This window comes from Diadema setosum, chromosome 14 (assembly GCF_964275005.1).
Source record: "Diadema setosum chromosome 14, eeDiaSeto1, whole genome shotgun sequence".
Lineage (NCBI taxonomy): Eukaryota > Metazoa > Echinodermata > Echinoidea > Diadematoida > Diadematidae > Diadema > Diadema setosum.
Window position 1 is genome coordinate 38,943,289 of NC_092698.1, and position 128,324 is coordinate 39,071,612.

General features: G+C 37.8%; 1 protein-coding gene across 6 annotated transcripts; it reads right to left on the minus strand.

Annotated features, from left to right (window-relative positions):
- Positions 1–5,885: 5,885 nt before the first annotated feature.
- Positions 5,886–99,114, minus strand: LOC140237502 (uncharacterized). Of its 6 annotated transcripts, XM_072317434.1 has the most exons (59): positions 98,930–99,114; positions 50,699–50,709; positions 49,721–49,774; positions 48,673–48,720; positions 48,314–48,367; positions 47,862–47,939; positions 47,247–47,324; positions 46,580–46,624; positions 45,982–46,035; positions 44,809–44,916; positions 44,286–44,339; positions 43,155–43,253; positions 42,604–42,657; positions 42,138–42,182; positions 41,682–41,735; positions 41,090–41,188; positions 40,294–40,338; positions 39,616–39,669; positions 39,189–39,233; positions 38,788–38,841; positions 37,300–37,353; positions 36,215–36,268; positions 35,837–35,890; positions 35,324–35,377; positions 34,968–35,012; positions 34,491–34,544; positions 34,113–34,157; positions 33,420–33,473; positions 31,753–31,806; positions 30,709–30,816; positions 30,347–30,445; positions 29,136–29,234; positions 28,155–28,208; positions 27,547–27,654; positions 26,712–26,765; positions 25,962–26,015; positions 23,222–23,275; positions 22,679–22,786; positions 22,209–22,262; positions 21,308–21,361; positions 20,906–20,959; positions 19,858–19,965; positions 19,654–19,707; positions 17,052–17,105; positions 16,063–16,170; positions 15,462–15,569; positions 14,804–14,911; positions 14,308–14,361; positions 14,002–14,055; positions 13,475–13,528; positions 12,926–12,997; positions 12,530–12,601; positions 11,861–11,878; positions 11,361–11,420; positions 10,556–10,727; positions 8,784–8,899; positions 8,234–8,305; positions 7,576–7,797; positions 5,886–7,029 (listed from the first exon to the last, which is right to left on the minus strand). In XM_072317434.1, the coding sequence occupies exons 1-59, from the start codon at positions 99,024–99,026 to the stop codon at positions 6,883–6,885; spliced, it is 4,251 nt and encodes a 1,416-aa protein (XP_072173535.1). In that variant the 5' UTR covers positions 99,027–99,114; the 3' UTR covers positions 5,886–6,882. The 6 variants fall into 6 exon arrangements, with proteins under 6 accessions (XP_072173535.1, XP_072173534.1, XP_072173532.1 ...); XM_072317430.1 differs by lacking the exons at positions 5,886–7,029; positions 7,576–7,797; positions 8,234–8,305; ... (53 more) ...; positions 49,721–49,774; positions 50,699–50,709 and adding exons at positions 51,366–52,000; positions 52,872–53,300; positions 54,129–54,557; ... (14 more) ...; positions 92,891–93,080; positions 93,701–93,919; XM_072317433.1 differs by lacking the exons at positions 5,886–7,029; positions 7,576–7,797; positions 8,234–8,305; ... (53 more) ...; positions 49,721–49,774; positions 50,699–50,709 and adding exons at positions 51,365–52,000; positions 52,872–53,300; positions 54,129–54,557; ... (11 more) ...; positions 92,891–93,080; positions 93,701–93,919.
- Positions 99,115–128,324: the final 29,210 nt, after the last annotated feature.

Below are 128,324 nucleotides of genomic sequence, written 5' to 3' on the forward strand. Positions count from 1 at the left end.
TTTTAATGAAATTTATGCACCCTTCTGTTTCTTTGAATTTACTTTATAGTATATATCAAACCAACTCGAACACCGGGCGTTTTTTTTTTTTGTTTTTTTTTGTTTTTTTTTTTTTGTTTTTTTTTTTTTACTTTTAACAGCTCACGGAAATGGAAAGAAAGTACGGGTGGTTACACGTTTCTTGTTGGCATTTAACAAATCATGTTTGGTCAATTCACATGGCGTCATTACAGGAGTACCATGAGAGGAAGGGAAGATTACTCTTCAACAGCATAGTATTAACATATGAAGATTCATCAGGCAGTCGGTATCCATACATTATTTTCAGCTGTTTGAAAACAGGTGGCAATGGTTGTCTATGGCGGCAACATTTGTTTGTTTGTTTGTTTGTTGTTGTTGTTGTTGTTGTTGTTGTTGTTTTGTCTTTTTCGGTAGTCAGACGTCAACAATAGCTCCCGAGGTTCTAGTGTGTCTCAAACCAAAGACCTCACCCCTCCTCCAAACTAAAGGAGTAGGAGCGAGCCCTACCTAGCGATAAACTGAGTAGAAATGGGAAAGGAGCTGCCAGGTCACATCGATATGCAGACAGCAAATCTCAGTTAGTGGTAGCAGGAGGTTAAAATGATTTTATTGGTTTTTGGCTTCTTTTCCTTCTGCTTACATTTGATACATGTGTTAAATACATTTCCTTACCACCAGAATGGGTTAAGCCAATCATTTGCTAGCAAGTTCAATGTTGAGAAGGGAGCGGGCTGAATCTAATTAGATTACAGGAACTAAAGTATGAAGTACATAATAAACCGTCTTGAAATCACGTTGGCGAGGTTATGAGACGTAGGTGAAGCCATGACCCACGTGATATCTTATTAAAATAAAGTAGCGGCTGTTTTAGATCTCCCTGTGCCTTCTTCGGTTCTTCGATCTGGTCACCCAATGTGTGTCAGTCTAACTCTTAATGTCTGTATATCAGTCTGTCTTGTCTGTTTCTCCATGTCCTCTCTTCCATAGGTAGCCTATTTTTTTTTCTTTCTTTCTCTTGTCTGCGCCTGTCTGTATTTCTTTATGGTGCTAATTTCATATGTACTGAGTATGTATACATGTGTGTTAGTGTGGGGGTGGGAGGGAGGGGGAGGATACTGTTTTTGGCAAGGTCAAAAGCCCCATTAATGCAAACGCATCCTATCAAAATGTCCCATGGTGACTGCCTAACACAACTTAGTATGCCTGTAATATTTGCGATCATACCACTTTTCAATCATGGTCATCATCAAAGATCGGCTAACTGATCTTCTTCGGATGAGTCTTTCTCCCTAGCTCCTTGTAGAGTGACGCCCTCATCGTCAGCATGGCAGCGTCCTGTGACCTATCGCTTTTCACATGTACTAGTAGTTTATCCATTTAGGGTTACATGTAGGCCCTAATACCTGTGTCGAGGGTATCTAAACCATCACTGCTACCTTTATTTCACATCACCACTCTGCTCCAGCAGTCATAACGGTTTCACCTTAATATTCGCCCTCTGTTTTCCCATTTAGTCCTTTCTTCACTTTCTTTTCATAAAGTCTGCACTTTCTTTTTATAACTATCTGATAGAGGCCTGTATCCTCTCATGAATGTATGTGTAAAGGGTTTGTTAAGACAGAGAGATTAAATGATTCAAACGTCAAACCTGTAGAGTCAATCTCTTCTACACCATGCGATGCCTGTCTACGCATGAGTTGCATCATCAGTTTTGGGGTTTTGCCCTCTGCTCTTCATTGTGTCTGTGTCAGCTTTACAAATAGGCGAAAGACTTGATTCTGGTCACCTATGGCAAACTTCAAACCCTTCCCTTCTTAATTCACTAGACAGTAAACTGGTCCCCACTGTAGCAAGATTATCGTTGAGAGAAGTACAGTGTGTGACTGAGTATGAAAGGAATCAACCCTAACAGGGCGGGGGGGGGGGCAGAATCCGCCCCCTCGACGTTTCGCGCTATAATTCTGTAACGCGAGAAGGCCTCGTCGCGATGTTTCTTGACTTTCTTCGTTCAAGTCTCGCGTAACTTTTGGGACCAAATTTGCAACGTCCGCGCATACTTTTCGAAGCCACGCCCATTTTTGTAACGGCATGTCGCCCCAAAACGGGCACAATTTTGTGATTTTGTGTACATTTCCTATGGAAAACAGTGCTCTGTCATGAAAGTCATAAAAACCTGATTATTTTTACAATTAATCACTTTCATTGATTAATATTATGCTAATTATGGTAGAAAAGTGGTCAGTGACAATTTCCAATACAAAAGCAAGAAAAAACAAAAGTTGAAAAACAAAGATATACATAAGAAATCCTGAAAACAATAAAATACATAAGAATTGAAAAGCGTTTTGGAAGTTTTTGTGAAGTACAATATTGTTGAATAATTTATGCTTAAGCAGATTTACAGACCCAAAAGTAGACTCTCAGTGCTTTTAATTAGGCTAAAATACGATCTTGAGCTTTATTTGCATAATTAATTAATTGACATGGGTGCCACGCATGCCAAATTTCGTCGCGATCGCACCACCGATGGCCGAGATCTCGGGGGGGGGGGGGGCAGAATCCGCCCCCCTCCGGTTTTAGCATAGCCAAAAAAAGCCCGGCGTGATTAGGGTTAAGGAAAGACAAGAAAAAACAAAAACTGAAAGAGTGAAATACAAAGGACGAAAATTAAAATCTCGTTAAAAAAAAAAATAACGTTGAGCACAGTAGACCTGACTCTCACCTTTGTCACAGCCTCTTATGTAGATTTTGAAACACGCAAAATAGCTGTCATCATGTACCCCCAACATTGCATGATAGATTATGGTACAAATAACAGCTTCTTTCTGACAATAATATTAGGAATGCAATTAATAGTATATCAGAACTAAATCATTACTTATGTTTTAATTCTTTGTACAAGTATCAGTATAATGTGATTAGTAGCTCCAGTCGGTTACTGTTCATTATTCCGAAAGTTCGATCATCCGAAAATGAAAAAAAAAAAAAAAAATGAATTTCTAAGGTCTGTTGGATCGAAAATTAAAATAAGCTTCGTTATGCTAAAGGCTCGTTACGCTAAAGATTCGTAGATCCGAGCAGTATTATAATTATGTCGTAGGGCAGAAACTAAACATTGTTCGACATTTGGCCAACAGAGATTTTCACATCACTTGGGTTTATTAGTCCGTGCAAGATCTCAGAATAGCACTAATCACTTCAAAGTCAGGGGAAATAAAGTGTGATGTAAATGAGAAAAAAAATTAGGGAATAACAATACCAGATGAGGAGCTGCAGTGTTTATGCAGATGTACAATGTACCTCCTTATAATTTTGTCACATTTCGCAGACAGAAGAGGCAAGGAGCCAGGAAGGAAGTTACCAGTTGGGTGGGAGAGAAAAGTGTACTCGTATACGGCTGTATGTCTGTACGTTTTGCTAGATGGCGCTCTTCACGATAGAGTGGTGGTTTATCTGGATAAAATTTTACGTAGTGAAGCCCCAGCGTTTAATAGCCTGAACTTGCAGTATGCAAGTGGCAAACATAGGACATAATTTTTCAGTAACAACATAACCAGGGCTGGGGGAAATAAGCCAGTTTGTAGATCTATTTAGCGCTTGAGTAGACATGAGTCATTTTTGTATAGCAGACATAGATTTATAAATTCACCAAGATAAGCATCTGTGATGCAATGATTATTCATACGTCATCCTGATAACCGAAGGTTGCAAGCATATGCACCTAACAACAAGAAAGTGTTCATTAAGCCTAGTGTACATGTATTAGGCATTAATATAGGACTTCCTGGTCAGTTTAAAACTTTTCCCAATCTTTTCCCATCTTGAACACTAGGAAGCTTTTCCATAATTATAATTGATATTCAACGATCTGGTGCACACGTTTGGAGAAATTTGGAAAATGTTCAATCAAAAATAAGGAAAAAGACAGTCAGGGTAAATGTGAATGACTAAATCATGGTGCCTGTCCAAATTCTGTGAAGGTGGGGAAGGGGGGGGGGGGGGGAGCAAGTGGAGGAGGGTCTCGGAGGGGGTACTATAGTAACCCACATGAGAGAGCTTTGCATTTTGGTGCACTCTTGTGGTGAAATATACATGCGCTTAGAAAATTTCGGAGCATTTGAATTTAGTTTGGTAGCTAAATACGACGTTAACTTACAATTTGCCATTTATGTTTTGGCAGTCTACACGTGTGCTTGCAGCCTGTATATATGTATTGTATGTATAAATGGACACACACACACACACACACACAAACGATATATATATATATATATATATATATATATATATATATATATATATATACATGTATATATATATTATGCGAGATATGAGAAAGGAAGAAGAAAACGGTGCGTAGCTTTGACATCATTTTTCCTCTTACTGTTACTCCTTTTCAGAAAATACACGTCCATACTGTATACATGTATGTACATGTATATACAATACTGTATATACATACACTGTATACATGTATATATATACAGTATGTTTGGTTGTTTTTTTTTCGAGCTACTGCATTCCCTTTTCATCTACATTTTCACCTTTGTAAGTGAACCAGTATTGTATAGGTTTTCTCACCTGTTTTCATCATCTGTACAATAACTTTCATTAATTTCCGATTCACTTTCATCCAGAAAAGAATCCTCTTGTGAATTTAGCTTCCTTAAATTGTCATCATATTATTTTTGTCAGTCAAGTTGAAAAATTAAGCAATCAAATTCAATTGTCTCTGAAATTCATCTCTACCGCTTATAGAGTTGTGAATGCCCCCGGATCAAATGCATCATTTTTGTCAAATTCATTACGTGTACATGTATTATTTGTCATTCACGTACATTGTTGTACAGTTGTACTTAACCATTAGCCTTAGTGTAAAGAGTAAACCAGTTCTTCACCATCTCTTACATCATGAATTGCCTGTGTGGTCATACATGTATGTTTACGGAGACTTTCTTTTCAACCAAGAATGTTGCAAAGCCACTTGCAATGCAATTTGTTCTTCTTCAATCTTCATAGGGCTATGCAGCCTATCACGAAAATGAAAGTGACTTGTGTGTTAGTTTTGAGTTAGAACGTCAAAAATAATGTCTTTTCACTTTGTTGTATATGTATCTTTCATGTGTTATTTTTTTCTTTTCCTTCTTCCATTGTATTTTGTTTGAAATACAATGCATACCACTGCATGGGTCATGGTACATGTTTATATGAAGACATAGTTCTGTGTGGAGGTCGAGTAGCCCAACAATGAAAATTTGATCAAAATCGGATGAAAAATAAGGAAGTTGTTTATTTTGAAGTTGTGCTAATTTTTCACCAAAAAAAAAAAAGAAAAAAAAAACGGTTCTTGAAGAGTCAATACACACTGTAGTGGAGTGCTGATGTCATCCCCTCTCAACTTGGCATAGAGTTTGTACATACAATGTTGAAATTTCCAGGTTTTCATTGAAACCCAGTTTATGCCCGGGTCTAAAATCATAATACAGACTGTATATCAGAATAATCATCATTTTGAAGTTATTCAACCAGGAATTACACTATGTTTTAAAGTTTCATTGAAGAAAAATTAAACTTTTGTCATTTCTTTTTTATATATGATCAATGGAAAATTTTGAGGGGATGACATCATCAGTTCACTCATTTGAATATTCATATAAATTGTGCAAGAACTGTTCTGCATAAATTAGTGAAACTTCACAATTTCATAACTTCCATAATATCATTCGAATTTGATCAAATTTTCACTGTACTCATAAGATTTTACTCTTTCTTATCAGACTGGCCTGGAATTTCCATTGTCAAAAAAACAAAAAAACATGCAAGTTCTACACTCTGAACGCCATAGGAATTGCATAGGTAACGAGTTGTTTTCATAGAGAAGCATCTTTAAAATTTCTTTTTATTATAATATGGAAAACAATCTACTTAACATTGTACACAAATTCTCTTTGCAAGACATATTTCAGGTGAACATCTCTTCTTTTAGGATATCACGTGCATAGTTCAAAATTTATTTTGAATAGACGGTAAGTTTTAAGAATACTTCAAATGGTTTGGGTTTGTATTTCAGATTGTACTGTAGATACAATCCAGTCTACATTTACATATAATGGTCAGCACATTGGAATATTCCTATTCTTATCGCAGATTGAAAGATACACTTCCGGCATCTAAAAGCTCTAGGAACTGAAAAACTCTGGGTTCTACATGTATAAGAAAGACAAATATAAACAGTTTCCATGAACACAAATAATCACACAAAGAAAAAAAGGCACAGACACTAATTCTACAAAGAAGGCCTCTAGAGTCAGCGCTAAGAACTTACTTAATCTGACAAACCAGAAAGCTAGCACCATTTCAAAGCATTCAATGAAAGTAAAGGGTTTACACCTAGAATTACACATAAACATCACAAAAGTTTTATAGCTCTTTGTTTTCCCTTGAGAATCACAGCTTGACATCACATATCAAATGCCTTTTAAATAAATTTTGACACCAATACAAAAATATTCTGTTTGACAAACAAACTGTATACACAGCAAAAAAAGAATAAGTGTACATTGTTAAGTAGATTGGATCAATAGTTTCTCAAAATTTAGACTATTTCCCCCTAACCAACCATGAAAGATCTATTGCAAGTTGTTACTTTGTGACAGTCTGCTTCACTATGAAAAAAAGAAGATAATATTGCTCTCCAAAGTTATCAGAAGGAGTCTGAACAACAACCGGTACACAGCAGTTGAATCCTGTTGGAATGGTGGCAAGGGGGAGTGAAACATGGATGTTCAATTATTGATGATTGTTTGCAGTTCAAAACTTCCTGGGTCAAAGTTCATTCATGAGGGAAGAATGGGAGTAGTCTTATGAGAAGCAGACAGGTCCAAGGACGACTCCAAATTGTTGATCTTCTCCGCCAATATCTGATGGAGCCACATCAATAATTGGAAGGCGAGTGTTTCTCTTGGTTGAATAGCTTATCACTGTTTGGCTCCATTCTCCTGTATGATACTGGAAGTAAAAAAGAAAAAAAAAACACAAAGTGAAGTATTTGTTGCTAGGGGCAGAGTCTATCTGCAGCGCTAAATCCACATCTTCGGACACCGCTGAAAGTCGGAAAATCATGGCCTAGAAAACGCTAATTTCTTGTCTTTCCTTTGATAATTTAGCTTTGAATTTTCGGCAGATGATAGACGAAACATTAGACTACAACATTCCGACTAAAACAGAAATTGGATGGTTTTGACCAATTTTGATGACTTCAAACTCGATTTTCTCGGCTCAGCCGTCAGTAACTTTTGGATCCTTCTGTTGTGGTGGGTCACATATCCTTTTCATGCAGAAAAACAAATTAAAACCAACCTATTCACATCTACTATGACCTACATAATAAAGATGTTGGAAATTGCAATTCGTATCATCATTTTTTCTATTGATTCATCATTGCTTACACTGAAATGTTGAATTGAAGTCAAAGGAGGCTATACAAAGTGAAAAGGGCCTTAAAAATGTAAACATCATCAACTTCATTAAACAGGTAATAAAAAAGAGACTTACTTGACATCCGTCTACATCGACATTGTATTGCTCTAGGCTTGGCCCATCACGTGAAAGTTCCACATCTGATGTTGTCATAAGTCTAAGAGCCTGCTCTGTTGATCCACTCTCACCATTCGTCACGGCTACAGAGTTCTTACAGTGGTATGTGACATTCTGGTGTGCCTTGTTGGACAGCAGACGTAGGAATGTCAGCTGAACTTCACTGGCGTCATAAGAAAACTGGGGGGGGGGGGACAGACACAGACAGTTCGATTGTTAAATATAAGAACTGAAATAGTGGATATCAATTCTCTTTCTCAAGAAAAAAAAAAAACAGTCTTTCAAGGAAATTGCTGTCATATGATTCATACAAAGCTCAAGTTGCACAAGAGTAAATGTTAAGAATACATGCATTCAAACATGCATAGACATGTATGGTGCAGCAAGTGACCATTCCTAAGAGTTAATGAGAATGATTTGGACAAACAAACAATGTTTCAACTATCTTTTTTTTTTATTTCAAATTCAAATTAAATTTTATTACAAATATATCAAATTGCTTGTTCCTCCTTGTTTCCATGGACAGAATTTACTGCTAAGACTCTAGTTTGTCAGGCAGTGTCAGGTATTTATAGTATAATGGATGTGTGAGACATGGGGGCGCTCTTCATGTTACCTTTTCAATGCCATTGATACTGCTGATGTATCTATGTCCAGACTCGCCAACGTACCATGGACCAGGAGTGATCTACATTGTGAAGAAGGAGAGAAATATTCCGATTAGTGAATGCCATCAACACCATAGACTTCTGCATGCAATAAGAAGGACTAGAAATCATCAGAAAATCTCAGTGACAGATTATATCAACCCAGTGCCATCATACAAATGCATCATAAATCTTAATACTTATATACATAATCTCTAAATCTTTATTGCTGCAGCGTGACCTAACAAAATGATAAGAGCAATGTGAATTGAAATTCAATGAAAAAGAATGCATTCCGACATTGATATCTTATAATTTTTATCAACATTTGTTTCCTGAATTCTTTTTTTTTCTTCAATCATAAATCATTTCCTTATTGTAAATTGGACGTGAATTCATTGATAACTTGAATAAAAGGTTCAACAGTGAACCTAATAAGACAAACAAATATCTGAAAACCTGACATGACAATGTTTTGAAATGAGCTCAAGGGTAAAATTTGCCAGGTTTGGCTCTCACCGTATCAATTCTTGGGGTGATGCAGGTCTCTGGTGTGCCCTCCTCTCCTCTCTTCACACAGTGGGCTAAGAAGGCATCCTTGACTGAACCCTCGTTGGAATCGATCCAGTAATTACCTACATGCAATCAATTGAAACCACTTCATGTTAACTACACATACCTTTTTACTGCTTTACATACCTCATTACTGCTTTGATATACAAAACTGCTAATGTATAGGACAATCATCCTAGATTTCACATGTTAGTTTGTTGACAGTTGGTTTTCTATATAATAAATATGTATATGTAGATCATAATATATATATATATACAGTTCAGCCAGCGATCAAATTCCCCCTAGATCGCGATCATGGGCGATCAGTGATCGCATACGCGATCATTGATTGTATGCAATTCGGCATACAATCAATTGATTGCGACATATCGCGTATGCGATCACTGATCGCTTATGATCGCGATCTAGGGGGAACTTGATCGCTGGCTGAACTGTATATATATATATATATATATATATATATATATATATATATATATATATATATATATATATATACATATACATATAATATATACACATTGTATATATATATATATACATATATATATATATATATATATATATATATATATATATATATATATATATCTATATATATATATATATATATATACATATATATTTATTTATATATTTTGTTTTCTTTATTTTATTTATTTTTTTTAAATATCAAAATTCAAAAAAAACCTGTAGTGATACCCAATTACAATGACAATAAAGCTAAAGATGTGGTTCTTGATTGTCAAAAGAGGAACTATGGTGACCCAAGTAATTTTAGGACCAAGTCATAAAACATTATTTACCTCTAAAATTAATAACAAAAAAAAAAATGCGCAAAAAAACTCAAATCAAAGATGACATCTTGATTTTAGAGCTCTAGTTATTCTTCCTCAGTCTCAAGTTTAACCCTAACTAGGCCGGGCTATTTAGGAAGATCATAGAGCCGTAGACCCCTCCAGATCTTGGCCGTCGACCGCGACGAAAATTGGCACACACATTGCCTATGATGTAATCTAAAGTACCATGAAGTTAAATTTAGAAAAAAATTATCATTTCTGCTAAATTATGCTTATTTATGCGTGATGATGCATGAAATCAGACAATTTGGTATAAATCACTAAATAAAGCTCAAAATGGGCACATTTTTAGTGTAAATATTCTTTTTAGTGTCCTCAGCAAATATAAGAGAAAAAAATTGTGCCATCAGAAAAAATTTCTGAAGTATTTTATTGTTTTTTGAATTTCTTATGTATTTCTTTGTTCTTCGACTTTATGTTTTTCATTGTTTTTTCGATGAAACTTGTTTGCGACATTGTTCCGAACAAGAAAATATATTAATAATTGATTTTAATCCATAAAACCCCCAAATAATCATGCTTTTGTGAAATTTGCCTGTAAGCACAGTTTGCATTGAAATTGTACACAAATTCACGTTTTTGAGCAATTTTTGGTCTGACATGCACATACATATTTATGCCCAACATTGAAACCGCGCGCCCGGGCATCGCAAATTTGGTGTCAAAAGATGCGGGTGACTTGAAAGAAAAAAGTCATGAAACGTCGCGGCGATAGCTTTTCGCGTTAGCGATACATCGCGCGGAACGTCGAGGGGGGGCCCCCCCCCCAGCCTAGTTAGGGTTAAGGTGCGGAGAGAAGCTAACCCAGAAGCTGTTAGGAAGACATAAAGAGCAAGGAAAGAAATACAAGCTTACCATCAGGGGCATCAGGGAAACATTTGAAGAGGTCCTTGCAGCTACGTACTGGTTGGTCTTTGCTACCAATGGGTGCTGCCAGGGACTGGATCTCACTAGCAAATTTGTTCAGGTATGATTCAAATTTGGTCCTGTCCAGCTCATCAGTGGTGGTTGGCAGTTCATCCCGATACTGTGAAAAAAAAAGAAAGAAATATATATGCCAGAGTGCAGAATTCCTGCCAAATGCACAATTTTGCAAGTTGCATGTTTTCTAGCTTTCACTTGCACAACCACTCTACTTCTAATATGCAACAAACTGACAGCTTGTAAAAGGAATAAGACTTCTTTTAATATAGCATATTCGTACCAAACAGTGGCTCATTTGTTGTTGTTGTTTATTTTTTAAGGTTGGCTTACTTCTACTGAACAGAAGCAGAACTATTTTTCTTGTAATTGATCTGAAGAATATTCCACATCTGGACAGGTACTTCAGAACTAACCTACTTCTTTCTTTCAAGAATTGTGACATGCACTTCTTAATCCTTTAGACAACCACAGTCTTCAAAAATGACTTGGTAATATCAAAAAATGGCTAGCAGTTTTTTCTCTTGTTTTGTTTTGTTGTTTTTTTTGGGTTTTTTTAAGAGAAAATCCTGTGCAGATACCAAATGGACCATCTATCAAAAGGAAATTGCTACTCCTGTTGTGTAGTGACCCCCCCAAAAAAAAATAAAAAATAAAAAAAATAAATAAATAAATAAATAAAAAATAAAAATAAAAGGAGAGCTTCTATGATCAAACAGAGCAAGAATAGACAGCTTACGTAATGAGAGTACTGGTCTGGTCCCTTGGACTGCTGTGCTGGAGGTTGGTAGGCATAACCCTGTCAGCCAGAGATGGAAGATAAACATGAATCATATATCCACTGACATTCTCCTGCACACATTATCTCATAGCATTAAGATATCTTTATATCTTCATACACTCAGTTTATCTCATTCATGAATTTCATAATCCATAACTACAGCTGATAAATCATTTGTTCACATGTTCAGTACAAACAAAGCTAATTGCTGAATCATACTGCCAGACGTGCAGCAATTTGTTATAGATTAGTATGCTTTTTGAATTGTATTGGGCAACCCACAAGGGTGGTCGAGAATTTATATGAAACAATGGCTGTGAAATCAAGAGCGAAAGATACCACCACTAACAGTTGTTGCATGTACATTGTAGGTTGATATGCTTTGATCTGATGCACACATGACTTGCATTTACATTGAAACTTCCATTACAATGGGGCACACAAGGAAGTGTACTTACCATTGTTGCTGCAGCACCCTGTGGAGAGCAAAGTCAGGAAAAAAGGAAAATAGTAAACAGAAAAAAACAACTTATAATCCATTTCCAAATAAACAGCACATTTACGGGATGGTTTAGTTTAGTTTTTAGATTGTTTTACCCTTCATGACAGATTACATGTACCATGTGCAAATATCTTCACAATTTACACGTGTTCAATAAACATGCAGTCTCCATGCCGACTGATATTGTCACTTATATCATACACATGACAGATTCCTTCATAAGACCATACCCTCACTATTTCACCTGCTGGGACTGTTTGGAAATCCTCTGCAGGAGGGTTTAAATATCAAAAATTTACTTTCTTACATAACATTTCATCCACATCTTAATAAGTAATTATTAAATCAAACTCTACTCTTGAAGTGTTCATAATAGTGTTTGTTTTTTTTTCCACATCACTGATACTGATCATCTCTAACACTGTGATGTCATGAGCACTCTTCCTAGTGGGTTCAAACCTGGAGGACCTCTTCACTATGTAGCTCTAACTTCTTTCAACTATTAGTTGCCTTTTGCCCCTCTCTACAAGGAGTTTCATGTAAAATAACATACTAGCTACAATATATATATACATTTTTTTTTCTTTTTCTTCTTCTTTTTAAAGTTCTTATAAACTGAACTCACAGGGGGTCCGGGGGGTCCAGGTGGGCCAGGGGGTCCTTGAGCTCCTAGTGTTCCACGCTCTCCACGATCTCCCTATAAAGAGACATAAGATCAGTTGTCAAAGAGTACAAGACCAAGGTAATTGCTATGATGTATACTACATAGGCTGGTTGCTACACAGGTTCTTACAGTATAATCACATTCTCATTGAAATGTACATAATGAACATGCTTTACAGGCTACATCTGAAGATATTTGTCTAGGAGCTGAAATCAATAGAACCCCTTATTTATAGCATTCTTAGGTTAATCTGTTTGTTGTGCTAATTTCAGTTCATCAGTCTGCATGACTAAAAGAATGCACACACAGGTAGAACAGTGCAAGGATAGGGTAATACAAGAATGGTTGATTACTTACAGATCCTCCCCTGAGACCCGGTGGTCCACGTGGTCCTTCCTTGCCACTCTTACCAGCCTCTCCTGATACACCCTGTGGGAAAACAACCAATAAAATTACATCAACTTTCCATCATCAACTATTTCCAAAAGAGATGGCTTCCACTGTTTTCTCTCTCAAATCTTCCCTTGATAATATCTTTATTCTGTCAAAGCAATGGTAATAAACAAACATCAGAACTCAGGAATGCAAACACTTTTAGCAAAATATACTTCATTTCAATACTTCATGCATAACTTCAAATGAATGTTTCATCCTCTATTTTTCCTCTTCATTTTATCTAGTAATACCGAATTATCAGCAGACGTGGCAACATTTGCACATCAAAATCAGAGAAATTCCAAAAGTTACCAGGAAGATATTTGTTTTACATGCATCCCAATGGCCACAAATAACTGCTGAATAGGAAGATTTTTGTATTTTCTTACTTTGATACCAGGATATAGTCAAGTTTCAGGAAGCTTAGTACAAATTCAGAAAGATCTGTGTCAGTTATCTTTAGTTACTTACAGGCATTCCTCGCACACCAGCAGAACCAAGAGATCCCTGTGGTCCCATCTCACCCTGTACAGTTGGTAGACAAAGAAATAGGTTAGTAGGTCACCTGCCAGTCATGTTACTGCAATACATTCAAAGCAACAGGAGTGTTTTGCCTTTAATTCTCTGATAGTTGTCAATATCCACAGATATCATGGCATACCTTCAAAATCTTTAAGTCACATGGGTCCTTTTCTTGACCAGTGACTTTGCCTTTACTCATCACATCATACACTGTATCACAACATTATTGAAAAGGTGCTACATAAATATTGGTTATCATTTTCATTTTTATGTCATATACATGTACCATACCACATCATATCACATTCAAACCATTCTTTAGTGGCATATATTTATGCCAAAAAATCACATCAGAAATTGCATTGTAAAAACAAAAACGTATAAAAATCACAAATGCAACCAATCCTGTGATATCAATTCTCATTGCATGTAGCTATCCTCAGAAACATCAGATCTAGGAAGGTTAGGTTTCTTACCATAGATCCTTGAAGTCCAGGCATACCAGCTCGACCAGGTAATCCTTTGTGTCCCTGCAGGAATATGAAACAATATCATAAGTCAGCACCTTTCTACGAAACATCTTCAGGTATTATCTAGGGTTTTGCTTTAAAATGGGGGCAAACAATTTTAATGGGTCTTGTAGCAAGTAATAATGGCATGGAAAACTTAGAGAACGCATCTTACTATCTTAGCCCTGACCTATCCCTCAAGTTTCTGCTTATAGAAGAACTCATCAAAGTAGATATGGCTTTCCCTGGATGAAAATACTTGAAATGACTCACCGTAGGTCCAGCAGGTCCTACTTCACCACGAGGTCCAGCGGGTCCAGCAGGTCCCTATGTATAGAAAAGAACAGAAGTTTGACGTAGGATGGGACGATTCACACAAATTGTCCAAGATAAATACTTCATTCAAACACATGAGCCTCTTGTATAATTAAATTTTGCACAAAACAATTACAAATTACTGAAGACCAACTTTCATGTAAGTGCCCAGACACCAAGGACACAGAACAACAATTATTGAGTATGTACGCCCATGATTTTTTATCATGGCTACTACTAAAACACTGATCAATTCAGTCCTTATTTACATTGATGTAGGGAAATTTGCCAATCAGTTACAACAATTACCTTACACAGGCAGTCTTAGACATACCATTTTCATTCTTATGTAATACTAGTATAACTTTTTTCAGGTCATATTTGTTGTTTTTTTTTTTGTTTTTTTTTTTGTTTTTTTGTTTTTTGTTTTTGGGGGGGGTTCTTTGGTACATACCATGGGTCCTGATGGTCCACTCTCTCCAACATTGCCAACAGCTCCTTGAGCTCCAACCTTTCCACGCAGACCGCGCTCTCCTTGTGGTCCAGTCACTCCAACTGGTCCCTATACAGTTAATATAGTTGAGCAGTTCAGAAACATTCACAACCATTGCACAATCACACGTAACACATACATACCAAGAACTTAAAAAAAAAAAAAAGAAGGAAGCTTTGCTTCCAAAGATCAAACGACATGGAAATATTTTGCCATGAGAAGGCTGACTAGATTTGGAAATAATTATGAATAGTGTAGAGAACCACTGATCTATATGCAAGTACACACATAGCTGAAGACTCACATACTACCAATGAGCATACGCTTCAATGTACTTATTCATTGACAGACAATTCTCTTCGGGCAAACTCGCACCCACAGTGTTTTTTTACTGCAACCCGGTGGGTAGAGAATGAAGTGAGGATGCTCGAGTTCGCTCATTCTCAAGGTATTCTTCTACTTTGATGATAGGAGCTGGTACATGTTCATGTATAGCTGTCTCCGTACTCTTAATTATGGCAATATATCTATGACTATGAAATCAAAAAGATTTTATCCATGCTTGCACCAATGGGGTGCTTAAAATATTGATTAAAACATGAATGAAAACCAGACTTACACGGATGCCCATGAGTCCATTCAGCCCATTAGCACCCTTAGCTCCAGTATTTCCACGAGGTCCAGGGAGACCAGGGGGTCCAACCTTGCCATCATTTCCATCACGTCCCTGATTAGACAATGTAAGTCACATCGAAATTACTCAACTTCTACTTCTTTCAATAAATTTACAACCATGACCTTTAAACAAATTACAATGTAAGTCTCTGAAACAGGAAGTTGCTTTAATGCTTTGCCAGTCTAAGCGCTAAAAGACAATGGTGATCTATCGCATCTCTTATGATATATGACATAAGAGCAGAAAACAGGATTGAAGTTGCTTCAATACTTTGCAAGTCGAACTGCTAAAATACAATGTCTATCACATCTATTACAAGAGCAGAATCATAGACAAAGCTGTTGTAAATACGAGCAGAATCATAGAGACAGAGCTATTGTAAATAAGACCAGAATCATAGAGACAGAGCTATTGTAAATAAGACCAGAATCATAGAGACAGAGCTATTGTAAATAAGACCAGAATCATAGAGACAGAGCTATTGTAAATAAGAGCAGAATTAGAGAGACAAAGCTGTTATGAAGACTTTGGCTTTCCTACTTACATCACTGCCTGGGATTCCTGAAGCTCCTTGAGGTCCTGGTGGTCCCCGTGGGCCAACAGATCCACGTTCACCGACACTGCCATCAGGTCCTGCATTACCATCACTTCCCTGTATTCAACAAGTAAACACTATTCACTGCCTTATCATACTCAATTACCACATGCCCATATCATATATAGAATCCTCTTTTTTTCTTTTTTAAACATTGACTCTGGAGTATGGAAGCCTTCAAAGATTTCATCTGGAGCATGAAGTTAGAATTTAAACTTTCCATCTATAAAGGGAAGTCTCAAGATATACAAGATAATGTCTATGACATCAAACTGTCAATAAATATCAATAATCAAACTGCAGAAAAGTGCATACATATCTTATGTTAAGCCTGTACAACAGTATCATTGAAACTGCTATGATTCAAGAGCTATTGGAATGGTTAGATAAGCGTGGACATGCCTTCACTGATGAATTCTAGTGATATAATGGAAGCACACACAAACACTACATAGCCTCAGTTGGATACTACCTCTCAATCTACAGTCTAGGCACAATCAACTCATCTCACAAAGTCTGAATCACTTTTTAAGGCCTCATATATGATCAGCGCACAAAATACAGTGCACTCCAGTTATAACGAACAATGTTATAACAAAATTTCTGTTTCAACGAAGTAAAAATTCAAGCAGCAACAGTATCTGTCCTATGTATTTCTATTATGTGCATTTCCATAGCGAAGTGTACTTTTTGCATGTGCATTTTTGGCAAGATGGAGACTCTTTCACATCTGAACATTTCACATAGAGTACATAATAAATTGATAAGGCGGAAAAAAAAATGACTGTACACCAAATCATCCTTCAGAGGTTCAAAAAAAAAAAAATGCCTTATGTACTTACACGTCTACCAGGGGCTTAGAAATGTTACCCAGTGCTCCTTTTATACAACATAGGAGTGTAGGAAAGCAGATCTCTCAGGCTGCCTTATGTACTTACACGTCTACCAGGGCTTCCAGCAGCACCAGGAGCTCCAGTCAGACCTCCACCCCCCTAAAGTAATATCAAATTACAGATGAACATTATTACCAGTTTGTAGCATGCAGCTATGGTATTACAGAGAAAATTTGCATGACAGCCAGGCAGTCACAGAACACAAAAATTGAATCAATATATCAGAACTGATTCCCTCATTGTGGTTTACAATCTTTCATTAAAATCAAAATCCATGTTTAAATTGGTCTTCATGAAGACAATCAATATTCACACAAATAGAATGACACATGATCATCAAAATTGGACACAAAAGAGAAAGGTTTAGGATTTTTGTTTTTGTTTCAATAGTTCTTTCTCTCAAAGAAATGTTAGTGTTTCACATGATTTTTTTTTTCTTTTTAACCCTAAAAAGACTGGGCTATTTTGGTAGCTCGAAAGACTGGGGGGGGGCCTAAAGGGCCCCCCCCTTAAGATCTCGGCCGTGGATCGCGCGATCGCCGCGAAAATTTGCACAATGGTAGTGTGCGATGTAATCTACAAGATCGTATATTCAAATTTTACAAAATAGTCTTCTTTTATTTTATTTTGATTAATTATGCTAATTTATGCGAGAAATCAGACTCTTTGATCTAAATCAGTAAATAGAGCTCCAAAAGTGCTCATTTTTGGTCTAAATATTCTTAGTGGCATTCTTAGCAAATGTACTTGAAAAAAAATTCGGTATCAAAATTAAATTCTTATCTATTTTATTGTTTTATGAATTTCTTATGTATTTCTTTGTTTTTTCGACCTTTTGTTTTTGTTGTTTTTTTTGACAAAATTTGTGGCAGACACTTTTTGAAGCATAATACTGCTAAAACAAATTAATTTTAGCCATTGAGAGTAAAAATAAGCATATTTGTATGAGCCAAGTGAAAAAACTCAATTTGCATTGACTTTATACACAAAATCACATTTTTGAGCCATTTTCGGCCTCACGTGCACGTACAAAAAGTTATGTAACTTCAGAACCGTACCCCCGGGCATCACAAATTTGGTGTCAAAATGTGCGGGAAACTCAAAAGAAAAAAGTCATAGAGCATCGCGGCGAGTGCATTGCGCGTTGCAGAGTAATCGCGCGAAATGTCGAGGGGGGGGCCTTTTAGGCCCCCCCCCAGTCTTTTTAGGGTTAAAATGACAGGAGTTGCAATAGCAGAAGCAATTGTTTAATTTTTTTAAAGTTTTAAAACTGTAAAACCAGAAATGTTTGGGTGCACTTAATTTCATGAGAACCAAGGTTTACAAAATTAAAGTGCACATACAAGTTCTTGTCTACACTATATGCACTGAATGCAAGTGGAATTTTCAAAAATTTCATGCTGTGAAAAAGACCACTAGCTCCAAGTCAAGAAAACTTCATATCGCAAAAATACCTTGGTTTACAGTATAAGGTAAGATAGATAAGGTTTTCATTAAGTTTTATGTTGGTGTAGTATAGCAGGATATGGTTGCAAGCCAAAATCACTGTTTGATTTCAAAAACATGTTAATCCTTGTATTTCCAAAACTTTCTAATCTTGTGAAATATTTGCCATTATTCTGCTCTCACAGTAAAAGTAAAAGTAAAGATGGAGTAATACTGCATTATTAGAGGAAAGTGGATCAAAACTTTGAACTCTCACAGAGACTACATACTTTAACCCTAAAAGGGCTGGGGGGGGAGGGGGGGGGGGGCGGAATCCGCCCCCCCCCCTCTCGACGTTTCGCGCTATAATTCTGTAACGTGAGAAGGCCTCGTCGCAAGGCTTCTTGACTTTCTTCGTTCAAGTCTCGCGCAACTTTTGAGACCAAATTTGCAACGTCTGCGCATACTTTTGCGAAGCCACGCCCATTTTTGTAACGGAATGTCGCCCCAAAACGGGCAAAATTTTGTGATTTTGTGTACATTTCCTATGGAAAACAGTGCTCTGTCATGAAAGTCATAAAAACCTGATTATTTTTACAATTAATCACTTTCATTGATTAATTTTGTGCTAATTATGGTAGGAAAGTGGTCAGTGACAATTTCAAATGAAAAAACAAAGAAAAAACAAAAGTTGAAAAACAAAGAAATACATAAGAAATTATGAAAAGAATTGAAATGAGTTTTGGAAATTTTTGTGATGTACAATTGTTGAATATGCTAAAACAGATTTACAGATCAAAAATTAGACTCTCAATGCTTTTAATTAGGGTAAAATATCACCTTGGAGCTTAATTTGCATAATTAATTAATCAAAATTAGAAATTGATTGTTTCAAAAAATCTTATCACACAATCTTGTAGATTATGACGCGGGTCTCACGCATGCAAAATTTCATCGCGATCGCACCTCCGATGGCCGAGATCTCGGGGTGGGGGGGAGGGCGGAATCCATCCCCCCCCCCCCCCCCCCCCCCCGGTCTGAGCATAGCCAAAAAAGCCCGGCCCCTTTAGGGTTAAAATATGAACATTTGTTAACAGGTTTGATAACTTTCTCTGATATTGTATGTGACTAGACATCTATGCCATAACTGCAGTCTTAGCTTTAGTCCATGCACACAATGAAGAAATCATGTGAATGACTTTAAGTAGCAATGAATACTCACAGCAGCACCCAGAACACCAGGACTTCCCATTGGCCCAGAAGGTCCACGAGGTCCCTAATAGTGAGAACGAGAGGAAAAGAAAGAAGTGGAGGTAAACTGTGTTTCATATTACTAATGGACACACTTTGTTGAGGTATAGCACATCAAAAATTGGGAAGAATGATGTTCTTGCATTCTCAGTAAATAAGAAGAGGTGGTACAAACCATGTTGCCTTGACGACCATCATCACCAGTAGAGCCAGTCGGTCCTTGGAGACCAACGGGTCCTGGGGGTCCACGCAGTCCAGGGGCACCGGTAGGTCCTCGAAGTCCCTGTCAATATCAGCAGAAAGTACAACCCATTACTGAAACTACTGGTACACCCCCATTTACATTTGAAGATATAAAAACATTATACGCTAAGTTGCTGTTGTTGTTTTCTTCTTTTATTATTTTTTTGGGGGGATGGGGGTGGTAAGCATTACATGAAGCCTATGATGGACCCTAAATGTAAAATCTTACCCTTTGGATGGTGTCATTTAGCACATCTCAACATAGGCAAACGCTCTTCATATATACACACACAATCAGTATGTGACTCGAAAGTAAAATAATTAAAACTATGTTACATGTCACAAAAGTAGTTTAACTTGCACTGTTGGAAGAGGATGAAGGTACTTTTATGTGTTGGTTTTTTTCGTTTTGTTTTGTTTTGTTTTGGGGGTTTTTTGGGTTTTTTTTTAAAGTGTTGAAATGCACTGGTTAGATACAATTGTGTAGTTGTGGAGTTGACAAATGGTGTTTCATGGCTATGAAGGAATAATCTACTCTAATTTCACCTCCAATATTTCTTCTTCTCAAGTTCAGCAGAAAATACAATACAATACAGGTACTTATATAGTACTCTTACAATGAGTGAACACGTATCTTAGCACTTCACAGAAATATAATATCCTTCTAACGCTTTGTAGGAGGTATGAGAGAGAGGGAAAAAAAAAGAGTTAAATATGACAGGACTGATTCTGACAAGTAAAATGTTGCTGGAAGAGATCTCAAGATATAATAGGGAATGATTTTGGAGCTATATCATGCAATAAATCTACCAACTATCCAGTATTGAATAATCACAGCTGACATACTTGTAATAAGTTTGGCAATCTATTGACCTTTTAGAGTCCTGCTCAGTAAAAAAGGTTTTGTATATTGGTTCTACAGGGTGGATTGCAAATATCCAAAGGGACCATTGAACAATTTATATACATAGGATACTTACAGGGCGACCATCTTCACCAGTATTGCCAGTAGGTCCAGCATTTCCTCCTGGGCCCTGAGGTGCCAAACCAACGAGAAAATAACTTTTCATTATGACATTTTTCATTATGGAGGAAATGATGATCTCAACAGTTACCAACTATCTGAAATATCTCTGAATAGTTCTTCACCACAAATTATTGTTAAAACAATACATTTCGATAAATACGACAAGAACAAAAGTATCTTTGAGGAGGTATGTAATAGTACTTGCTCACACACACATACAAACAAAAATTTTCATATGCTGTTTGAGTAAAATCTTCATTCCATCCTATCGGTCGTTTAAATTCATTAAGGCACACATGCGAAAACTCTTACACACTCTTACCTATGATTATCGTAAAGAAAAAAACACACTTACAGGTTCTCCAACAGGTCCTGGGGGTCCATTCATACCAGGGGCTCCCATTGGTCCCTGATTAAGAGATCAGCAAATCAGCAGTAAGTTTGCAAGTCTTGCATGAATTACATCAGTTTGGACTATACAAAATGGTTCCTAACTAAAATAAAAATCTTCAAATTTTGATGTCCGGGATATCTACTAATCAATATGTCTGAATGGTTTGATCTCTCTAACTATGAGGCTCTGTTGCAAAGCTTTGTCATGAGAAGTTTGCAGCGTGCCTTAATAATCCTTCCTGGAATGAGTGTAGTCCTGATATACATTGTGTGGACCACTATTCATTAAAAAAAGAAATAATGATAAAATAAAAATAAACAGATAATTCATTACAAATCAAGGGAGTGTCATTTGAAATGTTAACACAATTTTCTATAGAAAAACTAGCAGGCCAACATGAGTTTCAAGCACAGTGCTGATAAAATCTCTTACTTACACCTTTCACTTGGCTCCTTTATGTAAATTAAAATCACAGCGGCGTAGGGATGTATTTTGTATTTTTCAATTGTTATATTCATGACAGCGATTTGGTGTTTCCGCAAACCATCAAGTATTCACAAATGCGATCACAGATCTCAGACAACAAATTGATTATTTCATATTTGAGGATAACATTACTTAATTCTTAACTACACATAAATTACCGATAAGTTGTCACTAAAAACAGTCAACACTGAACAAGGAAATTTGATTGAGGTGCTGTTTGTCAAATCAACAAATGGTATTAGTATAACATTCACTGAATGTGTTATATTTCTGCTGAGGAAAATTTCTATGGCCATTATAGTATGACAGCAATACTACATATATGGACACCAGACCTGACAAGATTTTGAAAAACTGATTAAAGATATCAACTCACCAAAGATCCTTGGTTACCAGCATCTCCACGTGGTCCACGAGGCCCAGGTAGGCCCTGTTATAATGAGAGAAATATAGAGAAGACGATGATATGATCAGGTGGACTCTTAATCCCAACCTCAGCCCTAACCATGTCATTTACCACATTGCTAGTCCTTGTCCAGATATACTTTCACTTGTAAGAAAATGCATAAATGAAGATCTAATTAGCTTTCCACAAATGCAAAGTGAAGGCATATCACACCATTGCAGGTATAAAGACATCTCTCTCTAAAAGGTAAAGAGAGCTACTATTATACTAACATCAGAATGCAATTCATTACACCAGAACACAGTTTGTTACCAACTATGCATAAGCACTCATTTCGCATTGCTGAAGAGTTTTAGTTTCAAGATTATCATCAATATCAGTGCATCACTCTCATGTGTAACTGCTGGTAGAAAACACCAAGACAAAGTCTAATGGCCCACCTGAATTCCTGTCCTTCCACGACCACCCTGACCTCCAGGGGCACCTACTTCTCCCTTGGGTCCCGCTAGTCCAGATGGTCCACGTTCACCAGGAGCTCCACCAGGGCCCTGTGGGGGAAGAAGGGTTATAAGGAAATAGATCAGACAAATAATTATCACATTTATTGGTGCTGCAATCAATGGAAAAACAGTTAGAGGAAAGCAAGCTGTGGCATAGGGTTTCTACTGAATACTTCTTGTGGGCTGTTATTCTGTTCAGTGTAAGAGGTCTGAACACACAGCAGGTCTATAATTACACCAACAGACTGAGAGAACAGGTATGATTCTCACATCATGAGAAGAAAGTCTTTTTAAAAAAAAAATGTGTTAACATTCATTAAACTATTACATTTAAATTTCTTATAATACATCAATATCAAATGCCACTTTTGCTCATCTTTCACTGCTTTTTCTAATATCTGTCTGTAAAGACTTTGCATCAAATAAAATCTCAGTGCTATTATCTTCCATTTACTAAGAGAGGAAAACAGAAGACTAGCTTACGGGGTTGCCAGGGATACCACGTGCGCCCATAGCTCCTTTCTCTCCTGGGGCTCCCTACAGGGTAAGGAGAAATGATAAAGAGCAGTGAGACACAAGCCAGCATCAATTGTGAACTGGAATATCTAGACACTACACTTGACAAAATGAAGCAATGAAAATAATATATATATATATATATATATATATATATATATATATATATATATATATATATATATATATATATATATATATATATATATATATATATATATATATATATATATATATAAATATATATATAATATATATATATATATATATATATATATATATATATATATATATATATATATATATATATATATATATATATATATATATATATATATATATATATATATATATACACATATATTCATATATATAGTGCGAGCAATAATTCCCTTCCCAAACGGTATATGTTATTGCATTATATTATGACACATCAGATTACTTAGATAATAACTATTTTTGGTAGATCCTGATGAAGGCCTGATGACAGGCCAAAAGCTCGACTGATTAAAAGGGAGACTTAACCCTAAAAAGACTGTGTGGGGGGGGGGGGGGCTAAAAGCCCCCCCCCCCCTCGACATTTCGCGCGATAACTCTGCAACACGCAATGCTCTCGCCGCGATGCTCAAAGATTTTTTTCTTTCGAGTTTCCCGCACATTTTGACGTCAAATTTGTGACGCTCGGGGGTACGGTTCTGAAGTTACATAACTTTTGTACATGCACGTGAGACCGAAAATGATTTTTTGTACAAAGTCAATGCAAATTGAGTTTTTTCACATGGTTCATATAAATATACTCATTTTACTCTCAATGGCTAAAATTAATTTGTTTTAGTAGTATTACGCTTCAAAAAAGTGTCTGCCACAAATTTTGTTTAAAAAAACAGCAAAAACAAAAGGTCGAAAAAACAAAGAAATACATAAGAAATTCATAAAACAATAAAATAAATAAGAAATTAATTTTGATATCGAATTTTTTTTTCAAGTACATATGCGAAGAATGCCACAAAGAATAATTAGACCAAAAATGAGCACTTTTGGAGCTTTATTTACTGATTTAGATCAAAGAGTCTGATTTCTCACATAAATTAGCATAATTAATCAAAATAAAATACAGTATTCATCGCATAATCAGGACAGGTTGGGAGTAGCAAACACGGCCCCTTTAAGCGGGGTGCCTGATTTCGCGACGAGCACTCACCATACACTAACGGCATATGACATGTACATGTAGTGCACACACACACACACACGCATACTGACGTACTGTACATGTACATGAATACACAACCACGCTACCCCTCGGCGCGACCCTCTAGCTCTCCCTGCATTCTCACAATGATGTAGAGTAATTCTTCTTCTGTCACCTCTCTCCGAACACAAAATATGTGGATTAAAAGCTAGCACTTTCTTAAACATTCGTAGAATTCTTGAACACGTAGGGCGTTCCGTATAAATACATATCCACAACCATGGGAAATGATTATCCAGAACTGATGTGGGAACGTCAATGAAAAGTCCTTCAATCATTCAATCATCACGGCTTGATTGTTTACTTGCCGCGATCACTGCACTGTACATGTGTTGTCAATATGTAATAGCGATCTAGCTCACCATACACATGTACAGAAAAGCGAAGGCGAGCAGCGAGCTGAAATGTACGTGTACTGGATGGACGGAGGTCAAAACACACAAGTCCGAAGCTTGCTTTGTAAGTTCAATGTAAACGACAACTGATGGGGAATCTCTGAAATATTGTTGTGGTATTTTGGTAGATTTTTTGTGTAAAATATCAACAAAATCAAAGATCGCTTGAAGAAAAATTGTCCCGTTTATCAGAGGTCCCCACCCGATTATCCAGTGAAAATAACATGCATTGGAAAGGTTTCTGGGAAGCGTATGTCATTTAAGTGAGGTTCCCGATTATCAGACGCCCGATTATGCGATGAATACTGTAAAAGAGGACTATTTTGGAAAATTTAAATATACGATCTTGTAGATTACATCGCACACTACCATCGTGCAAATTTCCGCGGCGATCGCGCAATCCACAACGGAGATCAACGGAGGTCTTTCGAGCTACCAAAATAGCCCAGTCTTTTTAGGGTTAAGATCGAGAGCAACGTCCGCCTCAGTCAAATTTCTTTCAGTATATGTATGTATGTATATATATATATATATATATATATATATATATATATATATATCAAGAGTAAAAACAGTCGTATAAACACCACAGGAGCGAAAAAACGTCAGAAACGTCAGTCCAATTTTTTGGCTCCTGCGGTGTTTATACGACTGTTTTGACTCTTGATATCTATTTACTACACACCGACACAGAACTTTCATATTTTGATTATATATATATATATGTATGAATGTATATGTGTGTATATATATATATATATATATATATATATATATATATATATGTATGTATGTATATGTGTATATATATATATATATATATATATATATATATATATATATATATATATATATATATATATATATATATATATATAATATATATATATATATATATATATATACATACATACATATCATGTCAGGTACATTACAATAGAAATATGAATGATGAAAATTTCCGTTTTAAAACCAGAACCACAATACTCCATTGTTATCCAAAAGCACTTTATGAGATGGAGGATAAAACCAAAGATATTGTAAATGTGGCATATCTTACACGAGATCCCTTTGGTCCATCAGGTCCATTTGGTCCTGGGTCTCCTGGTTGTCCCTGTTGTGTAAACACACAAAGAGAGAGAGAGAGAGAGAGGAGGGTCAGCAAACAAATACAAACACTTAATGCTATTGAAAGACTGATTTGCTATAAAAATGATAATTTACCCTCTCTCTCAACCAATTATGATCAATTTTGCTATAAACATGCACAGACACCTGCCCACGTATACTCAGAACTAGTCTTTAACGGGTCAACCTGAACAAGATAAGCCTTTGTCAAGATCCTCTCAATAAATATTGCATGCAAAGAGAAGCTCCCAGTAAGAAATGAGGCCAAGGGAGGGAGCTCACACTGATGCGCTCTGTGTTTGCTCACTTCACTTACAATCAGGCACACCAAAGTGAGAAAAAAAATATTTCAAGGGGCTAGTGGATGTTACGCATTGTCCTATATATAATGCACATGTTCACCTGTGTTGTTATGGTGTGATGCACATGCAGGCAAATCAGACTTTGTTCCCATCCTAAGTTGTTGTTTTTCCTCATCTCAGGGACAAAAGCTTTATAGTGGGAAGGCACAGTGTTGCATTATCAATAGGTATAGTATTCACAACAGACACAATACTCTATCTACTTTCTCTTTGCAAGTAATGTATGACACCTGTTTAAGAAAAAGTGTGCGATCTCATCTCAAAATTTTACAAGCAGCATGATACAATGACTATGTGTGATGAGAAATGGTGTGACTTACACTGTCTCCTTGTACACCAGTTATACCAGGTGGTCCCATTGGTCCTCCTCCTCCCTGTAGCATACAAGAGTAAGATGTAAACAATCATTTATTACTCCATTCACCAAACAGAAGGCAACTGCACTACGATTTTAGTTGTTCCTTTATCAATTTTAAATTAAGAAATTTTCTACCTCTTGCTGAAACTGGAAATCATCTTCTGTAAACTCTTTCCAATTCATCATTTCCATCTTGAAATTCACAGAGAAAATTATAAGTCAGAAATTAAAAGCAATTTGGAGTCATTGTCCCTTTCTTCTGCACAAAGTTTGGCAATTTTTTTGTATTTTTTTTTTTTGGTCAGGCATTTATTATTTCACATTTCTTTTTCTTTTTTTTTAGCAAACATCTATAGTTCTGCTCCTTGCAGAAACATAGAAAACAGCAACATATAAAAGCAGATTGTATGAATATATTCTTCATGTCTCAGATTGACGATTTGCAGCATTCATCTGAGAAACACAGACAGAATACTACCTACAGTGTAGTTCCTTTGAAGTCAAAAATGTCTTTATCATCCTGATGCTCTCCTGAAAAAATATGTTTGCTACTGAATACCAGAAATCAGAATTTTATATTGTTTGCTAATTCATATGAAGAACATGGAAATAACTTCAGCATTCATGTGTGAAAAAAGGGGGTTTTAAACAATTTAAAAGTGAGCTTGGCATACTGACTATGAAATGACTGATTATGTTCTGCTGACAAGAGCTACTGCTTTGATATAATGGAACTCTTATGAAGAGATTTATATTACATAATGTAATGAAGGTATGAGAGGTTTAGAGGAACGTACACGTTCACCAGTCCTGCCAGGTCCGCCAGAAGGTCCAGCTGCTCCACGCTCTCCTTGCTCTCCCATCTCACCATTAGGTCCAACTCCACCACGTAGACCAGGAGGGCCCTGGGTGGCAATTAGGAGAGTGTCTTCAGATTACACACAACATCATCATACATTTTTATTCAGCATATACCCTATGACACTTAAGTCAGAGAAAATATCAACACTTGTTAACATCAGTGGATTTGAGTAATTTCATGACTGTATTGTCTCTCTAAGTTATCGCTTTTATTTTCTCTTCTTTTTTTCTTTTCTTGTTTTTTTGCAAACAACTAAATCAGCTCAATTCTTTCAAATCTGAAGGTGATACAGATAGCAAAAACATTGACAGAAAAAGAGTAATGGAAATATAAAGCATGAACTACTTCTGTATGGAGGGGCTGCCAACATTCACATATCACGGTTGTTGAATGCATCTCAAGAGGGGAAAATAATTTCCAAACTATGAATTCCTTTGTATTCTCTCCAAGGACAAGAAATATCACACATTTCCTGGAATTGGGTATACTTGACAGCTCTGTTAGGCATGAGGAATATAAGTTTCCTTATCAAGAGTGACTTACGGGGAGTCCGCGAGGACCTAGAGTTCCCATGTTACCACTAGCACCAGTTGGTCCCTGCAAGGAAACAATCATACAAACTTCCAAGTTTTGTTGTGTTGCAACTGTCTTACTTTCGTCAACATGTAGGATGTGATCAGCAATAATAGATTTACCTCAAATTGAAACATGTCGATGACACAAACACACCTCATCAAGAATGGCGTTTTAATAGTGTAATGACTAACTCTCATTTCCACATCATAATATGCTGCACAGACTAAAAGTGAATTGTTGCAGCAAGACAAATATGAGAATTGGTTTATTTTCCAAATGCCATTCTTAGCATCACTAGCTCGGCAACACAATGACATCATAATTGTCAACCATGGGGGGATTTGTTTTGATTAGTGACCATCTGACTGTAGTATGATTGGTATGTGCTTTCTGTCTCAGAAACCAGTTGCTCAGAAATGTGATAAGGTGTCTTATGCAAGTATACATTATGACTTACATGTTCTGTCTTTAAAATCATATATGCAACCATTCCATACGTTGCATCATGACAAGTTCCTTTTTTCATGTTCCATTCAGTGATTACAATAGAACTCTTGAATCTAACAATGGCTAGACAAACCTGATGGGCAATAATGCTTCAGTTCCACATGAATATCTTACTATAACAAAAGGAATTACAGTGAAATACATCCTCCTCTTTATCAGACAGTGTGTTTCAAGTATCTCAAATTCTCACACAGCACAAAAGCAGGTATGCCAATTTAAGCACAATTAGGTCAAGAATTAATATTCTTTGGAAAAGACAAGTGAGAGGGATGGAATTGCAGTTTCATATGTTCAAGAAATATCCTTATTTCAGGAATATAGTTTTAAAATTTCCCTTATCTATACAGTGCAATGTCATTTCTTGACAGATCAATTTACCAAGTGATATCCAGTGTACATATCACATTACCATTGAGAAAAGCCTTGACTAAAGGTGCTTACCACTTCTCCATTGCGGCCAGAGCGTCCATCAAGACCACGCTCACCAGCAAGACCAGCAGGTCCCTGGATACCAGCAGCTCCACGCATACCTTGTTCTCCCTAGCAACAGGAAGATGGGGTATCCAGAATTGAACTTAACATTGAGTCAGGAAAAGACACACTAAGCAAGCCAGTCATTCAAAATGGAGTGTGGGTGCCTTCTGTAAGTTAGATCTATCATATGTGAATGTTCTTAAAACTGGACTGGAATTAATCTTTTCAAACCTCAAATTCCCACCACTCCTCCCTACCCACTGGGAATCATTCTGCCAAGTGTTTTCCATTTACCTTTTTTTTTTTAATTAGGAGATTTAGTCTTTAAAAAATATATATATATATATTTATTTCTTGGTTGTTAAGAAAAGTTATCAATGTCATCCAACATGTATTGACACTGTCATGGTTTTGATCTAATCTCAATGTAACTGTTGTGCTTGTAAAATTTTTTCTTTCTCTTCAGATTATGTTTAATCTAGTCTTGAATTCTGCTTTATGGCATGCATAATATCATCTGAAAGTTTGGGTTGCCAGGCTACACAGTTAGATCTTTCTCATGACTATTTCGCAGTCTCTTCATGTACACTGCAGATTCTACAGTCTTGACAAACAAAAAGTTTTTTCCTTCATTTTGTTTCAATGCAACAAGAGTTTGTGTAAGCCCTACTATTATCCTTTTCTTCTCTTTTGGCAAATGCAATAGAGCAGTAGATCACTTGCTACAGTTAGACAATGAGAAATAGCCCAACTAAGATGATACATGTAACGTCAAATATGGACACTTTGGTTAAAGGAAGAGCTTCTGGCTAAAAGGCAACTAAAAATAAACAAATGAATATGATATCAGCAAAGACACATTTTGAGATACATGTACCAATAGGAGGAATGCATGCTGAAGAGGAACAAATCATGCTGAACTACGAGTATGACAGAGCTACAGAAAGAAGTCCAGACTGGTTACAAAGTGAAAAAGGAAATACTACGAGTATGACAGAGCTACAGAAAGAAGTCCAGACTGGTTACAAAGTGAAAAAGAAAATACTATGAGTATGACAGAGCTACAGAAAGAAGTCCAGACTGGTTCAAAGTGAAAAAGAAAATACTACGAGTATGACAGAGCTACAGAAAGAAGTCCAGACTGGTTCAAAGTGAAAAAGGAAATTCTGCCAACTCACAACTTCTCCCATATTTCCAGCGACTCCTACAGGTCCAGTGCTTCCACGCTCACCACGGTTTCCACGGAGACCAGCCACACCCTGCATGCCACCAGGTCCCTATGACACAAACATTGGAGAAGCTTTGTCACACACTGTATACTGACATGGATGTTCCATGAGGTGATGACAGGGTATTGTCTCATATCACTTTTCATTTTCAATAGAAAAATATATACATGTACAAGAAATTACAACATCCTTATCACAGATTATGTCTATTTAGTATTGTGATTATTAGAGACCATACATGTACATAGAAAAATGAACTGAATGGATCAAAACAAACCATCTTTTCAGCGAAAGAAGGGCAAAGTTCTCACCTGACCACCTGGCACACCAACAACTCCCTGACTACCAGCTTCTCCACGCACTCCTTGGCGACCAGCCACTCCTTGGGGACCAGCAGGTCCAGGCTCACCATTAGTACCCTGGTAAGACAAAGGTTAAATCACTGCAATCATTCTAGTCTAATTGGACTCACAATGTCAAACACAAACTTGTGCTTCATTAATATCTCAAAGTATCTAAATTACAAGGGGATCACAAATGGTAATTTGATTTCTTTGAGCAGTTGACTAGAACGTTTCTGCTCCATACACTACCACTACATCTAAAATAAGACAACATGATTGGGAACAACATTCACATTTCGATGAATATCACTGATCTTAACCTCTGACAATGGCCAGAACTTGATTCTTCACCTGTACCCCCCCCCCAAAAAAAAAAAAAAAAAAAAAAAAAAAATGTGAAGAATATGATAATGGTAAATATGAAGGTGACTCTTTCACCTTGACCTTCTAAAGACATTTCATCTCTGTCATTTCAGGAAATTGATTGTATTAATTCCCATAATTCCACACATCTATGGACCTTTGATGTTGATTTTTTTTTCTTTATCTAATCAAAACATCTACACCACATACAAACATATATTATTAAGTCAGGTGCAACAAAATTATTCAAAAAAATATATTCATTTTAACTTGCAAGAAGAACAAGGTGAGAGAGATGGAAGGACAGACAAATGGATGGCTGTAACATACCACCTTTTGCACCTTTCAGGGCACAGGCATAAAATATATAATGCCTGTTTGCATAATTAATCTGATCTATTATACAGTCATACTTTGGTTATAACACATATTCATCTTGAATGAACATTCTGAATGCAGGTATGTGTATACCATGAGAGCCTTCTAAATAGTAAATTCTTTTCAAATGCTCATTGACAATTCAAATATCAGATCATCTCTACCTAATTATTAAGAATCAAATCCTATGCTATTCATTCATATTTCCATCTCCATAAACCATAGACTTGACTAATAATAAGACTTTGAGTAAGGACTGGTCTAACTCACAGCATCTCCTTGTACACCAGGTGCTCCAGTCTCTCCACGGTTACCATTGAGACCCTATGAGAAACATCAAGAAAAAGATGAGGAACCACTCTCTGCACGTACACAAAAATAGTCTTTTATTGACTTGCAAAGAAAATCAGGTCGTCAGAAAGATGGAGTTAAGAGTTTTCTGCGATCAATCATTTTTAGACATCTTTTTTCTAATGACCGATTGTACTTAAGAAATGATGATAATAATAATAAGAAGAAGAAGCAGAAGAAGAATTACAATTACTATTAATTATTATTACCATTATCATTATTATCATTATTATTATTACAATTATTATTATTATTATTATTATTATTATTATTATTATTATTATTATTATTATTATTATTATTATTATCATTATCATTATCATTATCATTATCATTATTATTATTATTATTATTATTATTATTGTTATTATTGTTATTATTATTAGTAGTAGTATTATTATTATTACTACTACTACTACTACTACTACTACTGCTATTACTATTAGTACTCGATTTGCAAAGGGCAGAAACTATGTACGTATATACTATACTGCAAGAGCTCCCGATGAGCTTCACAATATTTTTAACAATTTTGAATAAAGAGATGTGTTATTAGTCTTAACCCTATTCCCAGCAGGGGGCATTTTGCCCCCCCCCCCCCCTCGACGTTTCACGTGATTATTCCGGTACGCGTGATCCTCTCGCTGCGACATTTTATGACTTTTTTCTTTCAAGTATCGCGCAACTTTTAAGACCAAATTTGTTGCTCCCGGGCATACCATTTTGAAGCCATACCCCTTTGCAAAAAATTTGTCGACCCCAAAATTGCTCAAAAACATGATTTTGTGTACAAATCCAATGTAAATTGTGTTTTTGCAATTAATTCATATAAATATAAATATTTTTACTTTCAATGGCTGATAATGATTTATTTCAGCCTGATTATGCTTTAAAGAGTTTCTACAACAAATTTTGATGAAAAAAACAACAAAAACAAAAAGTAAAAAACAAAGAAATACATTAAAATTCAGTAAACAATAAAATACATAAGAAATAATTAGGAAGCCAAATTTTTGCTTCAATATTATTGTTAAGGATATTGAAAAGAATATGTTCACCGTTAATCAGAAGTCTTGGAGCTTTATTTTTTGATTTATAGGCAAAAAGACATTTTTGCATAAATTAGCATAAATTAATATAAAATACATAAATTAAAATTAGAAAAATCTAACTATACAGTCTTGTAGATTACATTGGCCTCTACCTTAGGGCAAATTTTCGCGAGGATCCTGCGATCCACGACCGAGATCTAAAGAGGGGGCGAAAAAGGCCCCGCCGGTGGTTTCAAGTCCCTCAAAAAACCCAGTGGGATTAGGGTTAACTTGAATAATGCTTCAATTGGGGATTTCCTGATTTCCAATGGTAGGTTGTTCAAAAGTCTGGGGGCTGCACAAGCAAATGCTCAATGTCTTAATTCAATGTTTGTTAAACATTTTGAGACTTGCTGAGCAAAACATATCTGTACAACTATGCAGATTATGAGTGTGTTTGTGATATTCCAGGTAATAGTTCTGTAATATAAACAAGGGCTTGACCATTAAGTTAACCATTAATTAGTTTAACTTATATTTGGGTTTGGTGCTTACAGCTTCTCCTACTGGACCGGGTGGTCCAGCGTTTCCTGGTGGTCCACTTGCTCCCTGTAAGTGAAGTGAGATGCTTAGAGTTAAGACTGTGACTCACTGGAAGACTGCTTTCTATCTGTCTCTCTGTCAAGCAGCACAATACAAATGAGCTGCAACCTTTTCATACAGCCACGGGCAGATCCTGCTGGGTCTAGACACTTCACGATACATATACCATGTATGTATCACAACTGAAGTTTGATGAAGTTTAACATGCAAGAGAATATTTAACTGAAATTTAACTGTTTGGAATTTGATTTTATGTCATCAGTAAGTAACGAAGACTGAAGATTTGCACTGTAGACATGCCATTACAGTGAACAACCTCTGTTATTCCACTCAAGGTGGATAGAACAGTCATCTAGAAACAGCCAATAGCTAGGACCATAAGTGGAAATGATGCAGAATGAATTGGCATGGCTGCAGAGCAGGGGCTTTTCGTAGTCTTTGGAAGAGACTCCATAGCAGTCTGTAGCAGAGACTTTGATTATGAAAATAGATGTACTTTAAAGAGCATCACAATAAAAATCTCCTCTAAGGGCGAGAAAACCAAGTTTGCAACAAGCACATAAGAGTACAATTGGTGTGACTTACAACTCTCCAAAATATCAAAATGACTACGTTCACCTCTCCATTTCTTTAGGGACCACTTACCATCTCCCCTGGGGGGCCTGGGGGTCCATCATTGCCAGGGCTGCCCTATTGAGAAGAAGAAAACCACACAGATCACTTCAGCTTCTAATCTCTGCAATCTCTTCAGTTACCAGACATTCAACAAATTTTTCCATTTTTTTTTAATGGTGTAATAATTAATCTTCCATTTAGACTTCGAAAATGAATCTGTTTGCTCTTTCGAAATGACTTCTTTATACACACTTGGACAATTAACCTCAACAAGAGCCATGACATGCAAGTGAAATCAATCAAATTACATTCAAAATAAAATTCCAGGGATTCATGAGCACAGATTTCTTGGGAAGCTAAAAAACAAGGTATCTCAACTTTGCAAAACAGTCAAAATGAGTAACTTACAGTTGGTCCTGTCTTGCCATCATTTCCTGCTAGTCCATCTTCACCTGCAGCTCCCTAGTTCAACAAAGAGAAAGAAATGACAAAGTTTAACATCATGCATTTTCTTTTGGTGCATGAGAGAATGAAAGGTAGGATATATATTTTCTTCGACTTATGGACAACAAAAGGAATGAATAGTTACTATTCTTTACCCGTTCCATACTGAATTCTGAAATGCCCAAAGACTGAACACACAGGCCATCAGGTTCCATACGGAACCAGTTAAGCTCTATCCACTTTTGCCACGGACAAGATCTGACCAAGAACAGTATGCAAGGATAAGAAATTTTATGTTCAAAAAAGAGATTTGAGTTCATTGTGTGGATATAATTATTCTGAAGGGCTTTCTAGTTTGCACTTCTGCCTTTTGTCTTTAATTTTTATGCATCTCTCCTGAACAAAGAATAAACAAAGAGAGACATTCAAACATTTACTTACATTTGGTCCAGTGCGGCCTGGGGAACCTGGCTCTCCATTTACGCCCTGTGCAAAGAGATGATTAGACACAAGTGGTTTCATCATTGCTTTCAGACAAGAACCAATGTGCTATCTTGTGTAATTATCACTCCGTACAATAAGGCATGTGAACATTCAAATCAATTACTTTAAGTAAGGTGCAAGTTTCCACTAAACACACCTGTAGTCTCCATTTTATGAACAGACTACATATTTTCATCTCACATACCATTTCATCTCAAAAATTTTTATTCAGTATATTTATTCACTAAAAAAGAAGGTGGCATACAAATAAACTGTACAATGATATAACAAAGACAAGGAGTTTCATAACTTACCCTAGATCCTGTCTCACCAGCAGGGCCCTGAGGTCCAGCTTCTCCGGGTTCACCCTGTTTTAAATAATAAAAGTGAATACTTTATCAATCAAATATAACTGGCTTAAATTTGCATTCATGTGTTCATGATGCAAGGTCAACTCCACTCAAACTTAGAATACAAATAAAATGTGTGCACCTGTTGGAGGAGGGTACTGGGTATGTGTTCTGGTACTAGGTATGCAGAACACATTTGCCTTCTTTGCTTTTAATTTGGCCTAATTCATATGCACGAATATGTACCAAGTAAGAAACTATAATCATTTATGTTATTGAGGCTCAATGTAATATGAACACAGGATTTCCAAATTGCACAGTAGACTTTCAAGAAATGAATACAGGCAGAGTGGTTGTGACTTAAATATCTGAGGTACACTTTGTAAATCATTTCTGTGTTCTTGTGGCCACTCACTTTGTGATGAGACTAAACAGGTTTGGGTGATAAAAGAAAAAAAAAAAAAGCTGTTAACTTACCATGAATCCTTGGAGTCCTGGAGCGCCAAGAAGACCTGGAACTCCTTGGGTTCCCTAGAAATTAACATCAAGATATATCCATTATTAACATTACTGCTCAGCATACTCAAGATGAATAGAGTTTCCTTCTCTTGCAGAGTGAAGGAGTCACCTTAGCTGGGTACCTTAAAGGGACTGTACAGTACTGGTTGAGGTGGGGATTCATGTTTTTCGGCTCTATGATCTACAATGTACCTATATAGCCCGGCCTAGTTAGGGTTAAAAGAGTAATACCCTGGTTTTGAGCTTGTGCAGAATCAGTTATTGTAAAGATTATACATTCTTTAATCTACTATTAAAGACAAAGACAAAGATATATGAAAGGCTATGTAAACTTACTGTTTCTCCGAGTGGTCCACGGGGTCCAGCAGGTCCCATGGATCCAGTTTCTCCCTGTAAACATTAAAAAAAAAAAAAAAAAACAGGATCATGGCCTCGAGACATCTTAGTTTTGTCTATGATATGAAATGACAATTCTTTCCCAATGAAGAAAAAAAAAGAGAGTTCATGAAAACTTTGAAGTTGTAAAAGAAACAGACATGCTAATATACAACCCTAATTGTGATTCACAATGAGTCAAAAGGCTCTATCAAGTGACCCTTCACAGCTGAGGGACATCTTTACTATGACACACCAATGGGCCTAGCAACATCTTCACCTTGAAAATTGTAGGAACTAGGAGACAACATCATCTTGATACACCTGAAGGCAAGGCACATTCACCTTGACTTCAAAGAGGGCCAGAAGAATTAACCTAGATACATCAGAGGATTTACAGAAAGGCCAGATTGGATTCTAAAATATCATTTTTTATGACTACTACAGTCATTCAGCTGCATTGCTACTAACTGAAGCAGCCCGAGCTCAGTCAGACTAGCACTTTGCCAGAAGTTGGTATTATTTTCAAAGGGTCAAATGAAAGACTAGCTCGGGGAGTCACTAGAGAGCAATTGATGTGGCAAATTTATCCTTACAATATGTCATTTTAGGTGTCGACAGAAACATATTATATTTCCTTCTGAAGCCTCAAAAGAGACAAGTGTATATCTCAATGTGATTTCTTGCAGAAACTCATGAAATAAATTGCAACAATTGATTACAGTGTTTTTTTTTTCCCAAGACTTCTTAAATAAGAAATAATAAGAAATAATAATAAATTAACAGGAAGACAGAAGAAGAGACTACACGACCTCTTCTCCCTCTATTTCAAATAAAAATTTATTATGGTTCTCATGCTGGGTCTTTACAATTGTAGGTACTTTCATACATCAAGCTCTCTTCCTTCACCTTCTTCACAAATTTTATTTTCAAACAGGGAAGTTCTCATTTCATTTTCTATTCACTGATCTTATTTGAAAACAGTAAGTTTTCAGATGATCTTCAATTTACACCGAATGAATAATGAACCAAAGAGCTGAACCTACCTGCTCTCCTCCATTTCCTGCAGGTCCTTGCTCCCCACCAGGTCCACGAAGACCCTGAGAAAGGATGAAATCACATCATATCAATGTTAGGTTCACACTAGACCTTAAGCGATAGGTTTTACAACCTCCTATCAGAATATATTTTAATATACAATATACTGCGTGTCACAACAAATACAAAAAATTACAGCGACTCTGGCAAGTTCTAATGAATGAAGAACTCTTCCGCTACTTCCATGAAGTTTACAGACTAAAAAGGTTTTTCTCAACCAACAGCCAAAAAGAATGTTAAAAGAAGCATCCATAAGAATGTTCCATGCAGTAGAGTCAAAAGGATAACTGCACACACAATGATGAACTTTAGAAAATTGATCTGTTATCTGTCATGTTCTACCAGTAGAGGTCATTACATTTACAGGAACATGTGTTTAAATTCTGATATGAAGTGAATCTATAATTTTGCACTTTTCTTGTATACAATAGTAAAATTATGAAGTAATGTATATGCTATAATATTTTGCAAATGTTATTATAGAAAGACCAAGTGTTAGTGTGGAGCTGTTATAGACTCCATGATGGAGCAGCAGGTTGCCTTAAAAAGTCTTCTTCTCCTCATGTCATCAAGAGAAGAAAAACAATCTCCCTGATTCACAGATCATTTTGCTCAAAGAGTAAGGAGCATGTTTACAGGCCTATGAGTGGTTGGAAACCAAAGTGACAAAATGAGAAATAAGTTTACTCTTCTCAGTAGACGGGGTAGTGCTTTATAACTCTTCATGAGATGAACAGGCTATTTGCATGACAGAATTCAATATTTTTGTAAGTTGTCAATTTCTTAAAGGGGATGGCTAGTAACTGATCAGTGGGAATCAGTGGGATTGCTGGGTGATGATTGTTCAAATCCTTGTGGGATTCATTTAAGAATACATTATAATATAATGTATTCTTTATATCTGTATCTCATATTCAGAGACCATTCAGAGACCATTCACAACAATAGATATATTATATCTATTGTTGTGAATGGTCTCTGAATGGTCTCTGAATATGAGACCATTCTGAAGCAAATAATTTTCACACAAAAATAGATATATAATGTACTCTTAAATGAATCCCACAAGGATTTGAACAATCATCACCCAGCAATCCCACTGATCAGTTACTAGCCATCCCCTTTAAAAATCAATTTACTGACTGAAATTGAAAAAATAAGAACACTGTAAAACTGACTACATGTACAGTAAAGAGATATATCACATGACACAAACAGCTCCCTCCCATATATGATCTCAAACATGTGCCAACTCACAGTACACTAGCAGTTGCACAACTAACTGGCAAAACCAAACAAATAAACAATAACATCAATAACAATGTTTGAAAAGGAGATGAAGTAACATGTCTAGTTACTGATATTACTAGTTTGGGAGATAGCAGCATGTCTTTCTCTGACAGCATAAGATAAATGTTTAGTGCTTAGAATCCTACCCTAGCTCCTTGAGGGCCACGGCTTCCTGTCATTCCTTGGTAACCAGCGATACCCTGTGAATGAAAATAATCAAGGTTAGGATCAATGGATCATTTAACAGGATAAAGATAATTATACAGATGTATATGTGTTTTTTTCTCCATGTTCCTTCACATCTTTGCATTTATTCCTCATTAGATTATTCATCTGGCATAATCACAAGTAGCAAGATATTGAGAAAAATGTTATGAACTATTAATAATGGGTTAATTCATTTTGATTTAAAATATGTCCAACAGAATATAGAAATAAAAGTACAGAGATATTGAGAAAAATGCTCCAAACTCTTCTTGGGTTAATTCATTCTGATTTAAAATATGTCAAACAGAATATAGAAATAAAAAAAAGAACTTGTACTTACAATATCTCCTCGATCTCCTGAAATACCTGGAGGACCAGTCACACCCTATAAGAATTTTAAAAAAATAACAAGAAGGGAAAGAGCTCAGTCATAGACAACAGATTAGATGGGATGATACACATCAACTACAGTGAATAGTATGTTACAGTGATTACAGATAAAACAGGCAAAAATTTAATCCTTCAAACATATAGCCCTCACATTGAATAAATGGTAAGCCTTTGGCACCATATTGTTATCCTTAACCTGTTGAGGACGGACTGACTTTGCTACCACACGCATTTCCCATAGACACCTGCCTGAGTATACTCGGGACTCATTCTCATCGGGTTAAGGGGTACTTTAAGTTACTTCATACTGAATGTCTGCATATCAAATTGAATGTAATTATACGAGTTTCATCCCAAAATGAATAAACACTCCTTACCTGAGATCCTGGTGCTCCAAGCCGTCCTGGGGCTCCAACTTCTCCTGCTGGTCCCTGCAAGCATTCAAATGAGAGGACACTTTTGTTTCCTCAATTCTTTTGCTTTCTGAGTCATGTTTTTTCCTCCTCATTTGAGTATGTTGCAAATATACAGAAGTACATTGTATCAACCTCAGAAGCATGTATGAAACAAAGCCTCCAGCATCCCTGGGGCAGAAGGCATTACAAATTCACAAATAATAATAATGTATAAAACAGCAATGCAATGTTTTCTCTTCCTACATAGACTTCTTGCAACAAATTGGAATACTCTTTCAATAAGAGTGGAAAGGAATATGCAAAAAATTGGAGAAAAACAATCAATGATCTCCATGAATACAAACTGTTAGTGGTCTTCAGCTGAATTCTAAATTTACTAATTCAATCGATGTGCTTCAGACATAGTTGATTCTAACTCACTACAAATACTCAATGCTTAATGCAACAGGTATATTTTTCAGTGAGTTGGGTGCAGAGTCTTGGAAACTATTGTAGTAACAGAAAAGTGATAATTGTGCATCATTTGATATGATAAACTCTCTGCATACCACATTAATTTCCTTTCTGTAGGTTTGTGTGTGAAACTGGTGCACACTTGACTCACTGGCATAGACAGGTTTCAAAGGTGTGGTGTCTTACCATCTCTCCTGCAATGCCACTGTCACCACTGTTTCCTGAAACACCCTACAAGATGATTCAGAAATGCGAAATCACAAAAATTAAACATCACAGGATAAGTGGACAAGAGGAATTCCATAAAAATGATCTCATACATCTAAAGCCACATTCTACAGTATGCCATCTTATTGTTTCTTGATAAGGTCATACTCTTTGGGGACACTGGGCTAGAGAAGGACACAAAACAAGGTCCTGCTTCATTCCTTGGATTTCCCATCAAGGGAGTGCTAGGTAATACATTATCCTCACATGTGTCAAGTAAAAGAAAATACGGGTTTGATTATTGTATTCTTTCTACTGTGGCACAAAAAAATATGATGTAAGGGAAAATGAGGAGTCACAATAAATTCTGTTACTCCAGTCAACAACATTGCTGTGGACACCACAGCTGACGTGATTAAGCTTTGAGAGATTTAGGTATCACCTCTAAATCTTTTTTCCAGTGAATTATAACAGACTCTCACATTTGTCATCAGATAAATATGAATGGGACTACTCCTTCATTAGGAAAGTTGTTGGGTTGTGGTTGTTCCCCCCCCCCCCCCCCCCCCCCGATGCAATTACATCTTAAAAGGGATGTAGTTTCGGGTTACCTGGTATTTTACTAAAACAAACCATCCTTGCATGATCAATAACTATTGATAATAACAGAATGGAACAACAGCCAGTTTGAGTCAGTCAGTGGTATAACTTTCAACTGTCACATGTACGCTTTAGTGTCATTACACACACAGTAGAGTGAACAAGATATACTCACAGCCACACCAGCGGCACCAGGAGATCCCCGAGGACCAGTCTCACCCAGAAGACCCACAGCTCCAGTTGATCCACGTTCCCCAGAGATACCAGTCTCTCCCTATCATACAGTGAATTCAGGAAAATCTTCATTACTACATGTTGTTAGCAGAGTACATTGTCTGAGAAAATTTTCTAAATATTTAATGGTAGGCTCATTTTCCAGAATGGTTACTTTCATATCTGCTATTATGATAGAACAATATTTATAAACATGATATAAAGTAGATTCTAACAATCTTCTTCATAATCTCAGAACAACATTTACAGGTCATTAAATGTTTTAGACATCAATTCTCAGTTCATGTCACCTATATCCACAATGCAGTTTGCATACAGTGCACTATCACAATGCATGAATTAAACATCCCTTCATCTGAGGAGCATGAACTATTTGAGCCTTTAAAGAAATGGGAGTAATCCAATATTCCTTTGCACTACATGTACTTAACAAATCTCATCTCATGGACTGTCAATCTGGAAGCATTTAGTCATTATACAGCTAGGTATCACCAGCAAGGGATAGTTGATATCTTGAATCCAAAAATACATACCTTGGCACCAGCCAGTCCGGGGGCTCCTGGGGCTCCTTGGGGTCCAGAATTGCCCTAAATATAAAGAGAATAAATCCATTCAAAACTTGTATTTTCTTCTTGCAAGTGTAGGCACAAACATATTTCAGAAGGCTTGTTCAGCCACATTCTATTCATATTGAAGGAAAAAAGTACAGCATCATTACAGTTGTTAGATAAATAACCAAATAATGTGACCCAAGTTTTCTTTTTTTTTTCTTCTTTTTTTAAAATAAATAATCTGAATAATTGGGTTTTTTTCTGAAGGAATTTGAGACCACAAAGGATTGCACAGGCACATATACATGCGGTCTATGCTTGAGTAACTCACTGAATATCACAACCATTTAAATTGTTTTTCTTTCCACTCTTTCTTTCCATCTTTCTCGCTCCGCCATCTATTGCAAAAAGAAGAAATTAGAATGAATCAATACTTACCCCAGGTCCCTGTTCACCAGTGGCTCCTGCAGATCCACGTTCACCCTACACCAAAGAGAAATAGTACATAGAGAAGGCTTAATGGAGACTATCACTGAAACCCTTCAACATCATCTCTCTTAAAAGTGAGAGAAAAGTTTGATGCAATTTAGCACATAAGAACAGGTGATTGATACTGTGGAAAGCATTATTATTGCAAATAAAAAGTGTTCAAAAAGCACTGGATGAAAGAACTATCTCTATCAATGAAAGAAAGTAAAAACAGATCTGGCACTACCACCACACATAATTGCAAAAAAGACAAAGTTAATGGTGCTGATACAGGTGTACTACAAAAAGGTGAAAAGTTACCTACACTGATGTAGTAAGAAATAAGGATGATTGACCTTAAGATAGGAGGAACAGTCAATCCGTTATGTTTATACATCTGTAAAATAGTTACTAACTATAAAAGTAACAAACTTACAGCTGGACCTTTAGCTCCAGTCGCTCCACTGGCTCCAGTAAGACCACGTGCACCCTGTAGAGAAGAGTAAAAGAAATATCAGAGGCATTCTATACTTTTCTGCGATACAAGACTAGTAGAACAAAACTCCAATCTCACAGTCAATATATGAGGTATACAGCTACAGACAAAATGAATGATTTCTCTCTAACACTCATTCACAGGTCATCCTTAAGCAACACAATACCTGCAAATACTCCATGAATTCATCTCTATTAAGAGACTAATATGCAAAAATAGCAATATATAAATCAGAAGAGTCATGTCTTTTTTTAAAATAAATTTTTCCCCTCCCTAGACAGGTATTCAGGTCTCTATCAGGGACAAAAGTTTGTACTAAACAATTCATCAATGCTATGAAAGTACAACAGAATTCAATAACTGTTCAAGTGGCATAAGATGTGATGTTTGAAACTTTTCCTAAAATTATTCCATGAAGTTAATATCCTCTTTACATTGCAGTGGAACCAATAGACAGTGATTTCACATTCATCCAACCAGTGTTCACTCACAGGGTTTCCTGGTGCGCCCATCATGCCCACAGCTCCAGTATTTCCACTCTCTCCCTGTAAGCCCTTGTCTCCTTGAGCGCCATTCCTTCCGCGTCGGCCCTAGAGTGAAAGAATTTTTTTTTTTTAAATCCCCCATGTACAACATCATAACTTTGCAGTGCCCTTCACTCTCCTGAAGAGACAGAGAGTACTTTTTACTTTACCAGACCTTGTTTGCAAAAGCACTGTATATCTTTGTTTGGGATAAACTTTTATTATGATGATGGTTCCTATTAATGGACTGTGCAAGCATTAGAATATAGCCAACAGAAATATAACAAACCATTCAGAGTTCCAGTGATTAGAGTTCTGAGACTTGGTTAGCCTTTTGTCAAGGCCCTCTCGCTGTATGGTGAAGACAGCCCAGCTGAGTGGGGTAGCGCGAGGGCCTTTTGAGATCTGCTTCGCATCCTTTCGTTAGCCATTTGAATTACCAACTTTTGCTCCCCGATTTTGGGAGCAAAAGTAAGTCTGGCTGCCCGAGCCCAAGCCTGATTTGCATATGCTTGCCACAGACCTCCATGGGTGGTCAGTGATGCATGCGAACAGGCATGACAACACAGAGATGGACGATGTAGGGAGCACACCATCCAATTGGTCGACCAGAACCCATTAATATGAATATTCAGTAAGGTCCATGTGTCATAAATAATAGTGTGTGAAGCAGATCTCACAAGGACCTCTTGCAGTCGAGCTCGACTGGGCTCGCTTCACTCGCCCATTATACAAGAGGGTCTTGACAAAAGGCTGAAACTTGGTTAACTTCCAAGTGTGTCTGTGCAGACATCTTTTACCAGAACTCAAAATAATTTCAGTTAAATGTGTAACAACATACCAGGATTAAATTGAAACTCAGCAGCCAAAATCAATCTCATCTCATTGGTACTGTAGATTACATGAAGAAATTGTAAAATCCTTGACTTAAATAATTTCTATAATTTCTCGAAATAAAATTGTCTTTCTTCTCATAAACATGATATGACCTAACATCTTTTATGAAATAGCAGGGTGAGTCTTATCAATAACACTGCATCTCATAACATCAAAATATGATGCATTCAAGCTACATGTATCAGGATAACTGTCACTTACAGTCCATCCTTTGTGTCCAACATTACCAGGCCTTCCAGGCATACCAGACAGACCCTTGGGGAGAAGAAGAAAAAAAAAAGTAAAGAAAAGTAATGTTGGGAAATATTTCAATGTGTTTTTTAAAAATATCACAGAAAAGGTGTATAAATAACTACTGCACTTTTCAAATGATAAGTAATCCCCCAGTTTTCTTTCATGAAACTGTACAGCAATTACACGATATCTATTGTACTACCCAAGGCAAGATAAAAACAAAAACAAAACAAACAAACAAACAAACAAACAAATCTACTTTATACAATGACACTAGTTCCTTCTAAAATACCTCAATAGAAATATTGACCATGTTATTACTGCAGGTGCAACTCTCATAGAAGATTGGAGAGCTATATCAAACTATCGAGTATAAAGGCTCAGTATTACAAGTACCTTAGATTTCAGTGACAATTCAATAGTTATCAAAATGCATGAATGTATGAATTGAGGACTCAATAAAAGAGTAGCATGAAACTGAGTAACTCACAGGTCTTCCAGCTTCTCCAGCCATGCCCATTTCTCCTGGACTTCCATTCCTACCATCATTTCCATCTTCACCATCTTCTCCTCTTGGTCCTCTCATGCCAGCAGAGCCCTTTATATGAACATAGAAAATAACTTCAAGGAACACTCCTCACTTAACAGACATGACACAAGGCAAATTTTGCATTCAGAGCATGCCACTACCATCACAGTGATGATTTTAACAGAAAAACAAAACGAACAAAACAAATATGTGCAATCTATTGGAAATAACACAGAAAATTGAATACAGTTTTTCTCACTGTTACTCACTGTTCAGAATGGTTGCTGGTTTTTTTTTTTTTTTTTTTCAAAAAGAACTGGGCACTCTGACATATCTGATATGTATCTTAAATGTCTTTGAAAGAAAAAGGGCATAAAGGGGGATAAAGGGGCAAAATCAAATCAAGTCACTCAAAAGTTAATGAGTAAAAAGCACAATGAAACAGGCCACGGAATGTTTACTCGGCACCAGGGAAAAATGGAATACTTTTCATTCTGAAATAATGAACAATCAAGAATTTTTTGTTTTGTTTGTTTGTTTCTTGCTTCTTCTTTTTTTCGCAATGAATTAAAGGGACTCTACAGTACTGGTTGAGGTGGGGATTTATGTTTTGAACATTCCTAGGTCAGATAATGAAAAGCCTCTTATGAAATACGAAAGAGCATGTAATTAAAAGAAGGATTCAATGCTTATTTGATGAAAATTGGTTTTCAAATGGCCGAGATATCCCAAAAAGTGCTAAGAAGAAGGCGACATGCCACAACTTTATTAGGATCTCTTTGTTTCACCTTGTTTTTGGATATCTCAGCCATTTCAAAACCGATTTTCATCGAATAAACTTTTGATACCCCTTAGAACTGCATGCTCTTTGACATCTCATAGAGTGATTTCTGAATATCTCGCAAAAGGCTAAAAGCTAAATCCTCGCCTTAACCAGAACTATACACACCCCTTTAATATCCTGTGCTATGGTTCACTCTTCAGTAATTCAAGATATATGGCCACAACCCAAGATCTAGCTGTGGGATTTCAGATATTGCCAATCATTTTTCTAAACCTGAGAGCTGGTGAAGACACGCATGACGTTCAAATATCACAAGGCCAAAATGTGGTGTGTTTTTTTCACACACTTACCATAGGTCCTGTGGATCCTGGAACTCCTGGGGGTCCTCTCAATCCCATTGGTCCCTGTACAATAAAGCCATTCAAGAAACCATCAATACAGTGAAAACAATAAAAACTACTTAAGTATTAAAAAAAAAATGCCTCCGGCACCCTTCGGGCGGAGGCATAAAAATAACATAACATGATCAAGATGAATAGAAGCTCGCACTAGTGTTATACAGAATAGAACACTTCACTGGTTAAAATCTATAACAGAAATAGAAATTATGCCATGAAACTTGGAAGAGAAGCAATTTTTGTATCATCACCTTTAAAATTTTCTTCAGATACTTAAGGCCATGAACTTGTCAGATCCAAGAAAAAATGTTGAAGAACATTTCATGAAACACAATAATCTGAATGGTTTTAATTCTCTTACTGCAACTGACTAGCAGAGTACTCAAAACCAGATTTATAATCTAGTATAGACTTTTCCACAATGCAATTTTGAAGTAGGTATACTTATTATCAGGACGCTCCATTCAACACACTCCCAATTACACGATCAAGACATTTGAGTACACTTAGATGCTCCCTTTGAACTACCTCAAGAAATAAGTAAACTCACCCTAGATCCACGATTACCAGAGTAACCAGGTGATCCAGGTCGTCCCTGGGAAAGTTTGATAGCAAACAAAGAATTCTGGTTGAGAACATACCAAATATACATGAATATCAAAGAGACAGAATGACATCACAAAGCAAAACTTGTCAGCATATCACACTTCAATAGACAAAATTTTCTGCATTGAAGTTTTGCATGGCCAGAATCCATATTGAGCTAACCCTCTCAATGGTAAAAACTGATTTACTTGAGGCATAAGTTTAGTCACTGTACACACAACTACAGTTATATCTTTTTTGTGTGTGTGTTTTTCTTGCTACAATAATGCAATGAGAATTGACAACCAGTATTTTTTTCCCCCGAATAACATAAGATCGAAGAGAATGCTTAGCAATGGCAGAGTCTGGCATTAGAATTTCATCTCCCCAGAATGGCTGCCATTACTACCTAGACAAACCTAACCACATCTAAGACGTAATGAAAAAAAAAAAAGCACAGTGATCACATCTAAGACATAATGAAAAAAAAAAAGCACAGTGATAACCTTCGTATTTCAGAGCACAGTCTTTCCCGATTTTGCAGTATTCTTTTTTAAAGGCACATAAAAAAAAACATGATTGTTTCTATTATTGTAACAGACTGGAAGCAGTACATATAGACTGGTACTCACTGGCAACATGTTCTGCATGTATGGGTAGGAGAGAGCACCATAGTTTGGTCCTTTGGAAACAGTAGCAGCAGCAATGACCTGACAAGAGAAGAGAAAATTGGTAAGAAGAGATGGTTTCAGGGAGGCAGAAAGTCCCATTTCTCCAGCACAACTTCAAAACTAACATCACAAACAAGGAATTCCCAAGCTGATTTTTAACATTTTTTTTTTTAATTCAACTTCAGTCTTTTACCAGAATTCCAGTGATTCCAGTAAAAGTCTAATGCTTGTAACCTCTTGAAAGCTATTCTATTTGTTTATTGATATAGGTGTACTAATACTTACTCCTAACAAAGCTTCATCTGGTTTATGTAACAGATCACAAACCTCATTCAGCATTTAAGCATTACATTATACTTCATATTTCAAATATTCTGCCTTTCTTTCATTATAGAAGTCTAAATCATAATAAGAATCATAATAAGAACCTCACAGTGGCAATGACTATCACAAAACTGCTACTATGAATACACATCAAAGTCTCAGCTTTACTTAACAAGAAGCAGAAGACAACACTGTAGAGGGTTCACTACTCATGCAGCCCTCATGAGGGAATTCTGGTCTGGAGACACCTACCTCACCAGGGGGTCCAGGAGGTCCAGGGGGTCCCATGGCACCAGATGGACCAGGACGACCAGCATAACCATCTTCTCCCTGTAAAATGACAAACAGAATTCATTCTCCCCATTTTGGAGATATATTTGCAGGTGTTATGAAACATTGCTCTAACTTTTACCAGACAGAAATTCTTACCGGTGCACTTGCCAGAGGCAAGATCAGATTGATTTACAGCTGTAGTATTAGCTAGGAACAGCCATTGTTCAATACAGGTTATATTAAACATTCAATACTTCACTGGCCTGTAACGATCAGGTAAAGTCACTATTGTTACTGGCTAATGTGTAGTATATAAGTGTATTCTTTAATTCATTGTTTTCACATAACATCAATAAAAATACAATGTAGTGTCTACTCGCTCACACAAACTGCACAAAGCAAGGCACGAAGTTCAAAGAAAAAAAACTTACACGGTCTCCAGGAGGTCCAATTAGTCCGTCAGGTCCACGTCGTCCACGGTAACCCTATGAGAAAAGTCAATAAGATACAGTTTGGAAAGAGAAATATGCAAGGGTGGCACTTACAGTGTATCATCATATATCAACTTAAGAAGAAATGCATACAGACACACATACATTTTGACTTCTCATTCAAACTGAAGGTATATGACTGTTCTATAGCAGGCAGCACATTACTCTCCATGGCTGCATGAGGCTTTTGCCACAGCAGTAAATCAATCACCTAGGCTGCATACATTCAACAAATCAATTTGGCAAATAAATGGCAAGTTTCCACAACAGAAATGAAGTTGTAGATGACAGGAACTTACAGCAGGTCCAGGTAATCCAGGTCTTCCAGGTGGTCCAACCATGCCAGGCTGCAGGGAGAAAGCAAAAAAAAAAAATCACTTGTCAGCATAATGGGGCACTTAATGGGAACATATCCTTGGTCCAATGTAGAGAAGCATCAGAAAGGAAAAAATCATTAATGACAAATTCATAGACCTTGAATACATAAAAAAGAGGACATTCAAATAGCATCAATATAAAGTATTCAAGTAGAAGATTATCATAAACTACTGCTTTTCCCATTACCTTGGAATAATTGAAGGAATCAATCCTAGATACAGCAGTGCTTTACAATGTGTTGAAATTGCCTTAGTTCAAACAATTACCTCAATGGTTAGCCGGGAACAGATATATAAATATACAATATTTATACTGTTCCTTCTGCCAGAACCTTGCCGTCTCAATGGACCTAAAATACATAACAGAATTCCTCCTGAAATTCGAAGCAGCACATCATTACGATTATTACAAAGGAGATGTAAGTTATAACTTTTTAATCAATTGATACAATGAAGTTTCTGATTGTTAGGCTGTTTGTGTGTAGGTCTGCATGTGTGTGTATCTGATAGGTGTGTATAATCATGTTTTAATTTGCTGTAATTGAGATGTTTTTTATATTTATCAAAGATATTTTCCATGACATGATTCATTATAATATATATGTATTTTTGGAGACAGGCTCAAATATAAGGTTGTGCCTTCCTGCTTGTCTCCTAACACTATCCAATCATTTTGTTTTGTTGTATTTCTCATGAATGTTGTTGTTGTACAAGTAACAATGCTTTTATGTAGTCTTATTGATTGTAATGCTGTTTGTTTCTGTTATATGTTGATTTTCATGGAAGTGTTAAATAAACCCGAAACCTGAACACTTCTACCTTTATCAATCCACAACTGAAGCTTTCATATCTTCATTGGAAAATTCATGAAGTTGTCTCTAGAGTCTAATATTACGGCAATAATAACAACTAGAGCTAGAAATCAAGTCCTGACCTCCTGGAGCAGGAAGAAAAACTATGTGATACTTACTGGAATATTGAATGGTTCTCCCTTAGCACCCTTAGGTCCAGGTCGGCCTGGTCCCTAGTGCACAAAAAGTTAAGACTTCTACATAAGCAATGTCTACACATTAACTCTTCAATTTTGCAAACATACTGTATAAGCTGTTATTTTTGCGAGGGTTTAATTTTCACGAATTTCACGAATCACAGTTGGACACAAATTTAAAACAGGCGAAATTGTCTCCATGCCCTTTGTTAATAAAGCATTAACGTAAACGTCGGCGTCGATTCACGAAAACAACATCTCGTAAAAATACCTGTACACAAAAATAACAGCGTATGCAGTAGAACCATTTATGAAACACTTTGCACAATTTGCAGAGCACTTTGTGATTGAAGGGTTCTAACAAAAGACAAAGCTAAAGAATAATAAAAATATTCCTCCTATTCTTATTTTCCACCTGCACTGAGAATTACTTCATTTTACTTAAGTGCAATTTTGTGACTAGTTTGATATCAATAATGAAATTCTGTTAGAGTGAATGTTAGTTAGAAATGATTAGACAAGAGGACTGTGGAGCCATATGGGAATAAAACACAATGAAATCTGTCTTGACTGTCGTAGTATTTGACATCATCCAAAGTGACAACATGGCAGCCTGTTAATCATTTGGATCCCCTACCAAGTAGTGCAAAAATCATGGTACATTTAACAATCATGTGGAAAAGACATCAGCAGCAAAGGCGAGACAGATTTATTTTCAAAATTTCTTGCCATAATTCTTCACCTCATTGTCTGACATGGTTACTGCTTACAAAAACAACACTGATAATTTTCCCCTCCACCAATGCCTACTTTTATAGCTTTTAGATGAACGTTTAGGAATGTGCATTATGCACATCTTTTTCAATTTAGTGACACTAAAGAGCATCAGTTTTGCTGGTTCCCCCTATGGTCCTGAGAATTGCACAACTTATCTTTATTTGATGAATTCTTATTACTCACCAGAGGAGGAGCTGTTGATACATTGGAAGGCCAGAGCAGAGAATCATGGAAAGAAAGTGACATTCAAAGTATATCGGGTTATTTAAATTGGATATGAAAAACACATTTCCCTTTCACCAACATGCATGCATGAATACCACTGTTCGTGCATATGATCAGACAATTAAAAAATGTGGTTAAGAAGGGCATGCCAAAAAGAGAAAAAGTCTGGGCATCCTTTGGTACAATGTAGATGCCATCAGCATGCAAAAAATGCAATCACTAACAATAAAACCACAACTATACTTACTCATGTTCATATACTATTCATGATATACTGACACTAATTTATCAGTTTATTCATGCAATTGTTAGGTTTTAGAATTACAGATGTTTCAGACATCACAGATGGACAGACAGACAAAAAACTCACAAACATGTTCATGCAACACAGTCACATGCAGTCAGATGTTAGAAGGGAGAAAAGAAGTGTGACAAATCTCCATTATTGCATCTCTGTGCAACAGTCACTTTAAGATGCAAAGCAGTAGTATCTCTGGGGTAAACACCCAACATTCTAACAACATCCATTCAAATATCTTCTCAAATAAAAGAACATGTATTAAGCATGCAAGAGAAAAATTCTAAATCGTCCAAATTTTACTACCAAATACCATCCTTTACTTTTCTTACCATTAGCCTTGTGGCTTTCATAATAAAAGATTGTTTGCATCATTCACCTGTAATATCAATACTGAAATGTCACTTAGTATATGTGAACTGAACAAAAATATATATCTAAACATTTTGATAGTTGAATCAAATTACACAGACTTTTGATACACATTAAATACTATCCAAATAAACTGATGAAAGGCATGATAAAAGCAGAAAACTTACGGGCCTTGGCGCAACGCATTAATTTACAACTAGTGGTGGCATCTTCACGAGTGCCTCTCATAGAGAAATCACTGGAAGCAGCTGGGTTCTTAGTCAGCTCAGCGCAAAGATAGTAGGGCTCCTGACAGTTGACATCTGCAGAGTCTACAAGGGCCTGAAGGTTGCGGAAGACGATGGTGTTGCCCGAGTCGAGGTCACGGCTAGCGTCTGCTGGATCCAGGGTCTGAGTACGGATGATGTCACGACGACCAGAACCATCGTTGTTGTTGGAGGTAAATGTTTCCAGACGCCACAAGTTGTTGCCATTTGCATCACCTCCAGTTGGGTTGGAGTTGACCGTGAAGTCAAAGGATAAATCATTTGGTCCGTCTGTCAGCTCGTCGTCCGAATTCAAGGATATGCGGGTGTTGTCAATCAGGACTCCTACAGAATTACACACACATAAAAAAAAAGAAGAGTTTCTGTCATCTTGTCAAGCTTCTTTATATTTACCACATTTGATGTTGACATGGCCGCAATATTTTAAGCACAAATCAAGCAGTACATTCAGGGTGGGCCTACATATCAGATCACAACCAAATTATGCTCTTTCTAACCCTGTGAACCAAATCATGCTTTTTCTACCCCAACGAATTGCCTGCTTAACACACAAAATCATAACTGAGACTGCATAATGTGCCAATGAGAAACCTTAACATCTAGTGAATTAAAAGAATCTTAGAAACAATGCTACATTCCACAGAAAACGAATGACAATTAGGTGTGCTTTTTTTTTTTTTTTTTGGTCATCAGCTACGTACTGCTGTTGTTTCTGTGCCAAGGTTGAGGAGATTAAACTAGGTCTCTAAAGGTAGAACATAGTTTCCATTCATGTGTAAAACTTGATCTTGCTATAAAATGGACACAAATGCATAAGAAATGTTTGAAATAATACTGTGAACACAATGTCAGCTGGGAAACAAAAAAAAAGAAGCAAATTAATAGAAGTAAATGGATTTAGTCACTCTCCTTGTAAGGTACACTAACTAGAGCAATGAGGAGGCAGTTGGGTGTCTATGAACAATGGTCTATGCTTGTCTATGTGTCTTTTTGGTCTGTAGTTCATGCCTACATTGTTATATTTTGTTTGGCTTCTACTGTCCTTCCACTACTGTTACATCTGCTTTTTATCTTTTCATGAAAATAAATTTACCTTGTTAAACCATCATACTATGCACGAATGGACTGCAACATTTCCATACAATGAAAAGTTAAAGAAAAGTTTTAGAGGTGACTGTGCGTAGTTTCTACATACCCTCACAGTTGAGTTCAAAACAGTCGGTCAAGACATCCTCAGTTGGGTTGGCAACCATCTCAAAATCAGGGGAGGCATAGTCACCCTTTCGCAGTTCGGAGCAGAAGTACCTGATTTCGTTGCAGGTCAAGCCAGTCATGTCAAAGTTGGTGTCCACTGGTCCATATCGGATGTTCTCCCCAGGATAGGCAGCCTTGTTTTTCTGGTACTGAGTGAATGTGTAGTCCGTCTGGGGGTTGTATCGTTGACCGCGGCCATCAGGGAATGTGCTGCCAAAGGTTGTCAGTTCCCAGAGGTTTGTACCTGAAGCTTTGCCACTAGAGCTGTCTGCGATGGCAGTCATGTCGTACAAGATGCGGTTGTTTCTAGTTCCCTCATTGACACGGCCATTGCCAAGCAAGTTGGTTTCAACATCATTGATGATCACAGCTGCATCAAGAAATATTGTAGAAGGTTACAAACAGTCAACTAGGCTAGAAAGCTTCTGTTTGACACTGAGGGGTCATTCTATTAACTCTTTGATGTTAAAAGATCCAACCATTGCTAAATCAATTTGAAAGAATTGTGCTATCAATAATATTTATTATTCATACCAATGTAGGCATTCAGTAGTTTGCAGTATATACCCATCTACCTTGCAACTTACAACACAAGGAATTAGTGGCTACACATACAGTTTGACCTCGATTATCCGGCCATGTCAGGACCGGTGCTCATCCGGATAAGCGAATTGGCCAGATAAGGGAGACACAATGTTAATGTATACAGCTGCCATCCCAGCTGCCATCCCAGTGCACTGGCAGCTAGGCAGGTAAGCGTACCCCAAGGTGTAATCCATGCTAGCCTGCGCAAAATTGTAGTCCCTTCTTCACAAAAATGAAGTATGTGAAAATCATACATGTTTTACCTCATTAGATATTGAGAAACCTATCATGCACATCTTATGAAATAAGTGAAATAGATCCACGAAAGTCATTGTTTTTTCTCAATTTTTGGATGAAAAAAAAAAAGTCCTTCACTGCGTGAACGCGTCCGGATCATAGAGATTTCCGGATAAAAGGAGGCCGGATAATCGAGGTCGAACTGTACTCACAAATGTAAAGATGTTGTATTGTAGTAAAGAGTGCACATTAAATTGAGCTTGCAGGAAAAAAAAGAAAAAAACATAACCATCGTTATGGTATCACAGAAGTTGAAAATCCTATAAAGCAGGGAAGCGGTTCCTACGCAACAAGAAGAATAGATGCTGTTACTTACGACGGCGACAAGGTTGCTCCTTGCAGCTTATGATGACATCACCACCTCCGTTGATTTCAAACTCGAAGTCTGGGCTGGCTCGTAGTCCCTTAGCAAACTCCAAACAGAGGTAGCGATACTCTGAGTCACAACCAAGTTGGGAGAGGTCAAACTCAGTTTCCAAGTTCTGAAGCTCGAGAGGAGCACCCTCTCCTTCTGCTGGTGTAGATGACTGTCCTCTGGTTAAGATCTGACGCTTGTAGTCCAGACGAGGACCAGTTCCCTGAGGGTTCTGAGCTCCGAACACACCGATGCGCCACAGACCATCTCCGTCGGCTGCACCACTTTCAGGTAAAGTGTCTACATCAACATTAAAGCGGACGTCATCTGGTCTGTCGGCACTCACTGGGCCATGGTCCATCTCCCAGTCCAGGTCGGAAAACACAACACCTGTGCGTGTTGTTTGGGGGTGGGGGAGAGTAAGAGGATTTGGTAATATACAATTCAAATAGTCCTCATGCTATCAATTGCAACATATATATACTTGAGGAATAACGTTTAGCAAAATTCCATTCATATTAACAAATTGTATCAATGGGGAACCTCTTTCTTAATTTCTTCATTCTGTTACGGCAGATTTCATGGAAGAAAATTTGCGAAGTTTTGGTGGCTGTGCACCGCATATGTGTACATAATATATTACTTGATTATCTTACTATGATTTGATGACACACAATCATTCAAGCAGGTTAATTTTTTCAGCAAGCAAAGTGTTTTACATAACCAATTCAAGAATAAGTAATAGCTAATATCACACAATTCGGAGCTCCAAAGGGAGGAACAGGTTTGCCTACCTTTGCAAGCTCCATCAGGAACCTCGAAACAGCTTCTAAGGACGGACTCATTTGGCACAGCAGTGAATTCAAAGTCTGGTCTGGACTGAGGATCCTTGCTCAGCTCATTACAGATGTACTTCACCTGTGGACAGCGTAGGCCAGTCATGTCAAAGTTGGTAGAAAGGGGCTCAAAGTTGAGTGTGTCTCCTGCTTCCATGACTGGCAGAGCAGCATGGTAGCCTGAGAGAACCTGCTGCTGCTCATTGTGTCTAGGTCCATTGCCATTGGCACGCTCACTGCCCCACTGGCTGAGGGTCCAAAGGTCCACACCACGGACGGTACCAGAGTCTGGAGTAGTGGTAGCCACTGAGTTGTACTGGATGGGATTCTCTGCTTTGCCTTCATACAGCACCAGATCCGTAGGCACATCAGTGGGGCTGGAGGTTAGGCTGTCTACCTCAACACCTGTGACAAAGGTAGAAAGTTGGGGTATGTGCATGCAGCAGCCATCTGCCAGTATATATCAGGAAAAAGGTGCTTTGTCTTTTCCAGCTTCAACAGTCAAAGCACTTTAACATGCTAGAAACACCAGATTTGCAGACAGAGTGCAGAGAAATGCGCAGCCAATACAGCTCGGGTGCTTATCAAGGTAGAGTCATGATAATTGACTTTCATGCCTAATAGCTGTGGCTATATGCACAAGAAAAAAAAAAGTCCTGACAAAGAGTCCATTGCATGATAGCATGCTTCAGATAGAGCTTGGTACCAGAAGGCAGTCAGCAGAACCAAAGATGTGATTGGATTTCCCTCTCAAGTAACATGCATGAAAAGAGCATTCATGCAGTACCCTTAAAAGAGCAGGCAAGAAAAATAATTTTTGATCTGGAAATCATTCATTATCCAGTCTTTGAGAAGTATTTCTAAATGTTGCCAAAAGAAAAAAAAATCAAAGACAGGAAGATTTTGGGATTCAGCAAGCAAGGTTGAGAGAGGGCATCGCCATGCAAGGAACATATTCCTTTACATAAAAATGCATTCTCTTTTCAATACCAACTCCAGCACCTTTGACAAACTATTATATTCCAGAATGACTTGTTTTGTTGCTGCTCCACTTCCTAGCTTGTGTCCTGGCAAATTCTCTCCTCGCTGTCTGCAAACTGTTTGTTTAAACTTGCTCTGAAAAATAAGCCAAGCAAGTTAAGACAGAACATAGAATCCTAGAAGAGGGCTCATGAACTACCCATCCAACACCCATTCAAAACCCATTCACCAACACTTCATTTGCCGACGGGCAAACAATGCTGGTGGCCAAGTAGATCTCACAAGATGATTTCAACAGTTATGGAATGGTGGTGAGGAGAATGAGATTAAGAATGAAGATGAGTTAAAATCAGATGAGGACAGAGTGACACAGGGTTTGTGATGTTTATACCATGTTAGTTTACCTCTACACTCTTGCTCCTTGCAAGAGATTATGGTGTCTCCCTCGGTGGCAGTCTCAAACTTGAAGTCTGGTGATGGCCGTTGTCCCTTACGGAACTCTACACAGAGGTATCGATAATCATCACAGCCAAGCTCATCAATGGGGAAGTTGGTCTTGATGCCATCAAACTCTAGAGGGCCTCCTTCCTCCAAAGGCTTGGCTTCGTTGAAAGGGTCCAGGGTCTGGCGGATCTCATCACGGCGAGGGCCAGAACCATCTGGTTCCCTTGCAGCAAAGACACCCAGCTCCCAGAGGCCAAGACCGTTGACATCAGGGCTCTCAGGGTCAAAGTTGACATCAGCAGTTAAAGTAAGAGGTGATGGTTGGCCGAATGGAGCATCACCAACATCGGCAGTCCAGTCAATGTCAATAGCAGTAGCCCCTATGCAACGACAAATACAATCATCATGATAATATATCAACATCTTTTGAAGAGTATGCACATATACATATAATTTGCATTTCTTCTTGTCAGTGAACACATTTGAACTACATTGTATAAGTTGATTTGTGATTGAATCTAAGAAACAAAAACAAACCCACAAATCAAGTAACTTTATTCCAGTTTGTCTCACAATTACGCAGGGTGAGAATGCATCTATATACTGTACTCTCACTGTGCTTCAACTAACCCAGGGAAGCCAACCTTGTAAACAGTACTGAACAATTCAGAGATCTGAAAAAAAAAAAAAAAAACTTTTTCTCCTTTTTTTTTTTTTAGAAAGGCAGTATTTCTACATTGCCAGCAATGGACACAGGTGTTGAAACAATTGGGCACAAACAGTATTTTCCATGAAATCTGCAGTATTTTTTACCAAAAGAGAGTTCCAGTTGGCATCTCTGCTGACCCCACTAAAAAAATTTGTCACTGACAGAACTAACCTCAAAAAAAAAAAAAAAAATTGTCAGTATTGACAACAAAATAACAAAAACACAAACACTTAATTTGAAAGTTTTGAACTGCTGTGATGTTTATTTTGATTTGTTTGATGGCCAATTCCATATCATGTGTAACAGAGAATTACAATGTATAATGTGTACGACTGTAAGCTACATCATATCAAAGCATACCTTTGCAACGATCTCTCATATCAATACACTCGGTGGTGACAGAGTCATCAGGGCGTGCCTCAAAGATGTAATCCACGCTGGATCTTGGGTTCTTATCCAAATCAAAGCAGAGGTAGGAGGCATCTTCACATCGGATTCCAGACATGTCAAAGTCAAAGTCAACATTCTCGAGCGGAAGATTTTCACCATCATTGAGGGTAGTACCAGCCTCCTGTGGATCAAGGATCTGTTCAACTAGGCCAGCCTTAGGCCCAGTGCCATCCGGTTTACGACTGCCATAGACACCAACCTTCCACAAGTCATCTCCTTTGACGTTGGTAGCTTCCTCATCAGTAATACCAGTCAGATCAACAGTCAGAGGGTTGTTCCTGTTCTCATAAATGACTTGATCTCCCAGATCAGCATTCAAGTCAGTAAAGATGGCCTCTGTAAAATGAGCAAATTGGAAGAGAAGAATTATTACTATGAGAACAAACTCATTCATCCACAATCAGTGATCCCTAACTTTTGGGAGGGGGGGGGGGGGGGGAATGGATTCCTCCATTTTGCATGCGTGAGACCCACGTCATAATCTACAAGATTGTGTCATAAGATTTTTTGAAACAATCAATTTCTAATTTTAATTTATCAATTATGCAAATTAAGCTCAAGATCATATTTAAGCATAATTAAAAGCATTGCATAATTTTTGATCTGTAAATCTGTTTTAGTATATTCAACAATTGCACATCACAAAAACTTCCAAAAGTCATTCCAATTCTTATATATTTATAATAATAATAATAAAGGACATTTATATTGCACAGCTACTATAATATAATATAATAATATAATGACATTTTATTTTTTTCAGAATTTCTTATGTATTTCTTTGTTTTTCAACTTTTGTTTTTTCTTTGTTTTTTTTTGGGGGGAGAAATTGTACTGACCACTTTTCTACCATAATTAGCATAAAATCAATCAATGAAAGTGATCAATTGTAAGAATAATCAGGTTTTTATGACTTTCATGACAGAGCACTGTTTTTACATAGGAAATGTACACAAAATCACAAAATTGTGCCCGTTTTGAGGCGACATTCCGTTACAAAAATGGGCGTGGCTTCGCAAAAGTATGCGCGGACATTGCAAATTTGGTCTCAAAAAAAGTTGCGTGAGACTTGAACAAACAAAGTCAAGAAGTGTCGCGACGAGGCCTTCTCGCATTGAGAATTATAGCACGAAACGTCGAGGGGGGGCAGATTCTGCCCCCCCCCCCCCCCCCCCCCCCCCCCCCCGGCCCTTTTAGGGTTAAAATGGACACCCCCATTTAGGCATAGCAGTATGTCACTCCAACATGAAGGTCATGGTGACACTACATGTATTTCAAGGGACTGGCTAACTTCTATTCATGGATATATAGTCTAGGTGCCAATGGGAATGTGAAGCAGAGGAAATGTTCAAACTTCAAAGCAATGTGGTTGGACATGGTTGCACTATCCTGTCTGACTTCTAATGAGTAATCTCATCACAAAAGCTGATTAAAGACAAGGTTTTGTCAACCTTATTTTTGTCTAATATCGTAAAAATGCATCATTAATGCTACAAATGTCAGGGATTTTTGAGTGGCATTTTAATTGGTGTCATTTGGCTTGCCCCTGAACATGTCTCAGAGAATATCTTCACAAAAGCAAGGACTTATCTATTCTGAAATTCATTTTGTGACAGAATCTCTGGACTTCAAATTCAAATTAAGTACATGGTTGGTCAAGAAACAATAAAAAGCATGTTTCAATTCCTTGCAGGTCTCAATAACAGTAATAGGTGCCGAACTAAATAACTTGGAACATGGTTAAAACATAAACATAAATGTGGCGAAAACAGGCGAGTCCTGCATAAATGATCCTACGACTGGATCCACTTAGCAACTTTGCACATTCTGAAATTTTTGAATTATGTGTGACATCAGCCGCACAGAGGAAATAATCAGAGATGGGATAGTCATCGTCAATGATTCCAGACGGACATAACCAAACTCTCTCACATTAGTTTATTTAGGGGTCCTCTGTCTTCTTCCTGACAATTCAGATTACCATCAAACAATAAAAAATTGTTGTAATCACTTACTTGCTAAACATTCCTGCTCTTTGCACTTGACTAGTGTGTTTGCTTCAGGGGAATTATCTGTGGCATCAGCTGCACGGAAGAAGTAATCTGGGTTGGGGTTGTCACCACCAGTGAATTCCAGACAGACGTAACCAAAGTCATTACATCCTACAGACCCGATCTCAAAGTCTGTAACAGCATCAGCAATCTCCAGGGGGCTGTCAGCTTCCAGTGTAGTGCCAGCCTGGGGTCTGCTCAGTGTTTGACGCTTGTAGTTAAATCGCTCTCCGCTGCCGTCGGCATTTCGGCTACCATAAAGACCCTGCCTCCACAAGCCACTGCCAACGAGCTCACGGTTTCCCTCTCGGAATGTTACAGAGCTGTCAATACTAACAGATGTCTCCTCACCAGGGTAAACAGGTTCTACTGGCTCAAGGTTCCAATCCAGCTCTTCAGCAAAGACACCTATAGAGAACAGGAGTCAAAGATATTTTCAAGATCATGAGCAGAATGCCTCTTTTTCTTCTTGAGTAATGCCACTGCCACTGGCATGCTTTCAGACGAATCATAATGAAAGATGCATGGTTGTATCAGTTGACTTCCTGCGGGTAAGAATCTTTCAATAGACAAGTAATCATGAAACAAATGTAACATAATTATTTTCAAATAAATTGATCAATAAACAACAGAAATATGCCAACAACAAAGAAAACAAAGAGCAAGTGAACATTAACAAATCAAGAAAATAATGTAGTTTTTCAAAGAGCAATGATTTTTTAATGACAGATTGTAGTAGGTTTGGTTTGGGGTCAATTTTGAGTTGCCATTCAGCATTCTCACTCAGATATGCACACACCATCCACACCCATGATTGAAGCTGGTCAGAGAGCATCTTTATAACACAACATATGATTTACTGCCAGTCAAGCAGTTTCCAACACATCTATGAGGTGAGAGGACAGCTGCAGGCAGTGGAGCTGTAATACACGACAAAATTACGAGAGGAAAATCACTCGAACAAAAGAGACATACGACACTCTTGGATCGTTTCTTCCCTTTATTCTAATTGGTGACTCAAACACACAATACTCTTAATATTTACAGTGTACTTAGGGATTTTGCACATAATCTAATCTGCACACCTCCACCTAAGGTGGCATCCTGGACTAGGTAGAAAGAAATGTACGACAAAGTTGGACTCAATCACAAGATGATCTGAGATTGATGGAAAGAAAACCTACCCTACAGCATTTATCAATGCTTCTAGTACCTGTTAGGGCAGAGGTACAATGTAGAACAAAAACAAAAAAAGTTTGGTTTTTTTTCTTCAGAATTCTGTGTTACCGTATGCAGTCACAGAACAAATGTGACTTTCAGGGGTGAACAGTTGTACAACACCATTAATTCTGAACGTAAAATGCACAAGATGTGTGAGAATGGCAAGTTGTTGACTTGAGGACATCGTTATCTCAGCTAGTATCGTTGCAGCCAGTATCACTTAGGTGACATTTTAGTCCAATTTATAATTCAAAATACCTTAAAGGTAGGGAATCCCATTTGCATGCCTTAAATGAAGAGTTGTATAAATACAAAGGTATGTTGAAGAGAGTATCATTTTAGAACTCCCATAAAGTATTGAAAGTGGAAGGTAACATTTAGTACATTCTTATTGACTGTTAGATTTGAATTGAATTTTTTTTTTCGGGGCTCACCGTAAATTCCAGTACATTACTAGGCTACCTTTGCAGTCCCATGCACTGCATGTGTGTCCATCATGTATATTTTGTGAAGAAAGTTCATCAAAACTTACAAACATTTCTATATACATTCTTGCCACACACTCTATATGTTATTACATCAGCTCTTATACTTTTAGATTTGTGTTTATAGATAAAAAAATACAGAAGACTGCAACAAAAAGGCTTAAGTGTGGCTGACACACAGAACTACTGAGTAGTTGAGTTTTGTGCATTATTCAAATTGTCGATAACTGTTGACTTCCAAATTTCTCAGCAGTGGACTAAACAAGTCCCCCGAGGTTCATATTTAATGTTTTGCTGCATTTTGGGAGGTCTGTAAAAGGTATCCCCTACCTTTAATGGCAAGTATGGTTTCGATGAAACTTTTAACATTCTGTACATCTGATTTCTTTATACATCAAAGGTAATTAAGAATTGATCTTAGAATAAAATAGAATAGATCTATTCACTGCTAAATGTTCAATCTTCTAGACGATGACAGTGATGCAGGATTTGTCTAGATAAACTGTTACAGGATTCCAACTGTTTTCGTCCTAACAGAGAAATAACCAGAGGAAAGTAATAGAAAGCCTTGCTTTCAATTTAGATACCTTTTAAGAATATTGGTAAGAGTAAAATATTCATTTCACTGTCGACTTAAAATAGTTGTATCTTGATTCTACATAAATTCCTGTTTAATTTTATTCAAAAATATGAACTTCCTTTTGGACAAGGCAATGAATATGTAAATACTTCATAACTCTGGCCATAGCGACATCCATTACTGTTACCAAGCCCTTTTAATCATCATCAATAAAAGCCCAGACAGCTCAGGCTGATCTAAATACGCTCGAACAAATTTCACAACCCCCTTGGAAGGGGAGTTGTGTCATGTTTAATTGCATCCAGAGTTCCTTTGCAGACTTGCATGATAGATAAGGTGCAGAATGGGTGGATTTGTTTTTCATAGTGTTTGACCATACCCGATGTGAAGAGTATTTTCTACTTAGCATTAACAAACAAAAAATGAAGGGCGGTGGGGGAAAACACATGCTCATGCACTTGCTTTCTTCTTCCTTTTTTTTTTTTTTTTTTGTTGCATTAACTAATTTCTCATATAGGTTTGGGATGAATTCCCCTGTTATGATAACTGATGTTTGACTTTCGCACACCAATGATTTAATGGACTGATTCTATGAAAAATATAAAAATTTTGTTTATGAATATGCCAAAATTCTGGGTAACTTGATAATCCTTTAAAAGCATTTACTTGATGGTTTCATTCATTTTGTGTGTGCACAACAGAAAATAAATCAGTGCGCTTTAACAAACCCTGAACTTCAAAGACTCCTCTCTTGTAATCTGAGTAACTTTCCTAGAGTTTGATTTGCTCTCATGATTTCACATAGTGCACCCGTTGAGGACGGTTTGATTTTGCTACAACACGCATTTCCCACAGACACCTGCCCAAGTATACTCGGGACTCGTCCTTAATTCAACTTTTGATGACTTAAACATCTATACAAGGGTGAAATTCTCTTCCTGTGACCCATTGAAGACTGACTGATTTTCCCTGAACACTCATTTCCGACTAACCCCAGCCTGAGAATACTCAGGACTTGTCTTTAATGGGTTTAAGTTCACATTCAAACAACAAATCTTACCTAAACATATTTTGTTAGCTATACAATGCAGAGCCACATTTATGCTTTCTTCTGATAATGAAATTAATGTTAAGTTGAGACAATTTCTGCAAATGAGACAACTTTCTCTGATAGAAAAACAACATTCGTGTCCGTCTTAATAGAAACTCTGTGCAGGGTAAACTCCAGAGGCTTTGAGGATCAAGATGCTCATTCTTAGTCACCTTCTCACTTCAGCAAACACTTGTAAATCTGGGGAAAAAATGAGATACCTGTCAAGAGAAGATTCCCTTCAACCTACAGACCAGAATATCATTACTTCAATTAAAATAGAGGAATCTCTTAAGTTTTTCAATTGACTATCAAATTGTAAAAATAAAACTGAGGAACATTTTATCAACACTTCTACCAGAACTGAAAGCAAGATTTAATTGATACGGAATGAGAATATCTACGTGAGGGAAACAGAAATCATATGTAGCGTAAGATTGAGTGAAGCTTATGTATACTCATTTGTATCGACTGCCTTTGCTGTACTATCAGCAAATAGGACTAGGTGAGGGTCGTTATCGAAAATACAGTCAACTTCGGATACCTCGAATTCGTCGGGACTGAAGAAAATGGTTCGACGTAAGCGAAATTCGAGGTACACATACGTCGAATTTTCTTCGACTTATCCGACGTTTATCGATGTTCAACATGCTATCTGTTATAGTGGCTACTGATTGTTTGCATGTGAATCGACTTTTATATGAATGAATTGAATGAAAATTGGAATTGAAATCAAAATTTCAGAAATAAAGATTTTGGTGGCCCGACTGCACCACCAAAAAAAGTCGGATGTTTGCCTTTACTTTTGAAAATGAACAGCGGTAACAATCGGTTCTGTAAGATGCTAAAATAAATGTCAGATGTTTGCTTTTAATTTTGGAAATAAATAACGGTAATATTCAACTCGGTATGATACTAAAATAAATGTCGGATGTTTGCTCATACTTCTGGAAATGAATAACGATAAGACTCAGCTCCGTATGGTGCTAAAACTAATGTCAGATATTTGATTTTGCGTTCGGAAATGAATAAGGATAACATTCGGCTCCGGAAGACGCTGAAATAAATGTCGAATATTTGCTTTGACGTTCGGAAATGAAAAACAATAATATTCAACTCCGTATGATGGTTAAATAAATGTTGGATGTTTCCTTATACTTTCGAAAGGAAATAGCAATAACATTCGGCTCCGGAAGATGCTAAAATAGATGTCAGATGATCGCTTTTATGTTCAGAAGTGAATAGCAGTAATATTCTGCTCCACACGATGCTAAAATAACTGTCTGATGTTTGCTTTTAAATTTCGAAATGAATAACAGTAACATTCAGCTGCGTTCAATGGTAAAATTAATGTTTGATGTTTGCTTTGACATTCGGAAATGAGAAACAATAATATTCAACTCCTTATGATGATAACACAAATGCTGGATTTTTGCTTTTACGATCGAAAGTAAATTGTAATAACATTTAGTTCCATAAGATGCTAAAATAAATGTCGAATGTTTGCTTTGATGTTCTGAAATGAATAACAATAATATTCAACTCTGTACGATGATAAAATAAACGCCGGATGTTTGCTTTTACGTTCGAAAGTAAATGGCAATAACATTCAGCTCCGGAAGATGCTAAAATACATGTCGAATGATTGCTTTTACGTTTGGCATGTTTGGAAGTGAATAGCAGTAACATGTTGCCCCATATGATGCTAAAAAAGTATTGGATATTTGCTATTACATTTCCAAATGAATAACAGTAACATTCAGCTACGTTTGATGGTAAAATAAATATCTGATGTTTGCCTTGACGTTCAAAAATGAAAAACAGTAACATTCGGCTCCATACGATGATAAAATAATTGTCAGATGATTCATTTCACTTTCGGAAGTGGACAGCAGTAACATTTGGCTCCGTACGATAATGAAATAAATGTTAGATGTTTGAAATGAATAACGGTGATATTCTGCTCCGTACGATGCAAAAATAAATAACAGATTGTTGCTTTTGCATTTGGGAATGATAAACAGTATTAATCTGCTCAGTTAGATGCTAATCTAAATCTACGCACACGGTATGACTATCACGATCGCAAATCAGAACACAGTGGTTAAAGAAAAGAAGATGATGGAGCAGAGCGTAGTGCTATCGCAAGCACTCCATTGGCACGGGTGCTATGTGCATACCGTGTACGTGTCTACGTAGGTGTTGGGGATTTTTCTTGTCAGCTGTGTACCGGGTATTTCTTTGGGCACGCGATTGTTCTGGTCTCAGAATATTTACAGTCAAGTGTGAAAAGATTTGTGACATGTCTTCGTTGTCCACGCGCGCTTAATCAGAGATGCTGAGTGATTTTGCAATTTCGATTCGAGCAACATGCTGGGAAAAACAATAAGTTAATTAAGATCGGAACAGTAGATTTCCCTTTGAGGTAACCGAACTTCGAGTTATTTTTTTTGAGCTACGCAAATTTTATTACACGGAAACTCCATAAGAACAATCGCTACTTTCATTTTGCCCCCGAGGTAAGTGATATTCGGCTTATCCAACGTCGTGGTATCCGAAGTTGACTGTAATTCAACAGTCGCTTAATTCACTGAACTAATCTGGTCAGACTGACCTGATGTTTCAGACACAAAAACTTGCCATCTACATGTAACAGTAAGGTATGTATGTATTTCATGACAGTAAAGAATGAGGCAACATTTTCTGTAATAAAAAAATCTAAGATTCCACTTCCCTATTGTGCAAATGACTGATTATGCAATTATATTATTGCAAATTTTCAATCAATTCCCTTGAAAGAAAGATACTTCACTTATCCACACCACATAACCTTCTGCTGCATCTCCCAAACCCTCATTCATCATCTTTTCAATTGAAACACACACACAATGGGGTGAGCACAATTAGTTTTTCTTCCTTTTTTTTAATCTCATTACAATAGAAAGCAGCTAAGCAGTCTTCATCTCAAACCCATTCAGTTTGAATTTTATAGCAGTCAGTCTCACAAGCAGATATAACTTTCACATTAGGAGTAAGTAGAAAGCAGGCATTTCGTACTATTCCCTACCTCGATTAACCCTATTCTAACTGCGCTATTTGAGACCAAGTTCTTACTGGGGGGGGGGGGGGAGGGGGTCGATTAGACCCCCCTTCAGATCTCGGCCGCTGATGGCGCAATCGCTGCAAAATTTTGCCTGAACATAGATCCGGGTGTCAACTACAAGATTACATGGTCACATAATAGAAAAAGATTGATTTTCTATTTTTGATAAATTAATTATGTGAATTTATGCATGGAATTTGCATTTTCACCTGTAACTCCATTAAAAAAACTGAAGGATTGCTAAATTTTTGTCAGAATTCCTTAAGACAGACACATCAAACAATATTCTTGTAAAAAAAAGATAGCACAATCAAAGTCAATTTCTTTTGTTTTTCATTGTTTTGTTTTGTTTTTTCTTAATTTCTATGTATTTTGTTGTTTTTCCGTTCTTTTGTTTTCTATTGTTTTTTGACCAAATTTTGTTGCAGGCACTTTCTCAAGCTTATCTACATTAGAATTTATTAATTTCAATGACTACGAAATACTCTAATTTATATCAATTAAAAAAAAAACACACAATTTGCATTGGATTTGCACATGATATTGTGTATTTGAGCCGTTTTCAGATCAACATGCATATATGCAAATCATTACGTAACTTCAAAACAGTATACCCGAACGTCGCAAATTTGGTCTCAAAATATGACTTAAATGAAAAAAGTAATGAAATGACACGGCACCATCTTTATGCGTTGCAGAATCATGCCGCAAAATGTCGAGAGGGGTCCATTTGAACCCCCCCCCCCCTAATCCAAAGTTAGAATAGGGGACCAGACATTTTATACTCTGGAAAGCCTACTTCTACACTACATTCATCTCCATAAGCCAAAATAATACCCAAATCAGGAAGGCTTTTGTGTTTTGTCAGGATAAGAATAGAAATTTAAGTTTTCTGGAAGCTCCTGCAGAGTCAGGAGACGTGGCAGTTCTGCAAATTAAACTCAGCTTCTGGTTTGCCTGATTCCAACCTGACAATGGACGGTGTGTCAAGTTGGTATCCCCCCTTCCCCTTTAACCCGTTGAGGACGGGCAGATTTTGCTACAACATGTATTTCCCATAGACACCTGCCGGAGTATACTCGGAGATCATCCTCAACGGGTTAAAGGACAAGTTCACCTTCATAGACATGTGGGTTGAGTGAATGCAGCAATGTTAGTAGAACACATCAGTGAGAGTTTGAGCAAAATCGGACAATCTGTTAAAAAGTTATGAATTTTTGAAGTTTCTGCTCAGTCACGGCTAGATGAAAAGACTATTATAGCTTGTGATGTCACATGAGTACAACGATATAAAGAAAGAATAAAGAAAATTCAACATATTTCAATTTTTCTCGCATGAAAATAAGAACACTTGACTTCTCTCTTTTAGAAGGCAGGGGGAATAACATTATCCTTAACATACGTCCGTAGCAAGTCGGAGAAATGTGCACTTTATTCAAAAAGTAAAGTTTTGTGAAATTCCCTTTTTATTTTCCTTATATAGTTGTACACATGTGACATCATCCACTGTAGTAGTCTTCTCTTCCAGCAGTGACTGCGCAGATACTTAAAATATTCGTAACTTTTTGAACGGATTGTCCCATTTTCCTCAAACTTTCACTGATGTTTTCTACTAATATTGCTGCATTCTCTCAATCCTTATGTATATGAAGAAGGTGGACTTGTCCTTTAAAGAGTTGGAAACTGAACAACCGCTGCAGCTTTTAAGAATGGCTATTTATGGCTCTTTGACTGTGTAACTATCAGCACCATATCAACAAGGAAACACATAAAAGGGTAATACTGGATAAAAATTCTTATCAGAAAACAAGAGGGGTGATCAGAAACTAGCTAAATATCCTATTTCTAGACATGAATGGTGATTCTATAGGTCATTCAGAATGGAAGCTTTTACATTACAGTACAAAGACAGTGACGCATTTCATTTGCATGCCTGTAGAACATGCAGTATCATTTATTCCCATGGGGGGGGGGGGGGGAGATTATTCTGCCACGCCTGATGCTCTCGTCAGCATAAATTAGCATAAATCAATTAATATAAAATACATACATTAAAATTTGAAAAATCTAACAATACAGTCTTGTAGATTACACTGGCCTCTACCTTGGTGCAAATTTTCGCGACGTTCGTGCAATCCACGACCGAGACCTGTAAGGGGGGACCAAAAAGGCCCCCCCCCCCCCCCCCCCCGGTGGTTTCAAGTCCCTCAAAAAACCTGATGGGATTAGGGTTAAATATTGACTGCATTTGAAGTGACGTGAAAGTAAAGGAAAATGAAAACCAAACTTAAGACCACAAAAGGTTTCATGATATGAGCTAAAAACCAAAGAGAAGAGTTGAGGGCAAGTGGTGTTATAAACATATTGCATCTTTCTATGTGATAGTGACCAGTATAATTACATCTAATACCATGATGAACACTTACATTTTTCTTTAGATACTAGTCTAATAGTAGTCTGGTTCATGACCACAACATCAGTCTTATTAGTGTGAACAGATTTGTTTAACAATTTATTTGGTCTCCTTCAAATTACATCATCATGCATATTTGTGTAAAAATTCATATTCAAAGGCAAATCTCTATGAACAAATCAAATGTGTACTGATTGTACCAATAAATTGCCAGAAGCAAAACTACAATAACTACTTAACCTAGATGGGACAAGACCTTTCTCTACAGTGAAAAAAAAAAAAGTTAAAAACCCACACATACCTAATTGAATTGCAAAGGGAAGAGGTGACTCTTCCTCCATGAAAACTAAATATCAAAATAATCTATACAGTACGTTCTGCTCAAACTGAATGCTTAAGATGCTAGTTAAAATATGGCTATTAGGCAAAATATCAACTAATATTGCTAGGTAAATTGTCTTCTTGGTCAGTAAGCATATCACAAGTTACGTGTATGTGTAATAGACACATATTTCTAATGACAGGCAATTGATTAACTTACCTCTAGTTGCTTGCTATTTCGTGAGTTATGCACACGTATCAAAGTGCATTGCAAGACGGAGAGTGAGCACTTGAAACCGCATGTGATGCACATGAATCAAATTGCATTGCGGGACGGAGAGTGCTTGCTTGAAACCGCATGTGGCACTTCAGAAAGAGCATAAAACTTTGTCAGAATGCACATTAACCGATGAAGGTACTGACCAGGAATGTGCAATGTTTGCACACGCAATTACTTTGATGAATCAAATTAATAAATAAACTTCATAAAAAGAATTTCATCACAACAAAATAAAGACATGTAAAACAAGAATGATTACATAATATGAAAAGAAATGTGAAAAGGAGAAAGCACCCATGAACAACTTGGCCACCAGCAAAATATACCCAATAATGGCAATGAGGTTTCAAATATGGTGAATGCGTATACCTCATACATGTGATATAAAATCAGTATAACATGAAAGTCATTGAACACATAATGTAGGAATGAAAGAGTCAGACAATGACATAAACAAGAATGGATAAATTTATGAGTAAATGTACATCAAAGAATAATAGCACAGGGCATGTCAAACAGAATCACATATCAAATGAGCACAATTTATGTACAAAAAGCATCAGTTGTTGAAAGCTGAAATGCATAAAAATAAAAATTAAATCTCAAAACTATCATGCTCAGAATCTGCTTCCTTTTACAGTTGCTTCAACATCACAAATATGTCATGTTTATCTTTGGATAAGCTATCAAGGAAACATACTTCTTCAACGCTATTAATGGTGGCCAAAAATACTGCATTACAGAACTCTTAACATTTCAAAAAAAATGATAATGAATGCTCGTAACATTAGGCTGGCAGCATTTAATGAAATTCCACTTTGAAAATCCAGCAGGACATATTAGGTAAATTCAGTCGAAACATTAATAAGCTTGCTTGTATAAATTATCTCACAAACATCTTTTGCGATTAAATCTGGTTATATCCATTAAGAGTGTACTCTGGAGTTATTTGTTGTGATTTAAATGTTCTTTCAGTTTCCACACTAAAAGAGTCGGATTGTCTTGTTTCTATTTTTATGGCTTTCCATAACAAACCTTCACACTCTGTAGGGGAGCAGCTAATCAGGACATTGGGGTTGGGAACAGGAATGAGGTTGAACACTGTGGTTGGGTTTTCTCCTTTGGCAAATTCAACACAGACATACTGGACTTGGTTACATGTCAAGCCCTGCATGTTGAGATCAAAGTCAACGCTTCCAAAGAGCATGTCTTCAGTTGTACGAAGAGTTTGACCCTGCTGGTCGCCGGTCAGCACCTGCGGTCAGTCAGACACATGCAATGACCAGAAATAGAGGCAAGAATATGGAACAGACAGACAAAGCCCGATGATGCAGAAGACAATCACAGCAGAAGAGAAAAAGCAGGGTAGGCAAAAATATTGCAAATATGGACATGAAAACATACATGCAATGAACAAGGACAGATATGGTAGTTGTCATATACATCAAAATCATTCAAACAAGACACAAATGGAAATTGAACATCATTCCAATTAATCATGAAACATGCGTGGTAAAATGATGATTCAATGATGAGAGAAACAATGAATTTGACACACACAAAAATGAATGTATCCAAAAGCAATAACCAGACAAAAGAATGAAATAAATCACAGCATCCAATAAATGAAAACAATAAAACCAAAACAGTGACAATGAAAATGCAGCCATGAATTAATGAAATTCAAAGTTATCATAAGAATGATTCAATAGATGGGAATGGGTCAGTATGCAATAAGTATACGAAAATGGAGGAAGATAGGAGAAACAAACAAGATTGAACATAAATTAATATTCCCCATTCATTGAGATTACAAACAATACATTATGCAATGCAATAATAACAGAAATTGTAATTGTAAGGCAACAAAGCATTTCTGAAACATACATTTAATGCAATAGGAAAGCATCAGCATTATAGCAAACAATGTACCTAGAAAAAATCTAGCAAGGATGAAGAACAAGTTCAGTCTTTGAGATGTGAATGCAAAAACAGTGAAGAACCAACAATGATGTGATTCTTTGGTTACACTGCTTAGTCTCATGATTTCAAATACATGGAAATTAAGGTGATGCTATTAAATGGAAATGAAGAATTCTCATACCTGAGTTCTCTCACTATAGCGCCTTCCACTTCCATCCATACGGGAACTGCCAAAAGCCCTCATAGCCCACAGTCCATCTCCTGCTACACCCACTCCTTGGCCACGTATTGACACCTCCATGGAATAAGGGTTGGAATAGCGACCATCAAGAACTGTACCACTCCGCACCCGGTTGCCAACATTTGTAATCTCCAGATCTGAAGACAGAAAGGGAACAGAATAGCTCTTGATGAATTGCTTGACAGACATTGCCTATCTTAGACAAATGTTACTGACACAACTGGGAGGCTAGCAATGTTAAATGCAACACTTTCTTCAAGATTCATTTTCCATGATTTTATGTAAAGCAGTGAAGCTGTCAAGTGTCATATATTTACTCACATAACTTTTGATAAGAAAAAAATTCAAAAATGTACTGTCACGAAGCATGAATACTGTAGATACTTCTAATCTTTCATTTTGAAAAGTGAGCATCGTTAGATAAAAAATACACTGTGAATACAAAAAGAAAATGTCTGGTAGCAAAAGTTTCAAATTACCTGCTTGACATGGGCTCTCTTGACAGGACACAATAGTATCAGCTCCATCAGGAATAACAGTTAAAGTGAAATCTGGATTAGCCTTAGCATTCTTTGTGAACTCCATACAGGCATACGTATAAGGACCACATCCAATGGCAGCTACATCAAACATGGCTTTGGCCTCAGTGAATTCTAGTGGTCCAGCATTGAGAAGACTTTTGGACACCTCCACATTATTCAGGGTCTGTTCATTATAGTTGAATCGTCGGCCTGAGCCATCCACATTTCTGCTTCCATAGAGCCCAAGCCTCCAAAGGTTAGAACCAGTGACATCTATTGAGGATGGTGTGAACTGGACTGTAGATGTTATATCCAGTTCATTCTCCATGCCAGCAATAATATCTGATGCGGTGTAGCGCCACTGAAATCCTCTCACCTGCACACCTGTAGAAAAATGTCCCCAAATCTATATTTTATACAACAAAAGATTTTTCAAAATGCAACTAAAATCTAGAGCAAAAACTCTCAGATTTGATGATCTCACTATTCATTTACATGTATTTCATACATAGATATTTCATACATAGACCAGCACTTGGAAAAAATTATTACTAAGAAAGAATCATTTGGAAACATTATTACTATGAAAAAGAAAATGTATTCTGTAAATGGAAATAGTCTATTAATACATGTCTTATTCTGATCTAAGGATTTCCTAGTCTGAAAATTAAGGTGAAGTACATTGGTAAAGTGCAATTATTCAGTGGAGTGCCAGTAAATTGTTTGGAATTGGAATTGGTACATGTACTTGCTTCCCATGCCAACATAAAATAGAATTGATTATAATACATAGATTTGAGTCCTTAGTTGTTTCGACCTATAATACAATGTACGTAGTTACAGCACAATTTCAAAAGGCTCTACATTGTCAAATTTCCAACAGATTCTTGGATTGGCAATGCAGCTCAGGAGGTCAAAGTTCTCAAATTCTGAATTTCTTGTGACCCATCATTTTCAGGAATTTTGGGCAGATTTAATGGAATTGACCTGTTTCATCCAATCTTTCCAAAATACATGATATGCTGTCAAATCTATCCTGACTTTAACAAAATTGTCAAGAAAGAGCAATACCCCCCCCCAACTTACAGATTAGAAAAAAGCTTTGCAAAGAAAAGTAAAATAAGTGACTAAAACACAAAGATTTCTGTTACAGCAGCAATTAGGAATTATCTGGTGGGTTTGTTGTTGCTGTTTAGCGAAGCGAACAACAGCGAAACAGTAGTTGATTTCATTTATCCCAATATTCATTTCATCAATGAACAAACATTAACATCAGAGAGCAGGATTTTACCCATAATCCATTGTGCTATATTTGTCATCTTGCTAAAATGTAATTCCATGCTTTTTTTCCAATAGGTGGGGGAAAAAAAAGGATGGGTATACAGTTATCATCATCTATAATAATAAAAAAAAAAAAAAAAAAAAAAAAAAAAAAAAAAAAAAAAACTTATATGCACATTTTGGGGGCATACAACGATTCTGTAATCAAAATTACTTTGGGTATACAGTTATCATCTATAAAAACTTAAATGCACATTTTTGGGGCTTACAACAATTCTGTTAACAAGTTGCACAGATAGATGAGTATAGGCATATTCATGAGAAATGAGCGCCTCTGAGAAGATGCAAGTCTCAAGAGCCACAGTGCAAACAATGAAATGACATTTAAACAAAAGAGGATGGTAAACAGGTGGTTAGGTGACTACATCACTACGATAGAGAGGGGAAATTGAGGGACAGTAGCAATTCATTTACAGAAGGTAACTGAGAGAGGAGAATTTGTTGTTAGACAGGATTATTTAGCACCAGTGTGTTACATATGTTGGAATTATGCAACAATGAAGAAAAGGGCACAACATGGTGAAAATATCCTATAGACCTACAACTGGGTAGAAAAGACAAAGTAAATGAACAGGTTGGCAGAAAGGTGATCATCAAATCAAGGGATCAGAATATTTACTGTTACCAATTGTGCATAGAAATATGAAAAGATAAGCCAGATCTAAGCATTAAAAAAAATCAAAACCCACCTCATTGGCCTTCACAGATGGATGGCTAGCTTTCTTCAGTTGCTCCATTCATCATAAGGACTTCAGCTCATGTGATTAATATTCTCCTTGACTTAAATCATGATGCATGCAGCAAAACCATATTTCATTCACATATTGACAATAAATTCATTTTCTTTGCAGCAATGGAAGGCTGATGGAGTGAATGAGGCACACAATGATTTAACATAGTTTGATTTTCTTCAAAATGCATCATGAAAAAGGATCTATCAGATTTTGTCATGGCAACTGGTTCATGATAGCATTTGGATGATTGTTTGAGCAATCGCAAGCAACTAATATTTGTAATGGAGTAAAAGTAATTTGAATGTAGTAACTTGAAAACATCAATTTTGGTGACACCTCCCTTATAACAGCCCTAGCTTACTTGATACGACAGTAGTCATGAATGTGTAAATGATTTCCCTTCTACAATGTTGACCATACTACCTAGTCACCTCTCACTGCAGAGGTTTCAATTCTTATGTGTGTGTGTGTTTGTGTGTGTGTCTGTGCGTTTTTAATGTTTCATTTTGCTGCCTATACTGTCCGCTTGCTTGAGGGTATATTTCTTGATTGTTTCCAATTGTTGTGAATGCAATTCTACATAAAAATCCTATGCTTTCAAGACAAACTCTTTTTATTTTTATGTGAATTGAAAGAGATTTGCCTTTTCTTCAGCACTAGCTCTCTCTCCAGTTTATCTCCCTATAGAGTCATATCAGAGGTAAACCTTTCAGATACCGGTCATTATATACCTTACATACACAAGAGTAAATATTTTGGGAGAATTGAACATGATAAATATGACATTACAACAAACGTTAATCAATAATCAACAGATACACAAACTTGTGTATATCATATATTGACTGGGACTTGTTGAATATACACACATTTTAGGAGAAACAATCATGAACATAGAACGATGTCGGTTGGATTCATAACATGATGTGATGTAATGTGGCACAATTATCATGACAACATATAGTATACACACCATGATCTCCTTCATACAGTGACAAAATGAAATGAAGTGACTATGGTAACATGTTCAAAACACTTGATGCCAATAGATATTTTGAAAACACTGAGATGTGATGGAATAAACTAATTATTAATACAGACACACAATGCAATGAGACAAGAAGTGACAAGTGAATATTTGATCAAAACAAATTTTGTAATGTTTGTAGACATCAATCACAACATGTTAAACTGAACATGAACGAACTATGAAATGAATGTAAACACATACACTGTACATTTACTTGGCCACCAGCAAAATATTCAACAAGAACAAAGAAAGCTACATTGTATGAAGCAATGCTGCCTCCATAGTAAACTTTCACAAATCAACCACTAGTCAACCTCTAATTTCTGACAAATAGAAACCAGATATACTTTCCTTTTTTGCCTCTATTCTATATCAGACCTTACAATAGTACTAATTGTCTCATTATTATTAAGTCTGCAAAAACAGAAAGCAGTACAAAACAGGATCCTGATGTGCCTTTTTGTGCTGATAAGTGAATTGTAGATGGTACACAAACCTTCACATTCAGCAGGTGAGCAGCTAACAAGGACACTAGGGTCTGGTACTGGGATTAGGTTGAATACAGTACTGGGATCTTCTCCTTTCGCAAACTCCACACACACATACTGCACTTCAGAACACGACAGGCCTTGCATGTTGAGGTCAAACTCGACGTCTCCAAAGATCATGTCTTCAGTGACCCGCAAAGTCTGTCCTTGCTGGTCATTGGTCAAGACCTAGATAAAGAATGATGTATGATGGAGGCAGCAGGGAGGCAGGATAGAAGATGGGCAGGCATTGTATGACAGTATGAAGGAAATAATCCACAGACAAGCATGAGAGACAGTTAAATGGAATTCCATGATGAAAACAGAGGAAAAGATGATAACATATAGAAAGGAATGTAGTGAGTAAATCAAGGTAGACAATCAGTGCATGTTAACATGAATGACAGTATGGGTCAAATGTACAAATGAAACAAATAATGGCAAAAGGTGTATAAAAGAACAAGTCATTGATGATACAAACAGGTATCCACGATTATTTCACAAATGGATGATAAGATAAGTGCAATGTTCACAACACATAGAAAACAAACAAAAATCAGTGTGAAGCATGCAAATTTAAATATATAATGAAAAGGAACCATGAAAAAATATCCATCCAAACACAATGACAATGGAATTAAGATGAGTGGTTGTTATGATGAAAAAGGCAATGAATTCAGAAGAGGAGAGAAAAGACATGAAACACCTCGGTATGAAACTGTATATGTCACAGATGTACTCAATGAGAAACATAAGGCAAGAAAATAACTCCAAATCTTTTTCATTGCATAAACATCAAATATAAAGACATCAGCAATTGGACACAAGATATTAGCCCGTTGAGGACAGACTGATTTTGCTACAACATGCATTTCCCATAGACACTTGCCCGAGTATACTCAGGACTCATCCTCAACAGGTTCAGAATTGAACTAAGAATATCAACCATCAGTCTGTCTTTAAAGCATTACCAGCCGTTGTATAGGTATCAACCACTATTAGCATCCCAAACAAATCTGCCATCCAACATGAAGGAGAATTCCACAGATAACTGGCATTATTGATCCATTGCATAAACACAACACAGAGGACAGAATTGCAGTATTGTATGTGTGTGTTGGATTGAGAAATCACTTTATGTCAGTGGATTAAAACAAAGTTCAGCGAATTACAATTAATCTCTTCGACCTTTCTACTTCCAGTTTTCCACAATTATCTCTGCCAAGAAAGTTATGCTGTCATTGGTGTTTCCTTGTTTGTTTGTTTGTTTGTTTGTTTGTTTGTCTGTGCAAAATAACTCAAGAAATGAAAAGATTTGAATGAAACTCGCAGGAAAAGCAGTGAATGACACAGGTAACAGATGACTGAATTTTGGTAGTGATCTCGGAAATTTTATGGAATTTCGACATTTTTTTTTTTATTTTTGGGGAGATACTGTGAATGAATTGAGAATTCAAGCTGCGCGTATTTGAAGTTTGCATGATGCGCACTGAAGTGCGATCTCTGCTCGGATGAGGTGCCGCATAGCTGGAAGCCGATGATGTAATCACAGGCTTCTACTGTATACACCATATATTTCGCGAGTCTAAATTTTTGCCAATTGAGACTTCCCGATGATTTCACGAGTGATTAAATTCGCGATCATGGAGCCCTGTACTGAACGGAGAAATGTGTAGGCGTACGTCACATTCATACGAGGATCAGAGACCCAATTTACACATGGGCCGGCTTTATCGAGTCGGCCTCACGCCGGCGTCTAGCTGCCTCCAAAAAATGTCGTAAGTGTGTTTACACATAGCAGAAAGGTCGGCTGGACGCCGCCTTGAAGTTGGCTTGACTACCCCCCGTTTACACATACAGCGGCTTGGCCGGTCTGCGTGGCGAGGCTTTCAAGAGTCTCTTCATGTTATTTCTTTTCGCACGGATGTTCTATGTCAAATCATGTGATTTTCATTATGCGATTTGGCCATTAATATAGTACTTTAGCGGTTTTCACTTATCTGTTCTCCTTTAACGGACGTGTTGTCTTCATGGCTATGAAGTTTGATGATGTTAATAAGGAGCTCATACGAAGTAAACAATACAAACCTTACTAGTTAGACTCTACACAAATGCAAAAAAGAAAAAAAGAAAAAAAGATACAGTTCAACTGAATAAACAGAAAACTCAACAGCGTAGTTCAGGATTCCAGTGAAGCAAAATTAATCACAAAACAAAAACACTTATTTGATTACAAGTAGTTGGTCATTCGCATTCAGATTTCTGACGAGCTATACCGAGGTCAACAAATCAACGAACGATGACGTATCCTCGCTATTGCACAAGCCCGTGATGATCATGTGACTCTGGAAAACCGGTGTCAGTCCACTTTGTGTTAACACATACATGAAGGCGGCATGAGGCCGCCTTGAAGCCGACCTCAAACCACCTCCAGAGGTGGACCAAAACTGGGGCGGCCTCAAGCCTCCGTCAGTCCACTTGTGTGTTTACACTTACGTTCGAGGCTGCGTGAGGCCTCACGCCAGCGTCAGTCGTATGTGTAAATGGGGTCAGAGTCAATATTTTAGCGTGTTTTAAATTTCGCGATTAGCAGCTGACTCGCGAAATTCGCGAAAATAAAAACCTCGCAAAATATTCGGCGTATACAGTATAGTGGGAAATTGGGTGATTTTCAGCATGCACTTACAAGTGGATATCATTGATCTCTAAGGAAGAACAAGTGGTGGAAATTAGCTGCTTGGCGGAGGCCTGCACACTCAGAGTGCTGATCTAGTTGACATTGATTTTCATCCACATCTTCATCCAATCTGGCATACCTAGCCCAGGTACCAATGATATCCACTGCACAATTCTCTTTTTTCTCTCTATCTTTCTTTCTTTGTTCAGTTGTCTCTCGGTTTTTGTTTTGTTTTGGGGATTTTTTGTGTGTGTTTTTTCTTTCATAAGACCCAGTAGCATGGAGGATACCATAGAGTGGGAAGGCTGTCCCCGCTTACGTAGATAAATTCAAGAACCTCAGTAATCATTGTGTACATGTACATGTTTGTCAATGATCTCTGAGTAAGTCCACACACAGATGAAGGCACAAGTATAGAACCAACATTGATGTGATTCTTTGGTTAAACTGCTTAGTTTCAAAACTTCAAATACATGGAAATTAAGGTAATGCTATTAAATGGAAATGAAGAATTCTCATACCTGAGTTCTCTCACTATAGCGCCTTCCACTTCCATCCATACGGGAACTGCCAAAAGCCCTCATAGCCCACAGTCCATCTCCTGCTACACCCACTCCCTGGCCACGTATTGACACCTCCATGGAATAAGGGTTGGAATAGCGACCATCAAGAACTGTACCACTCCGCACCTGGTTGCCAACATTTATAATCTCCAGATCTGAAGACAGAAAGGGAACAGAATAGCTCTTAAAGAATCGTTTGACACCCCTTACCTATCTTAGACAAATGTTACTAACACAACTGGGATGTCACGAATGTTGAAATAAAATTATTCCATTTTTAATTCATTTTCCATGATTTTATATGTAAAGCAGTAAAGCTGTCAAGCATTATACTTACTGACATAGCTTCTGATAAGAAAAAAATTCTAAATAATGTATCATTACAAAGCATGGCTATTGTAGTTACTTCTATTCTTTCAATACACTTTTTCAAAATGAGCATCAGTAAAGAGAAACTAGACAGTGAATTGAAATAGAAAATGATTCACTGCAAAATGTTCAAATTACCTGCTTGACACGGGCTCTCTTGACAAGAGACAATAGTATCAGCTCCATCAGGAATAACGGTGAAAGAGAAATCTGGATCAGCATTAGCATTCTTTGTGAACTCCATACAGGCATATGTATAAGGACCACATCCAATGGCAGCTACATCAAACATGGCTCTGGCCTCAGTGAATTCTAGTGGTCCAGCATTGAGAAGACTTTTGGACACCTCCACATTATTCAGGGTCTGTTCATTATAGTTGAATCGTCGGCCTGAGCCATCCGCATTTCTGCTTCCATAGAGCCCCAGCCTCCAAAGGTTAGAACCAGTGACATCCATTGAGGATGGTGTGAACTGGACTGTAGATGTTATATCCAGTTCATTCTCCATGCCAGCAATAATATTTGATGCAGTGTACCGCCACTGAAATCCTCTTGCCTGCACACCTGTGGAAAAATGTCCCAAAATCTATTACTATCTTGGTTCGTTAATACATGTAGACAAAATATCTTTAAAAATGCGACTAACATCTAGACCACGAACTCTCATATTCAATGAACTTGCTATCCATTCACATGTATTTCATACAAAAACCATCATTTAAAAACACTATTACGTAAGAAAATGTATTCTGTAAATGAAAAGAGTTCATCAATACACGTATATATGTCATATTCTGATCCATGTGAGGATTTCCTCTTTTCACATTTAAGGTGAAGTACATTGCTAAAATGAAACTATTCAGCAGAGTGCTGATAAATTGTCTAAAATAACGATGGCACTTGCTTCCCGTAAGTTATGAATGGAACATATAATAGAAGAGATTTGAATTGAGCCCGAGATGGTGGAATCCAAGCACTCACCATTGATATACGTATGATATGACACCTTAGTTTTGACACAATTTCAAAAGGATCAAAATTGCTAAACTTCCAACTGATTCTTGGATTGGCATCACAGCTCAGCATGTTACCAGAAATGCTGAAATTCTGAACCATTTTTTTCCCCACACATTTGAGCAGATTTACTAGATTTGACCTGTTTCATCCAATATCTTTCAAATACAAATATGTAGTAAATTTCTGTATTACGGCAGCAAATACAGCTAATTTGGTTGGTTTTGTTCTTGTTCTTGCTTAGCTAACAACTAAATATTATTTGATTCAATTAATCTATCCAAGCATATACTTCATCAAGAATGAACATGAACATCAGATATCATAATTTTACTGTAACTTAATTGTGATCTTGCTAAAATGTAATTCAGTGCTTCTTTTTTTTTTTCGAATAGGTCAAAAAATAAACTCCAAATAGGCTCTATTTATCATCACCTTTAAAAATTCAAATGCATAATTTCGATGCTCTTACAAATTCTGTTAATAAGTAGCAAAGACAGATGAGTATAAAAATAATCATGAAAAATGAGTACTCTCTGAAAAGGTACAGTGCAAACAATGACATGACATAAACAGAAGATGGTAAGCAGGTAGTTAGGTGACTACATCACCATGGTAGACAGACAGGGGAAACTGAGGGACAGTAGCAATTCATTTACAGAAGGTAACTGAGAGAGGAGAATTTGTTGTTAGACAGGATTATTTAGCACCAGTGTGTTACATATGCTGGAATTACACATGAGGACAATGAAGAAAAGGGCACAACATGGTGAAAATATCCTATAGTCTAGACCTACAACTGGGTAGAAAAGACTAAGTAAATGAACAGGTTGGCAGAAAGGTATCAAAGCAAGGGATCAGAATATTTACTGTTACCAATTGTGCATAGAAATATGAAAAGATAAGCCAGATCTAAGCATTAAAAAAAAATCAAAACCCACCTCCTTGGCCTTCACAGATGGATGGCTAGCTTTCTTCAGTTGCTCCATTCATCATAAGGACTTCAGCTCATGTGATTAATATTCTCCTTGACTTAAATCATGATGCGTGCAGCAAAACCATATTTCATTCACATATTGACAATAGATTCATCTTCTTTGCAGTAATGGAAGGCTGATGGAGTGAATGAGGCACACAATGATTTGACATGGTTTGTTTTCCTAAAAATGCATCATGAGAAATGATGGGCACAAGATTTTGTCATGGTAACCGACTCATGACAGCATTTAGATGATCATTTGAGCAATCTCAAAAGCAGTATCTGTACAAGAGTAAAAATGATTTGAATGTAGTAACTTAAAAACATCAATTTTGGTGACACCTCCCTTACAACAGCCCTAGCATACTTGATACAACAGTAATCATGACAGTAATCATGAATGTGTTACTGTAAATGATTTCCCTTCTACAATGTTGACCATGGTACAATGTACATGTACATAGTCACCTCTCAATGCAGAGGTTTCAATTAGTATGTGTGTGTCTGTGTGTGTGTGTGTATATGTCTGTGTGTGTGTCTGAAATGTGTCATTTTGCTGTCTAAACTTGCTTGAGGGCATGTGTATTACTCGATTGTTCCCATGCTAATTGTTGTGAATGCAGTACTACATAAAATCCTATGCTTTCAAGACAAACTCTTTATTTCTTTATGAATTGAAAGAGAGTTGCCTTTCTTCAGCACTAGTTCTCTCTCTACATTCTATCTTCAAAGAGTGATATCAGAGGTAAACCTTTCAGATACCCGTCATTATATACATGTACTTTACATACACATCAGGAGTAGATACTTTGGGAGACTTGAACGTGATGAATATGACATATTGACAAACATTGCAACAAAGGTTAACCAATAATCCGCAAATTTGTGTATGCTATATTTCGACTGGGACTTGTCAAATATACACACATTTCAAGAGGAAAAATAATGTAAAGAGTATGATGTCGCGTGGAGTCATAACATGATGTGGTGTAATGTGGCACAATTTTCATGACAACATAAAGCACACTCACCATGATCTGTACTTCACACAGTGACAAAATGGAATGAAGTGACTATTGTAACATGTTCAAAACACTTGATGCCAATTGATTTCTTGCAAACACAGATGTGTATGGAATGAATTAATTACCAACACAGACACACAATGTAATGACACAAAAAGTGACAAGTGAATATTTCGTCCAAACAAATTTTGTAATGTTTGTAGACATCAATGACACACATGTTAAAAGTAAAATGCACTGACATGACATGAACAGACTATGAAATGAATGTCAACACATATACAAATGTATTAACTTGGCCACCAGCAAAATATTAAATAAGAACAAAGAAAGCTATGAAGCAATGTTGCCTCCAAAGCAAATTGGCATAAATCAGCCTCTAATTTTTGACAAAAATAATCATGACAACACTGAAACAAAAAATGTTTCTTTTTTGCCTCTGTTCTATATCAGACCTTACAATAGTACTAATTGTCTCATTATTATCAAGTCTGCAAAAACAGAAAGCAGTACAAAACAGGATCCTGATGTGCCTTTTTGTGCTGATAAGTGAATTGTAGATGGTACACAAACCTTCACATTCAGCAGGTGAGCAGCTAACAAGGACACTAGGGTCTGGTACTGGGATTAGGTTGAATACAGTACTGGGATCTTCTCCTTTCGCAAACTCCACACACACATACTGCACTTCAGAACACGACAGGCCTTGCATGTTGAGGTCAAACTCGACGTCTCCAAAGATCATGTCTTCAGTGACCCGCAAAGTCTGTCCTTGCTGGTCATTGGTCAAGACCTAGATAAAGAATGATGTATGATGGAGGCAGCAGGGAGGCAGGATAGAAGATTGGCAGGCATTGTATGACAGTATGAAGGAAATAATCCACAGACAAGCATGAGAGACAGTTAAATGGAATTCCATGATGAAAACAGAGGAAAAGATGATAACATATAGAAAGGAATGTAGTGAGTAAATCAAGGTAGACAATCAGTGCATGTTAACATGAATGACAGTATGGGTCAAATGTACAAATGAAACAAATAATGGCAAAAGGTGTATAAAAGAACAAGTCATTGATGATACAAACAGGTGTCCACGATTATTTCACAAATGGATGATAAGATAAGTGCAATGTTCACAACACATAGAAAACAAACAAAAATCAGTGTGAAGCATGCAAATTTAATAATGAAAGAGGAAAATAGAAACCATGAAAAATATCAATAACACAATGAAATGGGTGTTAATATAATGGGTTGTTATAATGAAGAAGGTAATACATTAAGAAGAGGAGAGAGGGGAAAGAAACAATTAAGTATCCCATTGCATTTTTTTTTTTACAGATGTACTCAATGTGAAACATAAGGCAAGAAAATAACTCCAATCATTTCCCTTGCATTGCCATCAAACATAGAAAAGCAACAACTGGACATAATGTATTTTATCTAGAATTAGACTGCGAATATCAACCATTAATCTGTCTTAACAGCATCATCCGCTGTTGTATAGGTCTCAACCACTATTAGTATTCCAAACAAATATGCCATCCAAAATGTGGAGAGAGTACTACTGGCAGAATTGATCCATTGAATACGATGTACATACAATGGTGTACACATCATGGAAGACAGAATTATGTGTGTCTTGGAATGAGAAATCATCAGTGTCAATGGATTAATACAGAATTCAGCAAACAGTAATTAATGTCTGCAACCATTCTACTTGCAGTTTTACATAATTTCACATTGATTTTGCTCCACATCTTATAATCACATCTGTATCTCATCTGGCATACCCAGCCCAGGTACCAAAGATATCCACTATGAACTGGGACGGCCGGCCCGGCTTGGATAAATTAGAGAATCCCTGCAACTCATAGTGTACTTCTTCAATGATCTCTGCGCAAGTCCACACATGAAAGAAGGCATCTCAACTGGAGTCGACCATTACAAATGAGCATTTATACTTTGATGCACATATATGAATATTGACATGGGCTTTTTGTGGGTTTCCTGGACAGCAAATCAAGATTGATTCAACCATGAATCACCATGACCACTTATGAGTCCCTAAATACTGGGTCTTCATGGTAATGAGAACTGAAACCAAAAGAAGATCGGAAAGCATAATGCCCTTGGCACACTTTCAGCTAGAGGCATTGAAGTCAAGAGTAAATGCACCTACCTGAGTTCTCTCACTATAGCGCCTTCCACTTCCATCCATGCGAGAACTGCCAAAAGCCCTCATAGCCCACAGTCCATCTCCTGCTACACCCACTCCCTGGCCCGTGATGGCCACTTCCATGGAGTAGGGGTTAGAGTAGCGACCATCCAGGACAGTGCCACTTCGCACCTGATCCCTCACATTCACAATCCTCAAATCTGGGCAGACAAATACAAGAAATTTCAGATCAGTGATCAACACACTGTAACATTACTGAGTCTGGAATATGTAGTCCAAGTGATTTTTTCGAACTAAAGACTCACTTCCATGTTCTGCTGTAACTACTATCTGTAGAAAGTGTCATGACAACATTTTTCTGCTTGTATTCTATCTGTTCAAGACCTATGACTAGGGTTCCTCCCTAGATGGCATTCATGAACTAGTACAAACACAACCAAAAAATTACATGTATATGATGACCAGTGAATATCTGCTTTGGCAACAGAAGCCTACTATGTATCACAACTCTAAGTGAACGTACAATACGATCCCATAAAAAATGCATCATCTTATAAAAGAAGGATGATTTATTATTGCTCAGAATATAGTGTATGCAAGAACAGATGCAAGAAAGGCACTGAGAGAAATGTATTCCATGTATACAATACCTGCACGACAATCACTCCTCTGACAAGACTTGATGGTGTCCCCTTCAGGGTAGACTGAAAAGGAAAAAGGGGGATCTGCCCTATCATTCTTGGTGAACTCCACACAGACGTACTCGAATGGACCACATCCAATGGCAAGTATATCAAAATTGGCAATGGCTTCTGTAAACTCCAGAGGGCCAGCATTGAGTAGATCCATGGACATTTCATTGTTGTTCAGAGTCTGGCTGTTGTAGTTGAACTTTTCACCAGACCCATCGCTGTTTTTGCTACCATACATGCCTAGTCTCCACAGACGAGAGCCGGTTACATCAGCAGTTGCAGGGTTGAACTCAACAGTAGAGATGAGCTGTAGCTCATTCTCTATGCCTGCAATAACATTTGATGCTTGAAATTCCCAGGTGAGACCTGTAGCTTGTACACCTGAAAAAAAAATGACAAACAGACAGTGTCTGAAATTTTCCTAGCTCTCACTGTCCGTTCTTGTACTACACTTTCTTATCTGTATGTGATATACTGTTTGCTTGTAAGTATACAACTACACTCACATTTCACACACTTACTTTGATACAATTTTTCATCACAATTATTAAGAGTACAAAGATTCAAGCACAATGCACATGCCTAATACTGTTGATATGCAAAATTTGTTCAGAAACATACATTCTACCTGGACACTGCACAATACCACGGCTATAAAATACTAAATCTGATGTCACACAGGCCTTTCTCCAAGAGCATAGCAAACAAATACTACCAACAAAAAGTGACACAATATAAATCTTTCAATTTTAGAGATGATTGATTTAAAAAAACAAAAAAAATCATAAGCTATAAATAGATACAGTATAATCCTAATGATTCATTATGTCAAAAACAACAACAATGCCTCCGACGGAGGCATAAAAATTTCAAGTTTAATCTGTGAACTGCATTAAGCTCATACTAGATAATGGCTTAACAGTTCTTCTATGTACTAAAACACAATGCCAAGTGGTTAAATGTAATTTACCATGACATATTATCTTACTATACCATTCATACTGATTTTATTTCACCTCCTGGAGTTATCATTAGGGAGCTTTAGATTTTCGTGACGGGGGACGTTCAGAGGAAAAAACCTATTCTGAGCATGCGCAGAAGCGCGCATCAAGTCGATCTATTTTTAGCTTGCGTCGCCCCAGTTTTTCACTACACGTATTGGGCTATTCTTACGTCCGCACAGTTTGCAACGCAGAGAACTACTTCATGCACCGATCATATGGGGGCGCCATTTTATTTGTTATACGTTGCGTCCCAGCGTAATCTAAAGCTACTTTTTAGCACGACGCAGGGGAGAGGAGAACGTCCAACGCAAGCATCATCTCAATTATTGGCGCATCAAAATCTAAAGCTCCCTATTATGCCCTTATCGGTAGAAACTTACCAATCATGGACAGACAATGAAGCACAGAATGTCAAGCATGGGTCAACAACAAAAAAAAAAAACAACAACATTGAAGTGTTGCAGTGTATGTGAATTAGAGCAGTTATGGGAGTGGTTAGTTTTAACAAGATACTCCACATGTAATGATTTACAGGTTACAGACACTGAACACAAATGAAATGGGCACACTTTATGTTGGAGATAGTAGTGTTTCCTTAGTAATAGCCATGGTACTATTGGCTGAACCATTAGTCACCTTTCAAGCATTCAAGCAATATTCAAACTAACATGTTCCAAATTCAAGAACACTTAGGCCATCAGTCCTGATCAAGAATCTGGCACTTGTGCATTATGAACTGGTCTGCCTTCACTATGAACATCTAAAACTGGAAGAACTCAGATAGGGGGATAACATCACAAGGTAACTGTAGAAGTGTGGTGTCTTTGTTTTTTCCAATAGTGAGTACATTCTCTCACTCTCCCTCTCTTGATTGGCAGATGCTTTTGATTGATTAGAACTTTAGCAATCCCATATCCTTTCTGAATACATTAGTCTGCATGACTTAATTTGTGTTTGGGTTGTGTGAATTATATTAACATGATTTGAGGAAGACCAAATGGTCAGAAATTGCCATAATGCAAAGAAACAGGAACCTGTTGCATAAGAAATTTAGGGGATAACTTGGTTAAATTAGCTAAAAGGAGTGATTTTACCACATATTCCACTAAAAATGTCTTATCCTCGTTAACATCTTGCGACTGAACTGTGTCCACAACCACCTGTGTCTATAGACCATTTGGGTTGGATATGTGTGTGTGTGTGTGTGTGTGTGTGTGCTGAACATCTAGAAGGATATATCTGACTGAACTGTATATTAAATGTGAAAGACCAAATGTGAAAGAGCAAACCATCAAATTTTTGTTTTGTGAATGTTATACTTTTACACAGGGTTGTGATGGGAGATTGAATGGGGGAGCTGGGCTCTCTAATCTAAGTGAGACATAATGCAAGACATGCACCTCTCGCACACTTGATACAGTTTGGTGTTTATATACAAATGAGGAATACATATCTTCTTTTTTCTTTAAGGAGAAGAGAGAATTCATGCAATAGGTCAACGATGAAAAAGGTAATAATGCCTCCAGCACCCTTCGGGTAGAGGCATAAAAATCAGTCGCCTCTTTAACAAAATAACATTGTCTTACTTCTGTTTCATTTGGTATTTATTATTCAGACATAATTTTGCCAATCACTAAAACCCATAGAGCCTTAAAATGCAGTTTATCATCAAAAGCAAAATTCAGTACAAAAAAAACTAGAAATGTCGCTACGGCGACTGGTGTATGCCTCCGCCATAATACATGGTTCTCCTAATAGGTCTATAGTACAATGTCTTGACAATGTGTGATGACAGTTTCACACAATTGGCAAAATATTAAAATGACAGGTTTGCCACAAATGTGCTGAATGTTCACTTTCCTAGAACTAGGTTCAATTGGATGAATGATTAAAACATCAAGAGTGCAGGTATTTGGGGGAACTGATAATTTTCACTTGACTTTTGACCCTTTTACAAGTTTATGCATTGAGTAATTTTCAAGGTATTGAGAAAAAGTATAATTTCAGTATCAAATGGTAAAATAGTATTATCGAAACCTGGCCTTTGACCTTTGACCCCACAGTTCCAAAGAGAATCACTGTTAGGTAGAACATGCATAAATATGTAAGTTTCATGACAATACCTTGAGTTATTTTTGAGATATGGAGGAAAAAGTGCAATTTAGCACTTTCACTTGACCTTTGACCTTTTGACCTTTGACCTTTTGGCAAGAAACTTCCCACAGAATATATATTGGGTTATACATGCATACATCAAGTTTTAAAAAAATCCTTCAGGCACTGCATAAATATAAGGAAAGTAGTTATATTTTGAGGAGTTGACCTTGACCTTTGACCCCTGACCTTTGACCCATGACCCCCAACTTCCCTAGATAACCACTGCCCATCGGTACAAGCATATATACTAAGTTCCATGAAGATACCTTGAACCATTTGCGAGATATGGAGAAAAACATGAAATTTCAATCTTTTTTTTCACAAAATAACCTGTGACCTTTGACCTTTGACCCGGTGACCCTAAAATCCAAAGTATCATCCCCCAAGGATATACCCTCATACCAAGTTTGATGCAAAACCACCACACGGTTCTTGAGATATCGACAAAAACAAAACGGGACGGACGGACGTACGGACGTACGGACGGACGGACGACCCGAAAACATAATGCCTCCGGCCACTTCGTTGGCGGAGGCATAAAAATACCTGTCTACCTGATTCTAGCTTTGAAATAGAGCCACATAAAATGACAAAGCACAACAGACACACCTAATAGCAATGATCACTTGAACCTTATCCAAAGGCATCTTGCTCTTCATTACCTTAAACTAAATGTTAATTTCTAGGGCAATTGCTGTTGCATCAAGTCATTCTAAAAATTAACATGAGAACCAGGGTCGAGCATTCACTCATGTATGGCAAGTTAACCTTCCAGGCATTCTTGCAGACTATTACCCATGAAGAACATAGCAAATTTGGGGAGCTTTGGGGGACCTCCATGAGGTCATTGTGTCTCTTCGTACATTTCATCACACTGGTAATATTACCTGCCAAGTTTGTCGAAAATTTGACCATGTGTTTTCAAAGACAGTATCAAAATGACAAAACTCGCCCTTACTTTGGTCCAGAGCTTGAATCTGCCATAAACAAACTTGGAATTACACTCACTAAATGTACATTGTATCTACTCATGGCATTTCTGGTTAATTATTAATTTTTTGGTACAATTCTCTAATTTGGGGGTTCTGGGCACCCAAGGGTCCTTTCAGTGGAGCATGGTGCTCATTTGAGCAAAATATACATTCTATCATTCTTAGTGATAATACCTGAAAAGTTTGATGCAAAACTGACCATGCCCTTTCAAGAAGAAGACAAAAGTGTAAACACTGAACCTGAATTTGCCCCCTTCCCGCTTCTGTCAAGGACAATTATGAAAATACAGGCCCCAATATGCTTCATCATAGCATATTCTGGGTCTAGAGAAATAGATTTTTAAAAAAATTCCTTTATTACACTGTTTTGGAGCACCCTGGGGGCTCAGGGCGGGGGCAGTAATGCCTACTTGAACAAATTGAGATCATATAATATGTACCTTAGAAATACTATAATAAGTTCGGTAAAAATTTGTCATGGGTTTTAAAGGAGCAGCAGAAATGTAAACAGTTCAGTCACCACGGGTGCCGCATGACATACCAGACAATAAGTGATTGCACTCGCTCACTAAAACTTTTGGCTCAGATTAGTTAATGACAAATCTAACAAAATATCTTTGGAAGCAGGTTTACCCTTATCAACTAGTTGTGAGCTACAAATTTAGGAAAACTATGAAATCTCTCATTCCTGAATTATATTTTCCTGACCTTCCCTTTCCCCCTCCAATTGGCAAAAGGGAATTCATGCATAAAAAAACCCAAAAAACAAAACAAACAGACATCAAGGAAAGTTTCATGTTGAATTTGTGCATGTAAACTTTCCAGGGAATGGCATATCAGCATGTACAGCCACATGACAACATGCTATAAAAAAATAAAAAATAAAAAAAATAAAAAAAAACATGCTGGCATTACAACCATGTGCATTCTAGGATCTGATATTACCATTCTAGTTATCTGGAGTGTAGTGCAACATTGTGGATTTAACATAAACTGACAGCAGAGGTCATGTCAGAACAAAGGCATCCAGTAAATAGTAAAATTCATGAAACCCACCTACTCTTTCCTTGACTGTCCAGGTTGATGGGTAGACTTTCCTGGCCAACAGTCGGGGCTTCATAAAGCGGCTTTTAGTCAAGATATGGTTTGTTAGTTTGACTTCCTTGCTCTTATTGAGTACTGATGTCAAGTATTAATCCGTAATTAGCCTTGTTAAGGAAGCGAGCTCCTTCCTCTCTGAAGGAAAATCAGTTTTGTTGACAAAAACCTTACAGGAGCACTCTGGCCGCTTTAATGCTGTAGCATTAATCAAACTTGCAAGTTGCAGTATAATTGATTGTAGACTCTCACTTATCAAAACCTTGCGGCGCTTTCATGGTGTGATTCGCAAGAGCACCGAGGATGGCAGATGAGATGAAAAGAACACTGATGAAACACGGTGTGAAAACATGAGAATAATGCTAAAGATGAAAGAGATGAAAGATAATCAGCACTCACACAAAAACTTTTTTCTTGACAAACACCACAATCAGAAGCATGAATGATACGATCACACGCAACACGCTCTTCCACATTTTGTTCATATCTTTTTTTAGCACAGTTTGTGTACATAGTGGCTATGATTCACAATGTATGAGAACACAACAAGAAAATGATGAAATTCTGTCAATACTGAGAACACAACAAGAAAATGATGAAATTCTGTCAATACTGAAAGAGATGAAATTTGTCAATGCCAGATTGAGTATGACACAAATGCAGCAGCTGACAGAACGATAGCACACTGAGAATCATGAACAGCTTTTACTTTGGTTTGCATGTGACGAAACATGAGTAACATTCAGACAGGTGATATTCACAAACATTTACGGACTGAGGAATGAATATGAAGTACACATAGTTAATGGATTAACACACTTACAGAGTTAAACTCAGTTTTATCCTGGAGAACACCAACAACATGTAAGAATATCTCCTGCTTGTAGTGTCTTCATGCAGCGAATTCCATTCAGAGTTGCAAAACAAACTGATGTGATCATCACTCATGATTGTTTAAAGGGCGTGTACAGTTCTGGTCGAGGTGAGGATTTAGCTTTTAACGTTTTGCGAGATATTCAGAAACCACTCTATGAGATGTCAAAGAGAATGCAGTTCTAAGGGGTATCAAAAGTTTATTCGATGAAAATCGGTTTTGAAATGGCTGAGATATCCAAAAACAAGGTGAAACAAAGAGATCCTAATAAAGTTGTGGCATGTCGCCTTTTATTATTAGCACTTTTTTGGATATCTCAGCCATTTGAAAACCGAGTTTCATCAAATAAACATTGAATTCTTCTTAAAATTACATGCTCTTTCATATTTCATAAAAGGCTTTTCACTATCTCACTTAGGAATGTTAAAAACATGAATCCCCACCTCAACCAGTACTGTACAGTCCCTTTTAACTTATTGTGTCGTTGTAAAAAATTAATGAAAGTACACCCCTGGCACATTAAAGAAGCAAGGGCTTATATACAGATAGGTATCAGCTCACAACATCATTGCTCCTATCTTTTGTTCTTAGATTAGTTCTTTTGGAATACATTTTTTAGGTAAAGCTTCAGATATATGTAAATATAAATTATCATATGCCCTTTTGCATGCTATTTTGTTTTCTGTCTTCTCAAATGTTATGATTGTTTGATATTCCCAGAAACAAAATAAAAAAGGGGAAAATACTGATCTTCAGCATATTATCCTCACAACTGGTTAATTTTGGTGAGCAAACCTAGCTGTCTGTTTTGTCATTCTCAATGCTGTATACACTTTCTCACCTTTGCACTCTGGTGCACTTGTACAGCCAGTCAGAGCAGATTCATCGGGAAACCCACTATACTCGTAATCAAGACCACCCTTGGTCCTTGGAGCATCACCACGATCAAGCCTCGTACAGATGTAGAGAAGATCTGAACACTGAGCAGTAGGGTCGGTCAGTCTGAAGTCCACCGACTCAAACCTGAACGACTCTTTCTTTTTGTAGTGTTGAGCCTGCTGCTCTTCTGTTAAGGTCTGTCTTTGATAGCCAAACCTTGGAAAACGAAATAGATTGGAATAGTGACAAAATAAAAAATGTCTTCTGGTTCCTTTATAAGAAAAGTTCAGGCAATGAGAGTTGTTCACAGTGCAGAAGAATGATATCATTTCCACAATTCCCAGTAGTTTCAAGGTAAACAATCTCTTTATCATTTCACCACATAGAGCTTGGACCTACTTCACTGTACATTCTAATTGTGGAAGAAGAACAGAAAAAAAAAAGTTTTTATGTTCAAGACATTCCAGTGCTGAGATCTCTCTTCAGTGTTGGAATAAAATCTTTATGGCAACCTCCAGCAAATTTCACAATGTTAGCATTCTGCTACAAAATCTCTTTGTTAGTAGATGTGCTCAGGTTAGACAACACACTGTAACCAAATGCAATGTGATGACATGAGGTGATGACATCATATTACACAGCTAATTTACTTGTGGTTGCTTTCAAATATGACTGTTTAGTGAATATGTGTGAAATATTAGATAACCATGACTTACTTTCCATATCAGGGCCGCAAAATTTACAGAACATGAATCTGATTGCACTCAACTTACAACGAATGAACTTGAACAGCGTGGAATTGCCCTAAAATTGTGTCCATCAGCATGATAAGGAATGAGGATTCCTCAGGATTAGAATCCCAACAATTCCTACATGATTGTTTCTTCAGCCTAGGAAAAGGATCCCTCCTCCACTATATATCATATCATACATTACATACCTTTGACCTCTGCCATCTGGGTTAGGGGAAGCCCAAGCACTGAGTCTCCACAGCCCCTCTCCCTGTACACCTGTCGTGTCCTGGGCCTCCTGGAACTTAATGGGGACAGTGAGCTGTATCCTGCTTTCTTTGCCTTCTGAGATGCTGCCAGTGCTGGTGATCTGTGGTGTAACTTTCTTCACCTTCACGTCTTTTTAAAAATACAATTAATTAAATGAAAATAGGGTCACTTCATATTATAGTGTATATGCCATTGATATACTGACATATCAATGGTTGGAAAGAACATTCAATACATCATAATAATTTCTGTTTATAACAACAACCTCATCTACAATAAAAAGAACGGGAATGAACCCATTGAGGACGAGTCTTGAGTATACTCGGGCAAGAGTCTACGTGAAATGCGTGTTGTAGCAAAATCAGTCCATTCTGAAAGGATTAAGGAACACTGAGCAAGAACTGGTTTGCACGTTAGGATATTGATCTCTGAATTGCTTCATGTTTAAACAAGAAGGAACCAAGGCTTATCAGCACAATATTCAACATTTTAATCAATTATAACATGCAGCCAGCTTACCAAACAAAACAGTTAAAACTTCTTCTTTTTTTCTTTTTTTTTTTTGCTAAATGTGAAAAAAATATGATTGTGTATGGCAATAATAAGTGTTCACCTTCATAGCAAAAGTAAGCCTTGCAGATGGAATGGTGTAATGACTTTTTTCTAAATCGCATGGCTAGAGAGGTTTGCCTACAGTTATTTTATGAACAATGTCTTGTTGATGATCCTCTTTAAAGTGGCACACTTACTGAAAGGACAAAGAAAGCAGCATTCTCCTTCAGGTTTGATGGGTTCCACACAGAAGGCCGGTTGACAACTTTCTATCACGCATGTTGTGGTGGCATTATCACAATTACATGTTGTACACTCGTCTACTTTCCATTCCTCGCCATGGAGATAGGGAATACCACGATACACACATGGAAGAAGTGGCTCTCCAGAACTGATGCTCAAAGAAAACGATGACTCTGAAAAATATCAAAAAGAAAATCATTAAATATACAAATAAAAAAGTAACAAGTCATCCATATCCAACCTGAAACATGATTTGTCTTTAGGTATACACCATATATTTTTTTCTCAAGTTAATTGAATATTATCCCATCTAATCAACAGGAACCTTTCTCTGTTCAGAGTCATAGACAGCTGAACCTTATCCCCAGATTATTGGGAGTGTCAGAAGGGTGTCTCGTAACAGCATTTGTAATATCTTAACCAAATGTCAAGTTTTGAAAGAAGTTTTCATTGATCATATACACGGAGAAGAATTGTTTATTTTATTCACCAGCAGTTCCATGACATCAGTTTGATATAAAGTTATTCAGTTAGTACTGGTATGCATTAAGCATTTATTGGTTTGATTTTCACTGTCCCTATTATTTGAAGATCAATAGCGAATCATCCGTAATCAACAAACATTCTGTGAATCTGCAGGGAGGAAAGTTTTGAAATCATAATTCAGAATACAAAATACCAGTAGATATTCAGCATGACATGTACTGCAATACAAATACACTTCTTACAAGTGAATACTATAACTCTTGAAATGGCATATCAATCAAATTACATTGATGGTTTGAACAAATGTATGCTTACCAGGCAGGATGAATGACAAAAGAATGCTCGAATACCAATCAACACAATACACAATAACACCTGAAACTTCGGGACAAAATTATGATGCTCCTGAGAAGCTCTCATTACAAACACAAACTGCTGAAACTTGATTGTTGTCCATGCTATCTCACTATTCATACCTGGATTAAGAAACATCAAGCTTTCTATAGATGCAACGATGATCATTGTGCTAAATTTTACACTCAGTTGAACCAACGGGTACAATAATATCATAGAGCAATTATCACATAGCACACATTCTGTCCATCCATCCCTTGCTCCATAAGGGGGATTTTATGTGGAGGACAAGCCCTGACCTTTCAGACTCAAATATACACTGCACATCTCCATGTCAATCATCCTCATTTTGACCAGCTACTGTCACAAAAATGTACATTTTTTTTTCATCTTAGTTGTTGTTATTATCATCTTTGTTGTTTTTTTTTTCCCAGTGTTTCTCTCTGGGAATATATGCTCAATCTGTAATATCATGAACAAAGAGTAAAAGTAACTAGCTTAGGATTTCGGTCCAATTCATCAATTGAGTGTGCAATAGTACATGTAAGACCATATTAGTTTGTATTATGCTCACAAACAGAACAAAAATACATGTATACTCCTGCACTTAAGATCAGATGTATGTTATTAAAAAAGCATTATCTCAAGTTGTATACACAATGAGTAAGAGCACTTTGATCACATTACACATTACCACACTCTACATAAGTATACATGCCTGATGCCTGTAAAATCAATCGCTTTCAAAACAAGTTATACAAGATCTCTAGGCAGAAACACTATGTGTATAATGCAGACTGTAAATAAAACACTTTACACTCTTTCAATTATTAGAATAAAGAACACCACTGTATATAATATGCATATATACCTCTCAAATGGATACTGTGCTACCATCCATAGGTGTACAAAGATGGAAGTAAAGTATAGTTGCCATACTCACGAAGCTTCAGCTAAAATCATGCTTGTCTGTGAATGGAACCTAGATGATAAAATGCTTCATTCCGCACACTGGGTCCGAGGACCTAGCTATCTAAAGGCATAGACTTGATTAGTACAGAGTTAGTGGTTTATTTGTTTAAAAAAAGTTCATGCACCATTGAAAATATGAAATACTTGCATGCATCAACTTCACAATCATGCATTAATCTAATAACCACGGCATGCTGCTATCAAGTGTACCAAACTAAAATTGTGATTCTATAAACAGTAAAAATGAATTAAGTTAGAATAGTGGGAGACAGACATGCCTCTACACAAGAAAGAGATTGATTTTTCTTTTTCCAGGGTAGATTCACTAGCTGCATACAAACCCCTTTGCCTGCTGCCAAGAGCAACTAGCATCTTACTGTTGGGCATGTAACTTGAAAACACTAGCAATAACAACAAGTGCTGCAATGCTAATTTGGACATATGGGAGAAATTAATTTTTGATGCCCTAAAAAGTGTGACAAAATTAAAACATTCCAAGATTTTTTTCTTTTTAAGAGGTTCGGTATAGGATGGAACAAAACAAACCATGGTGACATTCAGACATGGTAATCCCAACATAAGAATACATTCCACTTTACAGGGTTTGGTTCACATGTGTGTGCAATGGTCTGATCTATGCTATTACAATTGGAATCAATAGCACCAGATGAAATTAAATAACTTTACACAATCCCCTCAGGGTCCCCCCCCCCCCCTTCAAAAAAAAAGAAGAAAGCAAACAAACAAACAGCAGGTCCATACTGAATGAAAACTTTGGAAACAATTGTTATAACCGGAGACAATGACTATATCACAACTCAAGATGGAGATTAACTCCAATTCTATCTGTTGTAGGATTGTCCTACACTCTCTAATACATAGACTAACTTATGGCATTGCATCCATGTGAAGGTGAGATTTTAATATTTCAATTGCTTGGCTTAGCTTTTTTCATTTGATTCCATAGGTTATTTTATCCATCTATTCATTTTCAATTTATTTTGGCTGTACATCCTCGATTGTTGTAACTATATCATCTCACAAGAAAAGTTAATTAACAATGCAATATGAAATTGCTTATTTGATGACAAATATTCCTCCCCATATCGAAAGAATTAGTTTTCACATCAGATATGGAATTAAAACATGCTCAAATTTACAGATGCATGCAAATGAAGACAAATACACGAGCATGCAGGCTTACTGCCTTACTGCAAAAGGAGATGATTTACGAATCAGTCACATTTATAAATAGATATAACTTGATACAGCTTTATTCAAGGAAACACAGGGTGCACTAATTTGAAGAACTGTGACCAGTCCCCATGCATGAACTTGAAACCACGTCAACCAACTTGTTTTCAAAAACTGCCACGGCAAAGCAAGAATTTCTCGTGATATTTTGATTGTGAAATCAGCTGTCAAATCCAATTTCATTGCACTTTGGACAACAGCATGGGTGAAAATGAAAAAAAAAATTATCAACAATGTGCTTCCAATTGGTTGGTTGTGGTTGCTAAGAAGCTTACTTGTATGTCAGAGTATGGCATGCATGCTCATGCATTATCACAATATAAATTCCAACACTTGACTTAGTAGTGTTAGGAAATGACAGTATACAATCTATGGCCAGTCATGACAAAAAATTTAAAAAATCCTTCGAAAATCAACAATTCTATTGCTTGTATCTCGAAGAGGAAACAGCAGATTGATTACAGATTCTTGACAAAACTTTTTTGACTATTGTGCATGTCTGCTCAGACCACAGCAGGTCGGATGAAAAGCTATCAGCCAATCTGCCACGTTAGCAGGGATGGAGTCACTGCATATGGAAATGCTGCCCGCCTGCGGGGGAGGGGCTTAGTGAGCCAGACTGTGTCAGACGTATACTGCTGAGTACTGCTGAGTCGACAACTCTTCTTAGTATCAGTCAGGGACGAAATGAGTATGCACATGGGCTGCCTAGCCTGAGAAAGGTCAAACTTCAGATGGCTTTCCCTTGCTGTCTGCTAGGTGGCTTTTTTTTTTTTACCAAAAAAAAAAAAAAAAAAATCCCCTGGAACAGCATTTTCTTCTTTCTGAAATTTGTGCCAACTGGCAATGCCAGCCTGTTGTTTCACATGGGGGTGGATCTGGCTTTGTTTTGATAGCAATGTTCATCTACTTACATGGCAACACTGTATTGATTACTTTCAACATGAATAGCTAGTCAACACCTACATCACTTATCTCATGCACCTGAAAGTTTGTTACGGAGGCACAATCAGATTTGTTTTTCCATGCCACGTTCAGAATTTGTGGACCAAGCTGCATTATATACTAATGTAAGAATGAAACATTGTACCATATATACCTGAATCTACATATGTGGTCCATAATGAGATGCATTTTCACCACTGATGCTTCGCTCAACACACAAAACGATATCTTATCAAAATTCATAGATCAGCTTTGTGGTGAACCATCTTCATTTGATCATAACCAATGTACATTATCTTTCCTGATGTTAACTTCTGTTAAAATCAACAGACTTGTCTTACCAGCCCAATAAACTTTCTTAAATGTAATAAATTATATCATCATCACTAGTTCTATGAATCAAAAAGGTATGTGATGCACCTGAACTTTATCCAGTCCATACCTATAAATACAGCATGAAAGGCAAATGCAAGCTCTCGTACATCCTAAACATACATAAGACTATAACAGTTAATGTAAAGGTACCTAATGTAAAAACCAGTATTTACACCCTAGTAAAATCCTGATGTATTTGCCTCAATCTGTATTAGTGCTAAATTGCTGAAGCATAACAGCAGGCAGGATCTACTGACCTATTCCCTCACACAACCTATTTTCTTAGAATCATCCCACTTGCCTTATTCCACACCTCAGCCTTAATTGTAATCAACATCCTCGACATGCTCCTTGCAAAATACTGATACACCATCTCAAGAATCCACACAGGAGATTTGCTAGGAGCAAGTTATATGTGTAATCTTTCTCCACTGTCAAACTATACTTCTAAGGATAAATCATGGATATACACTACATTATACCCAAAAGTCTTCATCAAGACAACTTTTACAAGGTCCAGTCATCCCATTCAATCTAAATAAGACACAAGAATCAAGAAAATAAAAACCTCTTTACCTACACATCCCATGTAGGAAAGATTATCAATGAGATTGCATGGACACACAAGCAAGCTTCAGCATTCCTTGATATTTCAAAATGTTATCAATGCTATTTGCCATATCATCATGCATGAGAACTGTCATCAGATCTAATATCAACATAACCTATACATAACTCATTCTCAGACCTTGGACACAAAGAAATAAAATATGTGATAAGATACATATGAGTCCTACCTTCCCCCTGACATATCACAGCGCAAGCTGCTACTGCGGCAAATAGTAGTAACAGCTTCCGTCTCTGCCGACGAACCTGGTCCACAAAGCTATACATGATGTACAATCTTTGTGCGAGACCAGCGAGCAAGCTTTCAGGATTACAGTTCAAAGGCAAGTGCTGAACAACTTTACCCTGCCAGCTGGCTCCTAGCTCCACAAGAAAAGTGCTGGGAGGTTTTTATCCTCCTATTATGGGATGGATGACATTAGTGGTCACCACACCAACCAATGAGCTACAGCCTCACAGTAGGGTCCCGCCCTAACCACAGTCTGACTGAGATGCAGACACCAGTGCCTGCAGCACCAAGTGATCAACCTAACCACCCCTGCCAGTCAGCCTTTGGACTGCCACTGAACTACATCCTGCATAGATAACCACATTAACCTTTGTTTTCCCATTTGTCCGTCTCTCTGACATGCAGTCATCTCTTGTTAGGGAATATATTTTGTATCCAGCATAGAGGGCATGCTCTATCCCCACCCATCCAATTTACAGAAAATCTGCAAATTTATTGGTAGATAAACACTATTAAGTAAGATAACAGTTCTGTAGCACATAGTGGGATTGGTGAAACAAAGTGCTCTAATACATGGCTCGACGCAAAAGCAGACGTTCTGAGTGACTTTCACATCTCTTGAGAAACAGTCATGAAAAGGTTTGGCTAAATAACTGAGTTAATGCTAATGCATGTCTTTCTAAACATCCAAAAAGCATTCTCGTTTGAAGTTTGAACCAAAGCCATAGAAAGATATTTAAAGCTCTGCCGCAGCATTTTGACCTTCTGGAACCAGAGTGTGCTGTGAGGAAAATCATTTCAATCTGTGTCTGTGTGCATTTAGCTGAAATTTGCCATCAGGAAATGGAACTTCCTATTAGAACAATTGGTAACAAACCATGTGTGAATAAAGGAAACATTGCTAACGAAGACTCAATGAAGCAAATATCCACCAATTTAATCAGTTTCAAATCTGAAATGAACTGTACTCTGAACATTATATATGTGTGTGTTATATATAAATAAATATATATATATATATATATATATATACATACATAAACAATGTGCATCTACAAGCATGTAAAAATTTTCCTTGCATACTTTGAAACATTTTTTTTTTTGTTAGCAAACAGCACAATCACTTGAATACAGAAAGAAATCTATCTTCATGTTCCATGCACATGTATTGATTCACAATAGACTAGATATATCATGAAAACTTAGAGGGCTAGAATGGTAAATAAAAAGGTTATGCACCGAAAATGCATGCCTACCAAAATGAAATGAGTCAGCCTTATTGAACCGAGTCCATCATTCATAGTACCTGGTCTTTATACCATAAACTCTGCAGACCTTTATGTCATCGCTGCCATGTAAGCAATTTTATCTCAGACAGGGCCTTAAATTGCTGCCATTGGCTTGATCTGCGTTCTGATAAGTTTCAGGAAACAGACTTTGTGCACTGCGCAGCATATTTCCCCTCCTGGGAAAACTTTCAGAACCTTCTGAATGCAAATGCGACTAATATTTAGCCCAAAGCCACCAGCTGCTGGTGCATTTGGGAATTTGGGAGAATAGAGAGATGATAAACAAGGTGGCACATGGTCAGGTTGTCAAACTACAAAAATTGTTATCCCAAAACTGAAAACCTAATCAAAAGTCAAACTGACTCTGCATCAGAAAAATCTTTGCATTTTCTACTAACATGTCTTTTTCCCATGCGACCAGCTCAAGCTGATATTACTATTGAATGCTTCATGTGATTTCAATACTTCTTTTCCCCAAATTATGATGGCTTCATGATCATAGAAACATGATAATAATGTAAATGATATTATCTGATAAAAAGACTAGATAGTTGATCTTTTCTTTTCTTTTTTTAAGTTGCTGTGGTAGAGTATGGAATAACCTCTAATGCATTGTGAAATTCAGCAAATTACCAAATAGTCTCTAGTTGTGAAACAGGCTAAAGTAGCTCAACAAAGTGCTGTGACAGCCTTGTTTGTGCTCTCAGCCAGGCTACCCATAGATGGAGATGCAGTATATTGGAGTACTAGAAGGATTAATTCTGTCCATTTGCTGCACTATAAGTAAAGGTGCCATCACTAAAGACATATTCTGGGGACTCCAATATTTGTAGCTTCATTTTCAGATCCATTTTTGGTGTAGGTACATCTGTGCATGTGTGTGTGTGTGTGTGTGTGTGTGTGTGTGTGTGTGTGTGTCACCTCCCTGGTGTGTGTTGTGTGTGTGTCCACTAGTGATGCAAAAACAAAACAAAACAAAACAAAACAAAACAAAACAAAAAAGCCTCCCAGTAAATTAAGTTTCAGAACACATTTTTACAGGCACATTAAGATGTTTGTACCGACACTCAAATATCAGAACAAGAAATGTTCCAAAAGTTTCCATGAATTGGAGAAGAGACGCACTATTCAGCCAGGCAACCTGGGACAGAATTGAACAGAGCATTTCTTTTCACTAAATTTGAAATCTTATTCTCTTGTACAAGACTATTCAGTATTTTTCGATCGATACTCATATACTGACAGATAGTAGAAACACTACATTTGTATCACGAGGCATATGATACATTACATTTCAGTTATCCTAAGAAACGAAAATCAAAAGCAAAAACTGAAGTAAAGCAATGCCAATATGAAGTAGACAAATGCCAAGGTGAAAAGGGACTGAAACCCAGTTATACATGTAAACGGAGTAAAAGCAGTGACATTTCAAAATGTACGGATGTTGGTTATGTTGTAGTGACAGTCACACTCGATGTAGAAAAGGTGTTTGATTTGATATTGTTGGGGGTTTTTTTTAAATTTACATTCTTTGGTTTGACACTGAGGTTGTAGGATGATTCCTACATGAAAGATACAGCTTAAAGAGATCGTATAGTTTTGGTTGAGACCTACTTTCAGGTTTCTAACATTTTTTGGTGAGATATGAGAAACCTCTTATAGAATATGAAAGAGCAATATGTAATTCTATGAGGAATTCAACATTTATTTGATGAAAATTGGTTTTGAAATGGCTGAGATATCCAAAAAAGAGCGATTCTAATAAAGTGTGGGACCCACATAATGTTTTAATATAAAAAAAAAAAAAAATGTTTTCAATATATATGAAACCTCACATTACATCCATAACAGATCATCACGGGGGCATCTGAGCTTCTCAGTGATGGCCAATAATGCATACCTGGTACACAGAGCCTTTCAAAAGAGCATAAATTGCAAGTTGACGGCCTGTAATCTTGGCGGTACTATACACATTGACTACCTTTGCCTGATTGCATTACTTGATGCGTTCCACAGGTTTGACCCTGTCACTGGCTAATCAAAAGCAGGGTCAGTAAATACAGATGACAAGTGAAGGCCCCAGCCAGAACCACACAAAGCATTATAGTAATTATATACTATGCAATACTAGTTAGCATTCTCATTGCACTCAAAATAACTCATCATTTGTGGTAAGAATCAGGATTGCAACCCAAATTGTGAAATTTTTACAGTGACAGCAGAAGGAATGCATTACTTGGCAAGATTTGGGTCTGAATCTAAGTCGCTGTACTCTGTGCAACATAGACCCCGTTTACAGTGACGGGCCGGCCCACTTTGCGGTCCTCGGACTCGCATTTTCGTGCGTTTACACTGCCTTGTTGAGCAGCGGCCTCTGAGAGAAATCCCCTCCCGCACGATTCCTTTTCGTTGTTTGTGGCGCTCTAATGGACTGGGATTATTGTAAACGAAAGGGTTGATGTATTCTGTTAATATAGGCAACATCACTCCGACGTTTGATTACAGAATTTTAATCGTAAAAATAAGGGTAAACAAATTAGATGTACATATATAAAGATCTATTCTTACCTGTAAAGAAGGAAATATTTTATATAAAACAAAGATATTGAGACAGCAGCCGGTTTTCTATGCGCAGGTCACCGGTCCCAGCTGCACAAAATGAAACCAAAGATCGTACATAGTGTACGATTTTTGATGAAACCAAAGCGGTGCGTGACGTCAGCACGATTTCTACAGCTAGCTGAGAGGGCAGGATGCGCATTTGGGTCCACTTGCGTTTACACCAACGAAAGGCCGGCCCCTGTGACTACCTCAAGGAGGTAGTCTCGGGCCGCCATTTGGTACCGCAATTTGGTAACCCATTTGGTACCGCATTTCGACTTTTGTGCGTTTACATCAACCGAAAGGCCGGCCTCGGGCCGCCCCAAGGGCGGCCTTTCGGTTGGTGTATTTTTACCAGTTGTAGCATGTACTGTAGTGGTATAATGAATTGACACTGTCAGTATGGTAAGCACACCATTCATGTACTGCAAAAAAAAACTAGAATTATCACTGAAGGTGATTAATACCCCCGCCCCTAGTGTTGCTTTATAGTATGTGATGTCATGAGGGCAATGACGTCAATACCAAGTTTGTGCACTTATCGAATTGGAAACAGAATAATTTTAGTTTACTGTACAATTACAGAGTTGACACTGAGTATAAAACTTTAATACAGCAAATGGAAACATGCTTTCCCCCAGCATCACTACACTTAAAGACCATCATACACACCAAATTTGACCTTCATAGCTTGAATGGTTTATTTTGATACAAAAATGAGTGGTTACCATGGCAACACATTTTCCTTAAACTAACACATTGGTGTCTTGCAATACTACACTTCTAGATCATGATACATACTAAATTTGACTTCAATTGCTTGAATGATGGAAAAGTGATTAGATCTGCAAGGTTTTGGTAAAATTGTGGTTACCATGGCAACGGTTTGTGTGACAAACACAAAAATTATGTGTTCCACATCTATACCTCAGGGCCATAATGCCCACCAAATTTGGTTTCAATTGCTTGAAAACTGTGGAAGAAGTTTATTTACTCTCCAGAATTTAAAAAAAAAAAAAAAATGTGGTTACCATGGCAACACATTGTCCAATACAAATACAAAGGACATTTTGCAAAACTACACTTAAAGAGCATCATACACACCAAATTTCACCTTCATAGATTAAATGGTTCAATTTGATACAAAAATGAGTGGATACCATGGCAACACATTTTTCTTATATTAACACATTGGTGTCTTGCATAACTACACCTCCCGATCATCATACATACTGAATTTGACCTTGTATATCGCTTGAATGATGTGGAAGTTATTCAATCCACAAGGTTTTGGTAAAATTATGGTTACCATGGTAACACTTTGTCCGACAAACACAAAAATTATGTGTTGCACATCTATGCCTCAAGGCCATAATGCCTACCAAATTTGATTTCAATTGCTTCAAAACTGTGGAAGTTGTTCACTCCACAAGATTTCGAAGAAAACATGAGGTAACCATGGCAACGCTTTGTCAAGTACAAATACAAAGAGTGTCTTGCATAACTATACCTATAGATCATCATAGATACCAATTTTGAAATTGATTGCTTGAATACTATGGAAGTTATTCAATCCACAAGGTTTTGGTAAAATGTGGGGAGATTGGACATTTCAGTAATTCTCAACGATGCCAGTATCGACGACAGAACGACAACCAGCGAAAACGACAAATCTACTCTGGTCGACAACAACACAGGAATGTACGCGAGCTTGAAGCCGACGACCATGCACCGACCTATGACGACGGAGAGATGTGTGAGCCGCCCACAACCATGAGCGATGACGAGCAGTACGCGGACCAATTCTACATCGATGAGGTGATTATCGTTGATGACCTCGACCTTCAACGAGATAACGAATGGACGCAGAAATGTATGATCAATGGACTTGATGTACACTTCAAATTAGATTCTGGAGCACAAGTGAACATTTTGCCCGAACACGTATCTAGGAACGCTAACCTTAGTCTTGATAAGTCATTGGTCACACTTCGCTCATATTCTGGACATACCATGAAGCCTATCGGAAAAACTACATGTGACGTGCTAGTGGGTAAGAAAAAATATTCTCTCACTTTTGAGGTGGTTGTTGGGAATGTGAAGCCCCTGTTGGGTATGAAAGCATGTAATGATGTGAATTTGCTGAAACGATGTGAGAGCGTGAATGACGTGGCAAGCGAGACAACGCATGGTCTTGCAAGCAAAACCGCAGCTAGGAATCACCATCCCACTCCTGACACCATGTGATGTCTCAGACAAAGAATTCAGTCTTACTCAGTCGGCGGGATGGTGACAGGGGTGTATTACATAATAGTACATAGTAGTAGACAACAGAGGGCGTTGTACACTCCTGGTTTCTAATGTAGTTTGACCATTGTAAACTTAACATATATCACAGTTACCATGGCAACGCATTGTCCGACAAACACAAAAAACATGTCTTGCACATCTATACCTCAATATCATCATTTACCCTAAGTTTCATTTAAAGGTAGGGGATACCTTTTACAGAACTCCCAAAATGCAGCAAAACATTAAATATGAACGTCAGTGGACTTGTTTAGGCCGCTGCTTAGAAATTTGGAAGTCAACAGTTATCTACAATTTGAATAATGCACAAAACTCAACTACTCAGTAGCTCTGTGTGTCAGCCACACTTAAGCCTTTTTGTTGCAGTCTTCTGTATTTTTATCTATAAACACAAATCTAAAAGTATAAGAGCTGATGTAATAACATAAAGAGTGTATGGCAAGAATGTATATAGAAATGTTTGTAAGTTTTGATGAACTTTATTCAAAAAATATACATGATGGACACACATGCAGTGCATGGGTCTGCAAAGGTAGCCTAGTAATGTACTGGAATTTATGGTGAGCCCCGAAAAGAATTCAATTCAAAATCTAACGGTCAATGAAAATGTACTAAATGTTACCTTCAACTTTCAATACTTTATGGGAGTTTCTAAAATGATACTCTCTTCAACATACCACTGTGTTTATACAACTCTTCATTTAAGGCATGCAAATGGGATTCCCTACCTTTAAATTGCTTCAAAACTGTAGGAGGAGTTCGCGACGCAAGATTTTGCAACAGACCGACCGACCGACCGCCCACCCGCCCGACCAACATCGCGGTGATTCCTATATACCCCCTTCACACTACGTGTGGCGGGGGCATAATAAATAACATTATATCAATGAAGTATCGAACAGATTCGTGGTGTTTTTGTGACAATTAATGACAAGCAAATAATATTTCAAAAGTTAGAAATAGCATCACAGGACACAAGTGACCATGACAGCTTTTGCTGAGTTGCCACATAAATTATGATGCACATGTGTGTAGTTTAAAAACTAGAAATGTTGCTACAATATTGTATAATGGCTACCATGGTTATGCCTCCATTCTATTGCATGATTCTTCCAACAACAAAGCAAACAACCCCAAAATATGAATGATGGAATTAAAATTCTCTCTATGACCAACACAGAAGGGCAGAGGAAAGAGAGGGAGGAAGAGAGTATGAACTAGAACTATCACTCATTGTGATTAATATACCCCCACCCACATTGAGGGAATTAGCTCAACCAGGATTATTTTTTTTTTTTTACTTTTTAATGGGAAAAAAATGTTACCATGGCAATGCACTGTTCAACAGTGAATAAATGTATTGCTCACTGTTAGTCAAATATCCCACATCTCAAGTCAAGTGCTCAAAAATTGAGTGAGCAAGATAAATAAACTGACGATTTCTATGGCTTTCATTAAAAACTGTGTTACCATGGCAACACAAGGTTGTGCATTAAGAAAAAATGAAGTTTGCACAGCTATATCATAGCCGTCACATGTGCCAAATTTCAAGCCAAATACTAAAAGGCTGAGGGGCTAACTTGAATTCACAATATAAGTATATCATTTTCATTCAAAATAAACTGTAACCATGGCAACACATTTTCAACACTGACAAAAGATTTTTTGCACATGTAGGTAATGTAGAGGCAACATGTGTCAAATTTGAAGCCAAAATGCTCTAAAACAGAGAGAGTTAGGAGAATCGAAATGTTTGTATGATTTTCATTCAAAATACACTGTTACCAAGGCAACACATTGTTCAACAATGATGAAATATGAAGTTTGCATATAATCTCTGTACTATATTGGTTGCATACGTGTGCCAAATTTCAAGCTAAATGCTCAAAGACTGAGGAAGTTACTTGAATCCACAATATTTGTGTATGATTTTCATTGAAAATAGCTGTTACCATGGAAGCGCATTGATAAAAAAAAAACAAATGTTTAAGTTTGCACATCTGCGTACCATGGTAGACAGGTGTGCCAAATTTCAAGCTAAATGCTCAAAGACTGAAGGAGCTGGCTGAATCCATAATATCTTTAAATGCTTTTTGGTGAATAAATGCTGTTACCATGGCAACACATTGTTCAAGACTAATGACAGGTTAAGTTAGCACATTTATATGCTATAGTGGTCACATGTGCCAAATTTCAAGCCAAATGCTCAAAGACTGAGGGAGTTAACTGAATCCACGATATTTTTGCATGATTTTCATTCAAAATATGCTGTTACCATGGGAACACATTGATCACCACTGACGAAAGATTACGTTTACACATCTACATACCACAGTGGTCATGTGTGCCAAATTTCAAGCTAAATGCTCAAAGACTAAGGGAGTTAGCAGAATCCGCAATATTTTTTTATGCAACTTGGTAAAAAAAAAAGCTGTTACCATGGCAACACATTGTTCATCACTGACGAAAGATTAAGTTTGCGCATCTATATACTATAGTGGTCATGTGTGCCAAATTTCAAGTCAAACGCTCTAAGACTGAGGGAGTTAACTGAATCAGCAATATTTCTGTATGATTTTCATTCAAACTATTTTATTTTTTATACGTTGCATCTGTCAGCTCTAAGATCTGTATTTATCTACGACTGACGAAAAGTCTGGTTCTGCTATGAGATACACTGTAATTAATACACTTCAACACTTTGTGAGTTTACTGAACAAAACTAGAAATATCACTGAAGGTGATTAATACCCCCGCCCCGTGACGACAGACTTACCCAAGGAATGATCTTTCCTTGATCTTCTGCCATTTAAATGCCGTTACCATGGCAACGCAGCTTCCGACACGTCCGAAAAATATGTCTTGCATATCTTCCCACCAAGACTATTGTGTGTGCCACATTTCATAAGCTTTTGTCAAAAACTGAGGAAGTAGTTCAATCCACAAGATCTTTCCTTGATCTTCCGCCATTAATATGCCGTTACCATGGCAACGCAGCTTCCGACACGTCCAAAAAATATGTCTTGCACATCTTCCCACCAAGACCAATGTGTGTGCCACATTTCATGAGCTTCAGTCGAATACAGAGGAAGTAGTTCAATCCGCAAGATCTTTCCTTGATCTTCTGCCATTTATATGCCGTTACCATGGCAACGCAGCTTCCGACACGTCCGAAAAATATGTCTTCCACATCTTCCCACCAAGATCAAGGTTGTGCCACATTTCATAAGCTTTGGTCAAAAAACTGAGGAAGTAGTTAAATCCGCAAGATCTTTCCTTGATCTTCTTCCATTAATATGCCGTTACCATGGCAATGTACTTTCGGGTACTGTCAAAAAATGCGTCTTGCACATCTACAACCAAAGGCACACATCTGTACCAAGTTTCATGGAAATTGGGCAAAAACTGAGGAAGTAGTTTGCAACACAAAATTTTCCATCATTTTGGCTCATAATATGTGAGCTGTTACCATGGCAACATACTTTTTGTCACTGTCAAAAAATGTGTCATGCTGACCTATATCCTAAGACAAACATTCAATATGAATTCCATGAGAATTGGAAGAACACTGATGAAGCAGTTTTGCCATGAAGAATTTTGCCCTATATTTTACCAATAACATGCCGTTACCATGGCAACGCACTTTTTGCCACTGCGGAAATATGTGTCTTGCACATTAACATATTCAGATGAACATCTGTACCTAATTTCACAAAAATTGATCAAAAACTGTAGGAGGAGTTCGCGACGCAAGATTTGTACCCATTTTTGCCCATAATATGCCGTTACCATGGCAACGTACTTTTGGGTACTGTCAAAACATACGTCTTGCACATCTACAACCCAAGGCACACATCTGTGCCAAGTTTTATGGGAATCGGTTGAAAACTGAGGAAGTAGTTCGCGACGCAAGATTTGCAACGGACCGACCGCCCGACCGCCCGCCCGACCGCCCGACCGTCCGCTGATTCCTATATACCCCCTTCAAACTTCGTTTGGCGGGGGTATAAAAAATGCAGCTCTTATGCTATTTATTTTTCCAACAAAACTTCATGAACAAAAAAATATATTTTTACAATAATTTCCCACAAAAAAAAAAACCTACTACAACTGCGTTCGTATTTACATCAAAGATATTATAGAAACGTTCAGGAGCAATCCAATAAGATATTATAATATGCTAATAAATCCTTTCCTCATGTAAACACTTCCTAGACTAATCTTATAAACACATCCTAGACCCGGGTTGAATAAAATACCTGTGGTTCAATACTTTACTGTGCGCACGTGTGGTTTCAATGTATACTGTCCGACGGGAATGGGGGGGGGGGTGTGAACTAGTCTGTGCGGTAATGCAGAAGTTGCCTGGATAATCGCGATGTCGAGGATGTCGTCCGGCTGGAGGGAAGTGTCGTCGTGTCGACCGAGATGCCACCGCTTGCACTGGAGGACTACCACGGTACGGGTATTCTGTCAGGGTAGCGGGAATTGCCCTCGCACGCTAACCGAGATGCTGTTGAGCTACTAGCGATGATTCCGCCGAGTGTATTTGCTTTGATGCCGTCGAGATAACGATGATTCCGTCGAGCGTATTTGCTATGATGCCGTCGAGATAACGCTGATTCCGTCGAGCGTATTTGCTATGATGCCGTCGAGATAACGGTGATTCCGTTGAGCCCAGCTCGTCGGTGTCGATCTATACACATGGGGATATTATAACCACCTCTCATAACATTATATATTCACAGGGTAATTTCAATCATGAACCACAGTTCAATACTTCCTTATACTTAACCAATAATGCTCCTGTATACTTCCACCATGACAACAGACCTATATATTGTAGTGGATATCCCTCATCCTGGCAACGCGCATCATACTGCGTTGCCAGGCAGCGCACCGCGCATCATCCCTGGCCATGGATGTGCGCGTAGAAGATGCACCGGCGTTGGCAGTTGGAGATCTGCAGTGAATGAGCTAACATCACGTAAGTCAATTCAACCCTCAAGTGTTATCAATTCAGTAGATTTAACCCGTTGTAACATTGGTGTCAGGAGTGGGATGAAACTGAATTATAACCTGACTATGTGCAAATTGTGAGAGGTGTTTGAATTGAGTGAATTATGGGATAAATAGTTGATGAGAGGAATATTGCGTAAGTTGTCAGCTGACGTAAATTGATGTGTTTTATTCAACGTTGTGTATGCGTGTTGTTCATTTTATTGTTTATGATCAGTGTCTGATGTACCGAGTATGATGCGACGAACACCGGTAAAAACACGCTCTAAGCGGAAAACCAAAACCGTAAAAAGTCAGTCATCGAGCGATCAGTCTGCCGTGACTGCCCTACTTACGGCGTTGAATGGGTTGACTGTAAGCTTGCAGCAGACTACATCTACGATTAATGCGAAATTAGACTCGGTTACAGCTAGTCAAAAAGAACTTGAAGAGCGCATGACAGTTGTTGAAACTAAGCGTGAAGAAATTAAAGTTGATCAAGCCAGGGAACCATCTCCGTCGCAACTACTAGAGCAGTCTAGTTTGAATCAGAAACGCGGCAAAGTGATTCTACCTCCATCGTACAATGGAACAGTGCCGTGGGAAGCTTACTTCTCTCAGTTTTCTTTGTTAGCACGATCAAATGGGTGGGATGAAGATCAGATGGCTGTTTATCTGGCAGCAAGTCTGACAGGTAAGGCGGCTTCGGTTCTAGCTACCATTCCAGCACAGCAGAGAGGTGAATTTCGGGTACTAGTGCAAGCCCTTGGAATGCGATTTGGCTGCGTCCACCAGTCGGAACTGAGTCGCGTACAGTTTAGAAATCGTTGACGCCGCCCTGACGAGAGCTTGCCTGAGTTAGCAGGAGACTTAGAGCGTCTCGTTATGCAGGCATATCCAGACGCAGGCACCGCAATTCACGAGTCGCTAGCTCTCGATCAGTTTATCGACGCCATCAGCGATGAAGATATGCGTTTGCGACTTCGTCAACATCGTTGCGCGACGCTTCACGAGGCTTTGCAGCTCGCTCTCGAACTGGAGTCGTTCTCCCTAGCTAGTAGAGAAAGACAGAGGGATGTCAAGACAAGGGAGGTGAAGGTTGACAATGGCATTGGGGAATTGATGGACACGCTGGTTGAGAGAATTGAGAAAGCTATCAGACGTGGAACTGGTGGCAGAGAGAAGACCACACAAAAGGGAAAAGGGCAATGCTACAACTGCGGCGAAGTGGGACACTTTATCAGGGATTGCCCTGAAATGACGTGTGCCGTCTGCAAACAACGAGGCCATCTTGCAAAGGATTGCACGTCAACTTCTGCTTCCAGGGAGAAGCAGGGAAACGACCAGTAGTCGCCCTCACGGAGCAGAGGACGACTAGGAACTTTGAGAATGCTCCAAATCATGTTATGATCAGGTCACTGGGAGGAGAGCCGGGAGGGCTTGTCGTGAGGGGTGAAGTTGAAGGAGAGGCGTGTAGGTTCCTCGTCGATACTGGGTCAGGGGTGACCCTAATCAGACCGGATGTCTGGGGAAGAATCGAGAGGAAGGCACGAATGCAACTTACCGCAGATGCACGACGAATTGTCACAGTGACTGGTGAGAAGGCGGATGTTAGAGGTACCGCGTGGGTGCGCATTCGCATGGGCAATGACGTGGTGGAGCATCGTGTTATCGTAGCTGATATTGTCGACGAGGGCATCATTGGCATTGACTTTCTTTCTACGCAAGATTGCATGATCGATATGGCAACTCGAAAACTTAAGATAGGAATGAACAAAATTCCACTTCTTCGAGAGGCGTCGGGCGCTAGCAGTGTGAAATGCTCGAGAATTGTAGCATCTTCGGCTGAGGTACCAGAAAGAAATGCAATAAATAATGAATCAGTTGACGTATCAACGAAGTGTAACATGAGAGTGGATGTCACTGAATCTCACCAAGGGGTAGATTATCAAGTGGGGATAATGTCAGGTGAGACATTGGTTAATTTGGGATCGAGATGCGTTGCTGCACCTATAGAGTCAGATGCTTCAAGCACGCTTTCTCGTAGCATGTGTACTGGAACATGCGTAAGTGTCGAATGTGTTGTCAATCCTTCAAATAGGGAGGGAATGAAGGGAGAGATAGAAGGTGTCGAGGTGAAGCAGATTGAGTTGGAACCGCATTTAGAGCCACCAGTTGGAAGGGGTGGGACAGATCTTTCTATGGAAGAGAAAGATGAAATGCGGAAGTTTCTGCGCAAACGACAAGATCTATTCTCCATAACTCCCAGTGGTACAGGACCGAAGGACATATTGACGCCGAAAAGGATGCATGATGAAACTTTAGAGAAAGGAGAACAGGTGTGGCTGCACAATCCTCTTAGGCGCAAAGGATTATCACCTAAACTCAAGTCGGAGTGGGAGGGACCATTCACAATATTGAAAAGACTGAATGATGTGGTCTACAGAATTCAGATGACCAAACGAAGCAAGCCCAAAGTTGTGCACCGTGATCGGTTGTGGCGGTACAGAGTGCACAAGGAATTCTGGCTGGCTGACGAAGAGACGAACTCGGCAACAGTGCTTAATAAGTGCACTCAGACAAGTAATGATGGAAATTAAGAGTCTTGTTGTTGTTGTTGTTGTTGTTGATGTTGTTGAGTTTCTTTATTCATTTACTTAGCTTCCAGTTTAGAATGTTTTGGTGTGTGGTGTGATTGCGTTTCAGACACCTTCTGACACCATTGTTTTTCATTAGTCAGTACGAGTATTTTATTCTTTTGGATGAAAGAATTTATAAGAGTTATTCGGATCTCTACCGGACGAGATGCGCGGATCTCGTTTGTCACTCTCAGCATTAGAGCGCTTGAAAATTGGTACCTGTGAAGAACAGGGATACAGCGCAATGTCCGAGACGTAACGAATGAGATCAGTGTAGTTAAAAAAAAGAAGTAAGAATTGTAGTTCATTATTGGTTGAATTGAAACGTGTTTGTGTACAAACAAGGTAATATTTTGACGGGACTTCAAATTTGTAAGGAGGGGATAATGTAGTGGATATCCCTCATCCTGGCAACGCGCATCATACTGCGTTGCCAGGCAGTGCACCGCGCATCATCCCTGGCCATGGATGTGCGCGTAGAAGATGCACCGGCGTTGGCAGTTGGAGATCTGCAGTGAATGAGCTAACATCACGTAAGTCAATTCAACCCTCAAGTGTTATCAATTCAGTAGATTTAACCCGTTGTAACAATATACATACATACTACAGAAATAAACCATCGCCATGTATATACTCATAACTCACTTAACATATAAACATGACAGCTCATCTCATATAAACTATCTCAATCAAAAACCAGCTAAACTGTATTCTCTTAACATATATCCCTTTCTCATTATAACTAACCTTTAAATCCTTCAGCAACCAAAATTATGTACATTTTAACTTATCACTTAACAAACTTCTAACTTCATTCATTTTAATTATGAACAACAAAACCTGGATTGTATTTTCCTGATACAACCATAGAAAACTAAAATACACTGTATCCACAGCTATCGCTGTAAATTTAACCATTCCACCTGAAAACATTCACCTGCTGACTTGGCCTGTCTTCCTACCAAACTACAACAAATCCTATTTCATCATTATACAACCTTATTATCCAATCTGACATACAACATAATCTTTACTTTAACATCATTAACCCACATATTATAGTGAACCAGCGAACATAACATAAATCTCTATATACAAAAAAAAAATATATATATATAACAATAATGACGAACTCAGAATATTGCAAAAACAAATTAATAGAGCTACAAAACTACTTACGTCTGATTTGGTGTTCAGACCCTGAAGTAATGGTGAGGAGGAGACTTCAGCTGTTGTCAGTGCCTGCAGCGTATCTTGCGCGTGCCCTGCCCTTATGCGTGGGGCTGCTGTGCCATGACTCTCTTGCCTGAAATGCAGCGCTGCGTTGTAGGCCGATCAGCTACCTCTCTACTCCTATCACCAGTGAGTTAGAAGAGCATGTCTTTCTCTGACAGATGTTCAGATCCAACTGATTTTTCCCTCCAAATTTACTTTCCTTGTCGCCTCTGATATAACTCCACCCTCTACTGTGCTTAAACTGGTTCCAACTAGCTTTCCCCTTTTTATTACCTGTCCCTTTTCTTTCCAACTAATTCCCCCTTTTGACTTTAAACCTATCTATCCCAACTATCTCCCCCTAACTAAATACCTATTCTTTCCTACCAACTCTCCCTTTCTACATTAGCCATTCTACCCTGACTTGAGCCTCCCTCTTTCTTCCACACGGTCCTTTCTCCCTAACCACTTCTCTCCACCTGGCTTGCCCGATTCTAAATTTCTATGCTGTTTATGCCTGCTGTCCCCATTTCCCACCTGATGGCTTGCCTGAACAAAGGAATCTCACACATTCCACACTCGCACTCTCAGTCACATCGTGACAGCATCCCAGCGTAATCTAAAGCTACTTTTCATCGCGACGCAGGGGAGAGGAGAACGTCCAGCGCACTCATCGTCTCAAACGTCCGCGCATCAAAATCTAAAGCTCCCTAATAACAGAAAGAGAAAGCAAAAAGAGGAGGGCAAAGTAGAAGAACGAGAGAGAGAGATAGAGAGAAAGAGAGAGAGAGAAAGAAAAGCCTGGGGCTACACAAGCAATAGTTTATGTTCAGACGGCGTATCCGGGCAATTACCCCCAGAGGGCAATTACCCCCCGGCCAAAATTCTGGTTAGTGGTAAGGTTAGAGTAAAGATTAGGGTTAGGGTTAGGTTTAGGGTTAGGAGCTTGGAATAGGGTTAGGGTTAGGTTCAAGATTAGGATTAGGATTAGAGCCAGGGAAAGGGTGCGGGGTAATTGCCCAGGGGGTAATTGCCCTAGACCCTCAGACGGGAGCCCTTAACCTCGAGGTTAGAGCTTGTAGTTAGGGACCGTGAAGACGCACTCGCAGTCAGCAAACCTCGAGGTTTGCTTGATGTTTCGAGCCACGAGAAATCTATGGTTAGCACTCTAACCACGAGCCGCGGGGGGTCCCCACTCGTAGTTGAGCATCGTGTGGACACAAAAAACAACAAACTCGAAGTTAAGAGTGACCTCGACGTGAACTCCAGCCCCCACAATTTCCCTCTGCTTCCGGGTCAATCTCCCACACGTAAATACACCACAAATGCACTACACGTGCGCGTGAGGTGAAAAACCTATGACGCACATCACAACAATATCATCTTTTCTTCCCATGCACTTGATCTCTGAAACTGAACACGTTGAACTCTCTACTGTATTCTATTTTCTTCTCCGATGCTAAAAAATTGTTTTCGACGAATATCTTCATAAAGGCATAAAGTCATCAGTGCAGTGCTATCTCTGCATACCATGACAGAGGAAGCTGGTGCCGTCGGTGGGAAAAAGAGTACCGGTAAGCGAGTCCGACAGGGTTGGACTAAAGAAGAAATAGACGCCTTGTTAGCAGTTTGGGCTGAAACTTCCGGTTTTGTGGTTTTAACATCGAGTGGGACCCACTCGTAATTACGGGGGGGGGGGCAAAAACTTAACCTCGAGGTTTCGTAACCTCAAGGTTAAGATTCGTTGTGTGGACACACATCGTAGTTAGGGGGAAAGAGCTAAACCTCGAGGTTTCCTAACCTCGAGGTTAGGGCCTGCCGTCTGAACATAACCACCATGGTCATAATACTCCCTTGTTAGTTAGCTCAAAGGCAGGGCATACAGATTGGAAATAAAGAGCATTTCTTCAACTTTATTTCATGCTTAGGCAGGAATGACATTTCTGTACACGACAAAATGAGCCTGTCCGAAATTCATCTCTTCTTCGGTATGTCCCCCTTAAAAGGGAGAAAATGAAAGACAGACAAAAATCACTGCCCTCTCTGGACATAAAGTGGAGAACCCGTGTGTGAGAGTCACAACTCCTGCACGTAAAGATTCCACTTCATTTATTCATCGCAAAGAGCAGGGAATTTAAAGGCATTGTTTACCGTTTGCAGATGAAACAAAAACCCAGCTTTAGTGCTTAAAAAATGTGAATAGGGATAGAAACAACTAGTGTAAAAAAGTTAATTACCGGTAGTATAATCAATGTTAAGTGTTGTTAAATATGCAAAATGTGAACAAAAGTTGTAATAAAATTGTTTCTAGACTAAACCATCTGCAGTTATGGTTTACAGTGAGAAAAAATAGTAATATCTCGTAGATCCTTTATATCCAGAGCTACCAAGTCTCACACATTCTGCGTGAGACTCAAGCATTTAGGGTCTGTCTCACGATCTCACGCATGGCACCCATTTTTCTCGCGCATCGGGAGCATACGTACTATATACGCTGTTATTTTTGCATACAGATATTTTCGCGAATGACGAGGTCATAGACATTTTCGCATGATGTTGTTTTCGCGAATCGATGCCGATGCTTACGTTAATACTCTATTAAAACAGCACATGGAGTCATTTTCACGTGTTGTTAAATTCGTGATCCAGCTGTGATTCGCGAAATTCGCGAAAATAACAGCTTATACAGTAGCTTAAAGGATTAAAATGAGTTGCAATTGAAGGCATATTTCCCTTGTCTTTCAAAATAAGTAAAAAATAGTCACTTAAGTATGCACCAGCTTGCACCATTAAGAGCTTAAAATTGAAAAAACTCCCTACCGTGGGAGGGCGGACACCCCCATCCCACACCCTCCCCTCGCTCAGTCGCTTCGCTCCCTCGCTCATGCACATGCACGCATGCCGAGACGCTGAGTCATGAAAATCTCACTCATAAAAATTTTATGAACTTGGCATCTATGTTATATCCGTCAAAGCTAAATGGCAAAATTTTCATATGGTAGGATGTGTTGTGATACAGTGGACTCCCGTTATAACGAAGTCCTCAGGACCGGCAGTTTTCTTTCGTTATATCGGAATTTCGTTATAACCGAACAAATAAACAATAGAAATACATAGAGTGGATGACATTGCAGCCCAAATTTTTACTTTGTTATAACCGTGTTCGTTATAACGGGAGTGCACTGTACAACTGACCTACACTTATGCATCAAATGTGATAACTCAAACATTTTTTTTAATTGCAGCTACCAATTGTAAAACAGTACTTTTAACCGGGCAAAGTGGTCCCGTCTAACATCCAACTGGATCCCATGGAAGCTATTGGTTCTGAATATGGGCTATCGAGCCACCTTCTCAGATGGAACTGAAACAAACAAACCATGGTTATCAAAGTCTTTGTGGGATCTTTAAAAAATGTGACTGGTTGAGGAGTTTTCGAGCAAAAGTTGGAGACCTCACTCTTCTTTTGGCATAATGCGAGTATGCCAAGTTGATTAAAAAAAAAACAAAACTAGAAATATTGCTATGGCGAGTGGTAATGCATGGTTTTCCCAATAAGTCTATAGTACAATGTCTTGACACTGTGTGATGACAGTTTCACATAATTGGCACAGTATTAAAATGACAGGTTTGTCACAAATGTGTTGAATGTTCACATTCCTTGAACTAGGTTTAATTGGATGAATGGCTACATATTGTCTAAGAGTGCAGGAACTTGGGGATTCGAGGATTTTTACTTCACTTTTGGTCCTTTCATTAATGCATCAAGTAATTTTCAAGGTATGAAGAAAAAGTCAAATTTCAGTATTAGAGTGAAAACATAGTTTTGGTAAGGGTTTGAGAACCGGTCTGGCACCATTTCATATTTGCTTGCAATATATCAAAAGAGTCTACAAAGAAACTTACCTGGCTGACGCTCTTTGCCGGGATGATGAGTCGTTTTGGAGTAATTTGAGATAAAAAATAAAATTCGATAAACCGACTTTTATTCCAGAAGGATCCAGACTAACTCGGTCTCAAGGAAAACTCGACCCTATTTCAGACAATTTACACGCAGTTCGTGATTGCCATATTCTACTGTACACCAAACAAGGCCTAACTGAACAGACAGGAAAGTGCGTGCTAATCCTGTACAAAACGAATGGACAACGCGCGGTCCTCAAGCGTATAGTATGCACATCACCTGAGTTGCTGAGATGCGCTGTCTTTGAAGTTGTTGTTGTTGTTTATCAAGCATCTTTGATTGTTTTTAGAGGTGCTTGATAGCAAGAGAAGAGCAACAGAAGAGCTTTCTTTTGATACCAGAATCATGAAATAACTCGGATGGTGGCCTTCATAATTCTAATTTAAACCGTCTGTGTCACACTGTTTTTAAAAAAGTATGACTTTCTTAACAAAACGTTAAGATTTTGTTCTGTTGCTAGGCAACCACCATCATCCCTTGTTTGTATCTTTATACAAAATCTTACTATGAAAAGAGGCCTGGCATGGTAAGGATTCCTTGTGTAACTGTGTTAAATATTCTAAAATTCATTTCCTTTGTCAGTTTTGAGGATTGCAACAGTGACCAAAATGTCAGGGATGGGTCCAGTTTGCGGCACCCCTATGGGATTTACACACATAGCGCTATTTTAGTGTACACTGTATGTCAAAATGGGTGGAAATTGATGAAATACATGCGATCTTGAAAAACTATGAAATCGTGATGGATCGAGATAATGAATCCAAATAAAGTGTTCTAACAAGCTGAAAAATAGTCGGACCATCAGAAAATATTTGGTTTTTGCAAAATTTTAATGTTTGAAGAAACCAGGGGACATTTTTGTGTGGGGTGCTGCAAACTGGACCCCCGTGCCGCAAACCGGGTCCTCTTGGTGGTTGCAAATTTTCTACATAAAATTGATTATTATGACTAGGGAAATTGTCCACCATACAACATTGTGATGCAGTGTCAAAGGCCTTTGGTACTTCTTCCAATAAAAGAAAAAATTATTTAATTTCTGTTGCCTGTTTTACCAGAATACTACTAAATACCCTTGAAAAGGCCTTAACCTGCCGCAAACTGGGTCCGCTATTCTACTTACATGTACTTTTGATCACTTGAGTTTTATGATAATGTAGGAACTTGTTAGGTCTAATTATCGTAAGGTGCTACAATCATTGTATGATGGGGGGTTGTGTTTCCAGACACTTTAAAGGTGCATGGTCCCGGTGTTTTAGTCAAATGCGTACGCGGGCGCACGCGCAAGTTTCCTATAGAGACCTACGCTATCGACTCCTCTTTAGTGCTTACGCTTTGGCCCACTTTACCGAGTTCGAAGAAGTCCGATTCACTGTAGTCAGTTGTCGGATCACAGTTCGGCTTATGATTCGGCTGAGGGGGATGACAGCTTTAAGCAAACTTCTTTTGTGATGTCATAATAACAAGCACATATGCACGCACCCTGGCATTACTACAGACTGCACGATGCGCAGAGAAGACAACAAAGGCAACGTTACTTAGCAACACCTACGCACTCTACTCTTGATGACAGCTAAACTTCGGTAATCTTTGTATCAATGTTAACGGTGATTGGCAGTATCATCAACAGCGCCCTCTACACTACCGGGACTATGCACCTTTACCTATTTTACATAGAATATAATGCACCCTTCTTGACCTCAAAGACTTGATAGGCTCCTCCGACTGGGTGTGTCATTTTCATTACAGACGCACTTACAATACGCGTCCGGTCCCACAACCTGTCTGGTCCCACAACCTGTCCGGTCCCACAACGCTTGGTCATAATACCGTTAGTGCACCAGTTTTCAACAGGACCCAGATTTCGACACCCAGCAGATAATTCTTATAAAATTTTATACTCAATACAAACGTCTAACTTCAGCAATCAACCAAGTTATCAATCACATTTCTAGTCTTATATAAACACCATTTGTCACTTGTCATCATAATCCGACGGTAGAATATTTAGGAGAAAAGCAACACAGTGTCAGCAGAAATGTTAATGTCAGCCATTTTTAGGGGTTCAAAACAATATGACGCATTTTGTATACATCGCCATAAAATTAAATTCACCCATGGCGGTTATCTTGCTTTAGTATCAGTTTGTTTGCCATCTTGATGTTTGATTTCATAATCGTCTTTAGTAATTTCATGGCTGAATTCGTGATAAATGAGCAAACTTGTAGAAAGAGTTGGCTTTGAGAATGTGGCACCAGATTTCGACATTCCCATATCAAGACACGTTTATAGAGGAAACAACAAGTTCTTGCGCCGGTATGATTGCTAGTTTGCGTCCACAATGCAGTGTACGCGTACTGTACGCGCCATGTGATTTCTGTGTGATGCGCGCTGTGATTGTGTCGAAAAATGATGCTGGGTGTCGAAATCTGATGCCAGCGACGGCGTGACGGAAATCGCTTAAAAATTGAACGCGAGTGCATTCAAATGGGAATTCGTTTAAGGCATATTATTATTGGCGCCTTTGTAGCTCAACTTCATATCGAAATTCCGAGGTGAAACGGTGCAGTATTGATGGTAAACAAGGAAATGTGCTAAAGTGTTGAAAACCGGTACCCTCACCGTACATTCTTTTCATCCTAACCAAAGACGCTTAACTAATAAGACAGGAAAGGGCGCGCTAATCCTGTACAAAACAAATGGACAGCGCGCAGTCCTCAAGCGTATTACCGGTACGCACATCAACTGAGACGCGCTGCCTTGACGCTTGATAAACAGCAGCAGCGGCTTCAGGGACAGCGCGTCTCAGCTGATGTGTGTCTTTGCCTGAGACGCGCTGTCTTTGAAGATGTTGTTGTTGTTTATCAAGCGTTTTGATTTTCATCTACGCAGAGACTCCATCCCCAAGCACCTTCTGATCTGGAGATTCTCCCGCCCCAAACCCCTAGCAAACGGGAGACTCCAAGTTGATGTGTGCGAAGCACGTGTATAGGGTTCTAACGTTAGATGTTCTCTGGTGCTATCTAAGGCTTATTTTTTCAACATACGATAGCAATAAGTAAGAAATCCTTTCCACCGGGAGACACAGAGCCAGGGCGGGAGAAATCAAATCTCCAGCGGGAGAACGGGAGATTTTGCAAAATGGGTTTTCGGCGGGAGATCTCCCGTCGAAAATGAGAGAGTTGGAGTCTCTGATCTACGTCTGTGATAGACTGCATTTTATAGCCCTTTGAAGATTATAAAAGAAGAGATCATGTTGTTGCCAAATTTTTACCTCCACGAAATAATCCTTATTATTCTTCAAAATAATCCCCTTAGGCCCCTAATCGAAAAAAAGCTACGACTATAATTTTTAAATCTTTTTAAGATAATAAAAATACCACTGCCTTTGGAAATGATGTTTCTAGGTGTATGGTTGAGGGGTCTAGATATCGCGCACGAAAATTTGTGATGCTCTTGTGATAAAAGTTATTCCACAATCGTACCTGAATTTCTCAATAAATATCACAAAAATGCAGAAAAATCAACTCCCAGAATCTCCTGATGATACGATGACGGAGTAGTGCGCTGTCGGCGTTTGTATGTCGGACTTAATTTTATGCGTTCAATTTCTCGGGGTATGTAAAGGTCGCGCAGCTGCCCTATGTAGTTTCATGCGTGAAAGTGTCTGCCCCTCTCCGCGGCTGTAACGTGCTTCGGCTTTCGTAGAATATTATAAACGATCGATCGAACAAATTACGAATTCTATCGGCTACGATCATACGAACGAGACAAGCGAGACGACACGTCTAGGCTACAACATCCTTTAAAAAGATTTTAAGCTAAGGTAGGTAAATTATAAGGTAAAAAATTGAAAATTTAGTGAAAAATTTGTTCCAAAAAATTGGAAATTTAGTGAAAAATTTGTTTGAAATCAAAATTTCTTACCTGCTTCCTTCTCATGTTTAGCGGTTGTCAGGTATGTTTATTCCATGGGCGTATCGGCAAATGTTGCGCTTAGTCCTACGCGTAAATTTGCTTGCTATACGCAGTTACGCTATGCGCGATCATTAAGTCCCTGCGCGAGACCTGTAGTAGCCTACCCTTACTATACTGAGTTTGTATGGTTGAGGGGTCTAGATATCGCGCACGAAAATTTGAAATGCTCTTATAATAGAAGTTATTTCATAATCGTACCTGAATTTCTCAATGAATATCACGAAAATGCAGAAAAATCACCTCCCAGAATCTCCTGATGATACGATGACGGAGTAGTGCGCTGTCGCCGTTTGTATGTCGGACTTTTTTTTATGCGTTCAATTTCTCGGGGTATGTAAAGATCGCGCAGCTGCCCTCTGTAGTTTCATGCGTGAAAGTGTCTGCCCCTCTGCGGCTGTAACGTGCTCCGGCTTTCGTAGAATATTTTTTCACTTGATATTAGATTTGTCCCTGTTAAGCAACAGCAGTTTTACCTAACTTGTGTATATTATTGTTATTATTATTATATGTGTTATTACTATTATTAGTATTATTATATGTGTTATTATTATTTATATTATTGTTATTATCATTATCATTATTACTATTATCACCACCACCATCATCGATCATCATAATCATCATCATCATTATCATTTTCATTTTTATTATTATCACTTCCACCACCATCATTTTATCATTCTTATTATCATTATTCTTATCATTGATATTTTCATAATCGTTAATGATTTTCATTTATAAAGTTTTCTTACAATATTTCTAATCACTTTAACCAATAAAATACACGTAATATAAAATGGGAAAAAGTAAAATATGAACATATATTTTGTGTGTGTGTGTGTGTGTGTGTGTGTTTGTGTGTGTGCTCACCCATTCGTCACCCTCTCATTTTCGTCACCCATTTGTCACACTCTCATCTAATTTTTCTTCAGTATCATTATGGCCCTCCCCTGTCACAAATATATCACAAGTTAGCGCAAGAAATCACAAGCAAATTCACATTGAAATCACATTTCAACTTCGATAGACTGAAATATTCATTCCTTTGTAATATTATAATCGTGTTATAAAATTTGACTTAAAACAACATTTATTAACAGTATTTCAGCGTAGCTGGCAGTAGGGACCTATACATTGTTCTTGTGTATGATGACGTCACGTGGTAAACGATCGATCGAACAATTTTAATTACGAATTCTATCGACTACGAACGAGACAAGCGAGACGACACGTCTAGGCTACAACGTTAGAACAGATTTTAAGGGAAGGTAGGTTTGTGCAAGGTGAACAAAATTGAAATTTAGTGGAAAATTTGTTGGAAATCAACATTTCTTACCTGCTTCCTTCTCATGTTGAGCGGTAAGTCAGGTATGTTTATTCCATGGGCGTATCGGCAAATTTTGCGCTTAGTCCTACGCGTAATATCGCTTGCTATACGCAGTTACGCTATGCGCGATCATTAGGTCCCTGCGCGAGACCTAGTACCCTTAGGCCTACTATACTTAGTCTTAGCTCTCTTTTGTATCGTCATGTAGGGTAGGCCTTTGTTAGCCATTTTGTGTCCATTTTTATCGCGCGCCTTCGTATCTTGTTAAGAACAAGCTAACGTTAACGTTATGTCGTTAGATCTAACTTTGTTAGAAATAGAAGGGTCTATCTTTGATCCTAACATTACATGGTTTTTACGCACCTCATTTTCTGTTTTTAAAAAAAAAGAAAAAAGAAGTGATGTTTAGCCCCCCCCCCCCCCCGGCACTTGTCTTGAATTGAATTGAATTGAATAATCTACGGTAGATAGAGAATTCTGGACAACTTACCTTCAACTCTCCGCATGGCAACCCTGGAGCGTTCCTTGGTCGCATTTTAGTTGCAGATAACCGAGGTTGCTAGACGAAGATTCTCTTCACAAAACTCGGCATCGGCACCAGAGACTTGAGTGACTGTGTCGGCGCGCACCTATCGTTAGAATCTACTCTACGTGGTTACTGGCAAAGAGTATAGAGGCACACGCAGTGCGCCATGCATGAGGGTCTACTCTCGCGATTTTGCGTAGTACGCTCATGGGAAGGTTCCGCCGCCATTTCAGGAAGCAAAGTGAGCGATGGCGGGCGTATTTTTACGTGACCCTCTATAATAATGTAGAGCCGGACGTTGTCTTCCTTTCATTTTCTCCTTTTTATGGAGACATACATGGCAAAAGAAATACTTCGGACATCATTACGACATTTAGAAGTATCATTCCCTTCAAAAACGAAATATAAATGAAGAAATTCCCTCTATTATCCAATCTGTGGTCCCTCAAAATTCGAGCTATTGAACTAATGACTTGATGATAGAGAGTTTATAAACATGATGTTTGATATGCCTGAGATTGCTCACAGCTTCAGAGCCTCCCCTCTCTCTCTCTCTCTCTCTCTCTCTCTCTCTCAACTCTTCTCCTGGTTAACGATGTAGACTAATATACAATGATTTTCCCTAGAACAACCAATAGAAATCATTGTAGGCGGTACGGTCAATAAAATTATAATTTCTATATATACAGTCATTTACAGAAAAGCTGCAGAACACATTTCTTCTTTTGAAGTTATCTTTATTTTGTATTTATTAATTTTTTGGTGGGGTGTGTGGGGGGGGGGGGGTACCGTGGATGGGGTAATGCAGACCTCTAGATACGCTTTGTGAGCTTTTCACTGTGTTGGCACTTTCAAAATTAATGAATTGTATGTCTCTTTTTTTTTTTCTTTTTTCTTTTTTGTAGTGATCATTATATTACAAACATGAACATGTCGTTATTCTTGGGTCGCTGTGTAGGCCCTCTATTTTCAACGACACGCATGATGTCAAATTTCACATGTTTTTGTACATTTTGTTGAAAAAATGAAAGTAAATTTTGAATATGAATTTGAACTTGAATAACATGGACCAAACGGATGAAGGGTTTTTTTATCCGCGAATTTGGGCAGAACAGCCCTTTTGGTTGAATCATATGCCGTCCTGCAAAGAAATGAAATGAAATGAAATGAAATGAAATGAAATGAAATGAAATGAAATGAAATGAAATGAAATGAAATGAAATGAAATGAAATGAAATGAAAGTGTATAAACATTCTTCTTCTTCTTATGTATTATCGTTATCTTATTTAATCGTGATTTTGTCGCCGTCATCTTACATTTTCAGTAGAGGATATAGATGAGAAAATGTGGAGAGAAGGGAGAGAGAGAGGGGGGGGGGGGTAATGATAAGAAGAAAGAAAGAACAAATTGAAATTCGAGACGTAAATTAGAGGGAGCTAGTGTGGATTCTAGAATTAAATGCTGCGGAGGAGAAGAAAAAAAAAATGGAGAGGAAAATTGATGACAGTTAAATCCTGAAAAGGTTCCTGTGGGAGAAAATTAAATAAGGTTAAAGTGTAGACCCGAGGAGAGAAGACAAGAGAAATAACCTGTAAAGAAATGTGTAAATTAAAACTAGTGGTCCTGAAAAGGACCGTTGGGTTGTATGGAAGGAAGAAATAAAAAGAAAAAGATGAAAGAAGAGAACAGGACAGAAAAGAAAAGATAAGTAGTGTAGAAACAGACAAAAGTGTAAGAGAGAGAAAGAGGAAAGAGTATGTACACCCATGATTTTTTATCATGGCTACTACTAAAACGCTGATCAATTCAGTGCTTATTTACGTCGATGTAGGGCAATTTGTCAATCAGTTGCAATGAAAACATCTCGACGGAAGAATTTCATGAATTTGAAATCCTCATACTGTTCAGCAGAAATTGCAACAGGAATTAAATACGATCTCTGACTGGATGTGTAAAAACAGACTGAGTTTAAACTGTGATAAAACAGTGTGCATGTTTATTGGAAATAGAAAGTCACTGAACAATATGTAATAAATTAAATTTGAATGTAAATGGGAAAAAATTGGAACAGGTAAATCATGTGAAATATTTAGGGGTATCAGTAGATGCGGAATTAAATTGGAATACACAAGTTGAAAGTGTCTGTAAAAAAAAGTGAGTAAAATGGTGAGCTTTATGGGCAGACTTAGGCATATAATCAATGAACAAAGTATGAATTTAATATATAAGTCTTTCATTTTACCACAGTTTGATTATGCCGACATTGTTTGGGATTCTGGAAAGCGTAATCGTGTAAATATAATTAAAAAACTTCAGAATAGAGCTGGAAGAATAATTTTGAACATAAATCCATATTCTCACACGTCTACCCGTCAAGTGCACCAAACTCTCCAATGGGATTATCTTGTCTCTCGACGTAAACAGCATCTACTGCAATTAGTTTACGAGGCATTACATGACATGACACCGTCTTATTTGACCGATAAATTTGAACCCAAAGAGAATTCGTATTCATTGCGGTCTAATTTCAATTTACACCTTAATATTCCATGAACAAATTATTGTAAGAGAATGGTTTCATACAGAGGTAGTAGGGAGTTCAATTCACTCCCTTTGTCAATAAAAAAGGCAACCAGTATAGATATTTTCAAGCGATCACTGCAAGAGCACATCTCTTCTTATGTTTGATATAACTCAGTACATGACAGATTACTAATACATAAATTAATGGGAAATGTATATTTTTCAATTTCTTTCTTTTTCCTTTTCTTTTCTATTCTTGTGTTTTTTTTTCTTTCTTCTCATTGTATATATTTTGATTTGTTGTTTAATTGAAGAAACTGTATTACTTTAATTTACACTGGACCCTCCTGTAAAACAGCGGGACCATAATGGTCCTCTTCGCTGAGTGAGGCTATCCAGCCGTATTATTTATGAATTTTTGTATCACATGATTTGTAATGTTGATCTTTATATTTACGGAAATAAATTACCATACCATACCATTCCAATTTACTACAGGTTGACTTTTATAGCAGCGGTTCTGGAATAATGTTCTCGATACAAGCACTGCAAGTGCGGTTATTATCTATAATTTATTACTTAATGCCAGAATACGTATGTCATGTGTGCTATGAATATCTGTTATTTTTTCTACTTAAATAACGTTTGTTGCTGTGCAGATTTGCTGGGCGAATTTGGACGAACGGCGGACGAATAAGAAACGAACGCAGAGCGAGCAAAACTTTCGAACAGCGGATGCTTAACGAACACAAAGCGGATTGTCCTTCCGTTTGTCATCCGCTCAAAATTTTGGACATGGGCTAGCCGGTCACGGACGACGAGCAACGGTTGTGAGCGTATCTCCAAATTTTTGGATCCGTTGGGCATTCGTTGGCTCGATCCACTCTTGTGACAGGCCCCGCGTCACACTACAGCGTATAAATCAACGAATGCCTAGCGGATGGGCAAAATTTGGCAAAGTCCAGATACGCTCGAATCCGCAAGCAAAACGTCGTTTTCGAACGTTCGCCTAACGAATGATGAGCATATGCTAACCGTGTTACGAGCGGATTAAGTAGCGAATGAAAGCGAATGCGTACAGTCCGTCCAGCGGATGCTGAGCGGACAAAGCGAATGAGGAGCGAATGCCCAACATATGCAGAGCGATACTGCGGCAGTCACGTGGCGGATCTCGACTGACGCACATTTTCCCAAATCATTTTGAGTAGTGACAGTGTCGAGTAACGTTGTGATTGTGAGAATGGCCCCCAAAAGAAGGAAGGAGAAGTCACCACCAAGTGCTGCTGATGTCATTACCCTCGACAGTCCTCAAGATTCCTGTGTTCCTTCTGATGATCACGTTGACGATGATGTGGGGAGTCCAACATCCTCCATTACGTCTGGTGCCTCCAACTGTTCCTAGCCTGGACCTTCAGCGAAAAAAAAAAAAAAAAGCCAGAGGCAAACGCCGGGACTTTAACATCCCGGAAGTTCGATGAGAAGCTGATTATACAACCCGAACTGCCCTCGTCTTCGGATCCAGGCCCTGGTCCACATCGTTCTTCGATGTTTTCCTCTCCTCCGTTTTCTTTTGTCTTGGATGTATTTGGCGATTGCCAGCTGGTTTAGGTCATACTCATGTTGATGAACAGCCATCTGAAATCTCTGAGCGTCCTCCAATTCTGATGACCAACTGATAAATGCTACCTGTGCTGTCCAGATTTGCTGTGCGAATTTGGACGAACGGCGAACGAATGAGAAGCGAAAGCAGAGCGACCACAACTTTCGATCAGCGGGCGCTAAGCGACCACAAAGCGTATTGTCATTCCGTTCGTCATCCGCTCAAGATTTTGGACATGTCCAAAATCAAAATTTGTCTCCGGCGGATCTCTGCGAATCTCTGCGAACAGCTAGCGGATACAGCGAACGCCAAGCGGGTCACGAACGATGAGCAACGGATGTGAGCGTATCTCCAAATTTTCGGATCCG

Excerpts from the sequence above, each read along its gene's own strand:
- LOC140237502 (XM_072317430.1), bottom strand. The coding sequence starts at position 99,026 with ATGTATAGCTTTGTGGACCAGGTTCGTCGGCAGAGACGGAAGCTGTTA. Across the intron at positions 72,201-75,417 it reads CTCACCTGCTGAATGTGAAG|GTGTGCAGGTGAGAGGATTT; the intron begins GTTTGTGTACCA and ends ATTTTTCTACAG. Across the intron at positions 53,301-54,128 it reads GGAGCAACCTTGTCGCCGTC|CTGTGATCATCAATGATGTT; the intron begins GTAAGTAACAGC and ends TTCTTGATGCAG.